We start from the raw sequence: 143,457 nt of genomic DNA, 5'->3' as shown, positions 1-143,457 counted from the left end.
TTTTAATTTCCTCTAGATTAAAACAAACACAGTTCACAAGTACACAAGAGGTTGCTTTTTATTCTTATTAGTCTATGCTGATCTTGGATTAGCATACCAACAGAATATGAATGTTAAGGGCATAGTTCACCCAAAAATAAAATTCTCTCTTATTTTACTCACCCTCATGCTGTCCCAGATGCATTTACTTTCTTTCTACAGATAAACACGAATTAAGATTGTAAGGAAAGTAATCCATCTCTGCGAGTCCTAAAGACGCTTTAAAAACCGCACACAGTGAGCGTGAAGGTAATCCATGCGACCTCAGTGGATGAATCAATGCCTTCTGAAGTCAAACAATAGGCTAGATAAGAAAAATACTAATAACTATTTTTTAACTATTAAAAATAAACTGTCTTACATACATGGGTTACAATCCACTTGTATTATGGACTCACAGAGATGGATTATTTCCTTAAATATCTTTGTCTATGTTTATGTGAAGAAGAAAGTCATATACATCTGGGATGGCATGAAGGTGAGTAAATTCTCATGTTTTTGGGTGGACTATCCTTGCACTGCTTGTGTCCAGTCACTGCTCTGTTACTTGTTCTGCTTGTATCCAGTCATTGCAGTGCTTTGTTACTTGTGCTGCAACAGGAACTGCTCAAAGAATCATTGCAACATTTAAAATTTATATGTATTTTGAATATGTATTCTGTATTTGTAATTGTGCATTTTGTATAGCAATGTATATCATGAGAATACTGTGAATTACATGTATAGTATGCAGTTAATGTTTTGTGGATTCTGGTCTTTCCAGTCACAACATAATTGCATCCAAGACCTTCACTCTGATACTTGTGTAATGCTTTAGTGACAATAAAGAATGTCAATTTATTTGAATTCATATTTTCAATTACATTCATTTAACTGGTTGTATAATTCACAATTGAAACGGTTGATGATTGTTAAAATATATTTACAATTTTAAATGTTAGAAGATAGTGTTAATTAAATGAAATAACTAAATACAATTATCAATTAAAAAAAAAATAGAAACAAGAACATTCTTTCTGTGACATATGTAATGAAATGCCCTTAGAAGTATGTATCATCTGACAGCAGGCCACGATTGTATTTTTCATATAGTTTAAATTCCTCTTATTTAAGTGATCATTAATTTTGATGGTGTAAATGTATATCATTCTAACAATAAGTAGTGTGATGGCCATGGTTGCCAACCTTGATTACCTGAAGTGAAACTTTCTTGACGGCTGAATATATCACACACATTTGCTAGTAGGCTATTCTCTTTAAATTGTAACAGCTCAACCTAATCAGAGACCAACATGCAAAGGAATCATCATGAATAAACACATATTCTCCAAAAACTTTGGACACTACAATATTTTAAGTATTATATACAGTACTTTAATGTAGGCCTACAATTTCACCTGAATAGACTGAATAGATCTCTTGTGCTTCTAAAAGCTTCTGTCGACTAAGTAGTAGCAGCAAGTAAATAAAGATCAAAAAAAAAAAAACATAACTTAATGCCACTAAAAAGAACTGGAAAAAGCTGCTCTTACAGACGCTCACATCCACACATAAACACCACGTCTTCACTTCCAGGTCAAGAAAGCCGACAATCAAAAACTCAGTAGCCAATGATAACACACTGCTACTAGCCCCGCCCCCACGAGAGAAATGTGTCAGAATGGAGAACCAAAACTTCAGAAGCGTAAATGAAAACTCTGGAAGCGCATTTGTAAGTTCAGATCAGCGATTGAAATATGAGAAATAGTTAGAAAAACATGCAGTGTATTAAAAACGAAGGCAAAACATTTGCCTGCGATTTATTCTTTTTAAGTTTCAAAGATTTTTTATTTAGTTTCAATTTATATTTTCATTAGTTTCTTGAAACGCTACGTTCATTATTATTGGCACAAAAAAATCCATATTTGTCGAGTATCCGCGTAAGCACAGTATTAAATTACGTTTGATCTCGAGGGATTTTGCGAGATTTTCCGTCTGACCTGGGAATGCTCGGGAGTCAAATCGGTTCGTGTGTGATGTGTTGATTTTTCAGTGTGGCTGCGCAACACACACTGTAGGCTACGACCAAAACTGTTAGACCCGTGATATTTTATCGCCGTGTGTGGGGTCTCTGAGGTTTGGAAAATCGGCCGACAATTTTAAAATCGTGCCGTGTGAACCAGGCTTAAGTTCATAACTATAATGATCGCGACAGAAGTGAATCAGTCAAATTAACTTTAGCTGGAAAATAACTTTATTCAAGAACTGCTATAAAGCCAAAACAATTACTTTATCCTTGTATCTCTGTAAAGCCACAACAATCTACATTGTTAAAAGCGCTATATAAATGAAGATGACTTGACGACTGGACTGAACTAGCCTACTTGATCAAGCACACCTAACGAGCTAATTAAGATTTTCAGGAGCACTTGATAATTGAGTTACAGACAGGTGTGTTGCCAAAAGTCCTGCTGCATAAGACTGTTGCTGCGTCCCAATTCGCCTAATTATACTACACCCAAAAAGTATGTAGCCTACTATTTTTATGAAATAAAGTACATACTTTTGAGTGTGTAGCAAAAGACTAGGCAAGCTTTGGGACATAGGCCTATACTTCGAAGTGCATTCTGCAGGGCTCTCAAGTGTCACACATTGAGCGTGACAGTCTCGCCACATATTGTATTTCTCACGCGGAAAAACTATTTATATTATAATATATTTAATATGCTGCAGCGCCCAAAATGTATCTGGTCGCGCCGCTCTCACTGGATCCAGCAGGAATCAAGCGCGAACCTACCACTTATCAGCCAATCAAAAAAAAAAAAAAAAAAAAAAAAACACAATAGCCAATCAGAAAATAGCACTATTGTATCTGGATAAGATTTAACGCAACAACCAATGAAAAAAAAGAGCATATCCTGGAATTGTTCACGTGATTCTTCTACAATATCTTCAAAAAGTTTCATTCACCCACATAGGAAACCACTCCGAGCATCACTTTGATCACAGAGTAAGTCATGATCTCCTGTTTTAATGTTACAACAAATTCACAACTTGTTTGACACAAACAGTGACAACTTGACTGCTGTTAGAATGATTCACAGATAATTGGCATCAGTTTTTCATCAGTGTCTGTAACTTAGCCAACAGTTTTACAGCCTGTTCACTGACAACACCTGCTCAGAACAAGTAGTCTAGACCTAGTCATATTTTCGTTATCACACGATGATTGACATATTGTCACATTATAAACAACTCTCTCTCCAAATAGGCTTAATAATTTTATTAGCACTAAATATTAAATACATTAAAGTGTATTGCATAGTCGATGTTATAGGTCACTTTTAAAATCATGTCAAATTTTATAATTGGATGCACGCGACAAATCTGTCCATTAAGATGACAAAGTAGTATGTCCCAAAGCTTGCCTACTCTTTTGCTACACACTCAAAATTATGTATTCTTTCTTCACAAGGCGAATTGGGACGCAGCAGGACTTTTGACAGCACACCCGTCTGTAATTATCAAGTGCTCCTGAAAATCTTAATTAGCTGGTTCAGGTGTGTTTGATCAGGTTTGGTGCTGAACTTTGCAGGAAGGTATCTCTCCAACTGCCTTAAAAACCCAAGGAAGAAGAAGGTAGATCTCCAGGAACAGGATTGGGACATCCAAAGATGGTGTTGCAGTCCCCATGAATTATGTATAAGAAATTAGTTTTAAATATTGCATCTTTAAATTTAGCATGACTTTGTTTTACAGTGAATTATTAAAACCCTTTATCATGTCATGGCCATGTCAGTCACATGTCAGGCTTTTCAAGAGTTAAAATTATCTTCTTTTTTTGCACAAAACTTCTTATGGCACAACTCACAAAACATCATTCACAAATGTGTTCAAGTCATGCCAGAATTATCGTAATTACAAGCTGAAATAATTTCTATAGCTGTACAATATCCTTGATATTACTTGACTTTAGTTGTGTCCCAAATGACAATGCACAATGCACTATGTAGGTACTCTAGGTTCCCTTACGAGAACGTTCTCTCGTACTGCGTTGAAAACGCTGTGGGAAAACTCCTTTTCTCGAGAATATTGAAGCCTTTATTTTAAAACGCATTGCTGCAGCACATGCGAGAGCTAGAAGCTCGCGTGAGCGTGCTGATTGGCTTGTGCAAAGCAACTGCACGAACCAATGGCGGATCAGCAGAGGAGCGCGGACCAATCGGGGCGCTTGGCACTCTGCCAGAGTCAAGCGCGCGAAACCGCACGTGACAGAAGAGTATAAATACACAGAGAATCCGCCATTTGACAGATTTTTATCTCCTTCAGCTTTCGACTCACCTCGTCGCTGATCCTCTCCGGATAGAAGCCGCTCGTCGTTGAACAGCCGTCCAGCGGAACAGCTTCGCATCCCGGCATCTGCCAGCTGAGCGTTTCCCTGTGGCATCCGACGAGTATCCTTTTTCTCTTTCTCTCTATCCTAAAAGAGCAAATTCGCTGTTTTCACAGCGCGCGGTGTTGATTCAAATGCCGCTCTCTATCTGTGAATACTGCGGGTTTCCCCTGCTTGTGTTTACAGACACACACTCTGTGTGCTGCCTGTCTCGGCCCTGAGCACGCCGAGTCAGCGCTCACTGTAGGCGGCTGCCTTCTCTGCGACGGGATGCCTGTTTCTTCTCTCCGCTCGAGACTCGCTCTCGCTTCGTCGGTGAGTTATCCCGCCCATCTTCCGTCTTCGGCGCCCCGCTAGCCCCGTAGGAAGAAGCGGCGTGATCATGAGGCGTCCTGAACGCGGTGAGTTAGTGGATGCACGCTGGGCTTTTCTCCACGTGCTTCCCCCACGCTCTTCTCAGTTCTGTTCTCTCAGAGCGACCAACGCCCCTTGTCTGAAGCGGCGGGATTCGTCTCTTTTGACGGATCTGCTGATGTTAATGCATGACGCAGTTCCGTGGCGGCATCTGAGAACGAGGATTGGTCGGGCTCCGCGGACCCCTCCCCCCCGTCTCAGTTAGACCCTTCTGACACTCGAGCGAAACATCGACGCCGAACTCTTCCGCGTCATGTCTCGCGCTGTCAACGAGCTGGGACTCTACTGGTTTTTCTCCAGCTGAGCCTGCCAGAAGCCGCCTCGACGAGTGGTACCTGCCGGGGCACCAACAGGCCCCTCGTCAGCGCGCCACTCCATCTCTGCCTGAGGTCCACGAAGAGCTCACTAAAAGCTGGCGCGCTCCCTTTTCAGCGCGAACGCACTCATCTGCTTCTTCAACGCCCTCCACTGTTGACGGCGCTGAAGAAAAAGGTTATGTGTGTCTCCTCCCACTGGAGGAAGCGGTCGCTGCACACTTATGCCCTCCCACTGCAGGAAGTTGGAGGTCTAAGACTGTGCACCCATCTAAGCCGTGCAGAACTACTTCGGCCATTGCCAGCCGCGCTTATGCTGCCGCCGGTCAAGCCGCCTCTGCTCTCCACGCCATGGTGACCCTCCAAGTGTTTCAGGCGAAGCTCCTCCGCTACATGGATGAGTCAGGCCCTGACCAAGACACTTTTAAGGACCTCAGAAGTGCGACAGATCTAGCGCTACAGGCCACTAAGACCACCGCTCAAGCACTGGGCCGCAACATGGCAGCCTAGTAGTTTTAGAGCGCCACCTATGGCTGACATTGACCGAAATCAGGGACGCAGACACAACCGCCTTCCTCGATTCTCCGGTCACAGCATCTGGTCTCTTCGTCCCATCTGTCAGCAGCTTCGCTTATGCTGCCGCTGGTCAAGCCGCCTCTGCACTCCACGCTATGGCGACCCTGCAGGTGTTTCAAGCTAAGCTCCTCCGCACTATGGACGAGTCTGGCCCGGACCCAGACCTCAGGAGTGCTACAGATTTGGCGCTGAGGGCCACAAAGACCACCGCGCAAGCACTGGGCCGCAATATGTCTAGCCTGGTTGTCTTAGAGCGCCACCTGTGGCTTACTTTAACGGAGATCAGGGACGCTGACAAAACTGCCTTCCTCGTCTCTCCAGTCTCTCCATCCGGTCTCTTCGGCCCTTCTGTAAATGGCTTCGCTGATCGCTTCACGGAGGCTCAGAAAGCTTCAAGTGCTATGAGGCACTTCCTGCCCAAGCGCTCTAGCTCGGTCCAACGGCGCCCCAAGAGCACGCCGCGACCGGAAAAGCCCGCGTCTCAGGTTCTCCAGCCCCGCCCCGCGGCTGACACCACTCGACGCCTGAAGCCTGCAAAACGATTCCCGTTTCCCAGGCGCCAGGGCCCTCGACCGAAGCTGATGCTTGACCATGAGCCCAAGAAGCCGTCCTAACCGGCAGAAAAAGGGGTCTATGTCCCGCCGCGGCCGGACCAGCCCCGAAGATCGCTCGAGTGCTTCTCACAGCCCCCTCTTCAGTTCAGGCGGCTGGAGCAGCTGTGTATGCAGACAATGGGCCCGTCACGTGTTACGCACCCCTGCACCCAAACGCTGTTTTAACAGCGACCCACACAGAGCACAAAACGAGCAAATTTTCTCCCCTGACTTCATATCAGTTCGAGCCCCCGTCTCTGGGCGTTCCAGATATGATGATGCCTCTGGCTCTTCGGGCTCTAGCCTGGCAGGCTATCCCAGGAGTTTCAGAATGGGTGATAAACATCATAAAGCACGGCTACTCGCTTCAGTTTGCACGCAGACCCCCGCGCTTTCGCGCTGTGGTTCAAACCTCGGTCAGCAGCACACTGTGTCATGTCCTCCGCACCGAAGTACTAAGTCTGCTAGCAAAAGGGGCTATCGAGAGGGTTCCCCCTTCTCTAAGCGAGTCAGGCTTTTACAGCCGTTACTTTCTCGTTCCGAAGAAAGACGGCGGCCTGAGGCCCATTTTAGATCTCAGACATCTGAACAAGGCTCTCATGTCACGGCCGTTCAGGATGCTCACGACCAGACATATACTGGCGCAAATTCGCCCAGGCGACTGGTTTTTCTCAGTAGATCTGAAAGACGCTTACTTTCACATTCAAGTGAATCCCCACCACAGGCCATTCTTGAGATTCGCCTTCGAGGGGCAGACATACCAGTACACGGTTCTACCGTTTGGACTGGCTCTGGCACCTCGTACTTTCACGAAGTGCATGGATGCAGCTCTCTCCCCCCTGAGACAGCGGGGAATGCGCATTCTAAACTACCTCGACGACTGGCTCATTCTGACTCAGTCAGAGGCGGAGTCACATACTCACAAAGCCTGGCTCCTCAGCCATCTAGAATGTCTAGGGCTCAGGGTGAACTTTTCAAAGAGTATTCTGTCACCCAGCCAACGTATCATGTTCCTGGGGACAGTATTCGACTCCGTTCTTATGAGAGCATGGCCCTCCCCGGCCCGTGCTCTATCGATTCAGCGGCTCGCCGCATCGTTCACGGAGGGCTCTCATGCACCCCTTAGAACGTTTCAGAGGATCCTTGGCCTTATGGCCTCAGCATCATCAGTACTCCAACTAGGCCTACTGTGCATGCGTCCTCTTCAGCTATGGCTAGCACCTCGGGTGCCACCCCACGCCTGGCACTCAGGCCGATTGATTATCAAGGTGGATCAGCGCTGTGTTCAAGCCCTGGCCCCTTGGACGAACGCCAGCTGGTTTCAGCAGGGCGTGAGTATGGGGGTGGTCTCCAAGAGGAGGGTGATTTCAACAGACGCTTCCAACTTAGGTTGGGGAACCCTGTACGAGGGCAGGCCTGCCTCCGGCCTCTGGTCGAGCTCGGAGAAACGCCTACACATCAACTGCCTCGAAATGAGGGCAGTTTTTCTGGCCCTGAAAACCTTCCTCCCATACCTGGCTGGACACCACGTATTGGTCCGGACGGACAACATGTCAGTGGTATCTTACATAAATCGCCAGGGCGGCCTCAGGTCCCGCAACCTGCTTGCCATAGCCACACAGCTACTGTTATGGGCTCACACCAATCTGCGCTCGCTCAGGGCAGCTCAAGTGCCGGGCACGATGAACACAGGAGCAGACATGCTCTCTCGGGGCAGGGTTCCCCCAGAGGAATGGTCTCTCCACCCTCAGACGGTTCTCCTACTTTGGGAGGTCTTCGGGAAGGCAGAAGTAGATCTCTTCGCCTCAAAAGACAATCGTCACTGCCCAATCTTCTTTTCAAAGAGCAGGGATGCGTTGGCCCACGACTGGCCCAGCCTTCCCCTCTATGCTTTCCCTCCGGTCTCGATGCTCCCTCAGGTCATCGAACGGATCAGAGACACGAAATGCGCAGTGCTCCTGATAGCTCCTCTATGGCGAACCCAGTCTTGGTTCCCGGAGCTGATACGGCTGTCTGTGACAGACCCTTGGCCAATCCCAGTGAGGCGCGACCTCCTGGCTCAGGCCAGCAGGACTATATGGCATCCCCGTCCCGATTTGTGGGCCCTACACGCTTGGCCACTCAACGGGTACCCCAGGACCTCCCAGAGGGCGTCCTGAACACGATCAGGGAGGCTAGAGCTCCGTCTACCAGACGCCTCTACCACCATAAATGGTCAGTGTTTTCCAGCTGGTGTTTAGCTCGAAACCTCGACCCACACACTTGTGAAGTTCCGAGAGTGCTATCCTTTCTCCAGGAGATGCTGGATGCGGGTCGCTCCCCCTCCACTCTCAAGGTATACGTAGCAGCCATTGCTGCACAGCATGTACTGGAAGCCGGAGCCTCCTTAGGAAAATGCGACCTTATAGTTCGCTTCCTTAAGGGCGCCAGAAGGCTTAACCCGCCTCGGCCGCCATCTGTCCCAGCATGGGACCTTTCTTTGGTTCTGCGGGCTCTTAAGGGACCTCCCTTTGAACCACTTCAGTCAGCCGACCTAAAACCTCTCTCCCTGAAAACTGCCCTGCTGTTGGCACTGGCATCAGTCAAGAGAGTAAGTGACTTACAGGCGCTCTCTACTAGCGCTTCCTGTCTGGAATTCGGCCCCAATGACTCTAAGGTCATCCTTAGGCCAAGACATGGATATATTCCTAAGGTGCTCTCAACTCCGTTCAGAGCCCAGGTTATTTCTCTGTCAGCTCTTCCCACTTCAGAAGAGTTCAGTGATGCTCTCACACTCTGCCCTGTCAGAGCTTTGAGAATTTATTTAGAGTGTTCAGCCTCTTTCAGACAGTCTGAACAGCTTTTTGTTTGTTTCGGGGGCCGAACCAAAGGTCTTCCCGTCACGAAGCTCACGCTGTCCAGATGGATAGTGGATGCCATTGCTCTGGCCTACACCTCACTGGGCCTTACATGTCCCATAGGTGTTAGAGCTCACTCCACGAGAGGCGTCGCCTCCTCGTGGGCCTGGTCGAGTGGTGTTCCTATCGAGGACATTTGTGCGGCGGCCGGATGGTCCGTCCTGTCCACATTTGTGAGATTTACAACCTGGAAGTTCCTGTTCCTGTTCCCACGAGTTCTCTCTAAGCTCTGGCTCTGCGGACCCAGGCTAGTTTTGACATTCCCTCTGGCACATTTGTGCGATGACCGGCTAGTCTGTTTCGTCCACATCTGTGAAACGTTACAACCCAAAAGTCCCTGCTCCGCAGGTACGAATTCTCTCTATCTAGGCCCTGGCTCTATGGATCCAGACTAGTTACGAAAATGTCTATGTAGGATGTTATGCGGCGGCCGGCTGGTCCGTTCCGTCAGCATCTTAAACCTCTATGGTACCTGCCTTATAGGCATGAGTAGTCTCTATCTAACGCTGGCTCTGTGGACCCAGACTAGTTTTTGACTCAGACACTGGTTGTCATCTTGAGTTGTGGGATTCTTAAGACTGGCCCTTGGCCCAGCTTTATCTGTTTGGATATCTAAGAGCCCGAAGATTCGGTCTCTTTATCCTAGGCTATTCTGTACTTCCTGGAGCTCTCGGTGAGTCAGATTGGCCAAAGACGACAAGCACGGCGTTTTAAATAGTGTTCCCACAGCGTTTTCAATGCAGTACGAGAGAACGTTCTCGTAAGGGAACGTACTTGGTTACTTACGTAACCTCGGTTCCCTTAGAGATAAGGGAACGAGTACTGCGTTGCCTTGCCGTGCTATTGTCTCTTATGGCAGGTGTCTTTTCGCTTCAGTCGATTTAAACCTGTCAAATGGCGGATTCTCTGTGTATTTATACTCTTCTGTCACGTGCGGTTTCGCGCGCTTGACTCTGGCAGAGTGCCAAGCGCCCCGATTGGTCCGCGCTCCTCTGCTGATCCGCCATTGGTTCGTGCAGTTGCTTTGCACAAGCCAATCAGCACGCTCACGCGAGCTTCTAGCTCTCGCATGTGCTGCAGCAATGCGTTTTAAAATAAAGGCTTCAATATTCTCGAGAAAAGGAGTTTTCCCACAGCGTTTTCAACGCAGTACTCGTTCCCTTATCTCTAAGGGAACCGAGGTTACGTAAGTAACCAAGTACGTTTTATAAGGTTACTTTTTCATCCAGCATCAGTGTCTGATAGCTCTTCTCCTTCTACATTACTAAAGCTGCTACCATTGAGTGCATGAAGTGTCCAACATTCCACACATTTTTTGGGAGGAGTTAAATAAGTTAATTATCCGAGTATTTAAAGTGCACTTTCTTGTTGGAATTTTTAGTGTGAATACTGTAATCACACCATTTATACAAAAGGGCACAGAATAGTTAATTTAATTTATTAACATTTAATTAACTCATTTTTCTTACTCTATTGGGATTCGCTGACTTTGTTGGAAAAAATGTAAAAGTTTGAAATGGAAACTAGTCCTCATCCTCTCTTCCTCTCTATCCCGTTCATCCACTCAAAACAACCATAGTAATCAAGACATCTACAACACCACTGTTACGTCCACTTATATATTTGGCATCTAGAGGTTATAGGACGTGCACATTCTTAAAGATGTGCACATGGCAGCTTCAGAGGTCTAATGTCAGCGGATGAAACTATTGTGTAAATACCTGTTGTCATGTCAGTCTGAGTGGAAAGATGGATGAGGATCAGTCAAAGTGCACTAATGAACAACTTAAATTACATTAAACTGACTTAAAAAAATGTGGTGTATAACTTAAAAAAAGGTTGAAAATTGCTTAACTTATTTTGATAAGCTAAAGCAATGTAAAAACATGTAGTCATAACTTATTGATCATATCATTTTTACAGTAAATATGCAAGAAAATAAAAATCTTAAAGTGTCATTAATATTTAGTATTCCAAGAGCATAAAAATCATGCTAAAGTGTATCTGTCTGTCTGTCTAGCCTGCTTTCTGAACCTGGCATTGCACAAATATTGTTGGCTCTGATGAATTGCTTTTGCTTCTCAGTTGTAAGTCGCTTTGGATAATAGCATTTGCTAAATGCATTAAAGGGATAGTTCACCCAAAAATGAAAATTCAGTCATCATTTACTCTCCCTCAAGTTGTTCCAAACCTGTATGACTTTCTTTCTTCTGCTAAACACAAAAGATATTTTGAAGAAAGTCGGTAACCAAACGACTGATGGACCCCATTGACTTCCATAGTAGGAAAAAAAATATACTATGGATGTCAATGGGGACCAGCAACTGTTTAATTACCAACCTTCTTTAAAATATCTTTTTTGTTCAGCAGAAGAAAGGAAATCATACAGGTTTGGAACAACTTGAGGGAGAGTAAATGATGACTGAATTTTCATTTTTGCGTGAACTATCCCTTTAATGTTTTTGGGTGTTTGGGTGGTGTAGTTGTAAAGCATGCTTATCTTGCGCAAATACAGCTGTGCCATCATGATTAAGAGATTTAATTTCTGCAAAGCTGAAACTGAAATTTATTCCAAGTTCATTATATCAGTCTCTCCTGTCACTGATTTGCTTCATTTATGGACATGTAAGAAACTTTACAAGCAAATAAACTGGCAGTCAATTCAGTATGCACCGTTTATCAGCCAAACTGCTTGTATATAAGTATATTTTGGTGTGTATTGTGTAAACACTTTGTTCTGTCATATTGTGCTGGTATCATAAACCTTAATTTAAAAACCAAACTGACAATAATGTTTCAGCGAAGATGGTGGTTGTTAGAATTGTTTGAACAGTTTCAACCTTAATTACTTATTGCGTAAAAGAGGAACATACAGAAGAGAACAGTGATTTCAAGGATGGCAGAAATTCAAAATTGTATTTGTTTAGCCAACCTGCTTTCTGAGATCTGAATCATCCAAGTAGAAAGTTTGCTTATTTTGCAAAGATTGCAAAGTTTTTTTTTTTTACCAACTTTCCTTTTCTTTGTTGCTTCATATCTATTGGCAAAATACCATTACTGTGTAAATTTCTTCCAGGATTGTGAAACACGGGTTGAGTTGACTCACATCTGAGCATGAACGTCTCAAACACACGCACACATGCAGTGTTGTGTTAAAACATCAGTACGGCCCTGAGGCGTGTCTTAGGGGCTATTTTAAAAAAACTGAGAAAAAAAGACATTTGTACGTAGAGACAAACCGTGCTAAATGAAAAGGGGAACAAATAGGGATAGCTATAAAATCTGGAAGGAGGTAAGGAGAATCCGAGAATAGAGGATGGACGCCACAGCTGTAGCAAGGTAAGCCACTGACAGCCTAAAATAACCTTTTTAAAAAAACTTTTACTAATGAATCTTTTAACTGTGTGCTGTTGTTGTTATTTTTAAATGGATGTCTGACATTCGTTCTACATTTAATTTATATGCTTAGCTTATAGGCTATATTGCAAATGTGCTGACACAAACAGAGATAGTTCACCTAAAAATGTAAAACCCGTCGCCATTTAGTTCAAGTTGTTTCAATCCTGTATGCCTTAGGGGAGAGCGCACAAAGTAACGCTTTTTTACTTTCTCAGTTTGTGTAAATCTACTTATGGTTCAGAGTATTTATTTTTTCCCACATTAATTTCCCACATGTCTAGTACAATTATGTGTTTGTTTTATTAATACAGTATATACTTTTTTCTTGATATACCCCGAAAGAATGGAAGTGAAATGTGACAACATGCCCCATAGGTGGGGTACATTGTAACATGTGAGGGTTACATTGTAACATGACATATGACAGCTTAAATGTTATCTGATCTAATAAAAAAAATACAAAACAAACTAAAATATTTTCTAAATAAAATACAATTAAACTTTTTCATATAAAATAATGGCAATTTTTAATAATTAAATATAAACTCATTTTTGAGTTTTGACTACGAACACATGAAAACACAGCTATATAACATAGTTCAAAACAAATAATTAGTAATTTCTGAACATTGACTCTCAGTCTTTATTCACCTTCAATAAAATTAACTGGGATTTAAATGCTAAGTGTCTTCTGCTAGTTAGTGAAGCATTAAAGCGCTATCTCAACTGTTAAATAACATCTTGGAGATTAAAATAAGATTTGTCTAAATAAACAGAAAAAATAGAGATGAAAAATTAACTTAAGTATGAAATTTACTTTTGCTATGGTTTAATAAATGTCTATGGATATCTTCCAAAAATGTTTCTCTATATAGTGTTGATATGGCAACTAGTAAATAGGGGAGACCGGGGACAGTTGCAACAGGGATGATTGCAACATGTCATTTCTCTCCAATCAGAAACAAGCTAGAGTGATTACACTCATACTGAACATGCACAGTTAGACCCTCCCCCCACCAAAAAGACAGTAGACATATTCAACATCTGCTGCTGCATTTATTGAACAAAACTTATTTTGGAGGTATGAAAGTAATTTTTTTTCATGAGATGTATTTTTGTCTGTCCAGACATTTTGTATGAATTAATCAAAACTTACTTAGTTTGAATTATTGTTTTGTTGACTTCTAAGTGACATGGTTAGCATGTGTCAAAGTCAGTGTGTCTAGCAGGAATATATGATGTTCTGTCATGGCTGATAGGGTCGGGGACGGTTGCAACAAGTTATAAATTGCGTGTTTAATAAAGGTTTGTTGCATTGCAAATTGTTCAATTCTTCATGTCTGACACTGAAATATGGAGAGATTGAATATCATCTGTAATTCCTGCACACTGAATCTGTGTAGGCCTATGTTTTACACATACACAAACAAAACTCAATAACTGTTATTTGATAAATATGACTAAATAAATAAATTATAGGCTACAATAATATTATTGAAATACATAATACTATAATATTATAGTAGGCCTAAAAAAGTTAATATTTTCAGAATTATATGATCATTAAGACAAAAAGCTAAAATTAATTAGAGAAATTTAAGGTATTTTTAACGTGTTGCAACCGTCCCCTGGGTCGGGGTCAGTTGCAACATCTGACTTCTTCCATTCAAATAAATACTGTGAACGATATGTCATATATAATCATCTTTAAATGGTAAGGGTAATTAGCAGACAGATGCAAGTTTAATATATACAAATTTGGTTGGTCTACTCCAAATAGTCTCTGAGAGAAATGCAAAAAGTGTTGCAACTTTCCCGCCTACACAAAGTTTCGTCATCCAAGCATGTGCGGAAGTATTTAAAGGTCCCGTTCTTCATGATCCCATGTTTCAAACTTTAGTTAGTGTGTAATGTTGCTGTTAGAGCATAAGTAATATCTGTGAAATTATAAAGCTCAAAGTTCAATGCCAAGCAAGATATTTTATTTAACAGAAGTCGCCTACATCGAACGGCTCGTTTGGACCATCCCTCTACTTCCTTCTTTAATGACGTCACTAGAACCGCACTTCTTATAACTTACTGTGTTTACTCAGCTCTTACGGTGATTTTCTGAAGTAAAACTGACACTTCATCTTTTGTGTGATGTACAATAAACTTCATTAAACTCATTTGATCATCATTCAGACAGCAGACTTGTAGGCTATTAATATATAATGGATAGGCCTACATACAAGCAGATGACAAATACGTTATAATAACCGTAATTAAACTACTAAACTATACCTGTTCCATCTCTATACAGCACTCTGACTCTGTAGGGATTATTGTCCGACTCGAAATGAACGCCATTACTGAGAGTTTCTGATATTATCATCATTCCGTGAGGTGATATTGTCCTGAGAGACTGAGCGCGAGCTCATGAAGCTCCGCCCCCTGTGCCGTCCAGCAGCAGCTCATTTGCATTTAAAGGGCACACACTAAAACAGCGCGTTTTTCTGAGCCCCAAAAAATGACAATTTAAACGCTGTAAAAAATGATCTGTTGGGTATTTTGAGCTGAAACTTCACATACACACTCTGGGGACATCAGAGACTTATTTTACATCTTGTGAAAAGGGGCATAATACGGGACCTTTAAAACAAGCGTGTTACAACGGTTACAACTAGCCCCATGTTACGTTGTGCCCTGCCCTCCCCTACTTTCTTCTGTAGAAAAATGTTTAAGTGTTCTGTTTGGTTCATCAAAATATCTTAATTAAAATGTTGGGTGAACCTGCCCATCCCTATAATTTCCTGAGTTAAGCACACCAAAATAATTTACTCTAATCTAATGAGAGATAACTAAAGGATAAATAATTTTACAACTTACTAAGAAATAAAGAGCGATGTTGTTCTGAATATTTCTGTGATCCGGACGAGAGTGGGTAATCATCAGCCTTGTGTTTAACTTGAAGCGGCACTTTAAATCGAACACACCTATTGACCATGGGCCTTTCCAAATACCCACAATTGCAATATTTTCAACAATTAAAAAAAATTAAATAATAAATGTCGGCCCTCACAGATAATGTCCCATAGTAAAAAAAATATACATAGGCTAATAACCGAAAAGCTGTAGGCTGAAGCATATGCTGCTTATGCCTACCCTTTATACATAATTATTTAATGAGCATCACTTTCCTCTCTGGGTTGATTCATACAAAATAAACAAACAGTTACATAAGACAATTTCCAAAATTTACATAAATGATTAGGCCTACAAAGGTGTATATCAGATATTATTTCAGTAGTTTACATATGACAGACACAAATTATTTATATTGAGTTATATAATTATTTATCACCTTGTTTTTAAACATTTTCTTGAAATTACAGAGAGAAGTACACAATTTTAATTTCTTATTACAATTATTCCATAGATTTACCCCTTTAACAGATATGCATCTTTACAGAGCTTTATTTTGATTTTCAATACTTTTTAAATAAACTTCTAAATGTCTGGTCAGTAGTCCCATGTAACAGAAGACACAATTTACAATTGTGGTGCTTCCAATTGAGTGATACAAAGCAGTTGAAAATGTTGTACAAAATACACATAGCCTACTCATATTTGCACCAATAAAATGACACTTTATAAATTTGTTTTACTACCAAATTACATGTAATATCTAGCCTAATTAATTTAACTGACAGTGGAATGTCTTTTTTGTGTGTGTGAAAAAATGTAATTAAATGTGTATGTAAATGTGATTTCGGGGCAAAAATCTCCACATTTGTTGTCCATTTAGCTCAAATGTTGAAGTGTGGCAGTGTTGAAGTGTGGCAGTTTTGAAGTGAGCAGTGTATTTTGAGATTTCAGAAGTTTTAAAGGCAACAGGATGTGGTATATAGTGACCTTAAATTGCGGCATCCAGCCACAGGTTCACGAAGAATAATGAAACCAGCAGCCCTTAAAGTGAAATGTAGTCAATAAAACATTTATGCATAACCAGGTTGTTTGTGATTCAGAAGTGTGCTTTGAGGCCACGTGGATGTTACATTGATATTTGATGAGCTTAACGTCTCGTTTCTTTTTAGGATGTGGAACGACACCGATTATCTGAGAAATGATTCCTTTTCTTGTGCGTCGCCCTCTGTAGAGGGCTATCGTTATTTTGGCGTCTTCTTGGGATCGGCTGTGACCATTGTAGGAACCATAGGGAATATTCTGACGGTGCTCGCCTTTGCTACTGATGTCAACCTGAGGACACGTTTCAATGTTCTCATAGTAAATCTTGCCTTCGCTGACCTCCTATACTGCACCATGCTCCAACCTGTCAGTGTTGACTCGTATCTGCACCTGCACTGGAGGGGCGGAGCCACATGGTGCCAGATGTTTGGACTCCTACTGTTCCTGTCCAACAGCGTGTCCATTATAACATTATGCCTCATCGCAATGAGCCGTTACCTGGTTGTCGCGCATCGCACTACTCGCTGTGCCCGTCTGCTCCTGTCCCACCGTGGAGTGGCGGTGCTCGTCATCTCCTCCTGGGTACTGGGTCTGGTCAGTTTCGCCCCACTTTGGCCCGTCTACGTGTTCGCCCCGCAAGTGTGCACTTGCAGTTTTCACCGCACTAAGGGCCGGCCCTACACCACCGTGCTGCTTTTCATGTACTTCTTCCTGGGCCTTGGTTGTGTGGGTCTTTTCTACTTTCTGATCTACCGCAAGGTGAGCGTAGCCGCCAAGGCTTTCCTGAAGTACAGGCCCAGTCGGCGCTCATCAAAACGCAAGAGGGCTGAAGCCGAAGGGACGACGGATGACAGCGGGATCAGTGCTGGAGCCTCATCAACTCAAACAACTCAAAGCTGTGAGATCAACAATGAAGGGGCGGGAGCAGAGCAGCATAAGAATAGAGCGCAAGAAGGCCACACAACCACACAAGAGTCAAACAACTCCATAAGTACAATTCAGAGTTCCTCAAATGGGGTAGAAACATCTTCTAAACCAGCTCCGGTAGCAATCCAGATCACTCCAGCTGCCAACTCAGGAGAGGACAATGAATTTAAACGCGTGACTCGGATGTGTTTCACAGTCTTTTTGTGTTTTGTCGGATGCTTTGCACCATTTCTGCTGCTAAATGTTGCCGATAAGGCAAATCGCGCACCACAGGTCGTTCATATGTTTTGTGCAAACCTTACTTGGTTAAATAGTTGCATTAACCCGTTGTTGTATGCAGCCATGAACCGGCAGTTTAACCAGGCCTACAAAGACCTGCTAGGCAAAGCTTTACATCCACTAACCTGGATATGGAGAAACCGTTGGTACACAATATAAGATACGCGATAATGAATTAATTTTAATCTGAATATGACTGAAATATGGAGATGCACTCATTGTATATTTATTCTGAGGAGAACATCACAGTTCTCAGGTTTCTCTTTGTTCAGTTCCAACAGCTGTGTATTTTCATGTAGCCTAGTTATATTCCGTTTTATTTTCCATTCACTTTTTATGTTGTCAGAGAGCTTGCACTTTAAATTTTAGCTAGTAATGGCCCGTAAGCATTTCTTTTTTTAAGCATTGGGATTTTCCAGCTCTATCAAAGATTGGAAAGAAAACGTGTCATGTGGCTTTTCACTGCAAAAGCACAAAATTTCTCTTATTTCCTCTTTTTTACTGATTGCACATAGGCAGAGTAATAACTATGTGTGCCACCACCACATGATTCATAATAACATGAACATTTGTTACCTCACGCACAAATGAACATTTAAAGCGGGGTGATGGAGGAAACAAGAACAGACATGACCCTCTGCTTCATTTATTACCTCATATATGAAACCACAAGAGTTTCTTGTCCTCTTTTGCTTCCTGTGGTGTTTCTGTTTTGATATATACTGTTTAAGCTGGACCTCTAACATATGAAATTAGAGGTTGAATTTTTTAATATGTGTTGCACATCATGTCAGTGTTCTACAATTAAAACAAAAAAGATAACTCATGTATTGTGATTTTTCTGAATTGCTTCTTTTGAAATAAAGTAAATTAAAATGTAAAGTCAGCAAAAATTACATACATATACGCTCTTGCTTGTTGTGACATAGTCAAACCAAAAATTATTCAGACACCAGATATAATTTTTTATATTTTTTTACTAGTGGGTGCAGGACACTATAGCTCATTTATTGTAAGTGAGGATAGCAAAATAAAGTAAACTGTGACATATTATACCCAAAAATTCTTCATACAGTGGGCTACCAGTAAAAATTATAAAAATTTGGGACCAAAAATTATTCAGACACTTTGACCTGACCATGTTTTGTTTAAGTGTTTTTTCTTAAATTGCCAATGCGAACTTTTTACGCCACAGACTGAACAAAATTAAGCAATTCTTCGTAATTGGTTGACCTAAATTGGTATTATCTAACTGTGAACCTAAATTTAACAGCTGACAGCTATTCAACCTAATTCTTTTCTGAAACAGTCTAACAGAAGGATGACCAAAACCAGTGATTTGATAACGAGTTCTTGTCATAATTTATTACCATTTTCTAAACTATAGCGATTAAACTGATAATGTAAGAAATGTTGAAGGTGTCTGAATAAATTTTGGTTTGACTGTATATGAGCTGCTGGCTAATCAAAGTCCCAAAGTCAACTAAGATAGCAACATAGTGTCTGGTGTGTGGAATACATTTGTACCGGATCTGGGCCGACACTATGTTGCTGTCTGGGAAAGTTTGTCCCGATCCCATTCCTTTTCTTTCCTGTGTGGTTCTGTAAATAGAGACAAAAAAGTCCAATTTTATTTATTATATATTATTATCTCATGTCATCTTCCTCTTTTTTTTTGTGCTGAACTTACACACATATACAAAACCATAAATTTCACAAGTCCAGACAAGTGTTCCCGACTGTCTAATCTGTAAAAATTCCTAACACTGCAACAAATGAAGACCTATAACACATATGACGTCAAAGCTGAGGTCAAATTGAATTTAGAAATTGGAGGTCAAAATACTGGGTATCATGCTCATGGATCATCCCAAAATGGCCCACAATAGTTGGTTATTATATTATTTGTGGATTCAATGTTTAAAAAGTCATAATACACCAATTCCAAATCTAGTTTGCAAGTGTATATGAAATGCGTGCGTACAGTGGAACATGTGACAGATCTAATTTTGCCCAACTTGTTAACACAATATCTCATCACTCTGTTATGAGTCTATAAAGCAGTTTGCCTGATCAGATAAAGTCTCATGGTTTTCAATAAAAAAAAGACATCATGACAGCCCTATATCTCTCATTAGATGTTTTATTGGAGAACATTGCACCATCGTTAACACATTTACCCATAAAAAGTCTGGCACTCAGATACAAAACAAACTACAGTATGGTTTATTTTCTTGGACAATGACAGTGTATACAAAACATGGTAACATGCATTTGAAACAAAGTAAAAAATTTAACAGAAGTACTCATGGGGTAACTAAATTATTCTGCATGATAAAGCGATTTAATTGCTATGACTTGGTATGTCATTTCAGGGAAAAAGAGAGCAAAAGAAACATTCATTTGGACCATTTTTTTCTCTCTAAATGATTTCAGAGACTGTCTAAACTTCTTCGGTACCAAACAGATTCAGTTGGATGAACACATACAGAACCTTTTCTCTGCAAACCTTTTTACACAAAACACACAAAAAAAAATCATTTAGTTTTGCAAGAAATCAGAAGCATTCCGTTCTTACAAATTTCCATTCAATTGCATTTTTCTGTCATCAACAACACAGTACTACTCTTCGTATACTCGTACAGTGTAATTCAGATAAAAGATATTATAAAGAAATTAAAAACAAATATAAAGTGTTCCCTCCAACAAGATAAAGCAGATCTCAGGGGGAATGCAAAAGCAAAGCATTCGGGTACTTTTCTAGTCTCAATAGTGGTTTTACAAAATAGAAAAGGATCAAAAAAGACCAAAAAAGTGCCTCGAATCCTAGAATAAAAAAAAAACATGTCCTGTTCATCAAAAAACAGTGATCAGACATTCATCATTTACATTAAATGTTTTTTACACAAAGATAAATTTTAAGGTAGAATTTAGTGCAATGCAGCAAGAATAAACTTGTTTTACTATTAAAAGACTACAACCATAGTAGTCAACGTTGGTGCCTTTAAATGTAAATGATAACATTTAATCCAAGCACTGTATCTCTTTTAAAGTGCTCTTTTTTAAAATGCAAAGACATTTTCCCAGTGTTTTCCCACTTTTTAAAACTTCCACTGGTTTCACTGCTTTGTTCGCACTGAGAAATCCGACCACAGACATGAGATGCTTTTTAAAACATTAGCTCATGCTGCCCGATTCACATTACTAAAGGTGTTTGACACATTAATAAAGTATATCGCTTTCACTATCAAATTATCTCCATCCAGTAAGGCCCAGTTTATTCGAACAGAAGAATACAAACTGTCATTCCAACCTGCATAAAAGGTAATCATTTACTTGGACCATAAAAGCATGATCAATACTTGAATCAAATATGAAATATGTATTATTACTTTTTTTTTTACATAAAAATTCAACTCTAAGATCTCTAAACAAATGTGCTATTCACCTAAGACAAATATGCTCTGATATTGTTCGAATTATTATCAATAAAACAAATTTTCCAGCTTTATTTTATAGGGACAAATATTTAGTAGCAGCAAACGAATGGTAGGGTCAGATCTCATTCCAAAGTTTTTTTGGACTTGGATGGGCATCTACGCCTAGTCAAAGGCTTTACTCTGAGAATAGAGACGCAAGTAACAGATAAATGGATGAGCAGACATGCAGATTTACAGATTAACTGGATGAAGAAATAATGAAATCAGTAAAGAAAATGAAGTAATAAGCTTAGTATTTTGCATCTCTACTTGATACTTATTTACAACATAAAACAGAACTACGGAAAACATTATATGGCTTGACAGACCTACGTTTTGGCTAACCTCACGGGTCATGAATCAAATTCAGGGGGTCAGCGGCATGCTAGGATAGCCAAGGTCTTGAAAACCATGGATGTCCTCTGGTGTAGAATGCTCTAAGCTATATAGGACGTTTTGATTGTTTAGAAACTCTTGCAATGTGTGATGAACATCAGTGTCTGGAGAGACTGCTTCTATAAGGATATCCATGCTATTCTCTAAAATGTTTTGTTGGAAGCATGGTGAAGAAATGTGGGGATCAAGTTGAGGAAATGAATCTTGAGAAGTACTCTCGCAATCAATGTCCAATATGCTGTTAAGCAAAAATGAATCAATGGTAGAGCTGGAGAGCATTGGAGAATTCTCAGGCCACTGGAGCATGCTGACGTCATCACCCGCCTCAGAAAAAGAAGGAGGATCTTTCAAAGATGAAGGAGATGACACAGCAAGAGAGACATGTTAGAAACCCAATAACTGCATTACAATAACAACAACTTATTTGATGCTATTTAACTTCACTCTTAAAAATAAAGGTTTTCACAGTGATGCCACAGAAGAACATTTGGGATCATTTTACATTTTATATAATCTTATAAACCTTTTTGAGTGATGAAAAGGTTCCATGGATGTTAAAGGTTCTTCGTGGAACTATACATGGCGATTAAAAAAAAAACTTTATTTTTAAGAGTGTTTTTTAGTCGATATAAGTTTTTTTTTTTTATCAAAGAGTGGATATTTGGTCCCACTTTATATTAAGTGGCTTTAAGTACTATGTACTTGCATGTACTTACATTGAAATTAATAATTTGATACAATGTACTTATTGTGTAACTACATTGTAGCCTACTTACATTTTAAAAATTCCTGCATGTAATTACAGCTGTAATTAATTTATGTAGTTACATTTGTAATTACACAGTTGACAATTCCCTAACACCTTAAACCTACCCAATCCACCACACCTGTCCATAACCTTACCCGTATCACACCTCAATAGCAGCAAAAGTGTTTTACAATACAACATGAACACAATAAGTACATTGTACTTATTTTTTGATGTAAGTACATAGTACTTAATGCCACTTAATACTAAGTGGGACCGGATATTTTATTGCTTATTTCCCCTATTTGTACATTTAGATTACATTTTCCGTCATCTAATGCTCACTTAAAGTTCATCTTCAAAAACGCAAAAAAAATGAATAACAATGTTAAAATGTAGCCTAATATTTAGCAAATCTCAAATCCATTTTTATACTCATTGTCGTTTTATGTTTTGCTATCAATTTAGACAAAACAGTGGAGAATTTTAATATCGGCTATTAATCAGTTATCGGCCATAACATGGAGGGGGAAACCACTTATCAATCTTGGTTCATCCCTACATGTGACATGCTACATGCCAAAAAAAGTTAAATCTTTAAAAACGATAATGATTTAATAAAACGTGTAATGTAATCTTTAGCAGATCTCAAAATGAATACTCATTTTTCATACTACTATAAACATGGTAGTTTTTGTGTTTTACTATTAAATTATTTAGACAAAACAGCATCCCTCCTTACACATGCAACCTCAAGCTTCCATTCACATACATCAGTGATACTGAAATGGTTAGATTTGTGTTATTGAAACAGAAAAACCACAGTCACAGCCCACCACCACACACACAGAAGGTCCCTTTGATCAATGTCAATCAAATGCACTTGGTTAGGAAGAGTAGGAAAGAGAGAATCTTAACAAGTTTTTGGACTTGATTGAGCCTCTGAATGAAAGAGAAGCATTTATAAAGGCTTTTCATTATACATTCTATTTATCAGAAAGCGTTTTGCCACCAAGACACATCTGGTGAAAATCCAGTGAGTGAGAGGTAGGTTGAGCCGATTAGATTCGGAGGGGCAGTGGAGGCAGGACTCACCTCTGTCCTGTGGGGACAGGTCAGACACTGGCCCCTCTCCGACGCTTGTACATCCGTTCCTACTGCAACCAAGCACAGAGCACTCCAGTAAACCAGCAGAACAGCCATCTCAGTGTCTACTCGTACCATAATCTTACAGCATAACTGTTCGCTTATAAACTTCATTACATCACATGTATGGTAGACTTTTGCCCAAATAATACGGTATTGTTGTAACTTTATGAATTCTGTTAGGCCACAATGCGACCCTCACGTCATCACGACATCTAGTGTTAACCTGCATTACCTCTACACAGGCAGTGATAAAAAGTATGGCAAGGTACATCTTGTTCTTAAGGCCCAGATATACTTTATTTTCCACGTTCTGCTCCCTCTCGCGGACATCAGAGGACGGTGCTGATGACAAAAATGACGTCTCACACACACTGTCTGCGAGCCGGAGCGGAATGCAGACAAGGGAAATATTTTCACCTTTACTAATCTAGTACCACCTCAAAACTGAATGTTAAAATCATTTTTTTACTGTATTTTACTTGCATTACGTCTTAGCTAAAGTGGCTGTTTGGTTGATGTGATGAGAAAATATTTTTAGTAGTAATCCTTTCAGTTGAAATGAGAAAAAAAAATCTTATCAGTATATATCACTGAAAGGCGGAAAAACGTATTTTTTTCCCCCACTATATCACCCAGCCCACAATATGAACTTAAACCTCATCATAACATCATACAATATGATTAATGCATTAAACACCAGCAGTATATCCAGCACATGTGCACTGTCACAAATATTACCTATAGCACACAACCGCACACGCTTTTGAAATTATTTGCATGCACACAACACACAAATATAAACCAATAAACAATCAAAACAGGACTTACTCTTTAGAGACAAAAACCAGTTTGGTTTTGAGGTACCTCAGGTACGGATTATCCTCTGAAACAAAACATAACAAGATCAAGAAAATTAAATACAGCATAAGCAAAGCTTTTATTACATTCTACATTAGCTCAAGTGCGAGCTGGGAAGAAATATATTATATATTCCTTTTGGAAAAATAAATCTAACATCATTTTTACATGGCTGTGTGAATGTATATACAGCTGTTTTTAGCAGTAACATAAATTGAGCAAAAGCCTTTCCCAGTTCAAATCTAAGTTGACCTTTTTTGTGACCCTAATAGTGAAAGTTGTAAATAGCGGTTGCCATTAGGTAAACACCAAACTAAATAAATGCCCATAAAAATACAATGTATGCCTCCCTTAATTAGACTTAAAATGCACCACATTCTCAATAAATAATTCACCTCCAGTCTTTTTACTGTAGTATTTGCCAAAGGCCTGGTCTTTAGGAGTGTTTGGGTAAAGGTAACACAGTGGGTTAACTGGAACGTTTTCTGCTACCATCATCTGAAAGTTGGAGATGATCTCAGGTAAAGCAATCTGCTTCAGGTCAGTACTGGTAAATGGCTTCACTGTATGCACACTCGGATTGCCTAACAAAAAAAAAAAAGGTGTGTATTCAGTCTGACATTCACTGGGCTTTGTGATTTCAGAGATTGAACAATGTCTTAGAGAAGTATATCTTTTTATGACATGTTTTACCATTGTTAGAGTACTGCACCCAGCTGAATGTGATTCCACCATCTTTGATACTTTCGCTAAAACGCAACAGGAAAGTGCCGTTCTGCTTCTTCTTCAGTAAAACTCTCTCCTTCCCCTTGCTGACGAAACCCATTATAGAGCTACAGAAACAAACATACTTGTGTTGAAATAAAACACACTTTTTTGTGTTGAAAACTTGATTTTCACAGTCTATCTATAGGATTCATACCCATCACTCCACAGGTCTGACAAGTAGCCTTTAACCAGGTTTAGAATTCCATCCAGCCACACCCACAGGGTGAAGTTTGTATCAGGGAGGTTCTCCTAAAACACACACAGACAACAATGAGTAAACAAAACACTCGTGTCAATATCAGGCATTTCACAAAGAGCTACATAACTGTGTTTTTCTGTTCTTACCTTACTGAACTTGGCCCAGGGTATCGTACAGTTGTCATAGCTCTGTTGTTTACCTGATAAGAAATATTACATCATTAACAAACACCAGATTACTTTATGGCCTTAATATTACTTTACATAATATGGTCTAATGCATGAAAGGGGTTGATGTGTGTATACCAAAGAGCTTGATGGCGAGAGTTTCCAACTGGTCACTGTCTAGACCACGCTTCCCAGAGGAGAGAAACTGCCAACTCAGCATTTCCCCAAACTGTGCCCAGGAGGCCGGAGGAGAGCCTTCAAAAAACTTGATGTTCTAGTGATGCAAATAATAATAATTAAAAAACAGATTCTTTTATGATGATGAAGGCTAATTATTATCCAAGAGTAACTCCTGCTCCTGACCTTGGGATCTAAACAGAGCATGTTGAACCATAGAACAGACGCCCAGGCGCTCTGCTGCTGACTGGAGTTTGAAATCACCACAACAGGAAGAGAAGAGGTCTGAAAGAAAAAAGGAAGTATGGTTATAAAAATTATAGAGCCAAATCTCTGGAATGTTCAAACTTCCCTGAGAATGCTTTGAATGAGGAAAAGACATCTCACCTCCAAAGAGACAGACAGGCCTTGATAGTCAAACTGCGTCTGAAAGTTTATATTGTGTAGTTCTTCAGTCACACTCAGAGATAGCTGCAGGAAACACACAACAAGATTTATACACATACATACAAACAAACAGAACTCTACTTATTAGTTGGTCACTCAATAATAGTAAATAATAATAAGGAAATAAACTATTTTGTGGAATTATTATCTTCAGGACTGTAATCAAATTTGTTTTATTAGGAGTAACTCTAGGATGTTTTCACACCTGGCTCATTTTGACTGCTTGTTTCAGAACTTGGCACATTTTCTACCATAGTTCAGTTCATTAGGCATATATGAAAATAGTTTGCTTGTGGTGAAAAATCAATCCGACTCAATGTACCAACAAATCGAGCTGTATCAGTTAAGAGTGGGAATCAAGCCTTATATACATTGGTTTATGTGTGTTTAACGACAGCTAGTCAAGTCTTGTCAATCCATCTTGATGGCTGACCGCTTTGAACGGAATCCCAGATAATAAACAGGTGCACTGACCAATGAAAGAACAGTTTTATGCACATGTGACTTGCATAAACACATTTTGGGTAAGTTTTGAAATGCACCAAGTGAAAGCAAATCAAACCAAGGAGAAATGCAATATTGTAACGATTAAGGTCCGTGTTTTGGAACAAAGCAAAAGATCTACAGATGTGGAAACACCCTTAATCAGTATTGACTCTATTGAAACAGTTTTGTTTCTGTTATTAACTGCTGGTTTTATGTTTACTACGTGCAGCAATGTAGTTTCTAGCAAATATTATTAACAATCTCCTTAAACTCACATCATTGATTCCTTTTCCTCCACCACCAACTTTCTGATCTTTCAACGTCTGTGAAAAAAATAAAAAAATAAATCACATACACAATTCTTTAACTTTTTATTACCTCTTTATATTTAAAATCTGGTAAAAAAAAAAAAGGAATACCGCGACCAAATTGTCTACCCAGTTATAAATATCTCAGATGATGTTGTGCCGTCACTTAATATCAACTCACCAAATGTCTGAAATCAGCGACCATGCCCCCGTTCGTACTCTCAGCCATGTTAAGGGCTTTACTCGAAGTGCCCAGCACATTAAACCTACGAAACCTACGATAAACACATAATCATGAATTTCTGGTTGGAGGTGTGATGAGGGAAGTGTGTGTTCAGAATGCGTGTATGGAAACACTCACCCTTTCATTTGAGAGACAGTGCTGAAACAAAAGATGGAGAGAGGGATGAGATTAAGAATCCTAAGAGTCCTAACCACCAACAGACTAATTTAAAACTATATCAAACCACACAAACCTTACAAGCAAACTCATTCTCACAAAGTAAGAGAGACAGTGATCTTACTTGTCAATAGAAACAGACACCTTCATAACATGGTTGAGTTCAGGAACTTTATACAGGAACCTGTAGAGAGGAGAATGACTGTCCTTTCAGGTCTGTGAGGGCAAACATTTTTTTCTGCATTTCTATCTCCACAATCCAAACTAAATATTTTAAATAAAATATATGATAAAAATATGTATATGGAAAAGCTTAAATGGGTGAATTCTTTTTAAAGATAATAAAGAAGTCAACATTTGAAGTGGATCAAAACCTTTTTAATCAAAGTAATACATGGATTTTGAACAATACCCATTCTTGTCTTGGGACATCTTTGATTAAAGTAAATTTGAGTAAATTTGTGATTTTTTGTTTATCACAAATCTACAATGTATTTAGGCCACAAATTTCTGCTTGGGGTTGTGTGTCATAATTTGAAAAATAAAAATTCTTAACCGAAATATTTCCTTTGTATTTGAGTCATTACATTCACACCAGGCACATGTACGCAAATGGAACAAAGATTTGGTTACATAAACAGGTCTGTGCATGCATAATAAAGATCCAATTATTCAAAAGCAGTACTGACATTTGCAGGAGAGTAGGTCACTTTCACAAATATTTAAAAGTACTTGGTTCCTCACAAAGTACTTAGTTCCTAAGTAAAGGACTAAGTCCTATGTACAAGACAATACACTAAAATGAATGTGCATATCCTTAATTTCATAATGTTTAAAAGGATATACCCCTGTCCCAAGCAGTATAAGACAAAAAATACTGGTATACACTATTTTACAGGTGGTGTATAATGTTGCGGAAATGTCAGAGCCTGACCTGACTTTGACTGAGAACTGGACACTTGTGCGCAGCACCAGGGGGCCTCGTCCTTGCGGCATGGATGGCTGAGTCTCTACAACAAATGAGCTAACAACACACCAACAAATAATGAAGCGTACATACATGAAGAGAGAGTAATGTATATGCTGCGTATGTGTTTGAGTATACCTCTTAATCAGGTTAGTCAGCAGAGTGTCCACTTTACTCTTTAAAGAGGGTTTAAGGACTGGGATGGGGTCATTTGCATAGGTCATCTTCCCAAGCAGCTCATCAAGCTTCTGTAAGAACTTCTGCAGCTGGAACATGCAGTCTATAATCTGAGTGAACCTGTCAAAGGCCAATAATGGCTTAAAAACAGATCCAAATGGTGTTCGTACGGACAATCGATCAGAGAAATTCTTGTGCCGTTACCATTTCTCTAATTGTTCCAGACTTGTATCATCAGGAGCCCCAATGCAGGACTTCTGTTGTCTCCGCTTCCAGTCCACCAGTTCCTCGTCTATGAGCACTGAGCTTAGGCCATCAGCAGCATCCAACGTAGCCGTGATATCAGACAGGAAGTTCTAAAACAACGATACGAGAGAAGTTGGGTCAAGAAACATTACTATTTAGGTTTCATTTTTTTTTTATTTCAGTTTTAGTTTTTATTTAATTCCAGTTAGTAATTTTAGTGTTTCAACTTAACCTTGTTTCAGTTAGTTTCAATTAATTTTCATTTAGTTCATGTAATATTCATATTTTAATTTAGATGTAAGTCAATTAACAAAACTGTTTTTCTAGTATTAAGTTTAATTAAAGGGGTGGTATAATGCCCTTTTCACAAGATGTTAAATAAATCTATGATGTCCCCAGAGTGTGTGTGTGTGAAGTTTTAGCTCAAAATACCCCACGAATATTCTTATATAGCATGTAAAAGTTAAAGTAAATGCAAATGAGCTGCTGCTCCCAGCACAGGGGGTGGGGTTTCAAGAGCTTGTGTGTTAGCAGCTCCGATTACCTCACACAGACACACACTAAAACGACAGAAACTGTTCTGCCTTTTATGTTTAAACTGAATCAGACAAAGATGTACAAATTATGTACATTTTAGGGTTGGTGATGTCACTAACCCGTGAGGAATGTCATGTAGTCCATACCAGACGTTTGTTGTAGTCCTTAAAAAACGATTTCTTTAAATGCAAATATCTCCCTTTGCTTTGAACTTTGAGCGTTATAACTTTGCAGATGTTGTTTATGCTCAAACAGCAAAATTACACACTAACTAAAGTTAGAAAAGTGAAATCATACTCAACCACCCCTTTAACAATAATAACCCTAAATAGTATAGAATAGAATAGAATAGATCAGACGTGCACAAAACAATTTGCCCACCTTTCTGCACTTATCGAGTGCATTGAGCATCTTCTGAAGCCCTTCTATTTGCTTGTTCTTCTCTTCCTGTGTGCAAGCTAAACACACATATACATACACACATATTAATACCACGACAGATAATGAAATCAAGGACAGTGTGTTTAAAAGTGTGGAGCCTCACAGTCCATTTTGTGTGTTTGAAATTTAAAATCAAACTCATCCTGCTGCTCCTCCAAAGACCTTATGCTGTGCTCCATCACCTGCCAAAAGAAAAAATTAATCATGCTCTTGAACAAACACACACATACAAGCAGATACACACAAACACACACACACCTCTACTTTGGTCTTGAGTTCTTTTAATCTCTTTTCCATTTGTCTCTGGCTCTCCAACTCCATTGTAACCGACTGAACCTGCAACGTCTGCACCTGAAACATTGAGAGAGAGAATCAGAATATGCTGATGGTGATGTTGATAATAAGAGTGATGATGATGATGATGACTATGATGGACACTTTAAGGTACTGACTTGCTGTGCAAGCTCTGCATCATTCAAGATCTCTTTCTCCTTCACCAGGAACCAGTTGATAATAGCAGCAAGAGTATAGGGCTCCTCTTGGTACTTCTGCAAACAAGATAATGTGACCAATGATCCCACAGCTGTCACTGATTAAACCAGCAGTTTTCCAAATAGCTCATAACTACAACAATAATTATAACCATAAAGTTATATAAATGAAAAAAAGCAATTTTTCCAGTTGATGAAATCATGGGAATCATGGGAGTTGCTGTCTTCACCTCTACAGCCAATGGAAAGCAATCCGACAGGACTCAGGCAGAAATCATGCTCATGGATGAGCTAATGTATTAAAATTGTATTAACGCTACTGTGGTATGAAGCAGGGCAGGGCCCAGAGCCGGGGGCATTTTATGTTGCTGTTTTTAATATGCTTATATGACGCAGTCAGCCGCTGCTGCAATTTTCGTTTTGTTGTTTAAGTTTATTTTAAAGTTACGTTTAACATCTGGCTCCTTCTTGCCTGAACTTGAACACAAAGTTCAAGTTCAGGCAAGAAGGAGCCGGATGTTAAACAGTTACAGTTACATTTGATCACTTAAATTCACATTATTTTATTTTATTCTAATGAAACAGCTGCAAGTGCTGAATTACTACTCATACAGGTCACTTTATTTGATGTACTAAAACTGTGGGGTTTTAATAGGTGAAAACAATCATACTAAAAATACATTTGAGTGTGTTGAAACTTGAAAGTCATGTTATAACGTTACTCTGTGCGTTAGCTCAGTACAGACCTTATAGGACTGTCGAAATATTTGGGATAATGGAAGTACACCAGTCAACAAAATAACATTGTTCTAGTGGTTTTTGGATATTTTAAATCCAACAATCGTACATATTGTGCCTAAAGCATGTGCTGCAATTATGCTCTCAGCACACTTACTTGCGTCACATTATCGTCAATTGGTGTGGATGATAACATACTGTGCAGTAGTTGAGGTTATAGTTATTTTTCTTGGTGTGAACAGGACTTAAGTCTATCAGTATAGTTTTTGTTTAGCATGTTTACTATTTTTGGAGACTTCAGAAATCCAAGGAGGGCATCAGGAATGATGCTTTTGGCAGCAGAAGTACACTTACCTGAAAGTTTTGTTTGTAGCGTCTGAAATTACGCTGCAATAGGAAACTATCTTTCTCTTGCGCAAAACGACTGAACTGGTTGTCCAGATTCTCCAAAAGCACCTGAAACAGGAACGCGGCTTGGGAAGAGTCCCGAGAAGCACGCTCCCTGCAACACACACAGACAGACACATTACTTGTAATGCCAGGTTGACACTCCTTGATGCAGTTTATTTGCATTTCTTTATCCATGGTTATTAATACATTCTGGAATAGAGAGTTATATAAAAAAAAAACATTCTGCAGATTTTACTTCTTGCACTCACCAGTCCTGGGCCTCAATCCAGGATGCCAAGAAATGTCTCACTTCCATTGAGAACTCATCTCCGTTGTACAGGTCAAAAGCCCTCTGCGAATACACTGTATCCAACTGCTGCAATCGCTCCCACTGTGTCATCCTACAAAATAAAACAGATTTCATGTCTGCTGATAGGTTAAATGATGCCTTGTTACAGAACTGGGACTGACCTCTTCGCTCTAAGTCAGATGCTTGAGCTTAAGCACCATTAACAGTGGTTATTTTCAAATACAAGTCAAGGTGAGAAAATTCCAAATTCTGAGTTTGGAAGTTGGAACACAAAATAATAGTGTATGCTATTAATGTAAAATATGATGAGACTCATCAATGTGAATTTTCTTTTTTAATCTAAAGTCAAATGAGTTTTCTGATTTGCTGTGAATCTGATTTTTTTGTGAATTTCATTAGCACTTTAGGTCCATTGTAAAACTGACCTTTTTCTTTTGTCAAGTAATAATTGTTCTTGTATGAAAAACACTGTAGAGATTCTTCGAAAAGTATTTTGTTTTGATGGAAATAAAACATAAGTTTGAGTAAACAATTAATTAAAGAACTTTAAAAAGAAATCAACATTGATAATAATAAGAAGAAATGTTTCTTGAGTACAGAGTCAGTCAGCACACTTGAATGATTTCAGAAGGATCACGTGACACTGAAGACTTTAATGGCTGCTGAAAATTCAGCTTTGCCATCACAGGAACAGATTTGGAATTATTTCACGTATTAAATTGGTAGACAAATTAAACAAACTAGTGAGAGTGTAAACGTGTTTACAGGGCCAAAAAATGAAAAACATTAGGCTACATGTACTCTGGACCAGAAGTAATAAAGTTCTCCACACCTGCACATTCCTCCTCAAACAACAGCGGAAAAACTGAGTCAAGAATTGCGTTTCTAATCATGTGAGGACAAAACGTGATACCTCGTCATAATAATGATAAAGGCAACTATATACAGTAACAGCAGCCTAGGCCTAGACATTTGACAGCATAGTGATGTTTATGTTGCTAAGTAATGAGCACCTCATTGTAAATAAGTTACGTTAGCATGTAAGTTGGTTATCAATAACTTACCTGAAACAATCGTCTACACTATTGAAGAAATGATCCTCAAATATTTGTTTTACAAAGCGCCTTTTGCAGGCATACAGGAAAGACAAGAACACAGCACTGGACTGAACTGAACATCAGCTGGCGAGTAAATAAACACACTTCCACCGCTTCTCAGGAAACGGACGGCTTTTCTATTACCCTCCCTCTGCTGTGCATTTCTGCTTCCAACGCGATGAACCTTTGCCCACACCCACTGAATCATGAAGTCCCACCCATTTAGTTGCGTATGAAACCCTCGCGTTCGTTCATTGGTGCGGACAGGCACACTGGCCACCACCATTGGTTGAAGCACCCGCCAATGAAATTCTTCACAACGGAGGGGTGTTGATAGAACAGCAGCAGAAACGAAACTCACGAGCTCTCTTCTGGCATTCCGAGAAATTACGAAATGAAAGTTATGTTCTGGAAGATCATCATGTACCGCGGAAATTTAAAAAGCTATACATTCTCTTTACGAAAGCATTTTGTGATCAAAAAGGGATAGATGTAATACGTTTATTCTACATTTATTTATTTTACACTTTTCATATATAAAACACGATACATTTATTTATAAAAACAAAAACAAATAATTTATCATCTGAAATTGGCTACTGGTAGAAATAGTTCTAACTGATTTTACGTGTAACTGTTACATATTCATATTTGTAATGTATATTCATGACAGGAGACTGCATATGATTAAACTCAACTGCTTTTACTCGCGTCCGCTTATAATAAAGATTACGCGCCTCACAGCATTCACTCCATTATTACAATACAACATGTACATACATAGCCTACATGACAATATTCAAAATGACATTTACAAATTAATGTCATTGAGCTATGTCTGAGTATCTTATATTCTACTTGTCTTGTGTTCTGCTCTTCTGTTATTGATTTAAAGTCCGCGTGAACCGGAAGTTGCAAACTACTTTTCTCCAGTGTTGTGACGTATTTCCCAGTGAAACGGAATATTGAACAGAGGGCAGGGTTTTACTCTAGCGCTCCTCCTCTCCATCTCTGCTCATAACAGACTAACGGTTTGAGGGGAGTGGTTAAGCGTCTTTTGTGTGGATTGACTTGCATGGATGAATTGTTCACCACAAAACGATCAATTTAGGCAAATAAAGTAAGTATGGTCAATTTTGATTTCATGTGGACTTTAAATAACTGCCCTATAATAGTTAAATGTTACCCATGATGTTTGACGAAGAAATGATATGTTGAGTAGGTTGTAAATAGATACTGGCCTTTCTTGTAATCAGAACCTTTTGAGGTCGAAATAAACTTTAAAAGTATTTCTATAAATAGGCATACCAGACTTTAAGAAACATGCTCTGGTCAAGCTCAGGCATTATTTACACAATGACAAGAAATTTAACATGATGCATCAAAGGGATGTCTTTTAAAATATTGATAATATTCCTTACAGAAAAAAAACATGAATTTCACATGTGCAAAAACACATTTGGTGAACATCATTAAAATATCATACAGATTTCTGTAACTTTATCTAACAGAATGGAATGTTTTAAATTGAGAAAAATCCATTGCTACAATAAGCTCATAAATGCTATCGTTATTTTTTACCCAAGAAAAAATTATGTCAGCCTACTTCCTGCTAATGTCATACCTTTTGGATATTAATAATATTACAATCAAAATGGAAAGTGACATTTAGGACATATGAAAACCCAATTAAAACGAGTAATTAAAACAGCATTTAAATAGAAATTAAATTGGAGTTAATTAGTTTCAGTAGAAATTAAGAGATTTAACTCTCAATATTATGTTTATGGGACTGATATTGTGAACTGTAAAGAAGCAAACTATGACTGAACACATACAAGAGAGCTTCTTAAACATAATTTACTGCTGGTGGAAAAATCATTGAGTTCCCAGAGCAATGCTTTCTGTTCTTGAATTTCCTCATTGGTTTTTATTGGACAGTGATACTTCCATCCTCCAAGCTGTTCTGGTTCATTAGCAGGTCGCCATCCTCTTTCATGTTGTTCAGCAGATATCTGATCCCTGCCTTCGCACCCGTTTTTAAACCAGCCCCCAACGCATAACCAGCAACCCCTGCAGTTCCCCCGGTTACAGCCATGAGGGCATCTGTGCCCAGATCCAAAGTGCTGAAGATGGCTCTCTCTTTTGCAGTATCATAGCAGTTAATCGAAGCATAGTAAACGGCTGTTCCCAGATTATACAGCGTGGAAACTGCAGGAATCCACTCCACAACACTATACACTTGCTCCTCTTTTTCATTGACACAGTGATGCTGAGGGACCCCATTTCTGCGCCAACGTACAGACCTCACCTTACAATTCTGAATCCAGCTCTCAGAGTTAGATGAAGGCAATATGCTGCTTCCAGGCCTCAAGATAACTTGATAATATTCAGAATCGCCATCTTGGGTCACACCTGCACATTGGATTCCCAAGCTTCGACAAGCCTGCTGTGCTTCCCCAATACGCAATGGCCTGCTCTGTTCTGCAGCCTGTCCCAGTAACTGAGTGCCTTTCATCCTCACCCATCCCTTGCATTTCCCCATAGGCCCAACTTTACCCTTATAACCATCAACTTTCTCACCTACCTCAGCTAGCTGATGGATGTTAAATATAACAGCCTGCAAGTGGCACTGTGACTCAGAGTTGAGCATAAGAGGAGATGGCGGTGTTTGGAATCCACTGGTAAAGGTGTGATGGACACCATCTTTGCCTCTCTTGATCAGCACCAGCACGTCCTGCAAAAATTCACATGTATCATTTTGGCCCAACACTGCGTAGAGTTGCATTACCAAAGCCTGGGCTTCTGACAAACATCCTGCTGACACCAACACAGGCACCATTGCCAACCCCAATATTTCCTGAGAGAAACCCTTCCCTCTCCAGCCTCCATTGGCAAGCTCTGCACAACTTGCATTGCTTTGGAGATCCAGCTGACCTTGTAGAGAGGCTGAGAGGTTTAAGACCAACTGATGGGCGGCGTGAAGACCATCTTTAACCACTTGTGTTTCTACTTGCTCTGTTTGAGAAATTTTTGAAGTGACTGAGGGCCTCAGCCTGCTTTGAGGGAGTGGAGCTCTGCCAAATACTACTTCAGACAGTAAGAGGTGGATGAGAAGTAACATTTTGAGTTTTGAGCCCCATTTAGCCATGTTGAACTGTGGAGTCTTGCAGCACCAAGCAAATCGCGGGTTCTGGATTAAAAAAAAAAGAGAGAAGACAAAAAGAGAAGTTTAACTGTATGTGCAGTGTACATGAAGCTGTTTATGTGCACTTTAAAAGTGTGGAACAATTACGATTATTTTAATATTTTTGAAAGACGTGTCTTATGAGCACCAAGTCTACATTTATTTGATGTTATTTGAATACAGTAAAAATAGTAATATTGTAAAATATATAATATAAATATCTGTTTTCTATTGTAATATGTTTAGAAATGTAATTTATTCCTGTGATGGCAAAGCTGAATTTCCAGCAACCATTTTTAAGATTTCAAAATCTTAATTATTCCAAACTTTTGACCTGTGTATATCTATACAAATATCTGCAGCTGTAGCTACATCATGGGGTGAGACCATGAGATAAGTGGGTATTTGTGTGCTTGTCTTTGTCATTGTGCAGCTGGGAGAAAAGAAAGGAAGGAACGGGATGAGCACTTTTTTTTTTGGTAAGACTTCTCCCTCCCTGATGTTTTTACACTTCTTCTATATACATCTAAAATATTTAAAATACATTCAAATTATTGAAATAAAATAAGTAAAATGTTATTATAAAATAGTTTTAAATGGAATATTAAGTAAAAATCGTTCCTCATAAATTTCATCATATACTTTTAAAGGATTAGTTCACCCCAAAATGAAAATTTCCTAATAATTTACTCACCCCAATGCCATCCAAGATATCTTTCTTTCCTCAGTGGAAGAGAAATTCTGTTTTTTGAGGAAAACATTTCTGGATGTTTCTTCTAACAATGGACTTCATTGGATACCATCGTTTTTAAGTCCAAATCAATGCAGTTTCAAAAGTCTTTGAAGTGTTTAAACGGGCTGTACGCAATCACAGCTGAAGAAGAGGTTGTTATCTAGCGAAACGATAGGTCATTTTCAAAAAATAAATAATAATTTATAGACTTTTTACCTTCAATAGTTCGGATTGAGCTGATCAACAAACGGACAGGGAAATACTTCATCACGTTGAAAGGTCACGCCGGCGCCGGCAATACTATTTGAACTACTATTCATATTCATCAGAATGTTATTCATATACTATTCATATTCATATTCACTGAATACTATTACTATATAATAGCAAACAATACTATTTGAACTATCCTCCTACGTACGGTCGCATTGTAAACAGTGGGGCAGTACCTTTCAACGTGATGACGTAGTTCCCTGTCCGTTTGTTGATCAGCTCAATCCGAACTATTGAAGGTAAAAAGTCTATAATTTTTTTTTTTAAAATAACCTATCGTTTCGCTAGATAACAACCTCTTCTTCAGCTGTGATCGCGTACAGCCCGTTTAAACACTTCAAAGACTTTTGAAACTGCATTGATTTGGACTTAAAAACGATGGTGAAGTCCATTGTAAGAAGAAAAATCATGAAATGTTTTCCTCAAAAAACAGAATTTCTCTCCCACTGAGGAAAGAAAGACATGGATATCTTGGATGGCATTGGGGTGAGTAAATTATTAGAAAATTTTCATTTTGGGGTTCAAATCCTTTAAGTACATTTCTCAAACATGCAGTCTGTCAGATTTAGTTGAAAAAGATTATAACTTTTTATACATTTTATCTAAATTACAGAGGAAATTATATTTCAAGTCATTTGAATGTTATTTGGAATTACTGATCTTTATATTAATATGAGATTAATAAGACTCCTACCTTCTAACAATCCCGATAGTACCTCTGTGATAGAATCCAGCCTTCACGAAAAACATGTACATCTCCCTATCCCTCGTTATACACTCTCTCTCTCTTTCTCTCGCTGGCCCAATTGCCCTGAATGTGATATCACGTGGAGAGGATCAATGTGTTCAGTGGACGTTTTGTTTATTTACCCTCATGTCCCCTCTCTTCCTCTCATTCTCCCTCTGCTTTTTCTCTGAAGACCATGTGGGGGTGTGGGGGCTTTGTGTTTGACCCAGATAAATTGCTGAACACTCATTTCATGCATGTGAGTGTGTGTGACAGTGAGAGAGAACAGGACTGTGCACCCATTTACAAAATTCCACTTGGTTCTGTCATTTTAAACATGCTGCTCAGACCATATATTTGAATCAGCATTCAATGCAACATCCAACTTAATGTTGCTAAAAAAAAAAAAAAACGCTTTTACCTCTCTCACACTCTTTCTAAATACATTTTTTGTTGGATGATTATTATTAAGTGGGGCCCAGAAGTGTAAGATTTATTTATTTACTTTCTAATTTTGTGTTTATTTCCAGGTTTAAATGAAAAAGAAAAAAGAAAAAGATATGCGCAGTTGGACATTTGGACCCTGCTATGTGTTGTTCCCCATCTGTCAGTCACTACAATGTAATGTCGACTGACAAATGGGGTCTCACTTGAGAGCCCCAATCACCTCTGAGAAAAACGGCCAATGGAACTGGCAAATGGAATTTGCATGCCGAGCCACTCACCGTATAAACAGGTATATAAGATGGTGGCACGCATCCACTCTTCCAATCCCCAAGAAACAAAAGAGTGTGCTACGGAGATCGTTCTCACTGATGGAGAAGGCACATTCAGCGGGTTTCGCCATTTTAAAAGACCAGTGCATAGTTAAGTGCAATGAAATTCCCCTCGGCACTTCAGCGCAAAGAGCAGATTTCCCTAAAAGAGCAAGCACGGTCAGCGAGCATCTTTTTAAAGATGTCTTTCCGTCCATGTGTTTCTGGATGCAGTCGTTTCATGTCTTCATTTGACAGCCACGAACACTTCTCACATGCCTGGGGCAAGATTAGTGAATGCATTAGTGAATGGTTCAGGCCCTCACTGCTAGCTTCATCCAGTAAATCTACTAGGCTTTTGGACTTGATGCTCCTTGCGACAGCCCCTCCCTGGCGAATTCCCCTGAGGAAGGACCTTCTTTCTCAGGGATGGGGCACCATATGGCATCTGCTTCCAGATCTCTGGAACCTCCACGTGTGGCTTCTTGACAGGACAAGGTGGACTAAAGTGGCCAACTACCAGCGGTTGTAGACACTATCTCTCAAGCCAGAGCTCACTTTAAGCTTATGCTTTGAAGTGGAGTCCCCCGGAGGAAGACCCCCGGAGAGGCCCAATCGGTTCAGTGCTTTCCTTCTTGCAAGGAGTGTTGGAGTGTTGGAGTTGGAGTCCCCCGCCATTCTGGCACATCATGATGCAGTTGACTGTAAGTCACTAGGAAAGCACATCCTGGTTGTCAGGTTCCTGAGAGGCGCCTAGAGATTAAATCCACTCCTGGGATCTCTCAGTGGTCCTCTCTGGTCTGCAGAGAGCTCTTTTTAAACCGCTTGAGTCAGTTGAGCTTAAGATCCTGTTTCTAAAGACAGTGCTCCTGACCGCACTCACTTCCAACAAGACAGTGGGGGACCTGCAGGTACTTTCGGTCAGTGAATCATGACTTGAGTTCAGGCCGGCCTCTTCTCAAGTGTTCCTGACACCCAGCCTGGATACATGCCTAAAGTTCCCACCACTCCTTTTTGGGACCAGGTGGTAAACTTGCAAGTGCTGCCCTGGGAGGAGGCAGACCCAGCTCTTGCATTGCTGTGTCCCGTTCGAGTTTACATGGACCGCACGCAGAGCTTCAGAAGTTCTGAGCAGCTCTTTGTTTGCTTTGGATGTTAGCAGAAGGGAAAGGCTGTCTCCAAACAGAGGTTGGTCAACTGAATAGTGGATGCCATTGCCTTGGCATACTCGCTGAGTGTTGCCTCCTCCTGAGCATTGGTGCGCGGCACCTCTTTGGCAGACATCTCCAGAGCTGTGGGCTGGGCGACACTTAATACCTTCGTGAGATTCTACAATCTCTGGGTGGAGCCGGTTTCTTCCTGTGTGTTGGGTACAAACCAGTAATGTGCGGGAAGGCTGGCCCGCTGTCTTGCTTGCAGCACCATTCCCCTCTAAGGGGGGGATACGAGCACCTTCTTGGCTCTCCAGGTGAGTTCCCCACTTGGCGAACCCTGGATTGAGTTTCCTCTGAGCAACTGACTCCCCAGTGATTACCCAGTGCATGCACGCTCGGTCAGCCCCTGTACTGGGCTAGATGCCCCATGTGTATTTACTCACCCTTGTTAATCTCATATGTGTATTCTTCCATGGTACGGTTTCCCTGTCGATAAACCTGTGTCTTTCCCTGGGCAGATATTGCTCTGCCCCATCTCTGTGTCTAGTAGTTCCATTCCTGTCTAGGCAGGACGTGCCGCAGTGATCTTTCCATGTAGCACTGCCCCATGGGTCAGTTCATATGTGTATTTTCACATGTTTCTACCTATGGATAGGATGTGGTCTCGATAACATCCCTCTCCATTGGACTAGGTACGCTTCCCCAGCCTTATAACACTGGCCATGGCTGAAAAAAAAAGGAGAACAAAGAAACAAAGCACTCTTCCCATGAAATAACAATGTAAAAGGAACAGCAGCTATGACTGTCTCCATGGTAAGCCCTGTCACTTCCATCCCGTTGGCATGGAGGACTAACATTCTGGGCTTACATGGGGTGCTGGGTAGGTTACGACTCAACTGGAGCAGTTGCCAAAAGGGCACGCTACAGCTTGCCAGCATCTGCATATCCATCACTTGTAACACACAGTTCAGTGGTTGTGGTGCTTTCCATTAGGAACCCATTCGTCAGTCAACATAACGTTGTAGTAAATGACAGATGGAAAACATCTTGGTTACTGATTTAACCCTCATTCCCTGATGGTGGGAACGGAGACATTATGTCTCCCTTGCCACAACCCTGAAACACAGCTGAATGGCCGGGGCCCTCGTCTCGGCTCCTCACCATAAACCTGAATGAGTGGATGAGTGCCGCCATCTAATATATCCGTATACGGGGAGTGGCTCCGCATGCAATTTCCACACGCCAATTCCATTGGCCGTTTTTCTAAAACTCAGAGGTGATTAGACCTCCCAAGTGAGACCGCATTTGTCAGTCGACAGAATGTCTCCCTTCCCTCCATCAGAGAATAAGGGTTACATCAGTAACCAAGACGTTCAGAGTGCAAAACTTGCCATGAGAGGGCATTGCAACATTTCACACAAACATTTCTCCATCATTTCTCCAGGTTCAGCATAGAAATAAAAGTAAAATAATCAGTGCAATAATAAGACTCACCATGGGTAACCAGAATTAAAATCTGATTTAGATTATGCAAATGTATCAGCATGTTTAGCAAAAGGCTTAGCCAGATACACATTTTCTATAGACCTAAGTGAAGTTCACAACGTAATTTCGGGATGAGTGAACCCATCTAATCTTTCAATTAACTGCCGGAGCATATAAGCAGCCACTCACCTTGCTCTGACATCAGCTGTTTTGGCATTGCGCCCCGCCCACCTCAACCACATAATTTATGGAATCTTGCTACCATACTCATCATCCAAGCATTAGTAGTGCCACTGGGGGGTACATCTAACCTCGAGTTGAAGCTGCTTCCTCCACTGCAGACAGCAAGCCAAATAACAAAGAAAATAACAAATCATTTGGGTGTAGAGTTAGAAATGAGCCACCAAGTACTCCCCCAAACACACCAAACTTACTCACTGGACTTTTGATGATGCTGGTTATTTCATTCCAACAATTATTTAAAACAATTGCTTACCAGTTTTAACTGTACATACAAATACATGTTAAAGTTTTCCTTTAAGACAATAAACTAGACTCCTATGTAAGTATAAACTTGAACATTTTTATTGCACCCGCATGGACTAACACATTATGCTGAGCTGTCTGGTTACGTAGGGCTTATTAAAATTTGCTAATGGATCCAGTGTCAGTGGCATCATTTCTCATTAAGTGAGAAACTCAGAAATGGGTGGGAGGAGTGATGTACAAGAAGAAATATGTAGAAGTGTTATTCCTCATTTTCACATGGCAACTTATTGGCCCAAAACACAAAGGGAGTCACATTTGACACACAATGTGATGATCACACACACAGTGCAATATCAAGCGTTAACAGCTCCTTAATATCATGGGGCTTTGGGTGATTTTGTGTGTGTCCATGTGTGTGAAAATATGTCAGATATGTCCCCGATATACATTTGTCATTATGGACACCAGAGAGTAGTAAAATGTGTTAGATAGGACTGAAAGCAATCTTATTTAGTTATAATTGGATATATAATTGAATAAAACAAAATTACCTGGAGTAGCCTCAGGATGCGGCATCAAGGCAATGCATTATTTCTGAATCAACCAAATGATGAGCAACACTCCTTTGCACATATAAAACTCCAAACCCTTGTGTTAGTAAATCTTGTGTACATTTCATTTCAATAGTCCCCTAAATCAGTTCAACCCTATAGGATAAAGTATCCAGCAGCAATCCATGGGCCATGGTAAATTCCTTGGATTTATGAAATGAATTTACACTGAAAGCCTTGAAATTCAGGTTTTCTCTCACTGCTGCATGTAATGCCATCCTACATGCGTGTGATTCAGGGAAAGTGATGCATCATCTTTGCAAAGTTTTCAGAAACCTAGGTCACCTTGGTTTAAATTTTCAATGAGGACACAAACTCTGATGAATGCTTTGTATATGCTTACACTTTCAATGACCACTGACCATGAGACAGACTAGACAGTTTCCTTTTCAAAATAAGGGTTGTTTGAATGGACAGAGGAAGCATTTAACCACTATTTTATCCTTGATCTAAAGACTCAAAGATGTGTTTGTGTGTATGTAGGTGGACGAGGGTTGGATGCAAGCTGTCAACAACCTAGCTGAATGACATTGAGACAGAGTGCACACAAATAAAATATACCAATAATAAGTGCAAATGACACATTTGGATATAGTAAATAATAGGCCTATAAGAAAAATGATGATCATGATGACGAAAGTGCAGGTTTTTTTTAGCTGGCAGAACAAAGTCTGCACATGCATTGAAGTTCTTTGCATTCAATCTTTCATTCTAATCTGACAGATAATGTTATTCACATAAAAAGTAAGTTATATGAATCAACATTTAGTGATTGAATGAGACCAGAAATACACAAAAAATTCAAGGAAATTACTCTATAAGAAAGGAAATGAGAGAGAAGCTCTTTGTGTGTGTTTGCGTGTTTGTGAGAGTTTATTTGCGTAAGCGAAAGATGGTAGGTGTCATTCACCATTGAGAAGCACTGACTGGACTGTAGTGAGTGTGGGAGTACTTCCGAACTGTTCTAATACTTCACGTCTGCTTCAGCAAACACATGCACACTTTCTCACAAATCCAGGAACAAATCAGTCTTAGGCGAACTAATGATTCTTACTTCCACTGACAAGTCTATCAGAAAGTAATCACTTGTTTTGATGGTAATGGAAATGTTAAGAACTGAGGGAATCATTTGTTCTCAATGCAAACAACCGGACTTAATCACTTCAAAGTCCTGTTTTCCAGCTCCACGTCCGTTGTATACAGTAAATCCGGCTTCCGGAAGACTGTAGTGCGTTGGTGTATAAGAGCTTTCCTGCTTACTGAGAAATCAAAAGAGAGAAATAAGAATAATTTGAAAAACTAATTAAATGTTCAGGGCCTCGTTATGCAAATGAATTGAGATTTTCCTACTCTAAAAAACCCCGGAGGTCAATCAAATTGAATGTAAAAAGAATAGTAAAAGCAGAATGTGTTTGTATGAGTGATTGATAAAGTGAGAGAGGTTGTGAGAAAGAAAGAGAGAAAGAGGTGTCACTTTTTTTTCTCCAGAAAGAAATAGATGGTGATTCCGACCACTGTTGTCATGGTGACTAAATACATTTTCTCTTATTTGTTCATTTAGTTTTCCTTTTTTTCCATTAACACAACACCAAGTTCACTACTTAACTGTTTGGTATTGAGGTGTTTGATGGCAAATTCCGATCATGATTTCATCTGTCTCACAAACACAGGTAGGTATGGAACAAAAATTAAAGATATAAATCATTTGTCACACAGAAAAAGACTAAACAGAGATGTCAAATGTCTGCTAAACATTTTTGACATGTATATAACTTTTTAGAAAGAATATTTCACTCAATTTCAGAGGCTGTATGTATATAAACCCAAATAAACCTTGCTTAGGGTAAAAGCCATGCATCTAAGCATTCATCAATCAGGCTCCTACAGATCTTAATCAAGACATCACCTTTTCTATAGCTTACCGACAGCTTTGTCCTGATGAAGGACATATCTGAGATGGAGTGAATGGAATGACCAGTATAGATGACTCATAATCCCACTGGATAATAAGCATTGAACCCCCAATCACACACATGTGTCCTTCTGAGTCAAAAATCTGCTTAACCTTCTCTAAATGAGTTACCAGAATACAAATAAAAAACCCTCGTCCATTTGATTATATATTGGCTCGTATAGCCTACTCTTCACAAGTCAATTCCCAAAGTTTTAAACTGAATTAGACTGAATTTTACACGGTTCGAAGCTCAAGAGACTAAGATGAGGTGTGAGTTTGGTTGCAATGTAATTAACCGCTCAAATACGTCAAGGCTCTGGTGTGTTAATGACTTTGCGTCACTAGGATATGTTAGCATCATTTGGTTCGTATTGGAGAGTCAGCTTGCCCAAGCTTGTGTGAGCGGAGCGCGCGAACACTACAGATAAAAGAACGCGCGCACCTGCGAGCCTTTACACAGCTCTAAAGAGAGAAGAACCTGAACATCATCCTCCTGAATACCAACTCATATCAGTGTATTTTAAAGGTATTAATACCTCCTGTTTTATTCAATTATTTTAGATTAATTACAAAGTTATTGGTTTGGATTTCATAGGCTAAATAAAGTTTGATGCAGGTGTGTGAAAAGCAGCGGATCTGAGGATGTCATGCAGTTGGTCGCTCGTGCTGTTCTCTCTGTTGGTCGCGTGTCCTGGACTCTCGCGCTGTGCTCTCGACTACCTATCATTCACAGTAAGTACTAGTAGTCTCTTTTAAAAGGAAATCGTTCATTTGTTAGACGGACTGTTTTATGAGATCGAAAAAAGTGAGTTTAGGGGCTAGTTGTCACTTCTTCTTTTTTTTACTCTAGTGAAAAAAAGTCAGTAGGCTATATAGGCTACTTAAAAGTTTTGCATAGGCTACTAAATATTTGAACATTTCCACCGCAATGTCAATTAAATTGAATAAAACAAATATATTCTGTTACAATTATATAGGCCTATACACAAACGTTTTAGATCGGTAAGATTTTTAAATGTTTTTGAAAAAAAGTCTCTTATCTACACCAATGCTGCATTTATTTTACATAAAACAGTACAAAAGTTTTATTGTGAAATATTTTTACAATTCAAAAGAACTGTTTTCTATTTGAATATATATTTACAATGTAATTTATCCCTGTGATGGCAAAGCTGAATTTTCAGCATCATTACTCCAGTCTTCAGTGTCACATGATCCTTCAGAAATCATTCTAATATGCTGATTTGCTGCTCAAGAAACATTTATTATTATTGTCAATATTGAAAACAGTTTTTTTTTCAGGGTTCTTTGATGAATAGAAAGTTCAAAAGAACAGCATTGATAACATAATAAATGTCTATACTGTCACTTTTGATCAATTTAATGCATCCTTAATGAATAAAAGTATTAAATTCTTTAAAAAAAAATGTACTGACCCCAAACTTTTTTGAACAGTATAGTGTATAATGTTACAAAAGCTTTCTATTTCAGATAAATGCAGCACTTTTGAACTTTCTATTCATCAAAGAATCCTGAAAACACTGATATAATAATAAATGTTTCTTGAGACATAGAGAATGTATGGAGGTTGCTAGAATGAATCCTGATTCCATTAAAACCTTGATGGTTTCTTTAATGTGATATCTGACTGTTAAATATGGGCTCAAACGGAGGTTCAGTCATGCACACACACACACAAAATGGCTAAAACAATGTATGGGATCACAGATAGGCTAGACATTATGGCCTATACCACTCACTGCTTTATTTTAATGTTTGAGGAAATCAGTTTTCGAAGCAGTTCCCGGGCCATTTTCTTTTGGTTGTTTTTATAATTGTAAAGATCATCACAGTTTGGAGTCTTCGTGTTATTGAGTCATTCACATTAGTGAGACAGACATTCATTTTCTGAGTTCTTGAACCATCCTGTTTGTGTGTTATGTTCAGGACAACAGCGGCCCCCAGTCTGAGCGCTTTGACAAACGATATAGTGATATCGATTATGACAGTTTCATTGGACTGATGGGCAGGAGGAGTGCCGGTGAGACACAAAAAGACTAAATTATATGAATGATGAAATTTGCTTTTAATAGTTTTAAACATTCAGAAGATTGGGAATAGTTCATGCAAAAATAAAAATGTCATTATTTATTGACCTTCATGTTGTTCCACAGAAAAATAACGAAACAACATGAGGATGAGTAAATGACAGAATTGAGATTTTTGGAAGAACTATTCCTTAGAGGTCAAGGCCAATGATATTTAAGTTGGTTTTATTATTCATTTTTATTTTACAGGAACAAATCGTGACACAATTTCACCATTTAGACGTAAGTTTCCATATTCGTCATTATATGCTTCAGTGTGATCCTGATATTGATGTCAGAGGCTGATGAGAGCTTTGTTTCTTTGGTCCTTTTTTAGCTAACATGAATGACATTTTTGTTGGACTGCTGGGACGGAGAAACATTGTGTCTGGTAAGAGATTAATTAATGGTGGTCAATATGAGTTAGCCGAAAGAGTGAGTGGGGAATAAGTGATTGCATTAATAAATTATTGTCTGTATTTATATCATCATACTCAAACAAACCTTGCGCAATCCAGAATAAGGGATTGCAGGACATACAAAATAGTGCAGAGAATACACTGACCTCTAGTGGCTATGGAGAATTATAGGAAATGAATAGAAATGTTTTGTTTGTTTTGGTTTGATCAGCCATTCCTGCTTGGAGAAGAGAGAGGAGAGGTAACATTTTCTTAAAGGACAGAAGGCAAAGGTGAGAATTTGTAAGTTTTGTTATAGAGTATAGGCCTAATTATTGTGGAGTTGATGAATTGCAGCTACATCAACATAGTAAAAGTTATTTTTCAGAGATTTCTGTGTAATTGTATTGCATTTTTTTGAAGGCTTTGCTGTGGTGTATGAAGCCTAAGCCTTATCTCATCCGTCCAGAACTCATCTATGGAATTTTACCATCCCGAAGAAAAAACATCTTTCTTTGTAAGATAACTGAGCTGTATGACTTTTTGTTTATTGTCAAAGTGCATTCATTCTAGTATATTTTGTTGTTGTTTTTATGTAGGATAATAATTCTTACATTGAACCCCCTTAATCTCAAATCAGATAAAGGATGTTTTCTTTCAAGGGATGACAACTATGTGTTGATTGGACAGATATAAGAAGATTGAAGAATATATAAGCCCCACACTGTAAATATTCTTGCTTATACCTTATTCATTTTAACATATGCTTATTTGAAGAGCTGTAAAACATACCCACCCTCAATTATTTCTCTATTTATTCATAAAGAAGTCCACACAAGAAAAAACTTATTTAAAAAAGTCTTTATTTAATATGCTGGTTATTATTCCTCATTGAATTATTCCTGTCACACATTTGCCTCACACACTCTTTTATAAATTAAAGATGGCAGTGAAAGTGCTGTACAGGATTCACTTTGTACATAAAAGACCCTACTGAGAAAACAAAACACTTTTGGATTAAAGACAAGGGCATGAAACGCATCAATTCGGAAATGCAACTGTGCTTTAAAAAGATTGGAAAGGACATTTGCATCTTCCTGCTGGTTTTTATGTTAGCATTATGAATGGTTCTGATTCATTTATGACAAGTTGATTTCCCTCTTCGTTACATTATCCACTACACATCTCCCAAATTTCTATGGGCCGCCTTTGTCAATGCACTTTGCACTTTGCTCAAACAATGTAATGTCTGCAAAGAAAACAACTCCTCTCAAAATCTGCATTTCATTGTTCTGTTCAGATTTCCAATCTGACAAAATAACCAAACAAAAGTAAACTCAAGGAAAATTGAATGATTACAAAGGAATGTTAGCTAAAGAGCTTTTCTGAAGTCATCAACATACGGAAGTATAAGCATGTTCAAACGTTTTATAACTTCTTGTTACAATAATAGAACTTTACCACAAAAAATCCCCAAAACAATTAGATCATACTTGAAGTAGGTGGCACAAACTGAAGTACTTTTCCTCTTTAAATCAACAAAACAATGCAAACAGATTGTTTTTCCCCCAGAATTAACACCATATGTATTAATGAAGGCTCACTATAAAGCTGGTTCATGTTTAGTCAAAACCCACATTCATTCCCTCAACAATTAAGATGCTGGGAGTGGTCAAAAAGAAACAGTGGTTTGTATTAAAATGAAACTCATTCCCAGTTCAAATAAGTTTATTCATTCAAATTAACTTTATTTGAAATCCTTCGGCGCCAGGGTGGCGGTGCCGCCGGCTTTGGCCCTTCATCGCTGCTCGCAGCTATATTCTTCATTACTGTCTTCTGCCTGCATACTTTAACTCCTGGCTTTACCATACTTTAATAGAAAGTGAATGTGATTTTTGATAAAATAATGCACACTAATACACTTTTAGTGTGCATTATTTTACAAGGAAAGTTTAACAACACCAGCACATTTAAAGGCATTGGTTAAAAAATGGTTAAAAGAAAAATCTGTCATTTACTCCGCCTGATGTCTTTCCAAAGGCATATTATATTTTGAAGAACATGAAGGTGAGTAAACGATGACAGAATTTTCATTTTTGGATGAACTGTCCCTTTAAGTATAGCAAATACACACAAATAACTGAGAAACTGAGACATAAAACACACATCACAAGAAACTGAATTATTTTCACTACTCTGCATCAATTGTAAAATCAGCACTTTTAATCTCACACACAAACTGCTGTAGTAGTTGCCACACTAGCGATGTGAAATGAAGCAAAACCAGACGATCCACTTCTGTCATACTCCAGTTAATTAAATAAAGCATTATGTGGTCTGAAAAATCCAATAATTCACAACCTGCATGCTTCTCAGTGTGTTACAGTACGCCATTCATCAGCAAGACCAAAATTCCCACTAGCATGGATAAAGTGTATCCTTAAGCCGTCTTATCTACCTTTACTTTTACCCTGGGTGCTCATGAACTATTGGGCCAGCCAACAGGATCTTAATGGAGTACTAATCCGTATTCTTTCAAATTAACTTCCAGAGAAGGGTATCAGTTAATTACATCAAGACTACATCCTGGTTAACCTTTATATTGATGTACTGTTACGGGAAGTAATTAGTACATAGTCAAATTTGGCAAAGATATGTGACAATGCTGGAGCTTGAATGTTTGCAAGATATAAACAACTACAATATAATCTGCTCTGTGTTTAAATATTGCCGAATCACAATACAAACGCAGTCCAGGAACATATGGAAATGAATGATTTCTCTGGATCAGAGCAGAGGCACTAATTCGAGGGAATGAGCAAATTAAAGGAAAATCAAGGCCCCTTGTTCTTATGAAATTGCTGTTAAATCATACATGGTGGTGTGCTTATGATTACACAGTGCAGAGCAAATACACGATTCGTAATTTTATATATGTATTAAAAAAAAAAAAGGAATCACAAATGAATGCCAAATATAACAAATACAGATGCAGCCTCTCTTATCCCATGTTTTTATACTGTTAAGGCAGGATCATAGGCTAAATGAATCACATCTCATGAACCGCATACTCTGGCTCTACATGTCTTAACCTTCATTTCATACAATTATGCACTGTTAGGGTTGCGGTTATATTTAAACATTCACATACAAATGCATTATTAAAAGGAACACCCTCTCAAACAGTACCAGTTCATTTAATCACACAAACATGTCATGCACACATTTCTGTGGCACAATATAGGATACAATTAAAGACATCGTCCAAATAAAAATGTAAAGCCATCCCCCCAAAAAAGACTTCTTTTGGAAGAAGATTTTAAATGTTGTTTAAAAAATCCTATGCAAAAAGCTGCTAAGACTTTTCATTAAGTTCAGAGGATAGTTTTTCTCCTTCCTGTGCTTCTACCCCCTGCTTTTTCTCCGAGTCTCCAGTTTCCATTTTGTCTGGGACAGGGGCTTTGAGGTCTTGTATGACATTGGGTTCAGAGGGCTGATAGCGGTATTTGTAGCCAAAGGCACGCAAGTGGTAAGTGTAGTATTCCAGCAGGTACATGTGTGACGCATCCATATAGTGGAAAGAAACAGCCAGGTCTGAGCAACACTGTGGCCCCTGAGAGAGATAGAGAAAGAATTATACAAATTAATATAGGAATATATAAATATTTGTTTTGTTGTGAAACACAAATGACAATGTACTGATCACTCATTTTCATGCAGTTCTAATGAATGGGAGCTGCAGCTTTCAATATGATTGAAAAAAGCACCATAAAATTATTATAAAAATGGTCCAGACAATAATAACCGATCAATTCGGTTTTGACTCAGTTACACTTGCAATCATGCATTTAGCAGATGCTTTTATTCAAAGCAATTTACAATAGAAATTGCAGCAGTTACCAGCCAACTGGATTGGAAGATTTTTAGTGAATAAAGACTTCAGGCAGTTCTCAGAAGACTTATAGATCACCATTCAAATGGACTTCTTTTGTGGTACTTTTGCATCCTTTTAAATGCTAGGGGCATTTAAAAGCATTCATTGTAATGGAGCCCATTTAAGAGCGCATATTACGCAAATAATCTTCTTTTGTGTTCAACGGAAAAAGAAAATTAAAAACAAAAATTAAATGAGTTTGGAATGGCATCAGTCTGAGTAAACAAAGCAATTTTTTCCTCCTTTTGTATTCCACAAAAGAAAAAAAATCATTCAGTTGAATGTCAATAGACTATGATCTTTGCCAAAACAAACTCACGCACACTTGGACCAAGGACACAAAGAATTAAAGACTGTATAGTCAATACTGGTCTGTGTCATTTATTTGAACAGGATGTATGTAAAGGGTGGCAATCACACCTTCAGGGTGCATTAAATGAAAACGTTTATGTCATCTTTGCTTCCCTGTCTATATAGACACTTAACAGAAACTTCAAAAGAGACCGATCTGAAACACAAAGTTGCGCTGTAAAGAATGTAGCGACAGATATTTTTTTTGTATTCTGTCGTACAACCAAGATAAACAGATAATGGAAAGAAAAAAAAATGTGGGGCGGGATTTGGTTATATTCATCGGTGGTAGATTGGATGGAGGCAGATCTGAACTTGCAGTCGATTGTAAGAAAGGGGCGGGGTTTAAGTGGACTAAATGATTGGCGAAGTCTGGCATACATCACCAGAGAGAAGTCTGTCAGTTCACTGGAAGATCAAGTAATGACATATTGATAAAAAAATAAAAAATAAATTTCACTGAATTCAGACTCACCTGCACAATGGGGTAATAACAGTAGTTCCAATACCAGAAAGTCTTGGGAAATGTGCCAGTGAGATGGGACTCGGGTACGAAAGGGTGGAATGTCTCTCTTTGTTTGGTGTCTCGGGAGTCTCCTGCCACAACGCCTACCTTCTCTAAACACTGACCCATAGCCAAGTCCTCCACTGAGGTAGTGTGAGTGCACACTTTGGTACGAAAGCCCTCCACAAACCTCCTCAGAGCTTCTTTGCTGAGCACGTAGCCAGCGCCGCCACTCATGTAGCCCTGTTTTACGTACGGCTTAAACCGCCGGCCAAAATACAAAGGGTCCTCTGGAGAGTGGCTGGCCAGAATCCATCGCAGGTTGTCGACGATTACATAAGTGTCGTCATCCGCTTTGAGGAACCAGTCCGCCTCGTCCCCGTGCTTCTCCATGACATAATGGAAAGCACGAATGGTTTTCCAGTACAGCTGATCCCGACCTTCCTTGGTGTTTAGGCCAACCGTGGGAAAATCGGGGTTATCCACAGAGCTTATGAAGACCACAATGTTGCAGTGGCGACTCCATGTGGCTTTCACGTGTCGAGCTTTTTTCTCAAGGTTATCAGGGCCAGTCATAACCCAACACAGAATGCGTACACGCTTATAGAGAGCATCAGCCAGTTTGCCATCCTCACCTACAAGAGATAGTCCAAGATTACTCCGAAGAATACATGCAATTGATGAAAATCAAATTCTACAAAGTAGCAAATTAATGACACTAAAAATTAATTTGTCAAACTGCATCTCAACCGTGCATGGTAAATAAAATGTGAATAAAATACGAATAAAATATTTAGGCTTAAACATTAATAAATAGCCTAAATTATATCTGTTAATCATATAAAGTGATCGTGTCTCTTTAGAAGACTTGGATTAAGCTGCTCGATTCATATGGATGACGTAGTTTACACTGTTTTTATGAAGTGTCAATTTTTTATTGCATGCTCTTTTAACAGAGGAACAGAAATATCTCAGGTTTCATTTAAATATCTTCAGTTCAGTTGTATTTTTCAAGGATGAACAAAAGTCATGAAAAACAAGAGTGCGCCAATTATGACAAAATGTTATTTTTTGGGTGAACTAACCCTACAAGTAAAACTAGAAACTAGTAAAAAGCAAATCGGGTTTTAAAAATGTTTGTCAACTACTCAGTACTCATGCATACAATTTAGAGTCAGCATATGAGAGTCCATTTCATTATACTCTACCAAGGACAAAACATTAGATGCAAGCTCAAAATAAGAGCAAAGTCCATCTCTCCAGGGAGAACACACACAAACATATGGCCAAAAAGAGTTTCTCACAAAGAGGGCTTTGATCAAATGGAACAGTTCACTCTTAGTTAAACTGTGACACCAGGGTGTGGAGATATATCCACAAATCATATAAATAAAAGGGTGTAATAAAGCTGAAGTGCTGCATACATCACCTGGCTCTACCAGTCTAACACACCTCGTCTGGGAATGCCTTCCCTGTGCTATTACAATAATAACTATAACATTTATTTTTTTATATATATAAAAACAATGTGTATGACTGTCTGTAACAAGCTGGGAGCAATTTTCATTTTCTGGCTGACAATGAAACAATGCAAAACAAATTAAACAACTTGTACAGGTGAAACGAGAGAGCACAATGCATGTCATTAATTCAGTGCCATTTAAAATGTTCCAGTTATATACACAGATACGCATTAGGATGTCAATTTACAGAAATTCCAATGATGGATCGTCGTTTAAATTAACGTTAGCTTTAATAGTGCAGTGGCATATAGCCAACCGTCTGACAGGGTGTGCAAATCCTGCTCAAAACAGGTTCCTCGATGAATGAAAAGCGTTACCCCCCCTCCCACCAATGTCGCCAGTTGTTGACGAGCTCTTCCTGGAACAATACGGCAACTAAACCCAATGAATTTACAACGTTTTATTACAATATTGTTCTCTTTATAATGTTATGTAATATGACAGTCCCAATCATAGTTATTAAATATTCTTAAAGGAAAAAAATGAAGATAAATATGACATTCAAATGTATTTGTGGTAGGCCGTTACAGTTCAACTAGAAACTCTCCTCATGTTGTTCCAAACCTGAATGACGACTTTCTACCGTTCACATTAATTGCATCTTTTTTTGCAATAAGATGCCAGTAAATCCTGACTGAGGCTGTCCTTCTGCCTATTGGCCAACCTTTTTTAAAGTTTCACACACAGGTCTAAATTGCTTCTTGGCAAATGATTCACTAATATACAGTTTCACTTTGTGGGAATATAGTTTCTACTGTATTCTTTCTATTATACTGCCATGCGTTTTGCTCATTATAAAATAATTGGTTTTATTTGCAACATCTCAATTAGTTGTACAGTGTAATTACCTGTATGGTGCGGATGATTGAGGTTGAAGAGAGCCGACCTCTCCTTTTTCCAGTTCTTGTTTTCTTCTTCTATCATCTCCAGCAGGCTTTCCACGTGGGCCTCGTTCTTACGAGACCCCAAGTTCCGCATGAACCCAACTTGACTCAGGAGCAGGTACAGGCTGCACGTGCCCACCACAAAGCCCACGTAGAACGCGGAGCGCGCACCGAGAGCTTTCATGACGAGCTCTAGAGACTCTCACCTTAGTGTGACTATTAGACAGAGACACAAGGAAGACTAGAGTGAGCAGAGGACGGCGTAGTAAGTATTTATCACACATATCATCTGGTTATGTTTCAAAATCAAGACCTCTTTAACCCGAAAATAAACCCGATGATAGGCGCGTACAGTCCGCTTGACAGCAGCTCCGTGATCAATATGACTGATTAAACAACAAGCAACGTAGCGATAGAGCAGCTTACGTCATCATACCAGGATACAACTACTGACAGCCGACAAATTCTACTGAATTCAAATTCTTAACTTAGGGAAATTACTACTTGTGTATACAACACTATCAGATGTAAAATCATTACCGTCTAGAAAATAATAAACTGGTCTTGTATACTTAAGACAAATTAGGCAAATTTAAGATAAATATATGGCTCGTTTACGCGTTTACTAGCACTGTAGTCGTGCAACGAGGGGGCCCTTGGCAAACTTTCGCAAAATAACACATTAAATACGTTATAATAATAGCTGTTAAAAATTTAATCGTAATACAACATGTAGACTGACATCATCAACTGTTGCTTTTGTTATTTTTGGGAGAAAAAAAATCGTAATCACGAAATTAATCTAAGTTTATATATATATATATATATATATATATATATATATATATATATATATATATATATATATATATATATATATATATATATAATAAAAAGTTTTAAAAAGAAGTAAGTTATCTGTTAGCTATGTCATGATTACAGCAGAAGTACCATAGGAAATATCTTAGCCTACATGCGGAACAATCAGGTGTCGAAGGAAACACTGTCACAATCTTACCAGACAGCTGATTTCCTCCATAACTGAAGTGAAAAAAACACTGCAATATTCGGCTCCGGTGCCTTTCAGTCCAACTCATAGAGCTAGCATAACAGTAAGGCTATCGTTTTCAACTTAAATGGAAGAAATTTGGCTGCCTAACCAGGAACATCGGCTCCAAAATCATGTCCTTCCTATTTTCTGCCCAATGCAAATTTGGGTTGGTAGATAATATTACGCTTTACTTGAAGCTAACTAGCAACGTGCTTCCTATGTCCCCCAAGTAAAGCCGAGAGGTATGGGGGCGGTACAATTCCGTATTTTAATTAGCCAGCCTCTTTAAGAGCTACTCTCTGTCAATATGTGTTTTGTGGACAGTAACACACACCCACCCCACTAAATTGTGATGCTTTTATTTTAAACAATAAAACTAAATCTTTTCGACTACACCATTCTAGAAAAGTAAACGCTTGTTCAACTGCGAACTGTGAACTGTTTCGCGTCACAACTAATACGGGACATACGGAAGCGCATTTGATTGGATGGATCGTCTGTCGATCTTGGGCTGAACGATTATGTCATTTGAACGGAGGGTTATGATTGGGTTATGATCTCGCTCACACACACACGCACACATCAGGGTTTCAGCAAGCGAAGGCACAGAGCAAATGAAATCACGCCAAGAAAAGTATGAACCAATAGTACAACCCTTGGGCAACGGAAAGTTGTATTGAGCCCCATGTAAACGTTTCTTTAAATTATTGCAATCAATTAGAATGGTCAAAAAGGATAAAATAACAGTCCAATAAGGTGTGGAAGTGGGAGCCATAAGCGCCATTTGAAAGTTGAACTTCCTTACTGACACATGGTCACAGAAGAAGGCTTTGCTTTAGTAATCTTATTTAAAATTAAACGAACTGTATACAAAATATGTATCCATTGAAGGTGTAGAGAAGCCTTTTATGAAGTTTTTTTATTTTGCACTTTCAGAAATTCAGGTTTTCTTTTCATTGTGCGATAAGGGATACTTTTCAAGGATGTCTTTGCTGACAATGTTATCACATATTGTCATGTATTAGTGCACAATATAAGCTCTAAATATAGTTGTATTTATTTATTTATGATTCCTTGACATTTTTTAAAAGATTTGTGATTTTTTTGTATTGCTCTCTGACTGTCTTATGATATGTGAATTATTAATTTTCTCTATGATTCTGTACCATTAGGGCAACGAAAAAACAAAAAAAATGTTTTATAAATAAAAAGTTCCCAAATGAATAAAGAAATGATGTGAAATCATTTTTATCATGTACCATCAAAATGTGTGCAGTAGAGGGTTAAAGATTCTTGCTCTACAACAACTACGCCTAGCATAGCTGGTGTAATTGGGGAAGGGTTGAGAGCATAGATTGGCTGGATCCCAAATGGCACACTTCATGTGGACCCGCGGTCTCATGGCCTTAAAGGTCACCCAAATATGGTCTTTTGGTTCACCCAAAAATGAAAATTCAGTAATTACTCACCCTCATGTTGTTCCAACCCCATAAGACTTTCGTTCATCTTCGGAACACAAATTAAGATATTTTTGATGAAATCTGAGAGCTGGCTCACTTCTTCATAGGCTGCTTGGTAAATGCATCTGCCGGCACAGAAAAGTTTGTAAAGATATCGTTAAAACAGTCCAAGTGAATACAGTGGCTCAACCTTAAGTTTATCAAGTGACGAGAATACTTTTTGTGCGCAAAAAAACAAAACAAAAATAACAACTTTATTCAACTATTCATTTTCTTCTGTGTGGTGGGCCTCTGATGTGAGTTCACGAGAGCGCCACGACACATGTGTGAGAACTGAGATGATGACGCTCACGATCAGTTGATGGGAAAGTTTGAAAAGTAAGCCATTCATTTTGTGGCATTGGTAAGGCACTTTTACGTTTTCTCGTTGGTTTCTCACGATTCGGACATCCAGGAAATGCACACTTTAGAACCATTTTGAACACTAAATCAAGACCCATCTGCGTCATCTTCTCAGTTCTCACACGTGTCGTGGCGCTCTCGTGAACTCACATCAGAGGCCCACACGGATGAAAATTAATAGTTGAATAAAAGTCGTTATTTTTGTTTGTTTTTTGCACACAAAAAGTATTCTCGTCGCTTGATAAACTGCCACTGTATTCACTTGGACTATTTTAATGATGTCTTTACTAACTTTTCTGGGCCAGCAGATGCAATTACCTAGTAGCCTATGGAGGAGTGAGCCAGCTCTCAGATTTCATCAAAAATATCTTAATTTGTGTTCCGAAGATGAACGAAAGTCTTATGGGGTTGGAACAACATGAGGGTGAGTAATTACCGACAGAATTTTTATTTTTGGGCGAACTAACCCTATAAATTGCGCGTGCTCGCCAAGTATACGAGTCCGGACTTCGGCCTTCTGACTTCGGCGAACTTTCGCACCCTCCACATGAGTAACTTACCAAGGAATCAATATTTTGGGACAGGCTTGATGACATCATGCCACTGAAAGTCAAACACATAGACAGTAAAAGAAATGGACACAGCGACCCCATTGGATTCAACGGAGAAAAGTGAAGTCAGTTAGAAGCTCTCACTTCCTGATGGCTGACCGTACTGCGCAGACTCAAACTGAGCTTGACGACGTAGATGTGACGTGAGCAACCCGTCTGTCTTCTAGTAGCTGTGCCTAGAGAAATCTGAATCATTCCCTTCCGAAACTTGCCGAGACGGAGAGTGTGAGTAGGAGGTGTCCATGAGCTAGGAGCAGGAGCAACTTTTGCTAAGTATTCTGATGAATTATTTTGTCATTTTGCCTCCATGTCCGCCCGATTGCCTGTGAGCTTCTCTGTCTATATGGTAATTTCTCTACTGTGGAACAGAGAGTGGTGTGGTTATGACGCAATCGTTAGCCTATTTTTACAAAAACTGCTTCTACGGGGTCATAACGTAAGATACAAGGTAATGGAGCCTTTTATACATTTTCGTGTTTCTTTAGAAATAAATAATGGACAAATGGAGTCTTTAAACGCCTCAGATGCAAAGTTATTCGCTGTCAAAGTGATGCCAAAATGAATGGGAGTCAATGGAATGCTAACAGCAGGTGGGGGTCTGCTAATCAATGGTGGCGCCCAGGGAAGCTTCAGTTTTTTTCCGAAACATTGGCCCCCTGGTCAAACAGCCACGAGCCCCCCCTCCACCCCCCCCCCCACACACCCTACGGACTCGTACACTTGGCGAGCACGCGCAATTTAAGGCCACGAGACCGCGAGTCCACATGAAGTGTGCCATTTGGCATCTAGCCAGACTGTAAAAAAATGGTTGAGGAGAAATCAAGTCGGGTCATGTTTACTTCACAAATGCGCATGAGCACGAAGTGAACAGAATTAATAAAAGTAATTTTAGTAACCCAAAACTTATATTTATTTATATAAATTAAATCAAGCTTTATATAAACAAATTCTAACTTCTAATTTGAAAATGTGTCAGTAATTATTTAATTAATATCCACGTACTAACAGGTATTTCCTGACAGTAAAATTGGAAACAGATCAACAGAATGAAACAGGTTTTGTGTCTCAATGCCCAGAAGGCATTGACTTGTTGCGACAAATGAACTAGTAATTTAAATGTGTGAGAACTTCAACCCTATTAAACGGTTTAAATATAGGAATTGATTGTGGAATTTATTTATAGTAGACCACAGCATATCGTACATTTTATTGTTTAATAATCTTTCTCACCATATAGGCTATGCAATGAATGCATTTTCAACAGGTTGCTATTAAACGTTTCTTCAGTAGTACAAAATGTACAGTTGTGCATTTCGTGGTGAAGTCCGAAAACCTAAAGCTGCTGTAAGCGATTTTTCTGAGCCTCTAAAATGTCTCAACATTACCAGCAATGTCCTGTTGTGTGAACAAATAACTAGCCGACAACTACAAACAAATGTTTGCCATTGACAGAGATCCGCCACTAGGTTCTCTGAGTCTGATTGGCTGGCATGCACGGGCCGTGGTCACATTCTTCTTCATTATCTATCTATTGATCTAATTGCCCGTCCACCCTTGGGGCTGCCACAGAGACAATGTGGACATAAATATTTCAGTGGTATCCGTCAGATACTAAAAGAAATGATTAATTGCTTACAGCAGCTTTACCCACTCTCATTCCCTCACAAAAAGTGTGCTTACGTTAGAAATTAGAAATGGAAAGTATGTCTTATTAACAAACGAATCAAGTGCTGTAGCAACATTATTTAAAATCGACCAAACTATGATGATCATTCGAAGCATTTACAACAAAAAGAGCCCTTATCTGCAGGGGACATGGAAGCAGCGGTTAAATGCATTAGATTCCAAATGTTTGGCAAAAGTTTTTGTTCAATTTCTAAATTAAGTCTGGACATTATCCTTTGTAAAACGTAAATTCTTTGAAGACTGATTGTACAAATAGACTTGTCAAAAACATGAATTAAGACAAAACTGAAGCTGTATACTGAATATTTTGCTTAGTGCATGGCAAGGATTTGTCGAAGAAGCTGTAGGTGTTTTCAAAAAAGTCCAATGTACATAATAATAATAATAATTGAAGCAGTTATTGTCAATGTCCTGCCATTACGGTGACTCTGCAACAAGCTCCATATTGCACAGATCAATCATCAACAGCATTTTAATAGCACTGTCCAGTGATGAGAATGTGTATGTCCAAACTGCCTTTTCAAAATAAACTTTGACATGCATACTAACTGATGTTTTGTTTCCATGTGAGAGAGAAGGTAGGTATGTTTCACAGACTGTCACACACAGACATAAAGTGCAACACAACTGAAACATGAAGTATATTTGTATATTTAAAAAAAAAAAAAAAAAATCCCAAACTGAAAACAGGCAAGATACAGTATAAACAACTTACAGATGCTCATACAGGATAATCAGAATTCACGGCCGTGGACTGAACCCTTTACAGGGCTCACATGACTTAAACAGTCTGAAAGAGGAGTTTGGTTGCCATGCACATTGTAAAGTGACAACCAGGTGGCTTAGAGTTCGGAGTTCAGAGAATGCTGGCTGCCCTTCTTCAAGTTAAAAGTGCTTGAGAGAAGAGGAAAAGGCTCAAAAGTCTGTTTCATCAGAATCACTGTTTCCTGTGGACTGGCTCTCATCCTGTTTTTCTCCCCATACAAATTTGTAGTTATTCTCCAACTCTTGCTGTCTCTTCTGCTCTTTATACACTTCCTCTGTACCTCCAGTCTGCACACAAAGAGAGTGAACATCATTTTTTTTTTTATAACTTGCCTTTTTTCATAACTTGCACTGAAATGTGTAAGGGGCATTTACATTTAAGTGGTCACATCAACATTTTTAAATTATTTAAACTAATAATAATAACAGTTTTTTTGCATCAAAAACAGTCATAATGTAGTTGCCACCCTCTCTGCCTCTTATATTTTTTGCCGATTTGCCTTTAAGTTTGCCTCTAATGGCCGCCTTGTAATATTTATTGTACTTGCGAACTATGGGTTTGCTGTTGAGTCCAATATAACTTGTTAAACTTATTAAAGTTATGCTCTGTTGGAAGGGGCGTGTCTGCTGTGAGACTTCAAAGTAAATGGCCAATGCTTTGATGAAATAAGTATTACACGTGGAACTCTTTAGAAATCTTTTACTACATTTTTACCATTACAGCTGTCGAGATTAACTAAACGTGAAAAGTGATGATTATAGCATTATATTTAGATCTACTCCCGTCACATAAAACTTTTCTGCGATAAGCATTGAGCAGATGTAAGACATATCTGTTGAGCACATGAATGCACCTTAACGAATGCTTAAAAATCCTTAAAAATTGACACCTCCAGCGATTATAAAGGGAGCGTTCTTTGATCACTTTCTATACATAATTAAAATCACAATTTGAATACATTTTCATACTAAGGGAAACAATGCCACAATGTGAAAATGACCATTTAGTCACTGGCTTAAATTACTGACGCTTAAACAGCAGTAAAAGAATAGAGAGACAAAGAATGTCTGACTGTACATTAATCATTACATATCAGAAATCACAGATCACAGATTAGGCATTTTAACATGGTTAATTACATGTGCCATTACTGTCAGCTCCATATCTTACAGTAAAAGTTTTACAGAATGTATGCGCCGAAATTGCGACTGATTTACCAAAGAATCAAAAGTGAAATGCACCGAACAAACAAATAATGCTCTACTGAGACATTCACATAGTTGAAAATAAATAACCACTTTCCTAGCATTAGGATCCTTTGAAAGGTAATGCTATTTTTAGTCCAATGATTTCGTACCTCTCTACTCTTCCTTCTCAGGATGTTTTAATGACCAAAATTTAATTTCTCAATTCATGACCCCTTTAATATTGGGATTCTCCAGACAATACGAGGAGCTGCAGGTGCTAAACACAGCTAGGAACAGCACAAGGTTCAACCAACCTTACCACATTTTCCTCTAATTAGTTGTTAAGGTGTGGTCACACTACTGTGATATTCAGTCATTTAAATAGGAATATGCACAGTCATGTGTTTTGTGTGAGGGTGAAAAAATTCCCTGAATTCGCAGTGAGTGACTTCTGTATGGAAGCTTGTTTCCGCCACAAAATAAAAAAAATAAAAGATAATTGCGACTTTTTATCTCACAATTGCGAGTTTACATCTCGCAATTCTGACTTTATTTCTCAGAATTGCGAGATATAAAGTCAGAATTGCGTGATATAAAGTCAGAATTCTGAGATATAAAGTCAGAATTGCGTGATATAAAGTCAGAATTCTGAGATATAAAGTCAGAATTGCGAGATATAAAGTCGCAATTGCGTCTTATAAAGTCAGGATTCTGACTTTTTTTCTCGCAATTGCGACTTTATATCACGCAATTCTGACTTTATATCTCAGAATTCTGACTTTATATCACGCAATTCTGACTTTATAACACATAATTGCGAGTTTATATCTCGCAATTCTGACATCTTTTCTCAGAATTGTGAGATATAAAGTCCAATTATAAGGGGGAAAAAAAGACGGACTTTTTTTTTTTTTTTTACCTCAGAATAGTTTATATCTCACAATTCTGACTTTATAACACGCAATTGCGACTTTATATCATGCAATTCTGACTTTATATCTCCCAATTGCGTGATATAAAGTCAGAATTCTGAGATATAAAGTCAGAATTCTGAGATATAAAGTCAGAATTGCGTGATATAAAGTCGCAATTGCGAGAAAAAAAGTCAGAATTCTGACTTTATAACACGCAATTCTGACTTTATATCTCAGAATTCTGACTTTATAACACGCAATTGCGACTTTATATCATGTAATTCTGACTTTATATCTCCCAATTGCGTGATATAAAGTCAGAATTCTGAGATATAAAGTCAGAATGCTGAGATATAAAGTCAGAATTGCGTGATATAAAGTCGCAATTGCGAGAAAAAAAGTCAGAATTCTGACTTTATAACACGCAATTCTGACTTTATATCTCAGAATTCTGACTTTATAACACGCAATTGCGACTTTAAAACACGCAATTCTGACTTTATATCTCGCAATTCTGAGAAATAAAGTCAGAATTGCGAGATGTAAACTCGCAATTGTGAGATAAAAAGTCGCAATTATCTTTTTTTTATTATTATTTTGTGGCGGAAACAAGCTTCCATACTTCTGTGCGAGCTGTGCTTCATGCATCGCTGTACTATTGACCTTTTGTCTTCTTTAACTTGTGACTAGATAGAGAACCTACAGGTGTTGCTTTTTACATGCTGCCTGTATAGTAGTGTGTGCAGATTCATACCAGAAGGTTGATGAGAAGCTCTCTAAATGATTTTGTATCCTCCTCAGTGAGCCACTGATCTCCCGCTTCCTCTGCTGTCTTACGGGTCAAAATCTTCACCTCAATCTTTCCTGAAAAACAGGCCCAAAATCCTTAGTCATTATCGACATACGTTAATCTAAACAAATATACTGTTATACACAAACAGAAACAAAATTACTATTTTTCATTCCCATGCGCACACAGTTGATAGAGGAAAAAAGTAGTGATAGAAATGATGCATGCAGAGAAGGTGATGAAGGCTGTGGGATGTGGGAAGGACAAATGAAGGACTGTCATATTCCTAAATCTTCACATTCTATCAGGCTGTACAGGCTGTAGCTCCACTTTCCTGGGTTTGGAGAAGAAGTTCTGACAAAAGTGAGTGTACACTAACTTTTCACACACCTATCAATTTTTTTTTCTTCCAAAGCCATTTTTAAGGCAGAAAAAGACCACCATGAATTTCTTTGCACCCACGCAAAAGCCAGCATCAAGGGAAAAACAAAATCATTGGTATCAATGAAGTTTAGAAATCATGAAGTTTAGAAGTGCCTTAATCTTGAATAATGGAATAGAGTCAAAGAGAAGACAATCAGACAAAGGTTACTGAAACCGTATCTCTTCCGTGAACACATACTGTAACTGCATCCTGCTGAGAAAAAGAAAATTCTTCGTCTCTGTTCTAGTTTGTACTATTCTAAACGATGTCTGAAACTTTGTATTACTAGTACTTTTCATGTTAATTGCCTCTAAGGTGAATCGCATCTTGTATTCCTCATTTTTAAGTCGCTTTGCTAAATGAATAAATGTAAATGTACTCAAAGCAAAGACCAGGCAGAAGAATAGATTTCAGAATGAAAAATAAAGTCTTTGCTCCACTCACACAGACACACACAGGGAAATAAGAATACTTTAGATGTGTGTATTAGTGTTTTCCGGCCTACCTTCGGCCTTGATGCCGGCTCTCTCTAGCTGCTCTTTGACCACTTCCTGAATCTGCTGCCACTGGGGGTCGCCCTCGCCCAGTTCCTTCACCTTCACACCCCCCTCATCATCATCGTTGCCCCCGGTAACCGCTCCTGCAGCCACACCTCCGCCCACCTTATACTTAGTCACCCTGACTTTTACCTGCTCACCACTGCTGCCCGCTTGGGCTTGGGTGATGAGAGACAGAGGGAAGGGGAGGTTACCGCAGACACAGCGGAAAATTCCCCCTCCCCATTTCACGCATTATAGTCTCTCTCTAACAACATTAATGGCTAAGTCAAAGTTGTACAAAAGCATGAAACGGTGTAGTATTAGTGTTAGTGGTGACAATGATTTGATCATGAATATTAAGTATACAGTGGCCCCAAAAAGTATTTGAAGCATCGTTTGTTGGGAATAAGTTAACAGAGTGCTACCGTTCAAAAGGTTGGGTTGTCAAAAGTGACAGTAAAAACATGTTACCAAAGATTTATTTTTCAAATAATTTCTACTCAAAAGAATCCTAAAAATATGATCATGGTTTTCACAAAAATATTAAGCAGCACAACTGTTTTTGCATTGATAATGATGCACCAAATCAGCATATTAGAATGATTTCTGAAGGATCATGTGACACTGAAGACTGAAGTAATGATGATGAACATTCAGCTTTGTATGCAATAATAAATTACTTTTTAAAACAGATCAAAATAGAAAAAATATTTCACAAAATTACGGTTTTACTGTATTTTAGATACGCTCATCAAGGCTGCATTTATATATGTTGATAAGATACTTCTTTCAAAAACAAAGAATTTCTTACTGACCCTAAAATTTTGAACAGTGGTATATCATTAAAAATAAAAATACAAATATTTGTATCTAATAACTTGTCCTTGGGAGCAGCAAAAAGGTTAAGCAGTTAAATTAAAAGTGAAGCGAAAAGGTCTAGCATCATTTGTTTGTTTTGGAGCCAGTGTATAATGCATTTATATGCATCATGCACACATTTACAGATATTATACTATATATATGTACAGTATAATATGCTCATAAGCAGGTTATATGAATGCCTGGGGTCCAAAGGCGAAAGTTACAAGCAATGTGAATGAGCCATCCATTCTACCATCTGTTCATTCATGCACCCGTTCACTCAGCATCCATTCTTTATATTTACCTGGCGTTTTGGGAAGCAGGTTTGGGCTGCCAGGAGAAGGTCCTCCTTCTGTCTTTTGCGACGAGTGTGTGCTTTTATGCATTTCTGTATTTTTTTCTGTTTCTGGTTCACTCTCATGTTCGGTCTTGTCTTCAAGACGGTCCAGAAGTTTCCCCAGTGTGTTTTCTAGAGTTTGCGTAGCTTGAGAGCGATCAAACTCACCCTTAAGACCTTCATTCTCTAACTCCTGCTGAGCCTAGGAGATAAGAAAGTTAAAAACAGCGTATATTCACTGCCAAATCTTTTGGCTGATTTGTGCATACAGGCTATAACAGTAATAAATCATACTTCCTCTATGATGTTGTCGAACTCCTTCTGCATCTCTTCTTTTATCTCTTCTATCTTGGAGGAGGGAACGGACAGATCTGCCATCTCATCCTCAAACTCCTGCAGCAATCTTTCATCCTCATCCCCTTCATCTACCTCCCCCTCCTGTTCTGATGTCCTCTCTTTTTTCACTTCCTCCTCCGTTTCCCTCTTCTGAGATGATTGCTGGATCTCTTTTTCCAGTTCGGCTTTCTTGTTCTGAACATAAAGCGCAAAAATGAATGGTCGAATGATATGTGTTTTTTAGTGGGTGAGTAGCTTTTAACTTAACACAGTGTCTTAGAAACACATTGTGGCAGGGAATTTGAAAAAAACAATTAAATGCCATAAGCAGGCTTTTTCACAATTTTTGCCAAACAAGAGCCGTTATTGGGCAATACTCGCCAAATACTGTCTGAAAGTCTGTGACAGTGTCCCGAATACTCACCTTCTGGTTGCTCTCTCTGAGGTGTTGTACAAACTTCATGAGGTCTGCAGGGTCTGTTATGATTTTAAAATTAAACTTTTCCTCCCCAAATACTAAACAAAAAGAGAAAGATGACCACAGAAAGTGAGGAAGGTGCATAGTTTTAATTTTTTTTAACTTGATTGATGCTATAAAAAAATAGTTTTCAACCCAAATGACTAAAACCAGGTCTATTTAAACTTTGAATAATTGTCTTACAGTCATTTTCTTGTAATTGGCTGTCCTGAGGCTCCTGAGGGGTCTGCAAAACAGTTGTAAAACATGATAATGATCAGTGCCCCCTTAAAAGGTTCATTAAAAGCAACAGAAAGTGTATAAGTTTCACAACAGGATCGAGTATATGTATCGGATGTTGGCCAGTAAGAGCTGTGCGTGTAAACCTCGCTTCAAGAGGCGCGACTAGCGGTCAAGTAGGACCGGTTATATTTGGTGCCGTGACCCGGATGGGAGTGAGGTTTAGGGGGGAGAGTGTAACATAGGCCAGTAAGAGCTGTGCGTGTAAACCTCACTCCCCTGGTCTCAAGAGACACGCTAGCAACTGACGCCAGTGACTGACGCTGGAGGCTGCAGTCTTTAGCATCCTTGTTAGCGCGCCCACCTCCCACACCAGAGACCCCTCTCAGAGCGGGTTGAGTAGGACTGGTTACATTTGGTGCCATCACCAGGAAGAGAGTGAGGTTTAGGGGGGTGAGTGTAACGGACGTAAGGCCCTGGCCTCAAGAGGCAAGCTAGAGGCTGCAGTCTTTAGCGTCCTTGTTAGCACACCCACCTCCCACGCTAGAGAATCCAGGTCGAATCCCGCTTGGAGCAGGTCAAGTAGGACCAGTTACATATATCGAGTGAAGAGGTGCTTTAAACGAGGCTGTACCTCTGAGTCAGGTGGTGTGCTTGATTCTGTGCTTGCTGGTTTGGTCACTCCCTCCCAGAAGTCCTTGTCCTCCGGCTCTTCACTCACGGAGTCCACTTCAGCTACTTCGGCCTCTGTTAACAGACAAACATGCACACAGATGTCATCCTGTTTGAATGCTGCACAGAAACTGCTAATGATAAGAAAAGTAGAAAACAAAAAAAAAGAGAAAGGAAGTAAAACCAAGACCGAAATAGACTACAAACTACATATACATAAACGCACAAACAAGCATACATCAGCTATGTTTTATTAAAACATGAGGATTTGAAAATAAACATTGTAATAGGCCACCTACACACTGTAAAGTTTCAGGAGTGACAACCGCATTTAAAGGTGAATCCCCTATAAAAACATGGTAACCAGTTCTGTCTTGCGTGTTTGGTGTATGCTATTTTTGTCAAAAGTAATTTTACAGCGACCAAAGACTTGTTATGTTCTGCAATTTGAACTAAACCACCATTTACAGAGGCGTCCTGTCCTGTTTTGTTTCTGTTTGTAAGGCTAAAAGAATGTGGTTGTCACTACCTTAAATTACTGAATGGGATTAAGCACTAAATGTGAACTGACAATCAAATGAAACTGCAGTGTATATGTGGTCTATCAGAACAGATAAGGGATGAGCATTTTGAGTAATTTTGTAGTTAGGATGTCAAATACTGTAACGTGGTGGTTCTCAAATAGTTTTGCTTCAGGAACCAGATGTTACATTGGTCCACAGCTGGTACTGCATACCAGGAAACCATGGATTCCAGCATGTTATGTTCTTATTACGTAGGGCTATGTTCAGACTGCAGACAAATTCTTTCCCCCAAATCAGATATTTTCATACTATCAATTGCAAGTGATCAAATAAGATTTATGTGTCCAGACATAACCAATGTATCTGCATGGGTTTGCATTGGTAACGACGTAGGATTACCCGCGTTTTTGACGAGGATTTTAAAACGGATGCAGGAAATATGCAGGATATATCCAAATAAGGACCCAGTTGAGTCAGGGGGGAAAACTCCTCAGTCGCACAAGAAAAACTCAGCGATGGAGGAGACTGGTATATAATGATGTTCTGTGCTGCAGTCACAGCTTGCTTCGCTGTGCAGCAAGGGATGCAGCGTTTCCATCACCGGTCTGGACATTATCATTGAGTGTTGCGTTAAGAGTGACACAAAAGACTATTTAAGTTCTTTGTTTATAGTTTAATGCCATGCCAGCTCACCTCCAAATGTGGTTTGAATCAGATTTTAAAATAATCAGATTTCATGTGCTTTTTGTGTGTGTTTTTTTTTTTTTGCTGTCCAGATTTTTAAATCCCCATTTGGATAAAATCTGGATATGCAAAACATTTTTAGCTGATTTTCGCTGCCAGTCTGAACATTGCCTAGAATACTAAAAGCACATGGCATCAAGTCTCACCACCTCACTGTCATTTTCACACAGTGCCACCCAATGCATTCAGTTGCAATTGTATGATTTTTAAAACTGATCTAAGTCAAATTAGCCCAAATCATTGTTAGGATGCTAACCTTTGGTTTCTGACACTGAAACTGGAGGCTCATCTGAATGGACTACAGGGACCTCATCTGTTTTGTCATCCTGCAATCCGTTGTTCTTGTCATCCTTGGACAGAATTTCATCCAAGTTCTTGAGCTCCTCCGAGATCTGCTCCACTTTACGTTTAGTGTCAGCTAAGTACAGAAAATGAGGAAGAGAGAGTGATACAAAGAGAGATGTCTATGTGCTAAAAAATAATGCATCATTTAGAGAACAGAGTAAATACAGGCTAATTGCATCTCTGGAGATCTCATCTAACAGGACACCACTTGTGCACCGGGGACTTTTTCCATGAATGGTGTAATGGGTGATAATAAAAATTCAAGTACAACTCCTAATGTCTTATTAAGCTTCTAAAGAATTCTCTATACCTGAATGCTTTCCATGTTAGCAAGTCTAAGCCAATTGGCACAATGATCTTCAACAGCAATATGAAATGGTGAATCTGGCAACTGTTATAATGAACTGAGTAACAGAAGACTGGGCTTTACCTGCTCTCATAGCAATTAATATCCTGTTATTGTAACCATGTAGGCCCCCTCGGTGTAATTAACAAATGATAGGAAATGATCTCTCCTAGGTAAAAAAAAAAATGGTGTGCTGGATCTGGGTTGAGGGATATATCTTAAAAATATCTATCTCAGTATGCTTTATTCTTCTGCTGATTCACATTTTAAAGTTTATTTCAATATTTAAAGTTTTTTACGAAACAATAAAAGTATTCAAATAGATTAAAAATGCTAGCCTAGAAATCTAGCGGCAGCAAATTATATTTTGCAGCCAGGGTCGTCTAGCAACTCTTCGTTGGCTTGCAAGCTGGAAAAAACAAACTCTAATCAGGCCAATCACATCGTGTATAGAATCGGTGGGCGGGCTTAACATAATGACAACAGAGTTGTGACGGTTCCGCGTGAATTCCCTGCTACTTGAAAACAAAGAATGGCTGCTGCTGCTGGAGAACAGCGGTCTTTCGAATCGGCTTTGGCCGTGACTCTGGAGGACTTGGAGTTAAGCTTTTCTTTGAGAAAAGAACAAAGAACGGCACTGAAGTCATTTTTAAAAAAGGAAGATGTGTTAGGAGTTTTGCCGACCGGATACAGCAAAAGTTTAATCTATCAACTAGCTCCGCTGGTGGGAAAATGCTCTGGTTGGTTGTAGCGCTATCCTATTGCGTGCAGAGAGAATTTGAAAGACAACCATTTATCCCACCCCTCGGATTGAGCCCTGCCAATGGTGAGTTCCCAGACCCAACATCTTGATGTGGGTCTGGCTTGTCAGGCTATAAAAATGCAAGAAGCACACACACACACACACACACACACACACACACACACACACACACACACACACACACATATATTCTGATTCACATTCACATCATTCATATTTAAATCTGAGATGTTATGAAACATCTTAAAGTCTCATAGTCATGCAGCACAGCAAGAAAGGATTGTGAAACCAGCCTAATGACACACATAGCCTAAAAGCCAAATAAAAAGCAAAAAAAGTAAATCAATATTATTGGGACAATCACAATGTTGCTTAATTTTGTACCACCCGCAAAACAATTTCAAACACATTCATATTTTATATATTGCCCAATATGACTATGACAAGGCCCTGATGGAGGTAAAAAAACTGAACTTCTCATACTTACAGACTTGAGCCTTGACATAGTCCATATACTGCTGGGGACTGAGAGCGGGTTGGCACACAATGCTTTGTGGCTTGGTAGTGGAAGGTGGCTGAAGGAGGGGGTGCTGGCAGGTACGAGAGGTGTGTACTGTCAAGACGTAGCGGCAGGACTGAGGTTCATCTACCCGTGCAATATAGTCACTCGAGCCCTCCTCACACACAAACTGTTTAAAAAGAACAACGAAAACATTTAGAATATCATTTTCATTGGAAATGGGATTTTCATTGTCCATAAAACAGTAGCATCAATTTTAGCACATTTATATCACATTTATATAGTCTTTTTAACATAAAAAAAAAAAACATTGGCCCTCTTTAACAGGGCCTCCACTCCACTGGGAAGGCTTTCCAATAGATGTTGGGACATATTGCTCCCATTCATAATTATGCACAATACAACTGTATGTTGTTGTACACTACTGTTCAAAGTTTGAGGTCGGTACAATTTTTTATGTTTTTAAAAAAGAAGTCTCTTATGCTCTTCAAGACTGCATTTATTTAAAATTACAGAAAATAAATCAGTAATGTTGTGAATTATTATTACACTTTAAAAATAATTTTTCAGCAAAGCTGAATATTCAGCATCATTACTCCAGTCTTCAGAGTCACACGATCCTTCAGAAATCATGCTAATATGCAGATTTGGTGCTCAAGTAACATTTCTTATTATTATCAATGTTAAAACCAGTTTTGCTGCTCAATATACTTGTGAAAACCTTGATAAAAATAATAATAATTCAGGATTCTTTGAAATGTATTTTTTTTGTAACAACGTAAAAGTATTTGCTGTCTTTTTTGGTCAATTTGATGCACTGAATAAATGTTATTTTACACCTTAAACAATGTATACTTTAGTATTAAGATTAGTCTTAATTGAAATAAAGGAGACTAGACAAAACAGTTAATTAGCATCCACATGTGTATTGTGTTTTCAGATTGACTTCAATAGTAAATTTTCGTGATAAAATGTTCTGGCTTGGAAATAAGCGGTGGCACTTTGTAAGTGTGTGCAATCTTACTCTGACTTCCGTCTCTCTGGGATTGCCATTCAAGTCACATTTAGAGCCATTGACATATGACTGACTATGATACCTCTTCAGTTTATGCTGCTTAGATGCCTAAAAAAAGAAAACATAGCAGCAAATCTAAATAATAATAAATAAAAAAAATACATACATACATACATACATAGAGTATATATATATAAAGTACATAAATATGTAGACAATAACTACAAAAATGGCAGCATGCAAATAGTGCACTTTCGTGCACAAACAGAAAACTCATGCACATACATGAGTTTATAATATTGCAAATATTAATTATCAGCTATAAACTGAAAATAATTACTGGTAGTACCAGAATTCCTAATTGCTCCATTTTCAGAAGCTTTCAAAAGATGAATTACATCTTTCATGAGTAAACAATTTCAGCACATTAGCCTTTGGCCTTACCTTTGCAGTTTCATTGGTCCAGTCGAACTCTGAATCATAATATCCCAAAAAGAGCACATCTCCCTTGATCTCTGAATCTATAAATCACAGAAATGGAACATATATTGAAAATTAGTCAGCCAGGCTCTCTGTCCAAACCCTAAATCCCTTCTTTTCCCCGATTAAAAAATAACAAGGCTCTACCAGGCAGTACACATATGCAATTCAACTCAATTAGACATTGCAAAACATAACTGAGACATATTTTTTAACAAAGATACATGACATGATTTAACATACCTTCTAAGTGGTATTGCCTGATGTGCTGGCCATAGCAGAACTCATAAGTCCACCAGTCTTTGGTCTATAAACAACAAAATAAATAAGTTTCAAGTCACGGTGACATGTACTGTAGTTTGTATTGATAGCAAATTATGTAAAAAATTATTTACACAAATATGGACACTCCAATGGTGCTTTTTTCTAAATAACTATTTGTGATAGTCAGTGATATCTAGATCAGTGTCAGTGGATGTGTATATTCAGTGTGTTAGTCATTGTGACATAGAATTGAAGGCAGGCCATGTCCACCTTAATCAGGCATGGTGCAGTCTGCATGGGCTTGAGGAGGTCAGGGACTCCAGGGCCACTGTAACCCTGCATGTCAGGCTCTGATACCGGGTCCTGATGGAAACGCACTGCCTGAGCTGGCAAACGACACTCATACATCTGCTTGTATTTGTTAGAGACCAACATCACATCTTCCATCTAAAAACAGGAACAGAAAGAAGATGACAGAGACAGAGAAATTTAACTAGAAATGGAGAACCAGGGAGAGGTGGCAACATAGTTTACTACATTTCTACCATCTTGTTTTTCACCGAAATTCAGTTATAATTAAGCAAAATCTATAGCAAGGGTTTTCACTCTTTTTAAATGCCACAGACCCTCAAATATGACCATCCTCATGCGAGGGTTGACAATTGAAAAATTGACAGTTTACTGTATAGACCCAATTGATACTGTGAAAAATAAATATTATAAATATGTCTATTACTTGGAAAATAGTTATTTTCTACATTATTAATTTTTTCTACTCATTATAGTACTGTTATATGTAATATTTTTTGATTATTTATTTATTTTCATCTTTTTTTTAATTCTATTCTGTAAACATTTACACAGACCCCCTATCACTCCCTTATGGGCCCCTCGGGGTCCCGGACTCTAGTGTGAAAACCCCCTGATCTACATCATACCTGTGGAGGCACAGTCTAGCAACCTCATGTCACATAACGTTAGCTAATTCCCCACTCGTTCCTTAACCAGCTTTACTACTCTGTATTGGCCGAGTAGACACTTAGTAGGAAACCGTATCACGTAGGCAAGCATTGGCTTTAATGTCTGATTCGTCAAGCTGTGCATAAAGATAACAACTGTCTGTAGCATACAAACAGCTAGCTGCATCTCTGGCCAAAACAATCTTACCTGTCCCATTATAACAGGATCGGGCAGAATCTGTATTCCATATTTCATTTCATTTAATTCTTCTAAATTCAAAAAAGCAAAAACGGACAGTAGACATGTTAAGAAAAAAACATATAATCCTCTTAACCACTTAATCAAGGAGGAAGCCATAGTTCTCTCATATCGTAAACTAGCGTTGTCAAATGATTTGTTATTTGGTGCATGTCAACATGAGCCAAGCAACGTGGATTGGACAACGTTGTTGAAAGCTGAAACATGATTGGTTATTACCAACGACAGTCATGTTTAGAACGTGTTTTCATTGGATCACGTGCGGAAAATAAACACCCACCAGCCACGAAATTGACTTCTATTGGACCAGCAGAGTTAATGTAAATTAATGTAATGTTAAGCTTTGGACTCATGGGGTCGCTGTGGAGCGTGTGAGAACCATGGTGAGAACGCACAGTCGCTCAAGACACTTTAGTTCTCTCTCTCATTTTTTGTCACAGTCTTTGTGAGTAAAAAAATAAATTGCCATTATATTTAAGATAAACAGTATCTTTTTTTGTGAGAACAGAGATCTCTTCATACAGATCTCTGTTTAGCCTACTTGTGGTTGATGACTAAGATAATCTTTATCTATAGGCTACTAATCGATTCCTAATCTATATAGTGGTTTCCTCGTTAGGAAACAGTTGCATCCTGTTTTGTTTCCTGAACCACCTGACATACATAAATTCTCTAGCACAAATTCATACAAATATGCATCTACATTATTTTCTTTGTTCCTGATTTACTGGCTTGGTTTTTTATTTCTCTTTTTACTGGCTGTTGCTTATATGTTAATTTTAAAACTTGCAACGGTGTTAGAATGATTCATACATTTTAGTGACATTTATTAAGAATGTCTTGATTAACAAAGCTAACAAAGATCTCTTGAAATGCATTCTCGAAAGTGTAGGCCAGGGATTATAGTTTTACATACTGCATATACATAACAGCATTCCATAAATAAGTGCATAAATAAAACATTTTATACATCGTAATATCAAAAGCAGTCTGGGGGGAATAAGCTACACATGGCTACTGCCAACATTTGATGAAGTTGTAGGGCAGTGGATGTTCTTGTTTGACTGCCTTGGTTTGAAATACTGTAAATGTATTATGGTATTTCAGACTGTCTTGATAGGCATGTGAACATTTTGACATGGATTCCTGTTGGGTCATTCGTCCAGCCAGGAGTTTCCCCTGCCTTCAGCTCAAGACAAGGCTCCAGCATCACTGCAACCCTAAATAGATAAGTGGGAAAGGATTTTTACATTGCTGGTGTCATCCAGAGATGGGCACAAATACATCAAAAAGTATTTAATTACAAATTACAAATACATACTCATCAAATGAATTTTAATAAAACAAAATACTGCTGTGAAAAAAAGTATTTAATTAAAATACAAGTAATTTGAAATTTGAAAATATACAAAAATACAAACAAAATTTACAGTCTTTTGTAGTGTGAGTGTAAGTGTGGAGTATGTGCTTTTACTTCAAAACTTAAACAGCCATTTACTGCCATTATAAAGCTTGGAAGAGCCAGGACATTTTTTAATATAACTCTGATTGTATTTGTCTGAAAGAAGAATGTCATATACACCTAGGATGACTTCAAGGTGAGTCATCCTAGGTTCATGGGCTAATTTTCATTTTTGGGTGAACTAAACCTTTAATCCTGGTGATGAAATTACAGTATCTTGAAGTATTTAATTACAAATTACATTTCATTTATTTTTGTTAAGGAAAATACAAAATACTCAAAAGTAATTAAATATGTATTTCAAATACATGTAATTAAAATACTGCCCATCTCTGGTGTCATGTGACCAGATTTTTTTTCATCTTCCTCCAAAGTTGAAAGATGATGTCAGTCCATTAAGGATGCATTATCTATGATCATATAATTACAATCATAATCCATGTAAACACGTCAGAGGTGAAATTTGTGACCAGAGCACTAAGAACCCTATTTTACATAACCCTAACTGATTGTACCACATTGCACTCTTAAAAATAAAGGTTCCAAATGTTTTTTGGTTTGTTTTGTTTTTTTGCAACGATGCCATATAAGAACCATTTTTGGTTCCCAAATTCAGTGGACATTTCTTATAAGATCTTTTTCTTAGACAGAAGAACATTTTAAAAATCTAAAGAACCTTTTTGTGGAATGGAAAGGTTCCATGCATGTTAATGGAACCATAGATGCCTAAAGACTGTATTTGTCAGAGTGTGTAAACCATTTAAAAGTATAGTTGCTTTATTGTTTGCAATGAACTATTTTGGCCAGTGGAGCATTTTTAGTTTACGCTACTGTCAGTGACTACTCTGACCAGGAATAAAACAATCTCAATAATCATTAGCTAAATCCGCTTCTTGTGGTGAGCGGCAGGCGTGATCGCATGTTGTGTTCAGCTACATCACTCTCCCCTCCTCGTTTGAAGAGGCTGCAGCCCTCCATCGCTATTCACAGAGGGGGTAGCCCGACTCTCCGCTCTCCTCCATTCTCCCTTGGAGGTGGATGCCATGCCATCGGATATTCTTCATTTTTCAGCTGTTTTCGTTCACATGACAAGAGCGCCGGGGGTAATTTAAGGGTAGGAGATCCCTCTTCGTCGCGACATTACAGGTAAGATTTATTTGAACGCGTTTGCTCGCTCATCCGCCCTGTTGTGATTAGCTCTGATATCATTTTCTCAGTCGTTTACGACACATTTAGTTTATTTCTGCTAAGTACATAAATACAATTAAATAAGCACCGCTAAAGTAGCCTAATTGTTCGCACTCACTTTCTGGTGTTTGAATAGAAAATTTTTGATCCGGATTCCATGGCAACCATTTGGAATTATGGCTCTGCATTGCCTGATAGAATCTTATGTGGATGATGTGACATATGGCGACAACAGAGGCCAAGAGGCTTTCGGTACCTCTCTGTATTTCTGTACAGACGGCAGAATGGGCAGTGGAAATGATGAGTAGGCTAGTTATCGTGCCCCTTAATGGCTATTGACTATTTGCCAAGGCTTTGAACTGATTTAGCCAACGGTGCATGCTGTCAGCTGTGCGGCCTGAGATATAGTTTACAGTAGGCTGGGAATCACCGCACACTGGCCTGCTGTATAGACTGTACCATATCAGTAGTAAGGAAGTCGCCTCCATTGGGCGTACACTCTTTAAGAATGCGCATAGCCTATGGTTTTATTTTCACGGTTGTGGATGGAGTGATGAAGTGAATGGCTGTTTACTGCGTTAGTTGCGCAATGTCTTCTTTTCCTCTCTCTCTCTCTCTCTCTCTCTCTCTCTCTCTCTCTCTCTCTCTCTCTCTCTTTCACACTCACACACGCACAGGCATGCAAGTATAAAAAACACCAACAAATTAAGAAAACATCATCAGTTTGACAACACATTTGCTTCAAATACTCACAACTGCTCACAATACTCACAAATACAGAAAGCGCTGCAAATACTCACAACACAACCCAATACAGAAACGCACTGCAACTGAGGACAACTGAGGAAAATGCATGCAAATAGAAAAAAAACCCATCTTCATGAGTTTAACAACACATGTGCTGCAAATACTCACACAACAACCCAATACAGAAACACACTCCAACTGAAGACAACTGAGGAAAATACATGCAAATAGAAAAGAACATCTTCATCAGTTTGTCAATACGTGCTACAAATACTCACAACACAACCCAATGCAGAAACGCGCTGCAAATTCTCACATGTAACCGAATATAGAAACTCACTGCAAATACTCACAACTCATCCATATACAGAGACGCACTGCAATAGCACAGACCACAACGGAAATGTTTCTAGGGGACCCCAACTAGTGACGAACCTGGCTGGGACATGCTTATTGTTCAATATCTACTAGTCGTCAGTGGTGTTGTCAATGACCTTGGTGCTTTTTGTTTTGTTTATTTTAACATCCTGATAGTATTGCAGCGCTTTTCTGTATTCGGTTGTGTTGTGAGTATTTTCAGAACATGTGTTGTCAAACTGATGAAGATGTTTTCTTAATTTGCTGGTGTTTTTTCTATTTGCATGTGTTTTCTGCTGCTGCATCGTTTTGAGCTCTCTCGGTCACTGTACTGAACAAATTATGTTTATTTAATGTTTATCTGATTCCCAAGCCCAAGAAGAAAGGATGTGGGCATTTTAAATAAGCCAATGCTCACCACAGTGACTATTAAAGGGATAGTTCACCCAAAAAAAATTATTTAGTCATCACTTACTCACCCTCATGTTGTTCTAAACCTGTATAAGTTTCTTTCTTCTGTTGAACACAAAAGAACATATTTTGAAGAATGTTGGTAACTAGTGTAAGGGGATTTACAGTCAAAGACCCAAGGACAAGATATGATTAATTAAGACCCTGAGTCAGAAGTGCAGTCAATTTAAGACAAGAGTCAGAATTATAATAAATTAAAGAAAAGTTTTACTGAAGAATGAAGATAGTGTGGTGGATTTTTCCCTAAACCTAACTATCTGGGGTGTCTGCACTCGACACCCAACTGATCTTAATACTGTATCTCTGGCGTCTTCACTCGACACCAATACCTTAATATCTCTGGCGTCTTCACTCGACACCAATACCTTAAAGGGGTGGTTTACTGCTTTTTTTCTTTGCATGATTGTGTTTATGGGGTGCAATATAACATGTCTTCGGTTTTTTTTTTTTTTTTAAGTCTTATTTTTCATAAATTTCACCTTATTGTAAGCCGCCTCTGTCATTTGAACGACCGGTTGACTTCCTGATTCTATGAAAACACTCCCTCGGAAACAGGCAATGGGCTCAGATTGGTTAGTTGGGCCGGTGTGTTGTAATTGGCTAAACTGCATACTAGACGTTGTCCGGAAACTTCACGCCCATTACCTTTACGGGCGAAAGTTGCATGTGCTCCGGTCAAATGTAAATATCAGACCCAGAAAGCGGCAATGAAGAGAGTCAAGCAACCTCCGCAAACACGGCTCTTACAAAACGTTTCTGAATGGTACATTTTTTATTATTATTATTCTATTATAATCTACTATTATTATATATGTATTTCGATATGCTGTTACTTGAAAATGCTACTGCTGCTTGTTAGCTTTTGAGATACGGTTTTCTCCTGATTAAACATTTAATATAACTGAATAAATGACTGAGTAATACCGTTTTTTAAAGTTATTGTTTTAACTTCAGCAGTTTGAAGTTTGTTGTTGCGATTAGGCTACATATTTTTTTTTTAACTTTATACACGTTTGTCTTATACACACAAAATAGCATCGAACTAACTGGCTATAAACAAACAGCGTTGGCATTGGTTTACGTTCTTGATCAAATCGATCGTCATAAAATATACATGGAAAATACATTTACAAAATTAGTGCATAATTACAAATTCAGGTTCAAAATGTTTGTACGCGTTTGTACGTGTGAGTGGCTACTAAAGCCAGCGCTGGCATTTGTTTACGTCCTTGATAAAACTAAAACATTATGTCTGAAATTATACATGTAAATACATTTCAAATTATTAAGTCTTACTTACAGGTTGTGGCCCAACAACTGTTGCCTCTGGTTTTAAAGTTGGAACTGCTTCATGTTTTAGTAACAGTTTTTTGTTGAATCCGGCATTGAATTCGTGGAGATTCTGGAAGCTGTCTTCCGTAAAATGCGCAGCACAGAGAGCTATTACGATTGAAATTTTCAGGAACATAATCAAACATAAATTTTAGCCATTGTTGACGAACTACAGCGTCCGTATGAAGCCCGAACACAGAAGACCTGACAGCTGGGTGAAAATAACACATGGCTACAGCTCTCCACTATAACTCCTCCTCTTCGACAAAGCCGCAGAAATATGGCCATGCCCCCTTTTTTGCATGGGTTAGTTACGTATAAAACCCGGGAAGTACCTCGTTGTAGTCCCGTTCGAGTCGTTTTTGTAGGCATTAAACTTCCTGATTTTTAAAAGTCGATATCTCTGCTTACATTGAACTTTCAGCGCAGCAACTTTGCAGATAATGTTCATGCACCAACAGCAACATTACACACTATTTAAAATGAAAAAAGTGAAATCACAATCAACCACCCCCTTAAAGGAGAACTCCGGTCAATTTTAACATTGAGCTAATTTTTTTGTACATTTGGAGTGTTGTCAATACAGAGAGCAACGACAAAAATCGGTGTTGCCTACACCGAGTTATCCTCTTTTTAAAATTTGCACCCTGTTGACTTCAATGGTGCAAGTTTTAAACCTGCTTTTAGCCTCTTAAGATCCTTGATGTGTCATTACAAGTGCACAGGTCATGTGAGTGATTCCTTCAGAGTGAACGCGGGTCAATCTGACTGCAGTAGATGTGAAAGATATGGATAAAAATGATATTTATTTAGCCAGCGCTCATACCTGTATTTACATTCTGTTTTCGGTCAAAGTCCATAGTAATCAATTGTCGAGTTCACGCGCATGATCATAGGTACTAAACCAATGCGCGTGAACTCGACAATCGATTACTATGGACTTTGACCAATGACACATCAAGGATGTTAAGAGGCTAAAAGCAGGTTTAAATATTGCCCCATTGAAGTCAACAGGATGCAAATTTTAAAAAGAGGATAACACGGTGTAGGCAACACCTATTTTTGTCGTTTTTCTCTGTATTGACAGCACTCCAAATGTACAAAAAAATGAGCTCAATGTTAAAATTGACCGGAGTTCTCCTTTAAACTGGGGCGTACTAATCAACACCCTTTATACTCTAGCTCTTGCATCTTCAGTCGACAACTGGCCGAGTTTCTAACTAACTTGCTTCCCTAAACTAGCTTCCTGCGCAGGAATAAATCGACAAACAGACCTGCAAATGTCCTTTAAATGCTTTAATCACGGCCAGGAGATCTTCCCGAGCAGTTCTCAGGGAATCTCTCCCAAGAAGCAAGGTTGGAGGATCTCAGACAAATTCCATTGAGAATCCCACCACACAGCTTTTCCAAGGTTGGATTTGGCCAGGCTCTAACTAAACAGGAGAGTCTTCTCAAAACATGAAGATATTACGTTCTTTCTCCCTAGGAGAGGACACTTTAATCTAACACAATAAAGACTTTAAGAAATGTTCACTCAACTATAGGTTCCAATGACCCCTGTGACCATTGCTGTCAGGATACCCCAGCAAAGCAGATGTATGTATTGACACATGTTAATGAAGTCCATAATTCATTTCTGGAAGCCGGGCTAAATGAGCAAGCACTGTTACTGCATTTCTGGCATTTGAGCCAGACCCTCAGTCACCTCTCAGATATTTCAGACTTTGAAAGAATACATGAAAAGAACATTTTTGATAATCAAACTTCTATAACAAAGTAAAATATCATAAGCCTAGAGAAGTCATTCAACTCTTGTGATATTTAGAAGGAAAAATATTGATTAATACCTTGATTATAATCACTCATTAGATATACATTGAAGCAGCAGTGGATTCCAGAATCCACACTTCACCAGACAATTGATGGTAGCCATTGACTTTTTTTTATGGAAGTCAGTGGCTACCATCAACTCTTTGATTACCAAGATTCTTTAAAATATATATTTTTTGCATTCAACAACAACAACAAAAAAAAACCTCATACAGGTTTGGAATAACATGAAGGTGAGTAATTGATTACTCACTCAAGGAATGGGTGAACTATTCCTTTAAATATTATTCTTCATAATTTTTTCACGCATTTTTGTCAGCATTTCAGCTTCATGCCGCAAATGTATCTGTGTCGAAGCTTGTCATCAGTCGCTTAATTCATGCAGTATCACAAGGGGGATTATTGAAATACATTATTGAAAAGGCCTTTTCAGTCACAGAAATATGTTTTTGTTGTAATGGTAAAAGAAAATGAAATAATATCTCTTGTTTTGGTAGAATGTCTCAGATTTGACATTCTTCTTGTCTTATTATCACTAAAACATGTCCATCTAACACTACAAAAATCATCTGATTGATAGTAAGCTCTACTCTCTTGGAGACTGGGCATTGTCATTATGTGTTACAGGAACTGTTGGATTAGATTACCACTGCAAATTTTATAATAGGAGCTACTCATTAGAATTAAGCTTCAGAAAACAGAGATACGAGAACCCCAGATAGACTTTGTCACATTGTCTTACTAAGCCTGCAAGCTTTGATCCACTATCTACTACTGATACTGTATATAATATCATTTAACTGTCAAATTAACTGAATCATTAAAAAAAAAAAAAAAATATTAATGATGTTTTTGTAATCCAATTATAATACATTTTAAAATGCTCATAACTTTTTTATAGATTACATGATTATATATTATTCACACAATGGAATAAACTATTTATTAGAGGTTACTGTGGTGCTAAAGTTTGACTTCATCACGTGTTTTACTTCATCAAATTGGGATCGGTTCGTGAGATCGGCCAAATTTAGTGACTACCGATCGAGTCAAAGAATGTAATTATCGGCCGATACCGATCTGCGGTTGATCGATCGGAGCATCCCTATCAGTTTATTTATTCTCACTAATTCTTTTTTCTCTTTTAAATATTTCACCCTAAATAATCCTTCCGCTTGTATACATTCGGAAAGTCTTTGAGTTCCCTGAGATTTGTGATGGTTACATTGACATCGAGGTAAATAAATTAAATATTTCTATTTTTAGAACACAGGCAGGAACATTAATACACAGAGATGATTAACTAAACGACGAACAGCTGTGATGATTGTGTTAGTGTCCATGGTGACAGATGCGAGGCGGCAAATAGGAACAAGGAACATATAAATGACAGAAATGAGAACAAACTAAAAAGTCCTTGAACTGAATACCACTGAACATAATGGTGACAGTAATAAACAAGTTCGATAGTATTCTAAAAGTAATCAGGTACGTTACCTAAAATGTGTAATATAATAGATTACGTTAATAACAACAGTTTTCGTCATGTAATTTGTAATCTGTAACAGACTGCAATTTGAAAATAATCTACCCAGCACTGTAGGTTAGACTATTTTAGTTGTCTTATAGCTGTAGCAGGGTGACAGTTTCCCCATACCCAGGGGGCAAAACACCTGTTTTTTAGAAAATTAGACATGGGCTGCTGTAAAAGGTTGTCATATAAAAATTAAATCTATGATGTCTGAGGATCACAACCTGGGTGGACAACCCGGTCAACAAGCTGCTGGAAACTTGTAATTAGGGTCAAAACAATGCTACCTCAAATTCTGCTTTAACTCCCCGGAATCACCCAAACATGCTAAAAAGGTTTAATTATATTCATGAATCCTGAGGCATATCTCCCTGATACTTTATGCTAGAAACAAACTGAGCACATCTTTCAAAAGAGTGGGAGATAAGCTTTCATCTGATGCCTTGATTGTACATGTAATTAGAATGTAAGAGTTAACAATGCCTCTCAATTCATAGGTAGACCAAAAAAAAAGAAAAAAATATGGAACATTCCATTTGTAATCAGTAACATTCTTTTCCCTTTGTTGTTGTTCAAATAAACAAATTACCATGTGAGGTTAACTTTTACTAGATGAAATCATATTTTGATCATTTTCACTAACCAGACAGTCCTCATGGCCCATAACACATTTAGAGGGAATTCAATTTCAAGCCTATAATAGCCTGTCAATTCAAACAAGATCCAAGAAAGAAGTTTACCATTAACTGATGTTAATTGTATACTGCTCTGTTTCTGTGCAGTATATCGTTTGCATATTTATGCATTATCTATTATTTGTATTGCAATGTCTAGTATTTCTAATATTCTTTCACAAGTGGGATAGCTTTATTTATTCTATCGAAATAAAAAAAAAGGATTTGTGGATTTTGGGTTAGGCTGGTTACTGTTCAATCCAGGTGTTTGGAGTGTGAGACAAAGGTACTGACAACTAAATGTTGAAAGACTAAAACACACAGGAGTCATGTGTGGAGTAGGTTTAAAAGTATTTACTGATTAAAACTGTTACATTAAGTAGCAAGTTGTACCAAAAAAAAAAAACGATTAATGAAACAGACAAACAGATTACAATTCAGGGTGATAACTAATTTCTGTAATAATGTTTATATTATTTGTGTTGCTGTTTTCGGAGTCACTGCTGCTGTCGCTGCTCTCTAGTGTTTCAGCAGGCTGTGTCCTACTACATTTGGTTGCCAACCCCTGGCAACGGCATCCTATGTAGCATAGAGCAGTTCTTCTGACAACCTTTAACCAGAGATGGGCACAAATGTATTTAATTACAAATAACAAATACTTGCTCATAAAATGTATTTAAATAAAATACAAAATACTGCTGTGAAAAAAGTATTTAATTAAAATACAAGTAATTTGTCATTTGAAAATACAAAAATATATATTTCTTACAGTCTTCTCTTCTGTAGTGTAAGTGTGGCGTTAGATACATGTAAGTCTAGAATATTGCAATATCATCATTTAGTGCAGAAGATGTGCTTTTAACGTACATGTTGCCACATACTGTCATAATAAAAGATAATTACGCATATAACACTATATTTGTATTACACAAAAACTAGTTAACGCTGCTGTGAGGGTGTTTCTAATAGCGCGGCTGTGACAAAGTTGACAACTTTCTCTCTTCCGACTGCCATTATCTATTCTTTTACACTTTTTGAAAGTTGTGAAAATGCTGTTGTGGCGTTTTTCTTTTGCTATTTGAGCAAATTGGAACACAAAAAATATATATTAAATGTAGTCTTTCATTCACTGCTATAGAAGTTAACCCAACTATAATGCCTTCCACTTCTGAGAAACCCAGAAATGTGAACAGGGTCAATAGGATATGTCACATCACGTGATTTACTTGCCAAAAACTGTGATAGGCAATTTGGTAGTCCTATTTGTATTTTATGTCTATGGTCCTATGGATAGTTCACCCAAAAATGAAAATTAACCCATGATGTACCCACCCTGACGTCATCCTAGGTGTATATGACTTTCTTCTTTCAGAAGAATACAATCAGAGTTATATTAAAAAGTGTCCTGGCTCTTCCAAGCTTTATAATGACAGTCAGTGGGTATATTTTTCATCAAAGTGCCTCTATCCATCATAAAAGGGCATCTATTCATCATAAAAGGGCATCTATTCATCATAAAAGTGCATCTATCCATCATAAAAGTGCATTTATCCATCATAAAAGTGCATCCATCCATCATAAAAGTGCATCTATCCATCATAAAAGTGCATCTATCCATCATAAAAGGGCATCTATCCATGATAAAAGTGCATCTATCCATCATAAAAGTGCATCTATCCATCATAAAAGTGCATTTATCCATCATAAAAGTGCATCCATCCATCATAAAAGTGCATCTATCCATCATAAAAGTGCATCTATCCATGATAAAAGTGCATCTATCCATCATAAAAGTGCATCTATTTTCTCAGAAGTGGAAGGCATCATAGTTGGGTTAACTTCTATAGCAGTGAATGAAAGACTACATTTAATATATATTTTTTGTGTTCCAATTTGCTCAAATAGCAAAAGAAAAACGCCACAACAGCATTTTCACAACTTTCAAAAAGTGTAAAAAAATAGATAATGGCAGTCGGAAGAGAGAAAGTTGTCAACTTTGTCACAGCCGCGCTATTAGAAACACCCTCACAGCAGCGTTAACTAGTTTTTGTATAATACAAATATAGTGTTATTTGCGTAATTATCTTTTATTATGACAGTATGTGGCAACATGTACGTTAAAAGCACATCTTCTGCACTAAATGATGATATTGCAATATTCTAGACTCTTACATGTATCTAACGCCACACTTACACTACAGAAGAGAAGACTGTAAAAAATATATATTTTTTGTATTTTCAAATGACAAATTACTTGTATTTTAATTAAATACTTTTTTCACAGCAGTATTTTGTATTTTATTTAAATATATTTTATGAGCAAGTATTTGTTATTTGTAATTAAATACTTTTTGATGTATTTGTGCCCATCTCTGGTTAAAGGTTGTCAGAAGAACTGCTCCATGCTACATAGGATGCCGTTGCCAGGGGTTGGCAACCAAATGTAGTAGGATACAGCCTGCTGAAACACTAGAGAGCAGCGACAGCAGCAGTGACTCCGAAAACAGCTAAACAAACTAGATGTACCGCAGGGCGGTACAAAATATGACCGCCGCTCAGGCCTGCACTGGCTTTCCACAAAAATAAATGACGTGGAGCAATTTGGCTGTATTGCGTGTTTATGTATATACCTAAAAAAAGTAGTAGTATGTGCATGTCTGTGTGTGTGTTTGTGTATGTGTGTGTCTGTGTGTGTGTCTGTGCGTGTATGTGTGCGTGCGTACATGTGTGTGCGCGTGTGTGTTTGTGTGTGTGTGTCTGTGCATGTGGATTTGTATGTGTGTGTATGGGTGTGTGTCTGTGCGTGTGGATGTCAGTGTGTGTGACAGTATCATCCTAAACCAGCAACCCTTCGCTCAACACCACCATCTACAGGCCGATGAGTGTACATTCACTAAATGTGCACATAAATGAATTTATTTTATACCCCCCCATGGATGAAATTCTACGAAACTTAGCATACCCCCAGAGGATGTCAAGTTAATCATACACATGAAATATGGTGCAGTTCTGAACATCTCAACTGAAGATAGGGGCGATTAAAGTAGAATAATATTGCATTTTCATTTTTTATGGGAGGGGCGTAAATCACAAATGAGTGATTATGGGCTAGGTTGATGTGGGCCCTTAAGACCAACATACCATAAAAATTTCTTCATCCTCGGTGCCACGGTTCAGGTAGTTATGTAGGAAAAACTGCATTTTTGGGGTTTGGGGGGGCCCAGCTCGGGGGGGGGAGTGGCCCCCGGGGACCAAACGAAATTTTTCCGTAAAAGTCTAGTGGGGCTACATGCCCACAAAATTTCATGTTCCCCGGTGTTTCGGTGTCCCTGGTATCGTTGACGAAAAATTCAGTAGATGACGAAAAAAAAAAAAAAAAAAAACTTTGACAATCGATTATGGGCTAGATTGATGTGGGCCCTTAAGACCAACATACCATAAAAAATTCGTCATCCTCGGTGCCACGGTTCAGGTAGTTATGTAGGAAAAACTGCATTTTTGGGGTTTGGGGGGCCCCAGCTCGGGGGGGGAGTGCCCCCCGGGGACCAAACGAAATTTTTCCGTAAAAGTCTAGTGGGGCTACATGCCCACAAAATTTCATGTTCCCCGGTGCTTCGGTGTCCCTGGTATCGTTGACGGAAAATTCAGTAGGTGACGGGAAAAAAATAATATAAACATTATTACAGAAATTAGTTATCACCCTGAATTGTAATCTGTTTGTCTGTTTCATTAATCGTTTTTTTTTTTTGGTACAACTTGCTACTTAATGTAACAGTTTTAATCAGTAAATACTTTTAAACCTACTCCACACATGACTCCTGTGTGTTTTAGTCTTTCAACATTTAGTTGTCAGTACCTTCGTCTCACACTCCAAACACCTGGATTGAACAGTAACCAGCCTAACCCAAAATCCTCAAATCCTTTTTTTTTTATTTCGATAGAATAAATAAAGCTATCCCACTTGTGAAAGAATATTAGAAATACTAGACATTGCAATACAAATAATAGGTATTGCATAAATATGCAAACGATATACTGCACAGAAACAGAGCAGTATACAATTAACATCAGTTAATGGTAAACTTCTTTCTTGGATCTTGTTTGAATTGACAGGGTATTATAGGCTTGAAATTGAATTCCCTCTAAATGTGTTATGGGCCATGAGGACTGTCTGGTTAGTGAAAATGATCAAAATATGATTTCATCTAGTAAAAGTTAACCTCGCATGGTAATTTGTTTATTTGAACAACAACAAAGGGAAAAGAATGTTACTGATTACAAATGGAATGTTCCATATTTTTTTCTTTTTTTTTGGTCTACCAATGAATTGAGAGGCATTGTTAACTCTTACATTCTAATTACATGTACAATCAAGGTATCATGAAAGCTTATCTCCCACTCTTTTGAAAGATGTGCTCAGTTTGTTTCTAGCATAAAGTATCAGGGAGATATGCCTCAGGATTCATGAATATAATTAAACCTTTTTAGCATGTTTGGGTGATTCCGGGGAGTTAAAGCAGAATTTGAGGTAGCATTGTTTTGACCCTAATTACAAGTTTCCAGCAGCTTGTTGACCGGGTTGTCCACCCAGGTTGTGATCCTCAGACATCATAGATTTAATTTTTATATGACAACCTTTTACAGCAGCCCATGTCTGCTAAACCCCCTTTGCCCCCTGGGTACCAAGAACATGTTTAGGTTACAGTGTTTTAGTATGTTTGTTTGATATTAGCTGAATCTTGTGTAAAATTATCTTTAAAAATGTCCACACTATTGTGTCAAATACTTTAATTTCCCAGTGATAAAGCCTGACATTTGGCCCTGTCTCATACAAAGCGTATTGCCTTTAGAAGACTTTGAATATAGCGAATGAGTAGATTTGACTGATTTTATGTACATTTGTATATGAATGCACTATGGGTTTTTTCTTCCTCAGCAGATGGAGAGAGCCCTCCATCAGCCACATCAACTACTGTCAATCACATCAAGATTGAGTCAATCAGTACCATGGACCTTTAGAAGCAGTAATGGCAACTTGCAGTACTACTCGCTCTGATTGGATAGAGTGAGTATATAATGAAGTGTTACTAATAATTACTTAAGTGCTTTCCCCCTATTGTTATTAAGTGAAGGGAAATCAAGTGGAAGCTAATTAGAAAATTGAAGTGAAGTTAATGCTTTATTATTTGAATTAAGAGATTTAGATACTCAGGGAGTATGAAGTTTCACATGAAGAACAAATATAATTTCTGTATCATTTAATCTATTTAAAATGAATGAAGTTTCAACACTGTGTTTCTGTTTGTGTTGTAGCTTGTAGCATGCGTTCCCTACGTAAGACTGTGCTGTTAGCTCTGGTAGCATCAGTGGTCCTGGTTTTGGCTGTGCTACATTCCTGGCCCACGCGGGTCTACAGCACTGTGGATGTCCGATACAGACCAGGTCCTGGAGCTGAGCGGCTACTGGAGGAGAGACTTCCTGAACCGGATCCCAGTGCTAGTACCATCCCTTACCGTGTGAGGGAGAGTGTGGCCAGGTCAGTTAATCCTCACAAACATCAGTTCAAGTAAGGGACACTAAGAATGGTCATAAAACCTTTTTCCACTTCTAACTTTCTGATATACTCTACCATTCAAATGTTTGAGGTTGGTAAGATATGTTCTATGTTTTTTTTTTTCTTATGCTCACCAAGGCTGCATTTATTTGATCAAAAACACTTTAAAACAGTAATAGTGTGGAATATTATTACAATTTAAAATGACAGTGTTCTATTTTAATATATTTTAAAATGATAGGCATTAATATTATTATTCTTTTTTTCCTGTGATGGCAAAGCTGAATGGTCATAACTGTATTAATCTGTTTTCAGTGTCACATGATCCTTCAGTAATCCTAATAACTTTTATACGCTACAAATTAAAGTTGTTCTGAAATCTGTAAACATTAGTCTGTAAATCCTTTATTTGTTTATATACACAGTTGTACACAGAGGCCTGCATTGTCTTCTGTTACATCCAAGGAGGATGCAAAAAATTTTCTTCAAGTCAAAAACTCAGAACAGTCACTGAATGATCATGTGAAAACTTTTCTCCTCTTCCGCAAGGCTTTTGGCTCGCAACGGGTGTGTTTGTGAAGGAGAGAGCCGAGGGGTCAACCTGCCCTTTGCTCAGCTATTGTTCCCCAGAGTGTCTGCCCATCCCCTGCACACTGCCTTCCAGGCCTCCCAGCTCCATGAGATGAAGAAACGGCGAGCCAAAGAGTATCAGAGCTTCCAAATGAGGTGCATTTAATCATTTAATGACAGTGCCAATTTTGGTTAAAATAAATCCATATATAATCAAATAGAATGTCTGAACTTAGGACAATTTTAAGGCAAGAGTTATTCAAGTTTTGATAAATAAAGTTTATATATACATACATGTGTGTATCCTTTTAACATAATTGATATTTATAGATGCCACCTACGTCACTATAAATAGAACGCCGCCATATTTGCGACCGACTCGCCCGGTATGGCCGCCCAAACTGCCCATTTGAATGAGAGAGAGAGACAGAGATACTTGGAGAAAATTTCTATTTTAGGCTCCGATCCTTATTTTTTACCCCCAGTTTTCTTTAGTCCATTATTATCTGCTCCAGGCTTGTCCCCAATTGGCCTTTCATGATATAGAAATACTTAAGTCATAGAGCTTCATGGCGCGCGTTCATGTGAGTCGAGGCGATGTCATGAATGAATCTATGAATCTGCAGCTGTTCGGCTGGCATGAATGAATCTATCTAATCCGTCCATCAGCACAGCCAGAGACATCAGCCGAATATCATAAAAGACTGCCATATCTGTCTGAAAGAACAGATGTTCAATTACAGAGAGAAGGTTTAATACACACAAATATCGAAATGAAAGAATCTTTCGAGTCGAATCTTTTTGAATGATTCGGCTGCGATTAAAAGCTATCAAGAGGTAAGCTCAGTGATTATAATATAACGACTGAAATTGCAGTTTGTTCGTCACATATAGCTATCATATGAATAAATAACGATATTAATATAACGGACGAGTCGTATTAGATCACTTTTATGATACTTTTGTGATGGTTTTTTGTTTTTTTTTGTCTTTTATTATTATTATTTTTTTGCGTGACAGCCCCCAGTAGGCTAATGTTACTCATTCACTTCCATTACATCGACAAGAAGAGTCTCCATTAGGCTACATATTCAAAAATGTCCCTTTGTCTTCCACGGAAAGTAAACTTAAGGATTTGCACATGAAGGTGAGTAAATGACGGCAGAATCATCATTTTTGGAAGAACTAGTCCTTTAATATGCATTTCAAGGCTGAGATTATGCATCGTCTGCAGAGCTAACGTTAACGTTACTTACACAAAATAGCATCTAAAGCGCATGTGACGAAGACAATATATTTATGAACTTAAGAAAAATATTTATTAGATTTAGGTAGGTATTAACTAACAGACAGACAGTTATATTCAAAACAACCCCAAATCTTACTAACTTACCATGATAAATTGCATTTAAACAGATCCAACAATAAAATGAAGACAAAACATTATCTGTCGATATCTGTCTATAATGTTGGCCACTGAGAGTATAATGGAAATATAATTAACCACAAACCAACATGAGACTTCAAGTCTTTTAAATAAATGATTCTCTCTTCTCTTGGTATAGAATAAAATACCAGTTCAGGGTTCCTCTTTCGGCTGTTGTTGCAGCCAACTGCACAACATATTGCAGGCATTACTGAGACCGCCGCGGTCGCAAAGATGGTGGCGCAAAGCTACAGTGACGTCATGTGAATCGAATGAATACTGTTATAGTTTTTGTTAATATTTTGAATTAGATTACATTTTTTAATTTTTGCTGGTTTTATTTTAAAGTTTTAGTAATTTTGTCATTATACAAATTTGTACATTTTTAGTAGTTTTATTAACTTTTTTTTTTAAATACTGTAATGTGTGGTGCTTCAGAAAAGATGGTGAATAGGATCAAAGAGCAGCATAAAAGTTTATTAATAAAATACCAATAGTAAATCCAGACACGCGATTTCAAAACATTGCTTCATGAAGTTTCGAAACCTTTAAGAAAATTTTGTTTAGAATCAGTAGTTTGCAGCGTGTATCAAATTGCCAAAGTCATGTGATTTCAGTAAACAAGGCTTGTTATGTCATAACTGTTTTGAAATTTCAATGGTTCGCTGCTGGGGGGCGATGTTCTCGGTGAACCCATGATTCATGCAGATTCACTGAGATCGCCCCCCAGCGGCGAACCATTGAACAAGTGTCTATGGGCTTTACCTGATCTCTGATCAGTTTTATACCTTTGTTGAGGTTTTAATTAGACATTAGTACTCTCTTGTTTGCAATGTGTTTGTAAAAGGTGGTTTTGATGCATGTTTGGCCTAAGTTTTTGTTGCATTTCCACTTTTCTGACCAGCAGGGGTCACCAGCGTGTAGCATTTAGAACGCTTCGAAACAGTGAATCATTTTGCAAAGCAATTGGTTAAATTGATTTGAGGCTTTGAAAAGCTTCTTTTCTCCCATTACTACCAGACAATGAACAAAAGAATCACTGGGATATAAACACACAGGGTAACAAGAGGTAAACAAGAAGCTGGTGTGGGTAATCAATCACTATGGCAACAAACAAGAGTAACTATAAAGCTGCTTTGAAACAATCTGTAATGTATTGTCACAATGTAAATAAGCAGGAGATGCAATTGCGAATAAACAGTAGGTTTATTAACCGCAAAGTGAGATAAACAAGTCAGAATAAATATGGTGCAGGTAACAGTCAATCTGGGTGGCTCAGGGACAAAGGACAACCCGATCTCTCTGGATGACGCGGAGAACAGAATCCAGGAATCCGGGCGCGGTCCACAGGTCTCCAGACGAGAGAATAAACCAGGACGCAACATGCAGAAAAGCAGGAACTTCACACCAAACACGAGGATGCGACCACTCAGAAGTCAGTAGACAATAAATACGACACAGGGGAATCCAAACAACGATCTGACAACAACAGGACAAAGGACATGAGTATAAATAGACAACGCTGATCAGTCGCAGCTGGCACTGATGATCAGATGAGTGGTAATCAGCAGCCACACCCACACATAAACACAGGAAGAGTCAGTGAATTCATAAACCGTGACAGTACCCCTCCCCCTAGGAGCACCCCCTGGTGCTCCCAGAGGAACTTACCTGTTGATTGTAATCATCAATAAGAGAATGATCCAGAATGTCTCTAGCAGGTACCCAACTTCTCTCCTCCGGACCGTAACCTTCCCAGTCCACCAGGTACTGAAATCCGCCGTTCCCTCCATCTCGAGTCCAGAATACGATTGACTGAATATGTTGGTTCCCCGTCTATGAGTCGCGGCGGGGGGGGGGGGGGAACCGGGGCCGGCGGGTTAATGTATGAATGAAAGACGGGTTTTAATTTAGAAACATGAAAGACAGGGTGAATTCTCTTGTACGCAGGAGGGAGTTTGAGTCGGACTGCCACCGGACTAAGGACTTTGGTGACAGTGAACGGGCCTATGAATTTGGGAGCTAACTTATTACAAACGGACCGGAGCGTAATATTCTTGGTAGAAAGCCACACTGTTTGACCTACGACGTATACGGGAGGCTTCGACCGGTGGCGATCGGCTTTAGCCTTGGTGCACGCCCCCACCTGGAGGAGAGTCGCACGGGCTCTGTTCCAGGTGTGGCGACACCTCTGGACGAAAGCGTGGGCGGAGGGGACCGCGACTTCGGATTCCAGGCTAGGAAAAATGGGTGGCTGGTAACCTAACCTAACCAAACGGAGAGAGACCCGTGGATGACACTGGTAATCCGTTGTGTGTACTCAACCATTGAGAGTTGCTGACTCCAAGAGGAAGGATTCTTGGATACCAAACATTGCAACACTCTTTCCAAATCTTGGTTGGCTCTCTCCGTTTGGCCATTGCTTTGGGGATGAAACCCCGAAGACAGACTGACAGTCGCTCCTAGTAATCTACAAAACTCTTGCCAATATTTGGACACAAATTGGGGCCCCCTGTCGGAAACCACATCCATCGGGAGGCCATGTAAACGAAAGACTTGATCTGCGACAGTCACCGCTGTCTCCTTGGCTGAAGGCAATTTGGGCAAGGAAAGAAAATGTGCCGCCTTCGAGAACCGGTCCACTACGGTCAAAACGACTCTTCCAACGCTAACTTGACTGCCAACATCTCTCTGTTACCAATGTCATAATTACGTTCGGCGGGTGATAGACGATGGGAGAAAAACGCGCAAGGGTGCATTTTGTCATCTGTGGAAGAACGTTGGGAAAGAACCGCACCTACCCCCACCTCTGACACGTCGACCTCCACTACGAACTGACGTAAAAGGATCAGGGGCTATCAGAATGGGAGCCGAAACAAAGCGGATTTTCAGTTTGGAAAATACAGCTTCAGCTGTATCAGACCACCTGAATGTCGTTCTGGGGGAGGTCAAGGCAGTCAGAGGAGCGGCTAGTTGGCTGGAATTGCGAATAAAACGGCGAAAGAAATTGGCAAACCCCAGAAACCTCTGTAGGACCTTACGGGTATCTGGACTTGGCCAATATATCACAGCCTTAATCTTGTCGGGATCCATGCGCACTCCCTCGGACGAGATGATGAAACCTAGGAAAGGAACAGACTGTGCATGAAAAGCGCATTTCTCCGCCTTGACAAAAATCCCATTCTCTAGCAACCTCTGAAGCACTCGTCTGACATGCTGAACGTGTTCCTGGAGAGATGAAGAAAAAATCAATATGTCATCCAGGTAGACATATATGAACTGGTCTACCATATCTCTCAGCACGTCATTGACTAGTGCCTGGAAAACCGTCGGGGAGTTGGACAGACCGAAGGGCATGACCAAATATTCAAAATGGCCCCTGGGGGTGTTAAATGCGGTTTTCCACTCATCCCCCTCCCTTATGCGAACCAAATGATAAGCATTGCGTGAATCCAATTTTGTGAAGACGGATGCTCCTTGCAACCGCTCGAAGGCTGAAGACATCAACGGCAAAGGATAAGTATTCTTCACCTTGATGTTGTTCAACCCTCTGTAATCAATACACAGTCGCAGAGAGCCATCCTTTTTCCCCACAAAAAAGAACCACGCCCCCGCTGGAGAAGAGGAAGGGCGGATGAATCCGGCTGCTAGAGAATCAGAAATGTATTTCTTAATCAACCCTTAAAGCCAACTCAATAAGTCCATTTAAACCTTGAGGGAGGTCCAGCGCGTAGATCTCCTTTTGGATGCTGTCAGCCAGCCCATGTAGGAACATGTCCCACTGCATCTCCTCGTTCCAGTGGCACTCTGCGGCCAGCGTGCAAAACTCTATGGAGTAATCAGAGACCAATTTGTCTCCTTGATTGAGAACGGCGAGTAGCCTGGCCGCCTCTCGCCCTGCCACCGCACGGTCGAAGACCCTCTTCATTTCCTCCGAGAGTGCCTGGAACGAGGAGCAGCAGAGATCTTGATTCTCCCACACCGCCGTTCCCCACAGAGCCACTCGTCCAGTCAGCAGAGTAAGAACAAAGGCCACCTTAGACTGTTCATTGTTGAATGTGTGAGGTTGCAGTGAAAAAAAAACATTGAGCATTTTGTAAGAAATGCTCTACAGAAGTTCAGCTCTCCTGAATACGCCTCTGGGGTGGGCAAACGTGGCTCATGCTGATGACGTGGCGCAGCGGGACTCTGAAGTTGTTGAATCTGTTTGGTGAGCTCGGACACCTGCGCCACCAGAGCTTGTACTGCGCGGCCCTTGTTCGCTAGATGTTCATAAACCGTGACATGTATAATGCACTATAAAAATAAAGGTCACTTGACTATAGAAACAAAGTAAAACAGGAACTAAACTCAGGACGTGAACAGGGTGAACAGAAAATGCACACCAAAATAAAATTCCAAATAACAAAAACAAGGAACACAAAACAAGGGAACATGTAACAAATATATCTACATAGTATTTTTTAAGTATTAGTTTTAGTTTATTTATTTTTATTTATTTTAGTATGGCAACTGGCTAAAATAAAATGTTTTTTGATATTTTATTTAATTTTTCTGTTAATGTTTATTTAATTTCAAGTAACAAAATGTTTCGTTTAATTTTAGTGATTGATAACTCTGGTGTGTATAGGTCGCAGACCCCTGCTGATCTGCTGATTGTATCTGAAGCTAACAACCCCCTGCAGTACCCAACACAGGGTGTGGAGGTTCGGCCACTTAAAACTATCCTTATACCAGGTATTACTCTTTTTGTGCCTTGTTAGATTAATATTGCCATATGACTGAAGAGATGTGATGAGACTATTGCAAAGCATTATATTAATAAATCTTTATTCTAATATAATGAATATTAACGCTGACATAACACTGAATAAAGGGATAATTCACCCAATAATGAAATTATGCAATCTGAATTAGAAAATAGCTTGATCTTTTCCAGACTGAAGTGAAGTCTGATACAGTACATATATGTTTGTGCAGAATAATAACATAATGCTCACGATTTCACAATCTGAAAAGAGCATATTATTAGATTTCTGACTAAACCACGTCTTTAATAGAAGGTAGTTTAGTAGATTTTCATTTTGTTATAGAGGCTGGACAGTAACAATGCATCGCTGTAATGTGTTTCAGGTTTGGCCTTAAAAGAGCTGCCCAGAGATTTCTATACTGTAAGTGATATAAATAATTTATGTCTGTTTTCTGTGCCCATGTGTTGTGGATGCTCCCTGAACACTGTTTTTGTCCTTCTCTGTAGCTGAATTTTTCAGCATCTCTGGGCACATTTAATGTGGCAGCCGAGGTGGAGGGGGTAAAGGTCAGGGGTGATGGCGAGATGCATATGACCCTGAGCAGTGGCCTTTTGTCCAGTCTGAATCGACAGCTCCAGTTTATCACATATACTAACACACTGTTCCACCCCAGCACAGCTGACACAGGTATGCATCTTCTTAGTATTTCCTGTAAAAGAAAAAAACATCCCAAATGTGCATGTAAACTCAGGACTGGGTAATCTTTATTTCATATGTTGTTTTTGTGTGTGCTTATGATTCAGTGCAGTTAGACACAGAAGGACATCAGGCTCTTTTCACCATCAAGATTCGTCATGGAGTAACACCTAAACTCTACAACACAGGCTCTGATGCAGATAAAGGTGAATACATCAGTGTTATTGTTAATTCAAACTAAAACTATTCAAAGTAGTTTGTTGGATTGAAAGAAAATATAAATATACTGATAACTGATATAAATGCACATACATCCACATAACAAATATAAAAATAAATCAAAAATAACTAACATGGACTTTTTGTGACATCACAACATGGTGATGGATTATATCATGAATATTAATTAGGTCATGCTGATGTTGCTAGGTAACCTTCCTGAATTTCCTGATCAAAGTAAACGCATTACTGTAATATTCATGAGCAATTCAAGCCATGTTCAATCTGGAAACTCACAGCCTGTGCAGATATGCTTTGAGATGCAGACCCACTTTTGTGTGCTTGTATATTTTACTTGACCATTTACAGTTTTACATGTTAGTTGCACTTCTCCATGATGTATTAATCTGAAGATTAATTCTATAATGCAGTATTTGTCCTTCTTAGAGAATTTAAATGACATTGGATTAAACTTCAAATTATGATTAGTCAGTTCAAACTTGGTTAATCAGTTACACTACCATTTAAAAACTGTCAGTAAATCAATAATTTCTATTCAGCAAGAATGCATTAAATTATTCAAAGGTGACAGTAAAGATGTTTACATTGTTACAAATCTATTTCAAATAAATGCTGCTCTTCTGAACTTTCTATTCATCAAAGATAGAAAAATTATTAAAGGGGGGGGTGAAATGCTCATTTTCACTCAATCTCCTGTTAATCTTGAGTACCTATAGAGTAGTATTGCATCCTTCATATCTCCGAAAAGTCTTTAGTTTTATTATATTTATAAAAGAAAGATAGGCTGTACCGAGTCTTTCCGGAAAAAAACGAGCGGCTGGGGGCGGGCTGTGTGGGCGAAGCTAAAGCTGTGCTAACAACACACAGAGACATTTGTTCAACAGTTTTACTCACCGTCCGGTTCCAACGCACGACCGCGAACCTTTATCATTGCGACTGCTCGATCCTTAAGCATTAGACGATCTGCAAATCCGTCGATCTGGGCTTTGTTTATAAAACAATCATCGTCGAAATGCAGGGAACAAACAGTCTTACACAACTCCGTTTATGCTCAGGAAAACAAACTCCATCCACGGGTCCCTTAACGCCGGGTTCTTTGGGAATCTGTGCAGGGTTGTCTTGCCCTGGCAACCAAAAACACACTTCTTTGGCTACATTGACTTCCAAAAGCCGAGCAGGGCGCTTTGATGGCGAACTGCTTTCGCTCTCTCGCTCTGGTCTACGGGTGCGTGCGCGCCCGCGATCTTACCGGAGAAGTGCCCTTAGAACCCATATTAGGAAATTCTGCCCCAGCTGACGTCACACAGACCCATACTCGAAAAAAACTTTCCGAAACTTGTGACAAACCGGAAGGAGTATTTTTGGAACAAAAATACTCCTTCAAACGTACAACTTAACTTTTGAAACTTTGGCCATGTTTAGCATGGGAATCCAACTCTTTAACAGTGTAAAAACTCAGTATGCATGAAACAGCAATTCACCCCCTCAGCACAACTGCTGTCTACATTGATAATAATAAGAACTGTTTCTTGAGCAGCAAATCATCATATTAGAATTATTTCTGAAGGATCATATGACACTAAATACTGGAGTAATGGCTGTCAAAGGAATCAATTACATTTTAAAATATATTAAAATAGAAAACCGTTATTAGAGGCGTCATTACTTGTTTCATCATCACTTGATTCACATGTTTCATTCTGTGATTTTAGTGTAATTGGTATAGTAATTAAATCTCTCACATTTACCTTTCCCTGTTCAAAGAGTACAACATCAGTGCTCTTGTGACCATAGCAACCAAAACCTTCCTGCGCTATGACAAGCTCCAGGATTTAATTGACAGCATACGACGGTACTATCCAACTGTTACAATTGTGATAGCTGACGACAGCGAACACCCGAAAACTGTGTCAGGCCCATATATTGAACATTACATCATGCCCTTTGGAAAGGTAGGTCACATCCTTTTAATATCAGTTTATATATCACTTGAAAAAAAAACTGTGTTATTTTTTAAACCCAAACGCTTGGTTGCACGAGGAAGCTGGGTTGATTTTACTTAATTTGGGTCGATAATCTTTCATAATCAATAACCCATTGGTGCTGGGTTTAGAATGTGGTTATGAAAGAGAGCATGAATGTCAAGCAAGCTCAAACACAAAGGTTTTCTGTGTGCCGCTACTACTTCGCCCATCTGTGTTTGCGTCGCTCATGACCGTAATATGTGTGGAAAATAGAAGAAAACTTTGAAACTGCCTGTAGCGAGGAGCGTGTTCTTTTAAAACTGGAGGGTTTTGTCTGAGTGTTTTTTAAATAGTTTATTCCTGACTTCCAGGGTTTATTACAGGCTTCCTCTCTGTGTGGTTCGTGGCTGTACTGAGCCTACTGTTTATTGGCGGTAGATATTTAATGTTAAACTTTTAAATAGCAATTTTGTTTAACTGTATAAACTATATAACTTGCCATTCTTTTCTTCACTTTTTCTCACTGACATGTACAAACACTATTTTTATATCTTGTCTCTTATATATTTTTAATGCTAATCAAAGTTCAACTTTTGATTGCTGGGTTCGACCATTTTTTGACCCAGCACTGGGTTGCCAAAATGACCCAGATTTTAACCCATATTTTTTTGAGTTTATGACCCATTCCTGTCTGTGTTTGCATGCCGTATGATGGGCTCTGATATGTGTCTATGTCTCAGGGCTGGTTTGCTGGTCGTAATCTGGCCGTGTCACAGGTCACAACCAAGTATGTGCTGTGGGTGGATGATGACTTCATCTTCACTGCCAACACAAAGCTGGAGAAGCTGGTGGATGTGCTGGAGAAAACCACACTTGACCTGGTGAGAAAACATTCAAATATATACTGTATGTAGCATGATGTACAGGGTTTTCCTGCACAGCAAATTTCCACCATAAAATGTTTTTCATCAAATAAAGACAAAAACTATACACTTATAATCTAGTCTAGTGAAGAGACATTGCAGAGACATTGTATGTGTTAGGTGGCTCAGGTGCACATCAATGGCTTATAATACTAAAACCCCTGGGGTTTTTGGCTTAAAAACCCCTTGAGGACTTTTTTTCCATTGCACAAGAAGCAAAGTGTTTCTTTAGGTCCCTCTTGTGGTGAGGAACTTACACCTTTGGAACTGGCAGAGTCCCCAGTTAAACCTTTAATCAAGAAACCATCCCACCTCACAATATCCACAACAATAACAACCTGTCTTTGCTAATTAAAAATACCAAGTGTTTTTGGAGTTATACATCATGGTATTATTTTCTTTAGCAATGTTTTTAGAGAAAACACTGTGCCATGGTAAAAATGAGGAACCCTGCATCTTTTTATTTATTTATTTTTGCCCTATATACAGTGGCACCAAAACATAAGTGACACTCAAAGTATATGATGGCATTGCATTATATAACAAAATACCAACAATCAAAAATATATGGTTATATATATATATATATATATATATATATATATATAGTACCAGTCAAAAGTTTGGAAACATTACTATTTTTAATGTTTTTGAAAGAAATCTCTTATGCTCATCAAGCCTGCAGTTAAAAAAACAAAACAAAAAAACAGTAATATTATGAAATATTATTACAATTTAAAATAATTGTTCTCTTTTTTAATATATTTTAAAATGTAATTTATTTTTGTGATGCAAAGCTGAATTTTCATCAGCAAGTACTCCAGTCTTTGGTGACTTATGATCCTTCAGAAATCATTCTAATATGATGATTTGATACTCAGTTATTATCAATGATGGAAACAGTTGTGCTGTTTAATATATTTTTTGGGAATACTTTTTTCAGGATTCATTGATGAGTAAAACGTTAACAGCATTTATTCATAAAAACAGCATTTATTCAAAATAAAAACATTTCTAACAATATAAATCGTTACCATCACCTTTTATGAATTTAACGCATCCTTGTTGAATTAAAGTACTAATTTCTTAAAAAAAAAAAAAATAGTTATTGTTCCCAAACTTTTGAACGGGAGTGTATATTGTTACAAAAGATTTCTATTCTAAATAAATACAGTTCTTTTTAACTTTTTATTCATCAAATAATCCTGAAAAAAGTATCTCGGGTTATAAAAAAATATTAAGCAGCACAACTGTTTCCAACATTGATCATAAATCAGCATGTTAGAATGATTTCTGAAGGATCATAAGACACCAAAGACTGGAGTACTTGCTGATGAAAATTCAGCTTTGCATCACAAAAATAAATTACATTTTAAAGTATATTAAAAAAGAGAACCATTATTTTAAATTGTAATAATATTTCATAATATTACTGTTTTTTTTTTTGTTTTGTTTTTACTGCAGGCTTGATGAGCATAAGAGACTTCTTTCAAAAACATTAAAAATAGTAATGTTTCCAAACTTTTGACTGGTACTGTATATACACATTGATGAAAATATATTTTTCATATTTAATCTTTCTAGGTGTTTGTGAAACCTACTCACATATGATGAACTTGACCCGTGGTTACTTTGTTAGGACACCTGTGTGAATATGGGAACTGACTTCAGATATATTTAAAAAAACACTAGTTGGTTAAAAATAATTATAATACAGGGCTGTTGAATGCTTGATTCTGATTGGTTGAAGAATGTTCTAAGGTGTGCAATAAATTCTAGTAAACGCCCAGCTGAAGTAGTTTCAGGCAGGTCTTGACCGCATTGAAGTTCCATATTACTTCGGCTAATGATTTCAGTTATTTCAAAGGTCCTTAAAGCCTACAACAGCAAAAGAACCAACACCCACAAAGACATTGACCGAGCAGCCACATTCCTCTGCATCCGGCATCTGTCTGCACACTACAGTCTTAATGTAGCTTTAAGTTCATCCAGCTGAGTATGTCATCTGACAAATTACATTTGACTCCTGTTTTTCACATTATTTTTCAGAATCAGAACAAAGGTTTTGGCAAATCTCTGAATCTCAGGACAGTGTTCACTGCTGATTTGATTCCTTTTGAGATCAGCACATTTAGCATCAGCACAGCAGAGCTAAACATGCTTTGTGAGACCTTCCTACTCTCCGTCTTTGGCAGTGATTGCTAGAATTCAAACAGAGAAGATTATCGAAGTCTGTAAAGTTCAAAATGGTCCAAAAAAAAACAACACGTTTGTTTGCATGTTGTTACATTTTGACTACTCTGATGCTTATAAAGGAAGAGTTTTGAATGGTAAAGATTTCTATAGAGTCTGTTTGTATCAAATAATACGATTAAGGAAAGAGTGCAATAAATACAGTTTGCATTAATTTTCTTTAGGCAGCAGCAGATCTAGGGCAGATTACTGCGTTGGAATGGGTCATCTATGTGACCTCTCCAGTGAACGAGTCTTCTGTGCGCACACAACCACCCAGCTGGAGACATGCCCTGGAGAAAGGAGACAAGCTCATCCTCTTTCTTAAAGAGGAAGATACAAAAATAGATGAACTGTTTTAACCCTGTACCAAAGAGAGTTCTCCACTTCAATTCGTCTTTTCTGCATTGTTCTTAGTGTTTGGCTTCTGTGTGTGTTTAGGTTGGAGGAGCAGTGCGTGAAGTTACAGGCTACACTGCCACCTATAGGCAGACAATCTCAATTGAGGCTGGAGAAGAAGAAGGAGACTGTCTGCACATGCGGCGAGGCTTCCATCATATCATCCAGGGGTTTCCTCACTGCGTGGTCACTGATGGAGTCATCAATTTCTTTCTTGCCAGGACAGATAAAGTGCAGCAGGTTGGCTTTGACCCCCGGCTTGCCCGTGTTGCCCACCTGGGTGAGTTTTCAATGGAGTGCAAACACACACAATTAGGTGATTCTAGGATTGGGAAATTTAGCAAAAATGAAACTCATAAATTATTCAATTATTAAATATATTCAATTCTGGCAAATACTGATGAGCTAATAATTGTTTTCATGTTATGTATAGTAAAATAGTCGATAGTAAAATACTAAAAATCCTGATCAATCCTTTTAAATGTTATACATGTGAATCATAATGTACAGTATGAAAATATAAATTTTGAGATCTGAAAATGAATTCATTATTGTTCAAAAGTGACAGTAAATACATTTATAACATTAGAAAAGATTTTTCTTTCAAATTAATATTGTCAAACTTTCAATTCATCAAGGAATCCTGGAAAAAAATGCACAACAGTTTCTACAAAAAATATTATGTAGTACTGTTTTCAACATTGATAATAACAAGAAATGTTTCTTGAGCATCAAAATAGCTTATTAGAATGATTTCTAAATGATCATGTGACACTGAAGACTGGAGTAATAATGCTGAAAATCCAGCTTTGCCATCACAGGAATAAAATACATTGAATTTTTAAGTGTAAATGTAATATATTACAATATTAGTGTTTTTACTGTACTTTTGATCAAATAAATGCATTATTGGTACTTTCTCATACTTTCAAAAACATAAAAAAATCTCACTGACCCCAAACTTTTGAATGGTAGTGTGTAAGTGTGTGTCTGTGTGTAAATATGTTATTTCAAACATATATGACTTTATGCGTTATTATAGAAACAGCAATTGTCATCATAATTGTAGACTGAAGAAATTAGTCACACGGACATGAAAAAAAAAATGTAGTTCATAGAGACAACAAATTTTCTCATTTCCATATTTTGTTTTACAGAGTTCTTTATTGATGGGCTTGGCTCCCTGCATGTTGGGTCGTGTGATGATGTCATTGTGAACCACGCCACTAAGATCAAGCTACCGTGGGGCCAGTCGGAAAGCGACAAAACTTACGCAAAGTTCCGTTACCCTCCTGCTTCATCTGATGCGACTCACACCAAAAATGGCCTCTTGTACTTCAAAAACCGCTTCCAGTGTCTAACACACAACTGAACCCACTCTGACAATGCCTTCTTCCCTTTCTCTCATCCTCCCTCAAATGAACACTCTCTCCATGAGTAGCTAAAGGAGCCTGTGAAGACACTGGAGGTGTGCTGTGTTACTTTATATGGTCCCATGTGAGTAAGGGGGGGGGGCTCTTTTGGAAAGTGTCTTAAGGTGATCAGACATGACTGGCGGATGAGATGTGCAGTGATGGCTGATTAACATTTTTTTGATACCTGAAGATGTCGTATTTTTGTGTCTCCTTTTTTTAGCTTTATTTTTGTTCAGAACAATTCTTTAGATACAGATCAAACCATTCCGTAAATTATGCACAGCCATCTTTTTTTCTCCTCAGCCAATCATGTTTCAGTATCACATTTAAAGAGATAGTAAGCCCAAAAATGAAAATTCTGTCATTATTTACTCACGCGAATGTTGTTTTAAACTGTAAAAGAGACATTCCAAGCCCCAAAATGACATGGGAGTAAGACTATGACAGAATATTTATTTTTTGAAAGAACTAGGCTAGTCCTTTAACTGATGAGAGTACAGAAGTTTCTTTTGAAACTGAAGAACGAAGAGAAAACTGTGGAGGCAAACTTTCGAACCATGACTTTTAGAATTTTTCAATCCAGATAAAGGGAGACACTTTCTTTGGGACGTTCGCATGGAATGTCACATAATCTCCCTGTCTGGCATTAATCGAATTGTGTGTGTACCTAGTCTGTGTGGGTTTTATTGAGGGTCGTCTCTCTGTACGTTTGCACTAAAACAAATGGACTTCAATTGGAGAGACCAGACCCTCAGCGTCACTGAAAGAAGGAACATAGTGAACATCATTAGCAAGCTAAAACCACAGACAATCCAACATATCACTCTCATTATCTCTCTCTCCCTCTCACATACACACTCAAGCGAGAGATAGAGGGGTGATTCATTGTATATCAGTAAAACCTCCTGAATTTGATATTTTTCTGTTCTAAAGAGTGACTGTGCCAAAGGCTGAATCACTGTCCTGGTATATCTTATTTATTTTTTTGTACATTTTTATTTAATTGATTCTAGAGTCTTTTTAGATTTCGTCCCTATGTACTGAAGCATGCAGCCTTGATTAAATATCAGCCGGATGTGAAGCAGCAATGTGAGGTCCAATGCTACCTTTTATAAATTTAGTTAGCAATCACTCATCGTGAGCATGTAGTCCACCGGGGGGGAGGGAGCTCCAGTCAGTTGCTTTTGCTATGCAGAATGGCTGAGACAACTAACCTTACTAAAACCAACAAAAAAAAGCGATATTAATAGACTCTTCAGAGTAAATAGCACATTATGTGCAAATAATGAAGTCATTCTAAAATAAAATGATCATTAAGATGATATCTACAGTAGCTGTCAAAAATTTGGATACATCTTATTTTTAATTATTATTATTTTCCTTGTTTTGTAATAATTGTTGGGATTAAAAACATTGAACCGCCAAAAACATTAATCAAAATTAAATTTTATATATATTTTTTAGCTTTTTAAGTTGCCAAACTCTGCCCAATCATTTAATTTAAAAATTATGTTTTGTAAAGACTTTTAGATGCACTATGTATATTTCTCAACCAAAATAAAGCTTTAAGATCAAAGGGTCTTTAAGATCATGAGAAACAGTTTGTACAAACCTTTGACTGGTACTGTATGCAGCCACCTTCTGTAGAGTAAAAACATGTAAGAATCTGGTGTAATTGCTGTCAAATCCAATGTATAGCATAATTTTGGTTATGTTTGTTTGTATTTATGTGTGTGTGAGAGAGAGACTACATCGAGTGAGCTTTACATTGTCTCAACATGAGGCCCTAATGACTGTTTGCTGCATTATCCATTGAACCACAAATTCTTCAAATAACATTCAACATTAATACCATGTCAAAGATCATACATTTCTATACGAGTGTGTGTTGCGTGTGTGATAGTTCTCTTCCTTTCCTGTTACATCCTGTCTAAAAATGGTGCCATACAGGAGTAAATAAGTGCATGGCTGTCTAAAAAGCCTTAAGAGGTGAAGGAAGCGAAAGCTCAGAGGTTCAGTGCGTAATGAAGTTAAATTAACACACAGGTTGAATACATCGTGCAATGGTTTAAAATGAAATTGAAAACACTTTTGCACTTTTTTTATATCTGAAATGCCATGTGACACCCCCTTAAAACAGAAAAGGGAATACAATTTGGTAACTTTTATTTTAGTGTCCTTGTTGCATGTTACATCATGTAGTTACTATAGTAATAACTATGAATAATGCATAATTATGCAAGTAACCCTATAGTAAGTATAGTTAATTAATATTACTCAGTACTTAAATGGATAATTACACTGTAACAAGCACACCTTAAAATAAAGTGTTACCTAAAATTCTTTAAATGGTACTTTATCACTCACTACCAGTCACTGAGCTTATTTCAGTCCTGAAAAAGACAAGTGGAGGATGCAGTCCTGCAATACTATGATGCTGTCTGGTGAATGCTTCCATTTATCTGCCCTGCATATTCAGGTGCATGAGTGTAAGGTCTAAAAGGGAGCATGCAAAAGCATTGGTTTAAGGCTACTTGATTACACAGTTAGTTTCAGATGAGCTTAATGGGAATGGGAGCTTGAACAGAAGTAAAGCTGAACATCTGATACCCTGGCTATGATGAGATCGACTTTTTTGATTACAATTTTAATTCCCTGCTTCCTCCTCACTTCACTGCAATGATTCCGACTCCTCATCTCTGGGTTTCTCACTGTGTCTGCTCTGCATGACTATTTTCTGTTGGTGTTTTGTATCTGTAATACAAATATAAATTTCCGTCTCCCCAAAAAGTTTGGCTGCCTATTGCTCATTTTTAAAAGAACAATGTAGTGGCAAAGGTCCCTTAAATATAAAAAAGGGGAAAATAACAAAAGGAAAAAAATACCTTTTTTTCTTTCTTTTTCTTTTGTAAATGTAAGAAAAAGCATTTGTTGTTGAATGGAATAAGATAAAGGCTTTGGTGATAACATTTGTCATGGTTTCTGTCTTCCTGAAGAAAAGTGTAAATCTTGTATGGTAAGTAAAGTTAGAATATAGACATACAGAAGTCTAGGGTCACTTAAGAATCTTTTAATTGACAGATTTCAAACGGAAAGTCTAGAGTCATTCAGTGAATATACAATGCTAATGAAAACATCTGAATAAGAAAAAGTAACACACTGGGTAGCTTGATTTCAGGTAGTACACATACCTGAAATTTTACAGTACTGTCACATTATGTATCATTTGGAAGAAGGAATAAGTTAACCTTCCCATGCACAATTTTAGTAATATAGAATTATCAGTAGCTACATAAACATTTTCAATCTTTTGTAAATTATATCATCACTGATGCAAAGTTTTGTGCATACAGTCCAATACTTTCGTTCTTTTTTTGTTATGGTAACAGAAAATGTAGTCTTGTAGGCCCAAAATACTTGTTACTATTGTCAAGTACTGAAGGTTGTGTTATCATATTGAACTGGCAGGCGGAAGAGTAATTCAGTCTTTGTTTATTGGACATAACTAACTCGGAAATGGACTAAGTCTTCCTTTATCTCCTTAAAATGTTCTCCTGAGGGTAACAGATGGTCCATTGCTTGGGTTGAGGGCAGAGGAAGATGAGAAAGTGCCTTTGCAGGACTGTCAGAAAGCTGAAAATTTAAGGAAAAGAGTGAAAACATATGCTAGTAAAAAATACTCGCTATGAGACCAGATGAACCTCTGGAAAGTTTGGGGGGTTTTAATGAACAAATTATGATAATTTCAAAAATCAAGGAAACATTGACCTTTCAATGAGGCGTGGAAGGTCGTGAGGAATTCCAGGAGCGCAGGCAGGGCAGAACCTGGCGGTCCACTGATGCAGAGCTATAGGGTCGCAGGTCAGAGTTCAGTGAGGGTGATGTTGTCATGTTCTTTCCCAGGCTGAGGGATTTAATTTCTTTTCTCTGGAATTCAATAGGAGACTGCAGTGCTATGATGGGTGCAATAGAGGAGATGAAAGAGAACAGCGTCCATTAGGAATTCTGATCTATGACAAGATCACACAAGGGTCATGGAAAGTATGATGCTGATACCGTTTAAGAAGTTGCGCTGTGTCTCCAGCATCTGTATGATGTCATTTGCCCAGGACATTCTGATTTCTGGAGTTGATGCACGAAGAATGAATCGCTGCATGCTTCCATCTACATTACGAGACGTCAACACCAACCGACATGAGTCGTCTGGGCAACAATCCTCAATGCCCAAACAACTAATCTGTGAAAGATACAAATATTTACCCTCATATTTATTTTGCCTACTATCTCCCACTTTTTTCTTCTCTGCTTTTCACCTTGATGCTGTTTTTATAGATGTATCCTGTCAGGGAAAAGCCTTTCTTGCGGTCAATTGGCTCACTGAGGATGACAAGCTGCTCAAAGAGGAACACCCGTCTCTCCTTGGGACGGGAGAGGATGCTGTTCTCATTCTCAATGAATGTGAAGGTGTCCTGTTGCAAGAGTTTCCCTTGTGCTCTCAGCTGACCCTATGAACCCAATCAATCACAGGTGATCTGAGTGAAAATTTAGCTAATTAGCTGTAGAGAGCTAATACAACTATAAAAGAACTATAAATGGCTTAATTGTTTTATTAATAATGGACTCATGCTGTGCTAATTTTAAATACTGAAGCAGTCCAAGGTGAAGTAAACCATTTCTATTTCTGCAGTGCATTTGAGTCTCATCCTACCTCAAAACCCTGTAGTCTTCCAACATTCATCATGTCGTTACATCGCTTTGGAACAAAACACATCACCTGCACTGCCCTCTGTGATAAGGACACAAAAAGAGAACGGAATAATAATTCAATATGTCAACTGATAATGAGTTTATTCTCTTGTCCTCACTTTTAGAAGCCACTATAGACTGTACCTACCTCAAGATCTTCTGTTTGTCTGCCTGCTTTAGTGTAGTACTTCAAGAAATCCTGTAAATAAACAACATTTAGGCAGAATACTAACTAACTGAGGGGAAGAATAAATATGCAAATTAAGGCAATGCCAATAAATGAACCGTTTCTGTGTGTATATATATATATATATATATTATATATATATAATATATCAGGGTTAAATAAAGTGAAGTGACATATGAAGACCAAGTATGGTAACCCATACTCAGAATTTGTCCTCTGCATTTAACCCATCAAAGTTAGTGCACGCACATTAGGAGTAGTGAACACAGACACACTGCAAACCGTGGACACACACACCTAGAGCATTGGGCAGCCATTTTGCTGCGGCCCACGGGGAGAGACTGGGGGGTTTGTTGTTATGCACTTCATGTCAGTTCATACAATGACAAAATTTATGACATATTGGCTATACAGTATGAATTTGAGGTATTTCTTTTCTGTAATGGGAATTGCTGAATAACATATACGTTCAAAAGTTTGATGTCAGTATGATTTTCTTTTAATTAAAACGTTTTCTGCAACAATGCATTGATTAAAAGTGACAGTAAAGACATTTATAATGTTACAAAAGATTTCTAAATTGAGCTTTGCCATCACATGAATAGATTACCTTTTAAAATACATAAATAGAAAACAACTATTTCAAATTATAATAATATTTCAGCTATGGCCAAAAACTTGTTAGGTTGACAGAGGAGGAAAATAGGGAATGAATGAAACTACAGGTGGGGAAAAAATGGTGCACTATTATAAGAAGTCTCTATTTTGAATGAGTGTATACTTGTGTACAAGCTCACACTAACACACCTTCAGCAGCAGCTGATATTTCATGATTCTCTGAACAGGTTTGATGAGCAGGTCATTTAACTGCAGTCTGTGACCCAGCTGCTGTCTCAGTTCCTACATTGTGAAAGAGCACAGGACAGTCATAGACATTTCCCTCATACACCAAATCGTAAACATGGCCACATAACTATACTCAGATTTGACCTCATTTCAGCACAAATTACCTCAAAATAGGTTTCAATGTACTCTGAGACGATGTGCTCTGACTTCGGCTTGTTCTGACAGTAGACCACATACATGTTGAGCCGCCTCTCCTGGGAAACACACAGACATATTTGTTGCCACACAGGCAAATGTTTCAATTTATGTACTACAAATATCGACTGTATCATTAGCAGATGAAGGAAATAAAACCTAGACTTACATGTTTGATAAACAGTTGTGCCAGTAGGTCAGGTTCAGACACACATTTCTCCAACTCTCCAAGAAAACAGCTGTTTAAAAAAAAACAAAAAAAAGGTACAGTAGGAGCTGTAAGAAGGTCAGGTCCGCACACCTCGATGGGCACAGATTCTATCAATAGGTGACCTACTCTTTGTGCCAGTCATAGATCTGATGAATGTTCCCAAACACTATTTTATCCTTTCCTACCAAATACTCAGGCACTCCAACACTTTTCATTGTAGCCATATAACCCTGAAGAAGGGAGAAAGTGAGAGTTAAAAAGAGAGAATGACTAAGCTCTTCTATGCGTGGGATTGAATGCATTTATGTGTTACCTCCACTACAAGCCCCAGATCTTCCACATATAGCTTCTCTGTCTCGACCAGCTCTGTCAGCACATATCTATGAGTAAGATATGAGGAATGTCAGATTTGGAGAAGGATAATTAACAGTATTTCTTTCCACAAACCATGGGTTTGGGGTCACCATCAATCAAATACCTACATGGTTTTCTCTAATGCACTTCTTTTCTCCTGTTCTTCATCCTCCAGGCTCAGCGATTGTACGTGTGTCTCATCATTTAACGAGGCACCTCTCTCCCCATAATGCACATCGCAAGACTGATGCCTCTGAAATTGGATTCATTAGCCATCACAAGCACAAATCAGCAGTTAAGTAAAATTGTTCAGCACTGTCCAGTGATCAGTTCTATTGTATTACCTGCAAGAGATCATTTAGGTATCTTGGGTAATAGGGACTGTCAGGAGATGTTGGCCCTGAAAGTTCATCACAGTCCTGCATGCCACAGGACAAGAAAGTGTACAGTTTTGGTATTAAATACAGTATGAAAAAAATTACACTTATTCCCTCTCTATCTGTGATATACATAAAACATTCAAAAGTTTTTGGGTCGGTAAGATTTTTAAAATGTTTTTGAAAGAAGTCTCATGCTCACCAAGGCAACATTTATTTGCTCAAAAATACAGAAAAAGCAGTGATATTGTGAAATATTATTAAAATTCAAAAGAAGCGCTTTTAATTTAATACATTTCAAAATGTTCACGTGATGCTTCAAAATCATTTTAATATGCTGATTGGTGCTTTTATTAATTTTTATCACAGTTGAAAACTGTTGTGCTGCTTAAAATGTATGTGGACACCCTGATACTTTTTTTACAGGATTCTTTGATAAACAGAAAGTTCAAAAGACAGCATTTGTTTAAAAATGACTTTTTTAAAAAGGTTTGTGAGTTTTTACTGTCACTTTGATTAATTTAATGCATACTTACTGAATAAAAGTAGTCATTTCTTTTTTTTAAATCGTACTGACCCCACACTTTTGAACAGAAGTGTAAATGATGTGCATACCAGAGATCTGAAGGAGTGGGGCAGTTTTTTGGACTTCTCTGTTGGGCTCAATGGGCTTTGAGTTGGTGAGAGGGGTAGAAACATATAGGCTGACCTGTCTGGGCTCTGAATGACCTTTGAGCTCTGACCCTTGCCACCTCCTCCCAGACTCAGCTTTCGAACTGGGCTGCTCAACCATCTCTTGAGGGCCTTGAGAGAGTGGGTAGATGTGGTAGATGGCCGTCTAGTGGAAAAAGGCTGATATTTGCTGGGTGAGATTGGAGAGAGGTCATCAATGGAGACGGAGGCCGAAGGTGTTTCAGTAGGGAAGGAGACATCGCCAAGCCCTGTCAACGTGTATGACTCTACAGAGACCGAGACAGAGAGAGACGGAGAAAGGAAATATTTCGATCTTTAAAGCAACACTTCCAAAAACCAGCACTGAAAAATATATATATATATATTTATGGTAAAGCAAAAATTGGATGGAGGCTATGATTATGATTAGAACTCTGCTAGAAAAATATTATAACAACCTTTGACAGATTATTAGATGGCATTTTTAGCTCTACAAATATAACAAATTATAACTATATGCATAATTAAATGATATACAGTGAATATACACTGCTCGATTGTACTGACAACCACCATGATAAAACAGGGGGTAGAAGACTTACCTAATTTCATTAGAAGGGACCTTTATTTCCATCAACTCTGGCCATTCTTTTGCCATAAATAAAGTGCTTTTTCCTTGCTTTTTTATTTATTATTAAAAGTCTATTCATTGTAACTTTCGATCAATTTAATGCATAATTAAATTCCTTCCAAAAAGAATAATAATCAGAATCTTACTGACCTCAGACCTTTGAGTAGTAGTGTATGTTGTGCAATGATTTAATAAGGAGAGAATCGGGAGAAGTAATGAGATATATAACAAGAGAATTTCCAGCTCCACCATTAATATTCATCTTGCAGTCATTTGTCCTGAATTTTCCACATAGTCATAAAAGGTGGAATATAAATATAACTGGCAACACATGAGATTCTGCCTTATAAGCAGATGATACAGCTTAAAAATGGTTTGTTTTTTCCCCTTGATTTAAAAGCTTTACAGCGCAATGTGGGAAAAGCATGCCCTAACTGAAGGGCAAACGGGAAGGAAAGACTTTGAGAGAGAGAATGAGGGACAAAACAGAAAGGATTCTACTTTTTCTGCACATGGATTAGCTGTTTCTAAAGGTCGAATAACCATAATCCTGCAATAACCCATAAAACAACCATTTACATACACAATGCATCAGCATTTCTACAGATAATCTGTGCAAAATTATACTGACAAAATAACAATATTAAGAAATGGGTTCATCACTTTTTCAAACTGCATTATGATGAAGCAACAAAACAATAGTATAATTAATACACTCGGTTTACGAGCAAATAATATTTTTTAAGCTCCAAAATATGTAAAGTAGGAATGTTTTTGGCTTAATCAAGTATGCTGGGCACATATTCAGAATTGCCATCCCTTGAAAACAGCCAAGCCTACCAAAACACAATGCAAATACAAATAAGATTTGAAGAGATCTGACAATGCAACATCTGACTATAGTCAAAAGTGACAGAGCAACATACGGATCTCTTACCTTGCTGTCTGAAGCAGCAATCACACCTGGCCAAAACTTTCTGGCAGAAGCGTCCACAGCCACACACCCGTGGGGCACGATGCCCCTTCATACCAGCCGAGTAAACACTGCTATATAATTTACAGCAGTCACACTCCTACTCTCGGTTCAGAGGTAATCCCTGAGCTCTGAATTCACACGCAACATCTGTATAATCCCTGCTTTTATCCACATAGACCCACTGGTACATCATGGGGGGAATGGAGGGGAGAGTTAAAGTTGGCTTGAAACAAGCTTGCCTATTGGCTATTCGTTTATCATGGTCCACACACTCCAGCACAGTAGGTGGTGATGGCGGTAATGCACACTTAAAAGTTGTTTGCCAACCGCCATTAAAAGAAAGAAGAAGAAGAAGAAGAAGAAGAAGAAGAAGAAGAAGAACAGTAGGTGGCGGGAATGCACATATCGTTTTTTCGCTAACCGCCATAAAACGGCAGAAGAAAAAGCAAACGTCTTCATATATCCGAGTGAAATGGCTTCTCGAACAAGAAAAAATGTAGGACGGGACAGTTGAACATCACTTTTACATTTTATTTAGAAGGCGGGATATTTACTGCATTTGCGTGTTGAACTTTCTACCATAAGTAATATGAGTGCACCGTCTTCTAAAGTCTATGGAACTTAATCAAAGACGACGATGAAAAACGCTAATAAAATCCACAGAAGACAGAAGCAACAAAGTGGACATGCGAGGTTTAAGGTAACTTAGCCGTGTTTGTACAACTCGAGTTTAAAAGATAAAGCAACCTGTGTTTTCTGTCCTATGCAGGTCAGGTGGATTAACACAAAGCAGTAACTTAGTAGGCTAGTTTGAGTGCTTCGAATGGTTGATATGGAGGTTAGAAAAGACGTAATGACAGTCACAGACGTCAAAACGAATAATCAAGCTTTAACTACTGCTCTCTCCGTGTACTAGGCCTACAAAACTCCATAGTTAAAAAAAGAACACAATATTGCCATCTTGTGGAGAAACATCGGGAAAAACTTTCTATGAAGAGCCTAGCCTATACAGGCAGACTAGTCAAATTAGGGGTGAGCGATATCACGCGTATTTGTTTTTGAAGAAATATCGTAGCCTACTACAGTGCATTCTATCAGTTGCTGTTCTGGCGCCTCCATCTCAACATACTCAATGCGACGTACATTCACACATCACATGTTAACGCAGCGGTAGAGTTACACTCACGGGACGGGACACTGCAGTTCATAAAGTTCATTACTTGCCTGTGCATTAAAGCTTTGCCGGTTAAACATTTCATTCGCGTGCTGTTGCGCGGCACTAACATGCGCTTTTCTGAGCGCGTTGCATACACACCCGAAGCGCACACACACTAAACGTCAAACAGCGCCTGATTACTGGATTAAGTTACCTTTCAATATTGCGCTAATTCTGTCAAATACACACAAGGTTTACATAAACACAGTTGGTTAACTTATTGTGTTCATTTAATTTCTTTCTTGAATGCTACCGTTAACAGTTAAATAGCCTACAACTGTTACTGTAGTAGTTGAAAAAAATAAAGCACTGTTTATTTCATTTGTATATTATGTTGTGTAGACTATTTTTATTTGCGCCACTTTGGCCTAATTGTCTGCCATTCTTTTTAGCGCAATTTTCCACCGGACAAAATTGCGATTGTTAACTCATGATTTCTGTCTGTGCGCACCAATCTTGCACTTCTATCTACTCCTCAACCAGACCACCTAGAGACTTCGGGTTTTCGGCATTATGTTAAGGAAGGTCTAATCTCGGGAACGCACAAAAAAAATCCAGGAAAAGATTTACTATCTCTAGTGTTGTGATCCCATGACGTGAGAAAATTAAGCTAAAACAGTTTTTATTACTTGTTTATTTCATATTTTGTTATCTTATATAAGGCTTTGTTTTTAAAATAGGGACATTAGTTTTGCTGTAATGCTCAGTCACTTGCAAAATAGTAAAACCAACATGAAAGAGAATCGTGATAAAATCGTGATTTTACTGAAAAGAATCGTGATATGATATTTTTGCCATATTGCCCATATTTGTGAAGTCAAATGTTCACCAGAAGATGAACCATATTTTCCCAGATAAGGCTTCTTGTTCCGGTCATCTCCAGGTAATTTGTTAGTTACATTTGGTATTTTTTAAACAGTGTTGTTTTTGCTCTTTTAACCATTCTTTCAAAGACATAGACCTACAAACTGAAACTGAAGTATATTTATTAATTATCACCTTTTTTTTTTTTTTGTCTTGCACTAGGTGTGGAACCAGTTAAAGACTATGCGTGCATGTTTTGACTCTGTGAAAAAGAATTCAAAATTCTTAAACATTATGAAAGGGTATGTATGACCCCTCACCTTTGCCCTCAGGTATGCGTTTGGGTTTTGAGTTACAGCTTTGTTCTCCAGTTTCCAATTTTGCGCCCTTCTTTGAACAACCACAGCTGTCTTCCAGTAAAGTACACCCTTCATTGCTTTCTTGGATCTGAAACGGGTCATAAAAGTTAGTGTTATCCTTCAGCTCTGAAGGGGCAGAGCTGTAACTAGCTTTTCTATCATACATGTCTATACCTGAGCAATTTATATACATGTATGACCTCAGAAAAGACCACATAACTCCTCAAATTAGACCGACAAGGCACTCCTGGGTGAGTCTTGAGAAAGTATTTCACCCCAAAATTAAAATAAAAAATATATTTTTGCATGTACAAAATTAAGCCTATTGTAAGGACCATTTCCCCCTAAATACCCAGTACCTAATGCTTTTGAACATTCGACTTCTCAATGGTAATTTTCTTTAGATTCTGATCACTGGTTCTGTTTATTTAAATCAGCATATATTAAAGATAATACTATAGTACCATGACATTTTGATTAAAAGATTTACCTTTCTATTAAAACATTGGCAATCTAAATAAAGTAAATCTGTGCCACTGTCAAGGCATTCATTTAATTGGTATATATTTACATGTAATTCCATATATAAACATTCCAGACAACACATAAGCTAGAATAACACTTTTTTTTTTATCTTGAGTATCTACTGTAGAAATACATCCAAAGTACAGTGTACTGGAGGAGGCCTTATCTTTTGTCCTTGCTTCCTTCATTTGCAGTAAACATTTGGTAAGTTGGCCTAGTTGGAGCAATATCAGTATTGAGTTGACTTGTTGTGACAAGTTTGGCAAAATTCTATTGAAGGCTTAAGTCTTAACCATGAAGTAATCATTTTCCGATTGTAAGTACAAAGAAACCCAAAAAGTCTTTCAATGAGACAGCATCTCGCTAAAAATAATACGGGACAAATGATCATGTGGTCCATGTAATTCTTGCTGATCTGATCATGCTGGTAAGAGAGACTGAAAATTTAGAATAGGTAAAAATAAGAAGCATCCCTAAGGCATAAGATAAGAGACACAGGCCTGCTTTCAGTCACTCTTGTTTTGACTGGTGTGTGTTGGTCTTGAAGTTATTAGAGTATTGCTAAAGCATTCAAGCTATTTACACAAACAATTGAGAAATAACTACAAGAGGGGTAAATAATAATAATTAAGGCCCAGTTTCACAAACAGGGCTTAGATTAAGCCAGGATTAAGCCTTAGTTCAATTACTGCATTTAAGTAGCTTTTATAAAAGTGCCTTAGAAGAAAAAAAAACATTACTTGTGTGCATCTTGAGACAAAATAATGACACGGACATATTTTAGTCTGGGAGGATAGCCTTAAGCCTTGTCTGTGAAACCGGGGGTAAGTGTAGTGCACTGGTTAAGATAGTCAGGTCATGTCATGTCCTGTGGTGTGATATGATTCTATACCACTACATTTTGCTAAAGCATATTGTTGTCATAAATTAGTTTATTAGCATATGTTTTAACCCTCAGAGAGTCTTCGTTTAGCAGTCACACTCAGTGCCTTCCCGGTCAGAAGTGACCGGACACCTAAAAATGAAACTTCCTCCATCCCAGTAAAAACCAATGCAATTTATTTTTGTTCTATAATATTTATTCTTTTTAAATTAGTATTTTGAGACAATTTGATTGAACTTATTAATATTTATGCAATATTTATAGTCCATTTTTTGCCATTGAAAATAATGTTTTTTTTTTTTATTATTATTATTTTTTATTATTTTTTTTCTATGCGGTATTTTCGGTTAAAATAGAGACTAGGCTTTCAGAAAAAAAATAAAAATGAAAAAAATAAATCAATTTATTAAACATAAAATTAAATAAATCATGTTATTGCATGGGTTTACCACTAGATGCCTGTAATAGCTCTAAATGGAGATGCTTGTGAATTCTAGTTGTTTTTGGACCAAATTACTTACTTTTAAGATGTGGATTGATTGTATTTTTTTAGAAATTCTCAAATAATACTTTTTGCCAAGGTTTATAACATTTTATTAATTATTATTTTAATAATTTTAATAATTATTATATTAATTATATATATATATTAATTATAATTATTAATTATGTTATGTTTTTCACTCTTGATGTTTTAGAGTTTCACCCCTTCATTGCTGAGCACTTTTTTTCTGCATCGTGGCCAATTTGTAGCGAATTTTTGTGTTTTTGTCAATTTCCCATTCATTTCCTATGGGGGTCATTTTTGACCGAAGACCATGAGTGTGACTATTTTTTTACGACCACTTAGCATGCTCGGATCATGACCTCAATTTTTTTCTGTGTTCACATACCTAATGCCAGAAAAGTCACCAAGTTTCGTAACATTCCAATTAAGCTGTGATTTTTAAAAATTCAAAACAGATTTTGTGTATTCTGAATTTATTGGTGTGTATGTGTATAAAAGTGTGTTTCTATGTGTGTGTGTGTGTGTGGGGTGTGAATTTTTTGCACTCTTGATGTTGTAGAGTGTCACCCCTTTACTGCGGTGTACTTTTTTTTAGAATCGTGGCCGATTTGTAGATTGTACAGACAAAAATTCAGAGAATTTTTGTGTTTTTGTAAATTTCCCATTCATTTCCTATGGGTCGGTCATTTTTGACCGAAGGCACTGAGTGTGACTATTTTTTTTACGACCACTTAGCATGCTCGGATCATGACCTCAATTTTTTTTTGCATACACATACCTAATGCCATAAAAGTCACCAAGTATCATAACCTTCCGATGAAGCTGTGATTTTTAAAAATTCAAAACAGAAAATTTTTCGGTCAGAAGTGACCGAAGACTCTCTGAGGGTTAACTTATACAGTTCTTTTGATCTACAGCATGGAATATTTATTTTATTTCTACACTACAGGACCATTATAAAATAAACTTAAAAGGGTGATTAAAATGGATTAATTGGTCCAAATAAATTTATGGACATCAACTACCTATATACTTAACATTTAGTAGGGCAATGTTAGGGAATTGTATATGTAGTCATTTCTGTGTAAATCGTTCATAAACCATTGAACTCAAAGCGACAAAATTTGTGTAGAAACGTGTCTGTTAAAGAGCGCTAACAGACTTTGAACACACAATCAAAATCTGGTTATCTCAGTCATGTCAGACTGCGTTTGTAATAAACCAAAAGACACATAATAACAGCCATACCAAATAAGGCCTCAAAATAATCTCATCTTTTTCAGTGTATATTTAATAGCAGTCAATATGTGTATATACTTTACACTATGGTTTAGTCTCCAAAAGTGACCTTAAAATTGATCAATTTTGTACAAAAAAAAATTTACACATAAAGTGTCTACATAAAGTATGTTACCATTTATAAGTAAATGTGTGTGAATGTGTTTTCTCACCCCGTGCTGGTTACTCAAGTCCAAGGAAGGGTTTGATAAAGACATCAGCAGTTGCTCTGGGTTTCCCTGAAGTTTGGCCAAACTCTTCATTTTCCTCTTTCTTTGTCTCCAGGTGGATGAAGGAAATGTTTGGCTGCGTGTTGTGTCTTCTCTATACTAGTCCAGTACTGTCCAGTTTAATCTCTACTCCACTCTCCCTGATTCACTGACACACATTCTTATCTATCTCCTTCTGCTGTCCACCACCCATTCCCTCCTGTTTCTCCAACACCCTCTTGCTCCATCTTAACCTCCCAGAGAGAGAGAGAGAGAGATTTTTTATTTATTGTAAAATAAAGGAATTAAAGTCTTATTCAACATGTACAAGTCCCAAAGGTTAGGATTAGGGTTCTTCCTTAGGGTTAGTCTAATTAACTTAAATTTAGAACAACAAGTCAGTGGGAGGCCACCGACATGATATAAAAACAATGTGCATGTGTTTGTATGGGTTTTTGGAGGCAAAGGGGTTGGTGGTTGGGGGGCAGAGGGTGCTTGTTTGAGGAAGGATTTTCTAGATCTATTATCCATGTCCTCATTAGGAAAACATTTCAATAAGCATAGTAAATAGTGTCTTAATAAAAAATCCATAAATGTTGAAAGGTTCCTATGAGAGTTATGTTTAAGAATATGAGATTATCCTTAAAAAAGAATCAGAGTTCAGTTACGTGAAAATAATAAAAATGTTGCTTTCTCTCTATTTCTATTTTCTTTTTGTACTCTTCTGTACAACTGCAAATTTGATTCTAATTAAATTCTATTACTTTGTATTTTGTGTTGCTTTAGTTTTTATTTGATAAGAAATAAAAGAATAATCTGTTACTATAATTTTTCATTAATTTCTAGCACTGTCATCCTCAACATATTTAGTAATGTTATATGTCTAATATGATATGTAGGATATGTACTGCTTGTACATCAGTGATGACTGACATTTTAAATTTAGGATTTACTTAATTTTGGTACTTAGGATGTTTTGTTAAGCTATGATAAAAGAGTTAATTTAAGATTATCTCAGTCCCTTCAGAATCGCAAGAATTTAAGCAAGTCAGCTTGCAAGTTTGTCGTAACATTGGTGTTAATTAGATATTCATGATTGGAATTTATTTCTGCTGCAGAAATCCATTTTTTTTTTATCAGACTGCTTTATGGATTGTCTTATTTTGGCCATCTGTAGAGGCAAGTGTTCATTACCGGATAAACATTTAACCTGTCATGTAAGGACATTTTTGTCAGCAAAGTATGTCACTCCGTCTTGAAATCTGATCAAAGACAGCTTCACATTCCATTATTATCCTCTAAACTAAATGCAGGGTCCCTGTGACATAAAACAAGCAATATATAAGACAAAAACACAAAGTCCTGAAACCCACACACTGCATGCTTAACTTTATCAGCATCATTGGATTCATAATAATTGTAATATTTAAATGATTGTCAGTAAGAGACAGAAAGAAAAGGAGACCATTTTGAGTGTGTAATATAAAAATAAAGTTTTTTTTTTTTAAATGCAGAAAATTTTCAGTTAGGATTAGGTTATAATTTTTATAACTAGCTGCATAAAAAGAATAGAAGTCTCTGCAATGTCCCCATTTAGATAGTGTGTGTGTGTGTGTGTGTGTGTGTGTGTGTGTGTGTGTGTGTGTGTGTGTGTGTGTGTGTGTGTGTGTGTGTGTGTGTGTGTGTGTGTGCGCGTGTGAGTGTGTGAGAGAGAGAAAGGTGATTATGCTCTGAGTGCACGTGTTGGGTCCTTTCTGATCCTGAAAGGCATTAGTCTAAACCTGAGGCGTTACGAAGCATGTATACATAGGATCACATACACACATGAACTACGAAGACATGAAGCTGACTTGTATTTTCTGGGAGCTGAGATTTCTGATGATAAGGATGTGAAAGTTGATTCAAAGTATAGCAGGGCTCACCGAAGGCTCTTCTTTTCTTCTGAAAGTTGGACACAGGTGAGTTATATTCCATATTTACCCCATACTCCATATTCCATATAAAGTAAAAACAAGAGCATCTGATTGTCTTCATACTGGTACACTAGAGCTCTAAAGAGAATGTTTATTGCTTTATTATTGTAATCTTTGGATTCTATTTAGCTATATTTTGCTTTGTGACATGCACAACTGGAGAAATGTTTTATTTATTGATGTTTTGAGAAATAGAAATACCAGTTTTGTAGCAAAACTAAATATGTGTACAACTTAAAATAACTATAAATGTATAGATATATTTATGCTACAGGTCACTGAGGTAACATGCTTTTTGAGGTAACAAGAGTATGTAAGCCTGTTTATTGGTATCTGTGTATTTTAAGCCTGAGCAGGCCAGATTTAGCACTGACAATTAAAGCACAGCTCTCCCAGGCTAAATCCAGAGCTATTAAAACTCCCAATTTTCTCGCATTAGAAGCTTTTGAGTCAATTGAACTGTAATGGTTGCAATCGCTGCAAATGAATTCTTTTTATGAAGGTTCTCACTTGGTTAGAGAGTCTTGTGGTTTATCTCTGTTGGTCTGTTTGCCTTAAGACAGGGGCCATAAACACTTGGAGTGCATTCCTTCACCTCAAATTGCTGACCTACCACAGTCGCGTTGGAACACTTTCCTCAAATGCCAGAAAAGATGATGTAGGCACAACATTAAACTCTTGAGACATGGCAGCAGTTCATAGCTCTGCCTTTGAGGACCCAAACCTGGGATCAGGCCCAGCTGATGATGAAATATCATTGTTGGAAGAGTCGGACTCTGGAAGTTTGCTCTCTGATGACTCTGTTCTCCCTGACTATGAACAAGAGGACAGGAAAAAGGGAACTGCCAACACACTATATGAGGCATGTGTCCAAAACGATACAGAAGCACTGAAGAGAGTGCTGGAACGTAGTGTGACCCGGGATGAGGTCATGGAAGTTGACATTAATGGCTGGGTAAGATATTATAAGATATTGCAAATTAGTATTAAAGAGTATTAAAGATTGAGTGTCTTATCACTGAGCAGAAGGAGTGAGCTATGAAAGATTGAGGTAATCCATTAAAAACAACTTTTGTCAGCCATTAAAAATATATAACATCATTGTCAACCAATGATGTTTTGGTCTACCTTCATATTGGTTGCACTTTATTTTACAGTACGTGCACTTGCCTAAGAATGTACTGGGTAATGTAAAGTAACAACATGGGTTAAGGGTAGGTTTAGGGGTAAGTTCAGGGTTAGTACCTAGTTATTACTCAGTTATTGTAATTACTATAATAAGTACATAGGATGTACATGGGGGACATATTAGATGGCCTTAACTAACATTAAATGCCTACAAGAAGACTATGGGTTTATTGTGTAACTACATGTTCTGGAAAATTCCCACATTTACTGTTTGTGGTTAGAAGTAAAGGTAGGGTTAGAGATTGGGGGTAAGGGTTTGGATTACAGTTCGAAGAAAAGTAAACAATGAAACAACAAATCTTATTTAAATGCAAGTACTTTAAATGTAATCGCAATGCACCCACATGTAATAAGTATATTGCATCAAAAGGTAAAGTATATAGTTAAGGCCACCTAATATAAAGTGTGACCAATGTTTTAAACAAATTTGTAGGTCATTGATAAAGGCTATTTCGATATGGTTTTCTATGGAAGTTTCAAATGTTTATGAGTAAAATGGGGTCTGACGTATTTCTTGAAGAGACTTTTATGTTTACAACTTGGACAACCATTGCAGTCTTTGTAGCAACTTGTTAACAAAATTCATATTTGAGGAATGATTGCATTTCAATTGAAATTTAACAGCACGTGGAAGTCAATTTAAGGAATATTAACATACCTAATTGTAATCATGAATCAAAAAACACTTATTAAATGATCGTTGGAAATTCCTGAAGAAACCTATGCCTCAAAGTGTTGCTGGGTTATTATGGTTTAATTGATTATGAAAGTACCTGTTGGTGTGGAGTGTCCATGTGCTACAGTCTATGTCTCTAACCTTTTTAACTGTAAATTGATAAAGGTCCTTATAACATGATTCTCTCTTCTAGAATGGACTGATGGTGGCTGCATATAAAGGATTTCTTCTGATTGTTTATGAGCTGCACGGCTGTCCACACCTGGACATTAACCACCAAGACAATGACGGCAACACTGCTCTAATGATCGCTGCTCAAGCTGGTCAGTTACCGTGTGATGTCAATTCACTTTTTTGATGGTAGTAAGAGGAGCTACTGCCCGGATTCTTCTGGCAGTAATAGTGTTACAGTATATACAGCCTGATATTGTTGAGTTTTGTGAATATGGTTCAGTAATTTAACATGCTTAAGACTTTTGCACAGTACTGTATGTCTTCGGAAATACAATGTGAAAACCTTTTAAAGGGGTCATATAATGTCATTTTTGTACAAGCTAATATGATTCTTTAGCCGGGTCTAAATTAAAAGTTTGTAATATACTTTAATTAAAAATTCTCATTAGTATTGTAAGAAAACACTAATTTTACCTGGTCAAAAACAGCTCTGTTTTCAGTACGCCGTTTGAGTGCATGTGTCTTTAAATGATAATGAGCTTTGCTCACCCCGCCCCTCTGTTCTGTGCGTACACCGTTTGTAACACAATAACCATAACGCATCGTTCATTATAAACGTGGGATTATGAATTATATTGATAACGTCGTACATAGAAAACATGCCCTAATGTACCCTGAGTGTAAAAATAGCCGCATTCATCTTGAAGCGTGCAAGCGATTTGCAAAGATTAATATAAAGATTAATATAAAGGTCAATAAAACGTTACACTCACTTCAGTTCTTCTGGAGGTGCAGCAGGAACATGAATAGTTGGTACTGATCCTTTTTTCAGGAGCAGCTTCTTAGCAAAACCAGCTTTTTACTGATCCTCGTTTGTAAAGCAGTCTGGTGAAATGATTCGCGCAAACATGAAAGCATTGACGTTGATCGTGGGGAATATTCCCTTCGAAAACAAACTCAGCCACTGCGTCTTCAGCGGTTCAGATTTAGGAACATCAATATGATGCTGTGTTCCTTATTGCACCCAAGAACAGAACACCACAATCTCTTAGACCGACGCCATTCTACTCAGTGCTCCAGCTATCAACAATGAACGCTATGATTGACAGCTTGCTCACGAGGGCGCGAGGACGGGACTGTGTTGAAACGCTGCTGTCAATCAACCATCGTGGGAGGGGCGTCGATTTTGTGACGTCACAAAATCGAACAGCTTGATTTGAGATGGGAGGAAACATATAAGAAGATTAAAAAAAAAACCACTGGATGGATTTTTATCATTTTATGATGGTTGTGTACAGGCACTGCCAACACACATTTCAGTACAATCAACTTGTAAAAGTGTATGTACCATTATATGACCCCTTTAAATCTTTCTGTACACAGGTCATGTCTCCATATGCAACTACATCATGAATTACTTCCCTGGAGCAGAGACAGAGATCAGAGACAACAGAGGATTCACTGCCCTCATGAAAGCTGCCATACAGGGCAGGACTGATGTGGTGGCAGCTCTTATAATGCATGGTTAGTAATTGAACACACATGCTGATATGCTGTAAATTATCTCTGAGGTATGAGCATTTCTTATACTGATTATATGTTTATCATATCACTTGGTTGGGAGAGACAATAAATCACCAAGTGACCCACATAGCCAATCAAGAATGGCATATGCTGGCATAGACCCAGTTCACCTCAGTAGCACCTATTGGATTAATTAAGCAGCCAAGCAAAAGATCTGTGGATTTTGGACTCCACATTATTCTTTAAATTACTCAGGCCTGTCAGTGTGCACATTTTAATGTAGTCTTTAAATGTCCAGCTATACTCTGCTTCAGCAGAATCCTCTAATACACAATATTCTTTTTTTTATTCTCTGTATTGTTCTATCTTAGGTGCTGATGTAAATGCTGTAGACACCAACCGTGGTAAATGTGCACGTGACTGGGCACTGAAAACGGGTCGCTTTGACACGCTGATACGTCTGCGCCACCTTGTACTCCATCCCACAGCGGAACAGTTCTGTGACACCTACGTCCCAGAGTGGCCCGACCTTAAGTTGCTGGTCAGCAAAGCAACAGGCAATAAGAGTGCTGGCCAGAAGTTGACTCATCATCTCAAGAGTACGTTCGGTTTCAGTTTCCCACGCGACCCACAGGAAAATGGTGTCATGGATCACATGGTGCGAATGACCACCAGCCTACACAGCCCGCTCATAGCCACGGCCACGCGCCCGCTTTGCCCGAGCAGCCCTCCACAGGTAGGTAAACGTCGGCTTGCTGTGGCTGAGCTGATGCAGAAGCACTCAGAGAAACAGCTGGATGAGGGTTCGCTGTGCCACCGAAACAGCTCCGTCTCCTTCATTTCTCCATCTATCCACTCTCAGGAGTCCGTCTCTGTGTCCTGCTGTGCTGATACACAGAGGCGTGGAAGTGTGCTGTCCATTGCTCAGTCCGGTATGCGCACATTCATTCCTCGTAGCGTAGCGTCAAGGCGCAACAGTGTTTTCCCCTCGGGCTGTATCCCACAGATCAAAGTCACTAAATCCTCTGAGCCCACCCCAAAGAAAGTGAAGAAGAATAAAAAGCAGAAAGGTTACCTGGAGCCTCCAAAGTGGAAGTATAAGGAGGCCAAGGAGGAGAAGAAGAAAGAGAAGAAAGCGTTAAAGGAAAAAGAAGAGAAAGAAAAGGAGAAGAAATGCAAAGACAAGGATAAAAGAAAAAAGAAAAGTGATGACTAAGGGCTTTCTGAAATCTTTGCAAAATTCTGATAAGCACTCAGTCTCAATGAGGGTGTAGATGCCCTTAGTGTTGTGGGGCAATGCTTGATGACAGAATCAGTGAAGCAATGGGGCAATGCTTGATGACCGAATCAGTGAAGCAATGCAGTGAAGAAAGCATGGGTCCTGAGGAGAAGTGCATTTTGAAACCACAGCGGTACAGTCCTGCCTCACGAAATCACTTCCTACTATAACTGCCAGTTTACAGGGGAAATTTATCTATGATCATTTCAGTCCTTCATAGGCTTAAGCAAACAGTTTAAGATATCTGATTGGATGACTTGCAATATAGGATAGTTCCTAAATGAATTCTGCATTATGTATTTAAATAAACACCAACATAATCAGAACTGAATTATACTATAAATATGTAATGTAATATATTGAACAATTTAATTAGGCATAGTCCGTTACTAACATATAATTAAAAAACAACAACAAATTAACCATAGCTTGTCTATAAAATTGTTTAAATGCTGTGGATTCCATATTTGCAAAATTATACCACAGCAGACGTGCAGATGTAATTCAGCTGCCAATAAAATGAACATTTAGAGGTTTTGTACAGAGTGAACTTTAACAAAATGCTATCATTATTGACTCGATCATGTATTATGTTTGTAAATATGTATGATCCATTGTAAGATGCTGTAAATATGATTTAATAAACTATGTATCCTGTAGTACACAAAAATGGTCTTATTAGACTTTTTCTTACACTCTCTTCCACCTGTGTAGCATCTCTGACAGAACGACAGGGACAAATGTGACTGAACAGTCAGTAATCTGCTCTCTCACAGTTATGCAACACAACCATCCTAAGAGCAGCAGTTAAAGCCATGCAGGATTAGAGATCTAACCGGGTCACTCAGGTCAAGCTGAGGCCTCTAAGTTTGGCTTCTAAAGGACGTGCTTTGGAATCAATTTTGTAGTGATACGATCTTCATCAACAAGGGGAGAGAAATACTGTGCACCCATTATTACAAAGCAAAAGGACTAGATTTGAAATAAAAGACAAGCAGAATGTGGGAATGTGCAGGGGTATACAATTTTAAAAGAAATATGATGTGATATTCATATACATTTTCTATTGTATGGACAGAGGTATCAATATAAGTTATGGCTAAGAAAAAAAATCTAAATATCTCAAGTGTGCAAATAACACTGTTCTTGGTCATTTATGTAAGCCTTTATCATCCTAATGCAAAACTAAAATAAATAAATAGATTAAATATAATACAAAAAATACTCAAGATTGATTTAAAAAATATTTTAAATAGAATTGTTTTAAATACATTACACACAGTATATAGTGGACTAAAAGGATATTTTACGGTAAATTAAAAAAAACTTTCACATCCTTTTTTGGGGGTCAATATCCTCCTTTTTTTGTCGATGTACTTCCTGTTAGTTACTCAATACAGTGTTTCGCTAGTTGGGTTTTTTTGCTCAGCTTTCATTTACCGGTACTTTTACTTGTCAGAATGTTTCTCCCCAACACAAGAGGTAAGTGTTTATTTCATTTTCCTGATGTTTTTAAAGTACATCTTGCTCATCTCATTGCAGTACAATGTCCATCAGTGGAACGTTTAATTAAATTTAGCTAATTCCAAAAACATGTAGCTCTGATTTCCAGTTCATTGTTGTTTTCAGTTCATTAAATTTTCAACTAATGGTATAAATTTGAAGGTATGAATCAGGACTACCCAGTGAACTTGCTTTATTCTCCCCCAATTCTTTCTGCAACAAGACATACAATGTATTTGCATTTACTAGAAGAGAAATGGCTTGATAGATAGAGCTGGCACTATTACTGATTCTGAAAATATCATGATTGATTCTGAAAAAAATCCCCATGCTTGAGCTAATAACATTTCCATTCCAGTTAGCAGGACTGTTTAGATGCAGACCAGTCAGTTTAGCCAAGTGTTGAAAACAGAACTCCTCTGAATCTTGAGTTTGTTTGACTGTTTGTTTTGTAAAGTAAAAATATATTTTCAACCAGGAGCCTAAAACTAAATTAATGGTTAAAATAATTTATAAAATGTTGAAACTTGCACATTTCATGTACTTTAATTTGTGAAGTCCTGTTTTTCACAATATATTGCAATCGCTCTTTCTTCATAGCGCTAGCTGTGGTGTGCTGGATAATGTGTGTGAGAATCACAGTGTCCCAGGGTAAGAATCACTTCACCTGAATAACCTACTCCTGTACAGAGGCAGAAACACACAGAGTATGGTCTGTTTATAGAAGTACTGTATTCTCACCAACTTGTCCTTATCTAAAAGATTAGGGATCTGGCAGCCTAAAAAGTAGCTATAAATGTGAAAAATGTGAATGATCATAAAATCTGATAAATAACAGTATTCATAACGTTAAGTTCATCATGCCTGCACTAACTTATGCAGGTTCTCTTTTTATTGTGCAACTACACTACAGTTCAACGCTTTGGGTCGATAAATTCTCTCTATTCTTTCTAAACTCTTTTTTTTTTTTTTTTTTTTTAAAGCTGATTACTCCAGTTGTCAGTGTTACATGATCTTTCATTTGCTGATTTAGTGCTTAAAGGGATAGTTCACCCAAAAATGAAAATGCTGTCCTCATTTACTCACCCTCATGTTGTTCCAAACCTGTATGATTTTCTTTCTTCTGCTGAACACAAAAGAAGATATTTTTTCTCTCTCTTCTTTTCCAAAATACCCAAACTTTTTTTTAACCATAGTGTATGTGTGACTTCAAATGGCCTGTTAAGGTCAGTGCAACATAAAATCCTAACACTAAATAAAAACAAATCCCATAATTTGTTTTTATTTAGTGTTGCTTATGCGGTTTGCTGATTGATTCGAAATGAACAAGCACACAGCAACTAAATGAAAAACTATAAATTCTGGTCCAATATTGCATTAATATGTATTGTCCTCCCTTTTCTTTTTTTGTTCCTTTCTCACTCTGTCTCTCACCTCTAGCATCTGTTCCAGCCCCTGTACTCAAGTTCAGATACTCGGTGAATGAAAGTAATATTGTGCTAAACACTTTATTACATGTTTCCTGTTACGCCCCTAGAGGTGCTCCATATCCTCTAACTCTGTCTGTGGGCAAGCTGGAAAGCCCCTCACAGACCCCAGAGACCACAGAACCATGGGTGACCTCTCAGGTCGTCAATTATGCGACTTCAGTGGATTTCAGTATCCCCGCATTACCCAAGTATGAAGGGAAAATGGTGTGCTGGTACCAACCCACTCGAACTGAACTGAAGAATTCTTACTCTGAATTCAGTAACACTGTTCCCTTAGTCGTATGTAAGTTTGATTATGCATAGATAAGTGTGTTTTGAAAAAATATATATTAGAAATTTTCTACTGAAATGTCACTGTATTTCTCTCTTGTTTCCCTTTACCAGCTGCCCTCCCTCCTCCCACAGTGTCTTTGCGCCCCAGTGTCTTTCTTGTGGGTGGGAATTACACTGTGTACTGTAATTCAACCGCTGGTCCAGTCACAAACTTCACATTAAGTCTGTATTACCGCATCCTACCTGTCACACCCGGGACCAACTGGACCTTTGCTGGTTCGGTGTTTCTCACAGATGGCAATAGTATCTATTCAAGTTACACGAATGCAGTCGTCCAAATAGAGTTTGTCTGCACTATGGAGATGTTGTACAATGGAAAACTTTTGCATTCACTGCAGTCTAAAATCGAGCAAGCCTTTCCAGGTACAGAGAAGCAATACATTTCTTTGCATGTATGAGAGTTAATATGTGTGCTTATAGTATACACACACACGGCCCAAAGATTGACTCAAAAGACTTAATGGAGCTCAGGATATTTATTCTAAACCTCTTTAGGAGAAATGTAAAATGAATATTAAACTGTAAAATTAATGTGGATAGCATAGTTTAGATAATTTTGTCTTGAAGGAAATTGGTTAGAAATCTGAGTATAATTTTAGATTGTTCAGATCTTTTCTGAAAGAAGGAGACTTGGTTGAGATTAATAGGGGCTTTAAGATCTGAGATGCCAAATCTGTGACCAAATTATTTAACTGACGCTCAATTTAACAATTGAGATTTTATTTCTCATGTGTTTATACACATTTCAAGTGCTCCTATGTTTTCTAAAGACATGGTGCATTGTCTTCCCTTGTGCAGAAGAAGAGCTTCCAGTTCGCCTCTGGGAGCAAAATCGTGGAGAAAGCTGTCTGGGAGACCTGGCTGTCAAGATCAAAGCCAATTGGGAAACGATTTGTCAGAAGGGATTCGATGGATTTGATGCTACGGCTAATGTGGTGTGCAGGGAACTGGGATGTGGGCATGTGCTGGGATTTTGGAAGAGGTTTTCCGACAACCAGATTATCTCAGACAAAATCGGGGGTTTCAGATGCAGTGGGAAAGAAGAAAAGGCCAGAGATTGCCCAATAAATGAAATTGAATCGTGCAAAAATGAAGGCACTTTCTACATAGTTTGTTCAGGTGAGACAGATTGAGATTAATAATACAAAAGTTTTGCGATGTCATTTTACCCGAAAATGTTTTAAAGACCCCATGAAATGTTTTCATGAACCATAATTTTCTACTTGCTAGTTGGCTGCAGGTACTATTAGAGGGATAAAACTGGACAAAAAATCAGTGTAGTGCAAGTTGAATCATCAAGATTTTGTCCCATTTTCCCAGAAGAGAGAGTTTTTAATGCCAATTTTAATGTACGTGTCCTGTATATCAGCTAAAGGTTAATTATGTTGACTTTTAGGAGTACACTACCTAGCACATAAGCTTAGGTATGGCTTTATAAAAATGGTCCAAAAGCCACAAAACACCAATTCATGGGCTCTGACTAATTCACGCATACTTTGTACCTTTATAATACATGTCTTTCTTTCACTCTCCTCTTTGCCAGATGCATTGCCCCTTCCTAAACTGTCTGTGATGACTTACGGTCCTGTCCCTAAATTGTATGTCACGGACAAACAAAGTGTGGAAATCTCCTGCTTCTTTGACTCAACTTATTTAAAACCAACAGACTATGTAACTCACCCCATTCACACTTATACTGTTACACTGAATTGTTTTATAATTACATTGCAAATATTGTTTCTGGAACATATGTAGCAGTTTTCTTTACAATGGTCTTTTCTTTCCTGTTTAGGGGTTCATCGTGTTTAGAAAGAATGGTGTTTTCTTAAGTGATCAGTACAGAAATCCAGGCACCTCTGCGTCTATCACACTGAATGACAAAGTGGCTGGAGAATATGATTGTGTATACCGACTTTTTTCTTCAAAAGTTCAACTTGAGACTCAGCCCAGCAATACAGTCTTCATTTACAGTGAGTGCCTATAAACAACTAACTTTTTAATCCATGATAACTAACATAAATGACTTTTTTTTGCATCTAGTCATGCTCTTGATCTGTAATCTATAATGCTTAATGTAGAATTATTAAAGAACAAACACCAGGGGTCAGTGCTGAGCAACTAATTTGTAATTTTTACATCATTAAAAATTACACCTAAAGAATGAAGTTCTTTATGTCAAGACCCCTGTCAAATCAGTAACCTAATAAAAGCTGTTTTATTTTAGATGGACCAGGTCATTTCTTAAGGACTGATAGGTTAAACAAAGTTTTTACAATGTTTGCCACAATATTAATTTCCGCCACACTGGCAAGGTCCTTTGGTTTAAAATGTAACTTTGACTGTGTCCCTAAATGTTGTCCTGACTTTGCCATACTTTGATGTACACTTCTGTTTGTCTTTTGCAGTTTACAATCCTCCGGATCCGGTACCAATTGTTGCAGGTGTTCTCACAACTGTTATTGGGATAGCAATTCTGACATATATTTGTATCTATAGAACGGCGACACAAGAGGTACAGGGCAATGAGTTTCCTGCACATTCCCAGGACCCAGCAACAAATGCTGAAAACCCAAATTACAATGTCCACATACCACAGCAACTGTAGACCAAAGAAAATAATTTATGGCTTGAAATTTGTTAAATGTCACTATAGAAATATATCATCCCAACAACTTTCCACATGAAATATGACGTTTGATGAATGTTGAGAAATGTTAAGAGATGAATTTTGCAATGCAGTTGAATAAAGAGTTCCTGGAAAGGTTCATTAACCCTTTCTTGTATTAGTTATGACAACCTCAGTCATGAATTTTTTTTTCTCTGTGTTTTTATTGCTCTTATATAAGATATTTTTAAAATATTTTTCTAAAGGATTTTTAGATTGAGTGGATAATATGCGCTTTTGTTTTTGACTGAAGATATACTGTATTCAACATAATAAAATAGTAATACTGTGTGTATTTAACAAGACAATAAATAAAATTATATAAAATCATGTGAAAACTTTAAAATATATACAAAAAAATGAATACAGCTTCAACTATTGCAAACACAATTGAGTTTGTTCCTGTTCGACCAACAGATCGGGAACTTTTTTTTTTTTTTTTTTTTTTGATGAAACGAATAAAGTAACTCATTATAAGTAATGTGCATTACGTAATCAGATTACTTCTTTGATGTAATGCATTGCAAGTTACACAGATTACTTAATCAGATTACTTTTTGACATCTGGAGTATTTTAAAGAACAACAGTCACAGTAATAGTTTGAATTGTATCTATAGCTAGTGATGCATGATGTCCAATGTAGTGGACAGATGATTAATCAGAATTTCCTCCCAATCTAAAATCAATACTTGGATAATGTAACAATGATATGACTCCTTAGATGTTACAACTTTTTTTTTTTTTTTTTTACCTGCAAGTGCCTCCTAGGAAAGAAGGAATAGATGGATTTTCTGGAGCAAGTCAGCTGTCAGACACCTTGGTTTGGAGAAATAAAATCCACATACAATGGCCTGCCACTTGGTGACAGTGTATAGGATGATGCACTAGTGTCCACTGTAGTGGTTGATGTGCAACTATGCCATCAAAACCTGTGCATACTCTGAAATGGCTTTTGAATAACTGTCCACTATGGACAGCTAAACGTGGCTAAAACTATATCTTAAAAATTAACTAACTTAGTGCTTTAAGAGTATTAAGAATAAGGGAGTCTGTAATGGTTGCAATAAGTAAGTTCTGCCTTGCAAGATGCTTAACATGTTAGGCAGGATTTTAATGAAGACTAATTGAGGGAGATAGAGCCAAGTGTCATCATCATAGCTTAAGGCCAACATAAGTGAAAATATATATCTGTTGAAATATCTTTTACTATTTATAGTTTCTTTGTGGTTCCATTGTCTAATTTTAAGCCATATGCAGCTATTTGATGATTTGAAAATTTAAGGGACCCAAAAAACAAAAAAAAAATAGTGAAAGACAAAGCAAGGCAAAACTTGTGGTCTCAGATTTATTGTATTTAGATTTTAAGTTGGTCAAGTCAATCAATACAAAATAAATCTGGTTGAACATGATTTCAGAGTTGTTGCTTTTTTCAATTTATAACAGGGATTGTAAAATATGATCTGGAAGCAGTTTGAATACTGGGGAAAGTGTAAGGTAGTACAGTCACCACACAGTAAATGGAGCTCTCAGCTTCCAACTCAGCAAGTACTCAAAGTTAAGGAGGGATGGTCCACAGAAATGCCATTGTGCCTATTTTTTGCTGTAACAGATCCCCCTTGAATGTGAGATAACTGGACTTTGGTAGCCCACAAGTCACTGTCATCAGTTACAGGTTGTGGGTCTTTTTTATAGCAAATCGGCAAACTGCCACTGACAACCATTGCATAATGATAAAAGACATATTAGTCAACTAAAATACAGCAGGGAGTTGTAACACAGCACAAAACATTCAACCAGGACTTTCAGGACCTGTATAGCACATCCCTGATCCAGTGAAACCATGGTACTGCTTGTGGTTATGCTAATGAGACTTAAAATCCTATTGTTTCTCTTTCCCCATACATACCAGTGCAGAAACAAAAATTCAGTGGCTGGGAATACAGATTCTCCATTAAATTCTTCCTGGTGTCATTTAAGTGTAGTTGCGTTGATGATTTAAAATGGCAGTGATACCACCAGACAATAGATTATTGGTTAAGGGTCACTACCATCAACGCACAGAACAACCTAAAACATATTTTGTTTTTAGAAATCATTGTCCTCATCTCCTCATTAATAGGGGATAGCTGTCTGGCTAGAATATAGCACCATAGATGGTTTGAGTTGTAGAAAGGTCTGAAGTGATCTGGTTGCAGGTAAGGAAGGTGGGACGCTTGGTTGGGTTGGGTTGGAGGGCTTCTCCTTAATAGCGTCTACTGCTGCTGACAGAGGAGACGCTGGTTTTGCTGATGGAGCTGCCACCGTATCCTGAACCACCACTGTATCCAGAACCACCTCCGAATCCTGAACCACTGCTAAAACCGCCGCCATAGCCAAATCCAGAGCCACTACCAGAGAAACCTGCAAGAGAATGAATTTTTAGAGACATATCCAACATGACCTGGAGAATAAGGTCATAAAAAAGGTGGATTGATTGAGAGAGAGTGAGGAAGATTTACTTACCAGATGACAGGCCTCCAGAGGTCTGCTGCACATGAATGGTGGCTGAAGATCCACCGCTGGTCAGTCTGAGTAAAGAATATGACAGATTTGCTTAGTGATGCTTTTCAACACCCAGAGGTTGGTGGAAAAGTTCTGAGAGTGTAAATATCAGAGAAACACTTTTTTAACACTTCCTACCTGTTCTCCTCTCCCTCCAACAGCTTCCTGTAGGTGGCGATCTCAATGTCCAGAGCCAATTTGACGTTCATGAGTTCCTGGTACTCACGCACCTGGCGGGCCATGTCTTGCTTGGCCCTCTGGAGGGCTTCCTCAAGCTCCTTGATGCGGAGCTTGGCGTCCTTCACTGCCAGCTCTCCACGCTCCTCAGCCTCAGCGATCTGAGCCTCCAAGTTGGCACGCTAAAATGACACAACATACATAAAGTCAGCTTTTTCACATAAACAGAATGTGAAATATTTTTGAATCAATCCTTGCTCATCATTACTTGTCCCTTGACGGCATCAATCTCATTCTGCAGGCGGGCGATCATTCGGTTGAGTTCAGCAATCTCAGCTTTGGTTGAGCGGAGGTCCTCACCGTATTGACCAGCAGAGGACTGCATCTCCTCAAACTGTAACACATATTGAGACAATGAGCACTTACGTAGCTACAGATGAGGTGGGCTTCAAGAGTTGAACCTATAAGAGATTGACCCACCTTCTGTTTGTACCAGCTCTCTGCCTCGGCACGGCTGCGGTTTGCAATGTCCTCATACTGAGCACGAACTTCAGCCACAATGGAGTCCATGTCCAGGTTTCTGCTGTTGTCCATCTCTACAACAACCGACGTGTCCTTGATCTGAGACTGGAGCTCACGCAGTTCCTGCAAACACAGACCGAACAATCTGTAAATTACACGCCATAACAAAGCAGCAGTACTATATGCTAAGTAGTTTTTGATGGCCAAACACAACAGAATTGAACTTACAGCCTCATAGACTGCCCTGAGGAAGTTGATCTCATCTTGAAGAGCATCAACCTTGGCCTCAAGCTCAACCTTGTTCATGTAGGCTGCATCAACATCCTGAAAAAAATGAGAAGACATTATTCCCCATTGCTATTACAAAATAAGACTTAATGCAAAAAAGACTAAGCTTAATGCAGTGAAAAAGGGAGGCAACCCATTAAAAAACTTGAATGGTCATTACCTTCTTGAGCAGGACAAACTCATTCTCTACGGAAGCACGCTTGTTGATCTCATCTTCGTACCTGTTAAGAGATGGGAAAATGTGAGTAAATCAATTCTGTTCTCAGTGCTTTATCGGTTAAATTATTCACCTTCAAAATTACAACTTCACTCACTTGTTCTTGAAGTCCTCAACCAGGCCCTGCATGTTCTTCAACTCTCCTTCCAGCTTAACCTTCTCATTTCCCAAGCCATCGAGCTGTCTGCGCAGGTTAGAAATGTAGGCCTCAAACATGGCATCGATGTTAGAGCGGGTGGTGGTCTGTTCTTGGAGGAGACTCCATTTGGTTTCCAGCATCTTGTTCTGCTGTTCCAAGAAGCGCACCTGGGGGAAAAAAGAAAGAAATTAGTGATGTTTTTTTATTAATGATTTTCACCGTCAAGCTGCTTAAATGGGGGTTAAACGTAGTTGAGGAAGATTGCATTCTGAAAAAAAAAAGAAATGACTGAATGAAGTGGATTGGTGGTTTTGTCTGGCTTGTATGACTCCTTTGTAGTGCTGGCTCTTTGAGTAACTTTGTGTATGCTCTCTGGAAGCATTGTTTAAGGGAATACAAATGGTCATGAGTCATTTAAGCTGGCATTTTTTTCCTGCAGGGTGAAGTGAGGGAAGGGGGAGGGGAAGATGAGAGTGGACTGACTGGGTGTGGCAGTGCTGTACACAATCTACATACTCCTAGGCTAGAAAAAAACTTTCAGTAATGGCCTCGCCCCAAACCTGCATTGCTTCACAGATAAAACAGCAACATCAGAGAAACAAGACATACCTGCCACACCCTAAGGCAGGTTTTGTGTGTGGTCTTTGGAGATCAGCCATACCTGACAGCACCTGTCTAGCTAATCTACTTAAAAAATATTTTCTAGATGTCTGCAGTATGAATGTACCCTAGAAATATTCATGCCCTATTCCTCAAGATTTCTTGATTTGATAATCTTAAATTAACAATGATTTACATTTCCCTGTTATCTTAAACCACAGAAAAGGCTCAAAGGTAGCCTGACCTGTAACCTAGCAAGTTATAAAGCAGGGTAAACGTTTAGAGCATCTAGCATCTATGGCCGAGGTGACTCATCCTGGTCACACACTGCTTACTGCAAATTCTCCCACAGGCACTAAAAAATAGAGGTGTGTGTGTGTGTAGACTCCATGCCCTTTAGGGTGTGTCTTCTGTCCACATTTACTCAGATAGTTATGAAGTGTTTGTTTGCAGCTAAATATGGGTGTAACATACAGCTGACTTAAGTGAAATAAAAATCTACAGCACAAAGGGAGCTAATTGACTATCCATTTCACAAGCTGTGTGATTTTTTGCGGTGTAATAAAGTCTAGACTTTGGACTATGCACACACTGGCTACTAGTAGCACTCTCTATGTATGTGTGTATATGACTCACATGGTTGCTAGGTTATTACCTAAACTCCACCCATATTTGGATAGCTCCAGTCATGGGTTTTTGGAGTACTTTTTTCCAAGGCTAAAGCCATACTGAGAGATCTAGCACACATGGTTTAACATTTGTAGAATTTACATTAGCTTATTTGCTGAAAACTACTACTATGCTTGTACTGCCCAATTAGTAAATATAGTACCACACAGGCCTCTGGTGTAAGCAGATGATTTTTGTTTTAGGCTACAACTAAGAAAAAAGCCTAGCTTGCAGATATTCTCAAAGAATGCTGTTGTGCAATAGAAAACATATTTAAGTGTCACTCAATTTATTATTTTACAGCTGCAAGCTATTATGGTGTGTAGTAACACTTGCTGCATTCAGTGTTAAGAGCCACTGGTTCAAAGGTCATACTTAGTAATGAAATGAGAATTCTACATTTGAATGCACTCCAGGCACTGTGCAGAGCTATATCATTTCATATATTTGCATAATATGTAAAATACATTGTCATTATAAGAGTGAACAAATGCATGAATACTCACTTTGTCAATGAATGATGCGAAGCGGTTGTTGAGGGTCTTGATTTGCTCTTTCTCCTGAGTGCGGACAGCTTGAATCGTGGGGTCAATTTCCAGGTTGAGGGGGGTCAACAGGCTCTGGTTGTAAGTTACAGCAGTGATGGGAGCTGGAACGAAGCCCATGCCTCCACCGAAACCTCCACCAAGACCACCACCATATCCTCCACCCATGCTGCTGCTGCTGAAGCCGTAGCTGCTGCCTCCAGCACCAAAGCTGCTGCCTCCAGCACCGAAGCCTGGGCCGGCACCCACAACAGATCTTCTGACGGAGCTGACCCTGGTTACGGAGCCGACGGGAACCGCATAGGCTGACTGGCTGGAGTAGCTCTTCCTGACGGAGCCACCGCTGCCGCCACCAATGCTGTAGCTGATAGACCTGGTGCTTGCCATGGTGCCTGTGTCTTTCAGTTGCTGAGAAGGAGGTACGAGAGTGCTCTTTGAGAGAGGAGTGGAGTGGAGGAGGTTACTCACAAAGGAGAGTCAAAGTCCCTCTGTGTGTCTCTCTGCAGCTGGCTGACTGATTTTATACACACACACTGAAAGGGGGGTTTGGGGGCGGAGCCAGCCTCTTCACACACACACACACACACACACACACACTCACACACACACTCACACACACCCTACCTGTTAGACAGGTACGGAGAGAAAGTTCAAGATAAATGGTGTCACACCCAACCCCAGGCTTTGCCCCAGGTGGAGTGAGAAAATGAGAGGAGAGGCAGAGACTTGAGGACAGACATTTCAGTAAAACTGAAAAAATTCAGACAAGACTGTAATTCTCACAGACTGCCAGCGGGAGTGTTTCTGCCTCAGTATCTGGTTGGCTGGGCAGCCATAGAGAGTGAGTTAACCTCTGCTCTTTTCAGCAGGGTGGGGCACGTTGCAACTTTCACATTTATGAATGGCCTTTTTCCATCTACGTTTGCCAGTGTTTGGAACTGGCAGGGCTTTTTTCCCCCAAGAGAAGAAGAGTTGCATTGTTGAGATTTACAAGGGAAAAAGAACAGAGAGCGGAGTTTCCGTCAGGATTGATATTGGAAAATGTGCACACACTCTTCTGCACTGTAGCACTAGCGGCTAATGCAGCTAATGTATTTTATGACTCTAAACTCCACCATATGTGTGTACATATGAGTGTGTGTGTTTGAGGTGGAGCAAAGTGGTGTGATAGAGCTGGGAGAAAACAACAGCAAGAAAATTTGCCACAAAAGTACAGCACATTTCGCTCTACCTTTAAACTTTTTTATGATCACTCATACAGCGTTCCCACGCAATACGCCCAGCATAGTCAGACCATTTCTCATTTCCAGTTCAAGTCAACATGATAAGACAATGGTTGGGTGTCACAGCCACCATTGCATAGTATTACACAATCATCTACAACTATCATGACACTATGATAGTATAAACCAGGTGTGAAAGGTGTGAGATCATGGTACAGCAATCATCGCTTTGTCCGAGTGTTTGTGATGAGTAATAAGCTTTAGCTATGTCTTTAGCTATGGCGTGCACAAGCCCCTTTAAAGACGTCAGACGGGAAGGTAAGGCAAGAGAATGCATGTCCGGGCTGGATCTCCGGGACATTGTGGAGAAAGTTTACTGTAGCAAACTATTACAGTAATCAGAAAGGGTTTGGCCAGGGGTTTGGCTACGGTAAGCTATCTGCAGGGTGCAGACTCATCATCAACTTTTTGGAAATTATTCATGTGCACACATTAGTGTGCAAGCATGTTTTTGTGTTTGCAAGTTTAGCAGATCTGAAGTTAGGGTGTATTATGCATATTTTCCAATGTGTACATTATTTGCTTCAGTAATGTAACAGGGCTTGGCACCAATTACTGCAATGCAGTAAGCACACGCATTTTCTTTGCTAGTAATGTGAAAAGAATATTCAAATATTTCTGTGTCGAGGGTGATGATAGATATCTTACTAAATAATATGCACACACACACACACACACGGAAATATATAGAAGTTTTTCTTTTAAATGCTTACACACTAGTAGTTCTTGAGACCCACTCAGTGAAAAAATCTTCAGGCCAAGTCTGCAAAACTGCAAGCACGTTATATGTTTTACACTCAGTTTGCAATTGTTAAACAAACTTTTTGCAAAATGCTAAACACGGTTCTCTACATTAGACACATCACTCAAAACTAACAGCTCTTGTGTTTCATGTAGAAAACACTGCCATTTAAATGCCACAATAATTTCCCAATTACCTACACCCAATGATCATGCGTGAAACTTGTAAATGACTTATACATAACTTGATCACTTAGAAATCAAAACTCAATGTTTTCAGAAAGAAATGACCCTTGCATTTGTCTATTTTGTAATATATACTGAATATGCAATCAAGTCAAGTCACCTTTATTTCTGCAGCACTTTACACAATACAGATTGTTTCAAAGCAGCTTCACAATAGTAATACATTCCAATTCTGCTTTAAAGCAGCTCTAACAAGCCAATAGTGTCATTATTCAGCGTAAGTTCAGTGTTGATTCAGTTTAGTTCAATAACAGTGAAGTTTATCAGTGGTGCATACATAATCTATATAAAGTGTATTTGTGCACATAGATGTAAGTGTAAGTGCTATGACACTCGGTACAGTTAGTTGTGTTTTACATTTTTCACATCTGCGTGTAGTTTGGCGTATGTGGCTAATCATTTAATGGTTTGTTACTATGCAAAAACATTTTCAGAAGAATTAAAATCGTTTTGAATGAAGTGTTTGCTTTTGCAAGAGATGTGTGATGTTTTGCATCTTAGGTACGTGTTTTGAGGTTTTGTGTGTAGAGTTTTGAGAAATGGAGCCGTAGTTTCAGAAATTGTGTGTAAGCAATTTAAAAAAAAAACAAAAAAAAACTGTAAAGTGCCATGTTTGTTGATGAGAGATCTGGCACATTCCTAGTTTAAGTACTAGTGACAAGAATGGACACACCCTTTATTAGGGTCATCAACTGACACTAAAAACACCTTTGAAATGATGCTTTGAAAAAAATAAATAAAAAAAATATGGATTAACATATGCATAGATTTGGACCCACACTTATACCCACAATTTTTATTTTTTTTTTCAATACAGTTTTCAGTAAGAGCAGTTCATGTGTATTATCACATTCATCACAAAAAGGCTGTAAAGTATACAGCTAGGCCACCAGTCAGTCACAAGGGTGGAATCATTTTCAGACGAGCGCCATATTTGCAGATCAAACAGTGGTAGGACAGAACAGAATATCTTCTGATATGTATTTTAATGGCACCCAATAGTCTAGATCTGATAAAATAAAGCCAAAATCTTGTTTTTAATCCTATTAAGTCTAGTTGCAGCAGTTTCTCTGAAGGGAATTAACAAGAGAAACAGACAAAACATCTTTCTGCATTTTAAAAGCGTGCAAAACAAAAGTCAACACAACAAAAACACAACTGAACATACATTCATTCATTTGAATTTTTAATAATGCATGTGGGGATGGGATGTTATTATCTTTTCATTGTCCTATTCACGGATGATACATTCAGTATTTCCATTTCAACCCACTTTGAAAGGGACTCATTATTTTAGGTTTTCTTTCTTGTTTAGCATTTCTGGATTGTAGCGATATCAATACTTAAAAACACCACAGTCAGATCTTTCAAATCTTTGGAACTGATCTTTAAACAATATCAAGAAACAACATGCCTGTCTACTGTTAAATGTTGAATACTTGGATTTACTTGACTTAGATGCTGTGGTATGTGTAATTTGCATAAAAGCAGAGTTTTTTATTCTTTTCTCTTTTCTGTTTTTTTTTTTTTTTTTTTTTTTTTTTTTTTTTTTGTAAAAGGAGAATGGAGAGTCACTCAGCATTCTATAATATAAAATTTTAATAGATTACACAATGTTTTCTTAATAGTAAAATATGTCAATTCTAAAGTATGCTGATCATGCAAAAGCATTGTTTTGTAAAAACTTATTTGGGACTTCATGAGAAACATCAACAGACTTGACCCAACCAGCTTTGTACCCAATATGCAAAACTAAATTAAATTTAGATCTCAAGTTTCTATAGTAAGAATTCAGATGAATGAAACCAGTCGGGTCTGTATTTCCAGATTATGGAGGGTAGACTGAAGCCCACTTGCCATGATTTGCTAAACCTGTCCCAGCTTGGCATGACTGAGCTTCTTAAGAAGCACTGAATAGAATACATTCCATTCACCCAAAACTGCTATTGTCAAACCTTTTCTTTTAAAGGCCGTCATGATATGTACCAGATATTTTGTGCACACGCAATAATGTTAACGAAAGTAAGACCTAATAATATAAAGACACACAACCAACACCTAAACAAAAGTACACCATGCATCTGCACAGGCAAGACTTTTCTTACAACACTCATAATGACTATCAATGTGTTCGCAATCTATTAGGTGGATCCAGAAACACCCTAAAACTTAATGAAATCACTTTAATTTACACACACACACACACACACACACACACACACACACACACACACACACACACACACACACACACAAATGTAAATGTTAGTAATTTAGAGGTAAGAAGTAATTTTGCAGAAAGAAGTACATTTTAGTTTGTGGCTGTTATTAAATTATTTAAGTTGGTGGGTCTATATTAGGGGTCTACCGGACCATTTCTTCAGAAATCATGTCATTAAAAAACTACAATAGAGATGGTAAAAATGTAATTCATCATGACTATAAGTGCAGCAATGAGCCAGAATACTTTTGTATCTATTAAAAATGTATTTTTTTTTTGTTTGTTTCAAAGGCCAAGGAGTGCAAGAAGTGTATGAATGACTCCGTCTCTACATGCCTCTTTTCTCCTCCCTCTCCTACCTCATAACATGAGCATGCCTTCTTATAGTGGATGGGTGTTTGTTTAGAGAACTCACGCTGGAGTATCTCATTACTCACTCAGCGAGTTGCCAACTTCTGAAAATGCTGTGAACCAACGTACCTTGAAACAATGAGGGTGCTCATTTAAACAGCCACAATCATCTAAGTCTGCCAGTTTACAGAGCCGCCTTTTATGGGATTCAGGCACACCCATAATCTCAACAGATTTACTATTGAACTCAATAAAGATTAGGGGGAAAATACTGCACACACACAAATTGGGGAGGCCAGGTTCAACTATATTTTGATGGTGGACTTTACCCAAAAAGTGTCAGGGCATATGTATTGATTTTTTTTTTTTTATACTTTTATTTTATGCAATCCATTCATTATTATTTGTTAATCAAAAACATGCATGGTTTGACATTTTTGTATGTTACTTGCTGTTAAAACATTTGTATGTTTTCTACTTACATATTTATGAAAATCCAGTAGCCTATAAAACATTTTAAATATAGATATTTGTGGACCTTTTCATATTAAAAACATGATAAAATAAGTAAAAAGCAGCATTTTCTCGTTGTAATAAATGTGGAAATGTTTTTTTAGACTTTAGATTTTAAGGTACAACCTATGACCTATACAGAAACTAAGTGAATCTACCCTTAGAAATGTTTTAAGAGCATTTCTGACATTTATACACCATTTCAAAAGGCCACTGAATTAAAAACAGCTGGAATGGTTAGGCAACTAAATTTGACCAAAAGAAATGACAAGGTTCACTTTTTTCACAATATGTGTGATTCATTCTATAAAAATGCACAAGATACACACAGGGAAGAACAGAAATAAAAAGAGTGAGATGGAAATTTACGAGTATTTGAATATTATTGCAGCTCCAGGCAGACTTTAAAACTTCATGAATGAAAGGATTTGCTTTAAGACAGTTCATTGCCAGTAGCTAATGGCCATGTACTACTCACTTGGATATCATTACAGAGAGCAATTACCTACTTGTTCAACATGATGTTGAGCAATTACTCGTTCATATAGTCTTTCAAATAAAACAGGTTCAGAGCTGTCCATGTATACAAGACAAGTGTAAGCCTAAAAAGGTGCAGTTAAAAATTATGTAATAAAATATAATAGTACTTAAACTTCTAAGAGAAAGGGCCTTGACAGCAGGTGTGGTCAGCTGTGAAGCAGAGATAAACAGAACACATACAGTAGCTCAAAACATTAGCACACAGATGAGATGAGCAAAGTTGATTTACATTTTCTTTATGACCCTAGAACAAGCAGTTTGGAAAATGGATAGATGGATGAATGTTGCTTTCTATTATGCTTTATATGTCACTTTACATTAAGGTTCCCTTTCTCGTCGGGGCCGCATCAATCTCAAATTGTAAATATCTTCCCCGTCGTCCACCATGTTTGTTTACTCTAAAGCCATGTTTGACCGCGAGAGATTTTGCGAGATTTCCCATGTCCCAGTCGTAATCTGGTTGTTTGTGAATGGAATCTGTTATTGCGTGTTGTGCTGACTTGGTCACATTGCGAAACTCACACTGGTAAATCTATGATTTTTTTCATCGTCATGTTTGTGGACTCTGAAATCTGATAAGATTTTAAAAATCTTTTAGTGTGAGCCAGTCTTAAAGGAAAAGTTCACTTTTAAAATGAAAATTCTGTCATCATATACTCACCCTCATGTTGTTTCAAACCTGTATGAATTTCTTTCTTCTGCTGAACAGAAAAGAAGATATTTAGAAGATTATCAGTAACCAGACAGTTTCTGGGTCCCATTGACTTCCATAGTAGGAAAAAAATATACTATGGAAGTCAATGGGACCCAAAAACTGTCTGGTTACTGATAATATTCTAAATATCTTCCTTTCTGTTCAGCAGAAGAAAGAAATTCATACAGGTTTGAAACAACATGAGGGTGAGTATATGATGACAGAATTTTCATTTTAAAAGTGAACTTCTCCTTTAACTAGACCACACTGACGAACTAATCACTGCCCCCTTGGTCTAGAAGAGACTCCCTAAACTACATTGTCTAGTCTTGACAGTCTTTTATGTAGTGATGGAGTCAGAGAGATGAAGTCAGAGAAGGATGGCTGGGTGGTGGACAACTGTTGATTTCTACATCAGTAGCAGATACAGTCATATTTTCCCATCATATGGTTATGCCACTATAATCCAGCAGTCAACAGTGACATGACCACAGAATGTTTTTCCCATGGAAGTGCTTCTCTATTCTAAAATTAGTTTTGGATTCCTATTTTGAAGTGTTAGCATAAAGCAGTCAGATCATATTTCTTTACAAAGGATAAACTATCTTAGACCTGACTTGTCTCAACAGTCAGAAGAGGGTATTCCTGTAGCATTTACTCTTGTTGCTTTTTGTTTTTCAGTGCCTAGCAACCACAGAGTTTATGACGAAGACTTCCCATTCACAGTAACACAGTGAGCTTTCAGTCCTACTCTCCATTTGATTCACATCATATGCTCCCCATTCATAAGACTAAAGCCCACTGTGAATCTACTTCTGTAGCTTAAATTTACTTTATAAATATGGTTGACTGTCTTTTGCCATATAAACTCATTTTTTGAAGTGAATCA

At 38.2% G+C, this 143,457-nt stretch overlaps 11 protein-coding genes across 15 annotated transcripts; 5 read left to right on the top strand and 6 right to left on the bottom strand.

Annotated features, from left to right (window-relative positions):
* Positions 1–3,005: 3,005 nt before the first annotated feature.
* On the top strand, positions 3,006–19,881 carry gpr84 (G protein-coupled receptor 84). Of its 2 annotated transcripts, none has more exons than XM_081379979.1 (2): positions 3,006–3,028; positions 16,681–18,564. In XM_081379979.1, the coding sequence occupies exon 2, from the start codon at positions 16,682–16,684 to the stop codon at positions 17,915–17,917; it is 1,236 nt and encodes a 411-aa protein (XP_081236105.1). In that variant the 5' UTR covers positions 3,006–3,028; position 16,681; the 3' UTR covers positions 17,918–18,564. The 2 variants fall into 2 exon arrangements, with proteins under 2 accessions (XP_081236105.1, XP_081236104.1); XM_081379978.1 differs by lacking the exon at positions 3,006–3,028 and adding an exon at positions 12,339–12,544 and having other exon boundaries at positions 16,681–19,881.
* Positions 17,986–32,932, bottom strand: stat2 (signal transducer and activator of transcription 2). The gene is made up of 24 exons (XM_081379959.1): positions 32,702–32,932; positions 31,597–31,728; positions 31,292–31,439; positions 30,161–30,256; positions 29,967–30,059; positions 29,812–29,890; positions 29,649–29,725; positions 28,689–28,840; positions 28,446–28,604; positions 28,275–28,364; positions 27,465–27,524; positions 27,302–27,322; positions 27,122–27,215; positions 26,908–26,955; positions 26,087–26,170; positions 25,886–25,984; positions 25,661–25,796; positions 25,502–25,554; positions 25,311–25,405; positions 25,082–25,221; positions 24,784–24,972; positions 24,359–24,413; positions 23,477–23,538; positions 17,986–21,977 (listed from the first exon to the last, which is right to left on the bottom strand). Exons 2-24 carry the CDS (start codon positions 31,725–31,727, stop codon positions 21,604–21,606), a joined length of 2,535 nt encoding a protein of 844 aa, XP_081236085.1. The 5' UTR covers position 31,728; positions 32,702–32,932; the 3' UTR covers positions 17,986–21,603.
* A 299-nt stretch (positions 32,933–33,231) lies between these two features.
* Positions 33,232–37,709, bottom strand: apof (apolipoprotein F). Its single transcript, XM_081379982.1, has 2 exons — positions 37,622–37,709; positions 33,232–35,927 (listed from the first exon to the last, which is right to left on the bottom strand). The coding sequence occupies exon 2, from the start codon at positions 35,883–35,885 to the stop codon at positions 34,665–34,667; it is 1,221 nt and encodes a 406-aa protein (XP_081236108.1). The 5' UTR covers positions 35,886–35,927; positions 37,622–37,709; the 3' UTR covers positions 33,232–34,664.
* A 3,736-nt stretch (positions 37,710–41,445) lies between these two features.
* On the top strand, positions 41,446–48,943 carry tac3b (tachykinin precursor 3b). Its single transcript, XM_081379987.1, has 7 exons — positions 41,446–44,628; positions 44,719–44,834; positions 46,050–46,143; positions 46,400–46,432; positions 46,527–46,580; positions 46,820–46,880; positions 47,011–48,943. Exons 2-7 carry the CDS (start codon positions 44,745–44,747, stop codon positions 47,027–47,029), a joined length of 351 nt encoding a protein of 116 aa, XP_081236113.1. The 5' UTR covers positions 41,446–44,628; positions 44,719–44,744; the 3' UTR covers positions 47,030–48,943.
* c1galt1lb (core 1 synthase, glycoprotein-N-acetylgalactosamine 3-beta-galactosyltransferase 1, like b) lies at positions 47,440–55,330 on the bottom strand. 2 transcript variants are annotated; one of them, XM_081379984.1, is made up of 4 exons: positions 54,803–55,330; positions 53,749–54,000; positions 51,348–52,012; positions 47,440–50,200 (listed from the first exon to the last, which is right to left on the bottom strand). In XM_081379984.1, the coding sequence occupies exons 2-4, from the start codon at positions 53,966–53,968 to the stop codon at positions 49,943–49,945; spliced, it is 1,143 nt and encodes a 380-aa protein (XP_081236110.1). In that variant the 5' UTR covers positions 53,969–54,000; positions 54,803–55,330; the 3' UTR covers positions 47,440–49,942. The 2 variants fall into 2 exon arrangements, with proteins under 2 accessions (XP_081236110.1, XP_081236111.1); XM_081379985.1 differs by lacking the exon at positions 54,803–55,330 and adding an exon at positions 54,098–54,198.
* Positions 55,331–59,629: 4,299 nt separating this feature from the next.
* On the bottom strand, positions 59,630–72,880 carry os9 (OS9 endoplasmic reticulum lectin). 2 transcript variants are annotated; one of them, XM_081379965.1, is made up of 15 exons: positions 72,686–72,880; positions 71,789–71,965; positions 71,498–71,561; positions 71,219–71,295; positions 70,784–70,882; positions 69,727–69,928; positions 68,042–68,203; positions 66,480–66,592; positions 65,810–65,852; positions 65,573–65,664; positions 65,107–65,343; positions 64,780–65,014; positions 63,581–63,790; positions 62,616–62,725; positions 59,630–60,047 (listed from the first exon to the last, which is right to left on the bottom strand). In XM_081379965.1, exons 1-15 carry the CDS (start codon positions 72,833–72,835, stop codon positions 59,910–59,912), a joined length of 2,109 nt encoding a protein of 702 aa, XP_081236091.1. In that variant the 5' UTR covers positions 72,836–72,880; the 3' UTR covers positions 59,630–59,909. The 2 variants fall into 2 exon arrangements, with proteins under 2 accessions (XP_081236091.1, XP_081236092.1); XM_081379966.1 differs by lacking the exon at positions 63,581–63,790 and having other exon boundaries at positions 72,686–72,859.
* Positions 72,881–75,181: 2,301 nt separating this feature from the next.
* On the top strand, positions 75,182–105,457 carry b4galnt1b (beta-1,4-N-acetyl-galactosaminyl transferase 1b). 2 transcript variants are annotated; one of them, XR_014031165.1, is made up of 12 exons: positions 75,182–75,344; positions 87,265–87,393; positions 87,642–87,864; positions 88,432–88,608; positions 94,509–94,615; positions 95,012–95,049; positions 95,136–95,316; positions 95,433–95,531; positions 97,330–97,517; positions 98,270–98,410; positions 100,502–100,782; positions 100,870–101,190. XR_014031165.1 is itself a non-coding variant. In XM_081379970.1 (12 exons), the coding sequence occupies exons 3-12, from the start codon at positions 87,650–87,652 to the stop codon at positions 102,453–102,455; spliced, it is 1,599 nt and encodes a 532-aa protein (XP_081236096.1). In that variant the 5' UTR covers positions 75,182–75,344; positions 87,265–87,393; positions 87,642–87,649; the 3' UTR covers positions 102,456–105,457. The 2 variants fall into 2 exon arrangements, 1 of the variants encoding a protein (XP_081236096.1); XM_081379970.1 differs by lacking the exon at positions 100,502–100,782 and adding an exon at positions 102,241–105,457 and having other exon boundaries at positions 101,126–101,363.
* A 97-nt stretch (positions 105,458–105,554) lies between these two features.
* On the bottom strand, positions 105,555–111,884 carry arhgef25b (Rho guanine nucleotide exchange factor (GEF) 25b). The gene is made up of 15 exons (XM_081379969.1): positions 111,655–111,884; positions 110,030–110,373; positions 109,382–109,456; positions 109,166–109,290; positions 108,997–109,063; positions 108,810–108,913; positions 108,642–108,711; positions 108,442–108,531; positions 108,239–108,331; positions 107,393–107,443; positions 107,207–107,284; positions 106,812–107,003; positions 106,555–106,735; positions 106,267–106,451; positions 105,555–106,131 (listed from the first exon to the last, which is right to left on the bottom strand). Exons 1-14 carry the CDS (start codon positions 111,743–111,745, stop codon positions 106,270–106,272), a joined length of 1,743 nt encoding a protein of 580 aa, XP_081236095.1. The 5' UTR covers positions 111,746–111,884; the 3' UTR covers positions 105,555–106,131; positions 106,267–106,269.
* Positions 111,885–120,133: 8,249 nt separating this feature from the next.
* On the top strand, positions 120,134–124,948 carry ankrd33ab (ankyrin repeat domain 33Ab; the record flags this gene model as incomplete). The annotated part of the gene is made up of 4 exons (XM_081379976.1): positions 120,134–120,403; positions 121,506–121,635; positions 122,870–123,010; positions 123,382–124,948. 4 exons carry the CDS (start codon positions 120,134–120,136, stop codon positions 124,224–124,226), a joined length of 1,386 nt encoding a protein of 461 aa, XP_081236102.1. The 3' UTR covers positions 124,227–124,948.
* Positions 124,949–125,672: 724 nt separating this feature from the next.
* Positions 125,673–130,614, top strand: LOC308699277 (uncharacterized protein). The gene is made up of 8 exons (XM_081379973.1): positions 125,673–125,771; positions 126,393–126,443; positions 127,233–127,565; positions 127,667–127,978; positions 128,414–128,734; positions 129,159–129,286; positions 129,408–129,585; positions 130,021–130,614. The coding sequence occupies exons 1-8, from the start codon at positions 125,750–125,752 to the stop codon at positions 130,218–130,220; spliced, it is 1,545 nt and encodes a 514-aa protein (XP_081236099.1). The 5' UTR covers positions 125,673–125,749; the 3' UTR covers positions 130,221–130,614.
* A 998-nt stretch (positions 130,615–131,612) lies between these two features.
* On the bottom strand, positions 131,613–136,494 carry krt4 (keratin 4). Its single transcript, XM_081379974.1, has 9 exons — positions 135,941–136,494; positions 134,124–134,332; positions 133,970–134,030; positions 133,750–133,845; positions 133,480–133,644; positions 133,268–133,393; positions 132,961–133,181; positions 132,784–132,848; positions 131,613–132,681 (listed from the first exon to the last, which is right to left on the bottom strand). The coding sequence occupies exons 1-9, from the start codon at positions 136,364–136,366 to the stop codon at positions 132,524–132,526; spliced, it is 1,527 nt and encodes a 508-aa protein (XP_081236100.1). The 5' UTR covers positions 136,367–136,494; the 3' UTR covers positions 131,613–132,523.
* Between the last annotated feature and the right edge of the window lie 6,963 nt (positions 136,495–143,457).

This window comes from Scardinius erythrophthalmus (assembly GCF_964197995.2).
Source record: "Scardinius erythrophthalmus genome assembly, chromosome: 12".
Taxonomy (NCBI): Eukaryota; Metazoa; Chordata; class Actinopteri; order Cypriniformes; family Leuciscidae; genus Scardinius; species Scardinius erythrophthalmus.
This window is presented reverse-complemented; position numbering and strand designations above follow the sequence as displayed.

Coding starts and splice junctions, on each gene's coding strand:
- gpr84 (XM_081379978.1), top strand. CDS start 12,522: ATGGACGCCACAGCTGTAGCAAG. Junction 12,545..16,680: donor GACGCCACAGCTGTAGCAAG/GTAAGCCACTGA, acceptor GTTTCTTTTTAG/GATGTGGAACGACACCGATT.
- stat2 (XM_081379959.1), bottom strand. CDS start 31,727: ATGACACAGTGGGAGCGATTGCAGCAGTTGGATACAGTGTATTCGCAG. Junction 29,726..29,811: donor TCAAACACACAAAATGGACT/GTGAGGCTCCAC, acceptor ATGTGTGTTTAG/CTTGCACACAGGAAGAGAAG. Junction 25,406..25,501: donor CCTGGGCCAAGTTCAGTAAG/GTAAGAACAGAA, acceptor TGTGTGTTTTAG/GAGAACCTCCCTGATACAAA.
- apof (XM_081379982.1), bottom strand. CDS start 35,885: ATGGCTAAATGGGGCTCAAAACTCAAAATGTTACTTCTCATCCACCTC.
- tac3b (XM_081379987.1), top strand. CDS start 44,745: ATGTCATGCAGTTGGTCGCTCGTGCTGTTCTCTCTGTTGGTCGCGTGT. Junction 46,144..46,399: donor GATGGGCAGGAGGAGTGCCG/GTGAGACACAAA, acceptor TTTATTTTACAG/GAACAAATCGTGACACAATT. Junction 46,433..46,526: donor CACAATTTCACCATTTAGAC/GTAAGTTTCCAT, acceptor GTCCTTTTTTAG/CTAACATGAATGACATTTTT.
- c1galt1lb (XM_081379984.1), bottom strand. CDS start 53,968: ATGAAAGCTCTCGGTGCGCGCTCCGCGTTCTACGTGGGCTTTGTGGTG. Junction 52,013..53,748: donor CAATCATCCGCACCATACAG/GTAATTACACTG, acceptor TATCTCTTGTAG/GTGAGGATGGCAAACTGGCT. Junction 50,201..51,347: donor GTTATTACCCCATTGTGCAG/GTGAGTCTGAAT, acceptor TATCTCTCTCAG/GGGCCACAGTGTTGCTCAGA.
- os9 (XM_081379965.1), bottom strand. CDS start 72,835: ATGGCTTCCTCCTTGATTAAGTGGTTAAGAGGATTATATGTTTTTTTC. Junction 66,593..68,041: donor TTCAGTGTCAGAAACCAAAG/GTTAGCATCCTA, acceptor GTCTGTTAACAG/AGGCCGAAGTAGCTGAAGTG. Junction 65,853..66,479: donor GCACACCACCTGACTCAGAG/GTACAGCCTCGT, acceptor ACTGTTTTGCAG/ACCCCTCAGGAGCCTCAGGA.
- b4galnt1b (XM_081379970.1), top strand. CDS start 87,650: ATGCGTTCCCTACGTAAGACTGTGCTGTTAGCTCTGGTAGCATCAGTG. Junction 95,532..97,329: donor AGGCTCTGATGCAGATAAAG/GTGAATACATCA, acceptor CCCTGTTCAAAG/AGTACAACATCAGTGCTCTT. Junction 98,411..101,125: donor AGAAAACCACACTTGACCTG/GTGAGAAAACAT, acceptor GTGTGTGTTTAG/GTTGGAGGAGCAGTGCGTGA.
- arhgef25b (XM_081379969.1), bottom strand. CDS start 111,745: ATGAAGGGGCATCGTGCCCCACGGGTGTGTGGCTGTGGACGCTTCTGC. Junction 109,291..109,381: donor ACCTAAATGATCTCTTGCAG/GTAATACAATAG, acceptor ATCCAATTTCAG/AGGCATCAGTCTTGCGATGT. Junction 108,914..108,996: donor ATCTGGGGCTTGTAGTGGAG/GTAACACATAAA, acceptor TCCCTTCTTCAG/GGTTATATGGCTACAATGAA.
- LOC308699277 (XM_081379973.1), top strand. CDS start 125,750: ATGTTTCTCCCCAACACAAGAG. Junction 127,566..127,666: donor CACTGTTCCCTTAGTCGTAT/GTAAGTTTGATT, acceptor TCCCTTTACCAG/CTGCCCTCCCTCCTCCCACA. Junction 129,287..129,407: donor ATTTAAAACCAACAGACTAT/GTAACTCACCCC, acceptor TTTCCTGTTTAG/GGGTTCATCGTGTTTAGAAA.
- krt4 (XM_081379974.1), bottom strand. CDS start 136,366: ATGGCAAGCACCAGGTCTATCAGCTACAGCATTGGTGGCGGCAGCGGT. Junction 134,333..135,940: donor TCGCATCATTCATTGACAAA/GTGAGTATTCAT, acceptor TTTTTCCCCCAG/GTGCGCTTCTTGGAACAGCA. Junction 132,849..132,960: donor TTGGAGGGAGAGGAGAACAG/GTAGGAAGTGTT, acceptor TTCTTTACTCAG/ACTGACCAGCGGTGGATCTT.